Below are 131,659 nucleotides of genomic sequence, written 5' to 3' on the forward strand. Positions count from 1 at the left end.
GATCAGTAGTTAAGAGCACCCTACTACTCTTCCAGAGGTCCTGAGTTCAATTCCCAGCAACCACATGGTGGCTCACAACCATCTATAAAGAGATCCGATGCCCTCTTCTGGTGTATCTGAAGACAGCTACAGTGTACTTATATATAATAAATGAATAAAATCTTTTTAAAAAAAAAAGAAAGAAAATGCATTGGAGCTGGAGAAATGACCAGAAATTGCAGCTGAGAGCATTGGATGCTCTTCCAGAGGACCCAGGGGCTCAAATCCCAGCACCACATGGTGGCTCACAACTGTAACTCCAGTTACAGACATACAAACAGGCAAAAATCACCAAAATAAATAAATTATTTTTAAAATGTGTAAAAATTTTATTAAGAATAAATAAATTTTTAAAAAAGAAAGAAAATGGTTGGGGATTTAGCTCAGTGGTAGAGCGCTTGCCTAGGAAGCGCAAGGCCCTGGGTTCGGTCCCCAGCTCTGGAAAAAGAAAAAAAAAAAAAAAAGAAGAAGAAAGAAAATATATGAAGATTTGTAAACATATTTAAAAAAGGATCACTTAGAGGAGACAGTAGGGGTGATATCAAAATATATTTTATATATACATATATATGGAATATTCTCAAAGAATATATGAAACATATTTTAAGCATATATATATATAAAATATACTTTTTTTCTTTTTTTCGGAGCTGGGGACCGAACCCAGGGCCTTGCGTTTGCTAGGCAAGCGCTCTACCGCTGAGCTAAATCCCCAACCCCTAAAATATACTTTTTAAAGGGGATGGCAAACACTTAACTCCTGTGAGTGGAGAATTTGCCATTATAATGAGCAAAATGTACTGCAGGTCACCTCAAAAGACCTGAGGGATGTGGATTGGTTTGTTACAAAGAGTTGTGAAGTCAGAAATACCACCACCACCCCACCACCCCATCTTACCCCACCCCCAACAGTCATAACAATATATGGTCAAACTGTCCTTGGTAGACCAATTAAAATAAATGGTTCAAAGGGTTTAGGCTCTTGAAGCCAAACCCAATTATCCAAGTTCAATCCCCAGTACCACATGATAGAAGGAAAGAAACGACTCTAGCAAGTTATCATCTGACCTGTACACAGGGTTAAAGCATATACACATACCCACACATGCCCACACACAGCCACACACTAAATAAACACATAGATGTATTTAATTTTAAAATAAAAATGAAAAGACAAGTAATAGTGAAAATCAAAGAAGGGGATTTGGGGCTAGAAACACCGCTCAGCAGTCAAGAGTAGGTGATGCTCTTACAGAAGACTTAAGTTTGATTTCCAGTACCCACACTGGGCAGCTTATATCTCCAGTGGCCTTTAACTCCAGCTCTAAGGGATCTGACCTCTGGCCTCTGAAGGTGTGCGTGTGCGCATGCGCGCGCGCATACATACATACATACACACATACATACATACATACACACACACACACACACACACACACACATTTCCCTAGTAAGCTTGTGAGTTTGTCGCCTAAAAGTGCCTGCCATGCCTAGGGCTAACACTCTTAATTACAGTCATAGGCAACTAATTCAAAATACTGCAGACCTAAAAGTAAGAGCTAAAACTCTTAAAAACATTTTTAGAAAAATCTTTGCTATGACAGAGTGTTTAGTTATGAGAATCCATACATTGCCACAGTTAGAAACAGCATAGGGACTCTGAGGCCGCTATTCCCCTCAGCCTTGACTCCTTACTCAGGCCTGCAGCTATCTTCAGTCACTGAAAACATGGTAGGAAGGCCTTACGTCTTGCCTTCGTTTTCTATCTGTCTCCTATACTGCTCTGGCATTTTAGGTCACACTCATGCTTGACTCCACACTGCAACACAGCGATCATTTACGGAGTGTTTATTTGAAGCTGGTGACCTTCCTCCTTCAGGGCTGAGGATACCAAGGTAAGAATAACTAAAGTGTTCAAGATTTACAAGGCCATCATAATCAACAGATTTTCAACCTCCAGCTTTTACTAAAAGAGCTCTGCAAGCCACAGGAAGGTACCCGAAAGTCTCTAGCTGTTGTACTAAATGCTGCAGCAAAGGCTTTACTGAACAGCTGATTGCCAGGAGGGTGGAAGCCTTGCTAGTCAGTTGATATAGGAAGGAGAGGGGAGATTGTTGGTTGAACATTTGCTAAGCCAGTCACATTTTGACAGTGAAACCACACCAGAGAAAAACAACTTTAAAGGAGACAGATTTCTTTTAGCTCACAATTTTAGAGGCTGTGGCCAAGGACTGGCTGTGTTACTTTTAGGCTCATGCAAAGACATGATAGAGGACCATGAAAGAGAAAAGGTGTTTACCTTATGGGGGACAGGAAGGGGATGGGGGACAGGGACAAGATAGACCACTCAAGGGCACACTCCCAGTGATCCACATGTCCCAGCCAGGCTCCACCTGTCCCTAACAGTCCATTTGGCTATTCATTCGTCAATAGGTTGATGGGACTAGCTTTCTTACAATCTGTCACCTCTCAGGAATGACACCATTTGGGGACCAAGTTTTCAACACATGAGCTTTTGGGGTCGTTTAATAGCAGACTCATGACACATGCCTCCTCACGGGTCACGTATTTCACTGTGGGCAGAGGGGTGTTGAACTCGTATGTAACTGACCAGATGACCACACTTCTCTGGTCATGTCCTCTCCTGAAAAGCCAGTTATAACTGGGCATGGCAGTGCTGGCCTTTAATCCCAGCACTGGGGAGGCAGAGGCAGGCAGATTTCTTGAGTTTGAGGCCAGCATGGTCTACAGAGCAAGTTTTAGGCTAGCAGGGCTACACAAAGAAACCTTGTCTCCAAAAACAAAACACACACAACACACACACACACACACACACACACACACAGAGAGAGAGAGAGAGAGAGAGAGAGAGATCGCAAAATGTAAAAAAGTAAAAGAATTGGGACTTTGCCCAAAAGATAACTTTAAAACTTTGTTATTTAACCCTTCACCCTAAAATCAAGTTTATATTTCCTGCTGACTAAGCGTCAAAAAATCTCAACACTTCTGGAAAAACAAGGCAAACAAACAAAAAAAAAAACCCCAAAAACCAAAAAAACAGGAACAGCTGACCTACAGAGATAAAACTCATTTTCCCAAAGACAAGGAAGGACATTAAAAACAAATGAAACAAGCAGCATGGGGCCAGAATGTTTGTGAGTCTGAGTTTTACTAGGTCAGTGCTCCTCTCTCATCTCTAAACTTAAACAATGTACCTGTTTTTTTTTTTTTTTTAATCCTTTTAGAAAAAGAAAGATTTCCTTTACAAAAAGAAAGTCTTCAATTCAGGTCAAGTAGGAGCATATACTTAATCTTAATCTTCTTGTAGCTTTAGACCTTGCTGTAAATTACTTTTCTTTGAGTAATGTAACAAAGTTGCAATTTCATGATCCGCTGTGAAGGCAGAAAAGCACAGCTCTCTGTTGAGCTCCTGCACATCTTGAACATGGACTGACCGCCCTTCTCCCACCTCTCACAGTGGCCAGCGCTCAATCTGAAGTATGCACCATTCCTTCTTATTTTACCAAGCGTGCTAACTTTGCTTCTCTCTAGCTGGTCTTGAAATTCTTTTCCACTGTGCAGTCAAGGGTTCAACTTTACTTGAACCACATCCCTCTGGTGAGATCCCTCAGGCTATGGGAAAGCAGTGCTGACCTACATCTCACCAAGGCAATTGTCACAAAGAGAAAGGGGGGGGGGGGAAGGGAGAGAAAGAAGTGGTATCTGAACTCCAGTTGCTCGCTAGCCAATATCTGAAAAAAAATGAACATTCCTCCTTGCTTTTTAGTTTTAGGCCTATCCTCTTCCTCACTTATATCTGGTACTTCTCAATGCCCAAGAATTCCAAACCTGATTTGAAAGTTATCCTCCATTTTTCATGCTCTTAGCTAAAAATAAGTCTTACTTTCTGCTCAGTTGATGCTTGGTTCCAGAATCCTGAGAAGGAAAAATGGACCCAAGCTGGAGCAAAAGGCAGTAACACCTAAAAGAACAATCCGTTGAATTGGTGCATTTTATAAACGTCAGACTAACTGAGTCATAAGCATTTCTTTTCTCTTTTTTCTTTGTTTGCACATGTGTATGCATGTTCACATATGTGTGGGCATATTTGTGTTACCAAACTTGGAGGTAACAGTCTGTGCTTCAAAAATTCAAGTTTGGCTTTGAAGGGGCTTGAGACCCCATATGAACAACAATGCCAACCAACCAGAGCTTCCAGGGACTAAGCCGCTACCCAAAGACTATACATGGACTGACCCTGGACTCCAACTGCATAGGTAGCAATGAATAGCTTAGTAAGAGCACCAGTAGAAGGGGAAGCCCTGGGTCCTGCCAAGACTGAACCCCCAGTGAACATGATTGTTGGGGGGAGGGCAGTAATGGGGGGAGGATGGGTAGGGGAACAACCTTAGAGAAGGGGAGGGGTAGGGGTTAGGGGGATGTTGGCCGGGAAACTGGGAAGGGGAATAACAATCGAAATGTAAATAAGAAATATTCAAGTTAATAAAGATGAAAAAAAGATTTAAAAAAATTCAAGTTTGGCCACCCATCCTTGAGATGCCAATTAATAGTAAAAACTAGGGGCTGGAGAGGTGGCTCAGCGGTTAAGAGCACTGACTGCTCTTCCAGAGGTCCTGAGTTCAATTCCCAGCAACCACATGGTGGCTCACAACCATCTGTAATGAGATCTGATGCCCTCTTCTGATGTGTCTGAAGGCAGCTACAATGTACTCATATACATAAATAAATAAATCTTTAAAAAATAGTAAAAATTAGCCAATTTAATAGTAATTGCCAAATTAATAGTAAAAATCTGAAAAGGGAGATATAGTCAATGCCACCACATTGAGAGGAGGGACAAAGAGATCCAGTGACTTCCCTTAAGGCCAGTCTTTGAGTCCCAAGATGAGATTTTAAGTTCAGAGGTCCAAGAACATGTGCATCTAAAGAGCTGGGATCAAGGTGTGGTCTGGCCACCATTCACTTAGCCATCACTGTCTGGGCTCCAGTCTCAGGCTATAAAGTCTGACAAGCTAGAACTGTGGAAGCTCTTTTTCCATTTCCCACTCTGGTTGGTGCCCTCTCTTTTTTCCAGCATGGGATCCCTGGGGAAATCCTCTAGTGTTTCAACTGTCTGATAGATTTAGATTTAGAAAGAGACAGCTCTTTAAAATATTCTCATTTCTGCCAGGATAAATGTTATGAGTTCGTGTGTGTGTGTGTGTGTGTGTGTGTGTGTGTGTGTGTGTGTGTGACAGAGGTCAATCTTCCTCCATCACGCTCCGGTGACCTTACTTACTGAGGCATCTCTCACATGGTTTGATGATCCAGTGCATCTAGCTAGTCAACGTCCTCTGGGAATCTCCTGTCTCTTCCTTCTAAGAGCTAGGGTCACAGGTGAGCTTAAGTCACTCGGAACTTAAGTGGGTGCTGGGGATCTGAACTCAGGTACTCATTTCTGCACAGCAAGCATTTTCCCTAATGAGCCATCTCCCAGCCCAGCATTTCTTACGTTTTCTAGAAACAAGCCCCTCAAAGTATGAACCCTGCCTGGTACGGTGGCATAGGCCTTTCATCTCAGCACAGGGCAGGAGGCAGAGGCAAGTAGATCTCTGTGAGTTTCAGTCCAGCCTCATCTACATATCAAGTTCCAGGCCAGCCAAGCCTACTCTCTCCAAAAATAAAGCAAGACTAAACAGAACTAAACACCTTTAGAGATCAATAACCATGCTATAATCGACTTGGCCTAGAATTTATACCATAGCTTTTCCTCCTTTGTTTGTTTTGTGGGGTTGTTTTTATTTTTGTTTTTTTGTTTTGAGACAGGATTTCTTAGTGTAGCCTTGGCTGTCCTAGAACTGTGTAGACCAAGAACTCACAGAGGTCTTATAGCCTCTGCCTCCTGAGTACTGGGTTTAAAGGCAAGTGCCTGACCTTTTTTTTTTCCCTTGGGGGTGGGGGAGTCCTCTTTCTTTTTTTTAACTTTTTTTTTCTTTTTTTCTTTTTTCGGAGCTGGGGACCGAACCCAGGGCCTTGCACTTGCTAGGCAAGCGCTCTACTACTGAGCTAAATCCCCAACCCGGAGTCCTCTTTCTTAAGCCTTCGTATTCAAGTCAGGAGTAGCCCACTAAATCTCTCCAGTCCGCAGATGGAAAATTGTGTGATTTCTTCTGTCACCATAGTCACACGAGCCAATTCATACATTCACTGTAATTGTAAAACTTTCTCGAAATGTAGTTTATTGTCTTTCTGTGAACTCTGACCAATACAAATTATAATCACGAAAACCTACAAGCCAAGTATCAGACTGACTTGACTTCAACTAAAATACTCATTAATTAGTGATTAAATAAAAATGGTAGAAGCATCTTTGCCATTCTCATAAAGTCATGGGTAAATATCAAAAGCACTACACTTTTGGGGGTTAGCTTTATCACGATTGTGGCATTGCTTACATCGTTTATTCATTTGCCAGTGAGTTGAGCATACAAAGCTTGTAAATTTCGTGAGTTATATTTCAATAGAGATAATTTTGTGGTATCAGGAGTTGAATTTAAAAGTGGTTAAAAATGTTTGGAATCAACTAGAACAGAAGACATATTCAAAGACTAAAACATGGTGATGGGAAATGAAAACTCAGTATACTGTCTGGTTTTGTGTGTCAAGTTGACACAAGCTGGAGCCATCACAGAGAAAGGAGCCTCCCTTGAGGAAATGCCTCCATGAGACCCAGCTATAAGGCATTTTTCTTAATTAGTGATCAAGGGTGGTAGTTGTGGGTAGTGCTGTCCCTGGGCTGGTCGTCCTGGGTTCTATAAGACAACAAGCTGAGCAAGCCAAGGGAAGCAAGCCAGTAAGTAACATCCCCCCATGGCCTCTGCTCCAGCTCCTGCTTCCTGCCCTGTGTGAGTTCCAGTCCTGACTTCCTTTGGTGACAAACAGCAATGTGGAATGTAAGCTGAATAAACCCTTCCTCCCCAACTAGTTTCTTGGTGGTGATGTTTTGTGAAGGAATAGAAACCCTGACTAAGACAGTCAGATAATGGAGAGGTAATGACAGCATGAATGTCATTTCAAAACCTAAGGAATCAGTTTTCCCCAGGTTGATCTGTAGGCTCACTATGCTTAGTGTAAGGTACAGTAGTTGAGGGCTGGAGAGATGGCTCAGAGGTTAAGAGCACTGTCTGGGGGGTTGGGAATTTAGCTCAGTGGTAGAGCACTTGCGTAGCAAGCGCAAGGCCCTGGGTTCGGTCCCCAGCTCCGAAAAAAAGAAAAGGAAAAAAAAAAAAAAAAAAAGCACTGTCTGTTCTTCCTGAGGGCCTGAGTTCAATTCCCAGCAACCACATGGTGGTTCATGACCATTTGTAATCAGATCTGGTGCCCTCTTCTGGCCTGGAGGCACATATGCAGGCAGAAGGCTGTATTAAATAAATATTAAAAAAAAAAAAAAAAGGTACAGTAATTAAGATGATATGACATTAGCCCTAAGGTAAACAGCTCAGTGGAGCAGAATGGAGCAGTCAAAGGGGCTCACTTACATGCTCTGATTATTATTGTCCTTTTGTTTCTGTTTGGCGCGCGTGTGTGTGTGTGTGTGTGTGTGTGTGTGTGTGAAAGAGAGAGAGAGAGAGAGAGAGAGAGAGAGAGAGAGAGAGAGAGAGAATCAAACCCAGAACATGGTAAGTGTGTGGTTTAACAAATAGCTAGTCCGTGGACAAGGAAAACACTTTAAACAAATTATGTTGGAATAACAGATCCATAAGGGAAAATGAAAAAGATCTCAGTGATTTCCAGGAGCCCCAGGGGCGCATGAGAGCATTGGCTGTGAGATATTCTTAGAGCAAACAAAGAGGCAGTCAGATCCTGGATCGCAGTTATGTTGGGGCCCAACTCAGAGAAAACATGATTCTGAGTATCAGTCACCACCGGCCTTTGTTGCAGAGGACTCAGAGACTGCATGACTACAAGTATACTTTGGACTTCTAATCAACCACGAGGTGTAGACCCTTCCCCTTCTGAAACCTGAGAAAGGATTCACACTCGGCCACATGAACCTGAACACTCCTTAGAGCACCCCATCATGTGGCTGTGTGTGTTTAAACTGCGGGGCTGGCATGAAGCTAGTCTGTTCAGTTGCTTAGCTGACAATCCTTTACTTAGGGCGCCAGGGGAAGGACCAAGCAAGACCTGCCAATTTTGTGTGAAACAAGACCCTTCAGTTTGCAATCACAAATTCAAGAGACTAGGGAAAGTTACAAAGGTTTTGTTTTACAATTCTGTAGACACTGATATCAGCCTACCATAATGATTGGCATGAAACAGTGATTTTTGAAAAAAAAAATGCCCTGCCCTTTTTCCATAGGCTGGGACTCCAAAGAGCTTCACAACCTTTGCTCCCACCCTCCCTTAAACTCCCCAATCTATTGGTCCAGAATACAAAGCCTTATCTGTTGTATATCCTGGGTCTTAGGATTCCTTCCTTTTCCCATCATGGGTTCATCACAAGGCAGATTGTCTGTAACTTTTCAACTCTAGGATAAACTGAGATTGCCTAGACAGGCAGGCAGCTAAGGGAAGACGGGTGTGGACCGGGAGGGTGGTGGTAGAGGGTAGGTATTGACCTGTAATTGAGCGCTAAACCATCTCAAAGTGAAAATGGAACATGATGTATGTATGTATGCACGTACGTATTATGCATGCATGCATGTATGTATATATGTATGTATACATGCATGCATTTAATAGAAGTTCGAGAGGGTCAAAGCTCAAGGTATAGAGGCATGGCAGTATGTAACATGATTTATTTCTTGCAAAATAGAGGGTCAACTTGCCCTGGCCTCCAGCAGCTTGGTTTAAAGGAAAACAATAAACATTAAAAGGTGTGCATACAATAAAGGCTTGTAATTAACAGCACTTTAATAATATCTTAACGGTGATTAACCGAGTACCCGGGGTCAAATGGGCCATTTTAACACCTCTGGAAAAATGGCTTAGTTACTTTAGCCTAAGGGTAAGTCAGGAAAAGCGGCTGCAGTAAAGTCTGCCCAGGAACACAAATGGGTCAGTGACCATAATGCCTAGCACAGCCATGCGCGCCACCAGGAAGAACGGAGCTTGTCGGTGAAGTGAGGTGGAAGCGGAAAAAATAAAATTAAAAAACAAACAAACAAGGCAGCCGGAAGGCCTGCTTAGAGCATCCGGGTGAGAGGCGGGAGATCAGGGCGGCTCCCGAAGCGGTGCTTTACCTAAACCGCTGGAGTGCACGGAACTCGCCTCCCAGCGGTGAGTTTTATGATGGTGACGCTCGCCCGGGGTGGGCCCGCCCGCACGGGGGCGCCGGAGCACCGCCCTAAGGCCTTCCCTCTGTCCGCCGGAAGCGCTCTCCTGACCCTGCGCGCCGCGGGAAGATGGCGCTTGAAGCTGGCGATATGGAAGAGGGACAGCTTTCCGACTCGGATTCCGACATGACGGTCGTCCCCAGCGATAGGCCTCTGCAAATGGCGGTGAGCGAGAGGGCGCGCGGGAGACGGGGGATGGGCGCCGGGGGAGCGCGGCCGGGAGTGAGAGGCGCGGGCAGCCTCGAGATGCACCGAGTGGGAGGCTGAGGGGCCCAGCCGGCAACTGGGCCGGGCGGAAGGCCTCACGGTATCCCGGAACAGGCGAGCATCCCTCTCTGGCGGGTCCTACTTATCCAAATTTCCCGGCTCCTGCACTGCTGCCTCCCCATCCCTCGGAAACAGATTTTTGTCCAAAGGTAGAACGTGGGGACGGAGACGGGAAACTGCTTATTTTTGCCTTAGTGGATAAGGAGCTCATGGCGTACTCGGGGCCGGGTCTTTGGTGCTTCCCTCACCTTCGAGCTTAGTGAGCTTTCACCTGCAGCGTGGAGACACCAGGCTTTGTTTCAGCTGTCCGGGGTTGCAGTCGGCATCTCTCTGTGTAACCCAGGCCGCCCTGGCACTTGAGCTGAGGTCCTGTCTTTTCATCCTCCAGCAGTGTTGGGAGATCACAGACGTACAGCACCGGAACACTAGACAGCTAGCTTCCTAATTTTCTGAGACTTTGTCGAGGTTCCTGTTACTCCCCCAGAAGGCTTTCCTGCCAGTCCACCTGCACTTAAACCTAGGCACCGTCGCTGTCTGCAAAACTATTTAACTGCCATGTTTGGGTGTTCAGGTGGAGCTGGCATGGCGCCTCTGAGGGGCCGTAGGGATATGATGCATGCACAATACTTAATGCACACTGTAAGGCCTGGCCAGTGTTGGCAATTATTAGTGGAGGAAATTCTCTAATGCTTGGTTATCTGTTTAGTATAAAAAGCAAAGACTGAGGACAAAGTTACAGTTAGAAGAAATAAGTTCAGGTGCTTTGTTGCATAGTAGGGTGACTAGTTAACAATATAGTGAACATTTCAAAATAACCGAAAGAAGGCCAGGGGTGTAGCTCAATTGTTAGAGTGCTTGGCTAGCATGCAGGAGGCCCTGAGTTCAATCCCCAGTACCCAGAAGCCACGTGTAATGCACATCTGTATTCCCCCCCCCCAAAAAAGAGGATTTTGACTCTTCTTTTCCATAAAGAAATGATACAAGTTTAAAGCAGATATTCTAACAGCCCTGGTTTGGTCATTATGAAATATATACATGTATTGAGACCTATTCTACCTTGTAAATTTGGGTAGTTACTATGTGGCAATTTTTTAAGCCATTACCTCCACATGTAGATGTCTTGGAAAATTAATATTACGTTCTGATTTTTAAGTCCCTTACATTTTCTTACATTAATAATTTGGTTACATAATGCTGTGAAAATCTGAATTTTCAGGGTTGGTTGTTTTGAGGTGAGGTCTCTTCTTGGCCCACCGTGTCCTCAAGATCCCCCTGCCTCAGCCTCATGAGCTCTGATTACAGGTATGCACACCTGGTGAAACCTGCAGTTAAAATTAATGCCTGGGATTCTTCCCAGTAGGAACTTACCATCAGATTTTACTTATTTACTTATATTTTGTAATAGAGACAGGAAGGGGTGTGCACCATATAGCCTTGGCTGTGGCTCTGGCTGGTCTTGAACTCAATAGAGATTTTGCCTGCCTCTGCTTCCCTAGAGTGCTGAGATTTAAGGATGTGTTCACCAAACCCTGCTATACCATCAGATTTTAAAGGAGTAGCCACAAAACCATATAAAAGAAGTTGATATAGCCAACTAGAAAATATTTGTGGAGAGAAAGATAACAGAGTTTTGTTTTGTTTTTTAGTATTCCTGTATGTAAGTACACTGTCTCTGTCTTCAGACACACCAGAAGAGGGCATCGGATCCCATTACAGATGGTTGTGAGCCACCATGTGGTTGTTGGGAATTGAACTCAGAACCTCTGGAAGAGCAGTCAGTGCTCTTAACTGCTGACTCATGTCTCCCCCCGCCCCCAACCAAGTCTGTCTTAACTGCCAGTCACAGTTACTGTGTGTGTCATTCGCATGCATTCTTGTCTTTGACAATGAGAAGTAAAAGCGTTAGTAAGTTTTAGAGGGTGATCTTTCACAACCCGAGTTAATTTTCTTTAGCTGTCTTTGGATCGTCATTGTTTTGGATACTCCAGGTGAATCTCTACTATACACATTCTCCCTCCTCTTTTCTCCTTAACAAGGTCTTGTTGTGCAGCTTAGGCAGGGGCCTGAACCCATTGTATGACCTAAGTTGTCTTGATCCTCCTGCCTTAGCCTCTGCGTCACTGAGATCACCGGCATGCGCAATACCCACGTCATTGTGAGAACTAGTCGGTGGTAGGTGGAATTAATGTCTTGTGGAACTGATTGTCATGTCTTTCACTTGCAGAAAGTACTAGGTGGGGGCGGTGCTGCATGCGCACCAGTGTCAAACTATCGGACTGTTAAACATGTGGACTCCAGTGAGGAGAGTCTGGATTCCGATGACGATTGCTCTCTTTGGAAACGTAAGCGGCAGAAATGTCACAGTCCTCCTCCCAAGCCAGAGCCTTTCCCATTTGGACAGAGCGGTCAGAAACCAGCTCTCAACGGTGGGAAGAAGGTGAACAACATCTGGGGTGCTGTGCTACAGGAACAGAACCAAGATGCTGTGGCCACTGAGCTCGGCATCTTGGGAATGGAAGGCACCATCGACAGAAGCAGGCAGTCTGAGACCTATAATTATTTGCTTGCTAAGAAACTTGCTAAGAAGGAATCTCAAGAGTATACAAAAGAATTAGACAAAGATCTGGATGAGTATATGCATGGCGACAAAAAACCTGGGTCAAAGGAAGAGGAGAATGGGCAAGGTCATCTCAAACGGAAACGGCCTGTCCGAGACAGACTGGGTAACAGAGTAGAAATGAACTACAAAGGCCGCTACGACATCACAGAGGAGGATTCTCCCGAGAAAGTGGCTGATGAGATTGCCTTCAGGTGAGCACTGCGCATACATCTGACACTGATGTACTCTTTCCTGAGATTTTGTTTGTTGACACAGGGTCTCTGTATTTCCAGCTGTCCTGGAGCCTGCTAGGCAAGGCTGGCCTTACACTCTCAGAGATCCACTGCCTCTGACTCCCAGAGCTGAAACTGAAGATGAGTGCACACCTGCCTGGGGATTTTGGGTTGTTTGTTGATTGATTGGTTTGTTCTTCCTTAATGGAATTAACCTGGCTAGCGTCTTCATCATGGATCTTCTACAATGTAAGGTCAACTTACATTGAAGGAACCACTGAGCTAAATATGTAGACCAGACTGGCCTCAAGCTCACAAGATCTGCTTGCCTCTGCTTCTCAAATGCTGGAATCAAAGGTGTGCACCCCTCAGTATGCCTGCCTACTTTTTTCATTTACGTGAGGAGTGTTGCTTCTTATGTGATTTGGGGGTTTGGAAAGGTTTCCATAGCCCAGGCTGGCTTCAAATGTACTATGTAACAAGGCAGATCTTTTTTTTTTTTTAAGATTTATTTATTTATTATATATGAGTACACTGTAGCTGTCTTCAGATACACCAGAAGAGGGCATTTGATCTCTTTACAGGTGGTTGTGAGCCACCATGTGGTTGCTGGGAATTGAACTCAGGACCTCTGGAAGACCAATCAGTGCTCTTAATCACTGAGCCATCTCTCCAACCCAACAAGGCAGATCTTGAACTCTGGTCCTTCCACTTCTGCCTTCCAAGAGCTGGGTTCGCAAGCATGCACCACCGTCCTGACTGTTTTATTGCATGTGTGTACAGTTGTGTATCTCCAGACTGGATGGACAATCTACGCTTATTTATTATGAATACCGCTATTAATGAACCTTCGCTTGCAAGTCCTTGATCATTTATTTTCATTTCTTTTGGGTAAATAGAAGTTTTTGGCAGCACTGAACTGACAGCTCATGCGTTTTTCACAGGGTCAGACTCTAATGGAGCTTTATTAGCTCTACGTCACTAGTTACGTATTTATTAGCTCTACATCACTAGTTACATATTTGAAAGTTGGTGTTGGTGTTAGGGAGGCAAGTGCTTACTTTTCAGGCAACACCAGTACTGATCTATTTTGGGTTTTGTTTTTAATAGTCAAGATGACTTGGCTGGAAAATGGTTTGTTAGCTAAGAGCACTGGCTGGTCTCTTAGAGGATCCAGGTTTGATTCTCAGCACCCACATGGTAGCCCACAGCCATCTCTAACTCCAGTCATCCTAGGCAATCCAGCCTGCTCTTTCGGCCTCTGCAGGCACTGCTTTGCATGAGGCGCACTGCATACGCGCAGGCAAAACACTCATACATGTACAATAAAAGTCTTTCTCTGTTTCTGTTAGCTCCCTCGTATTTTGTTTTTGTTTTGTTTTGTTTTCTCTGTTTTCGATTTTTGAGTCAGGGTTTCTCTGTGTAGCCCTGGCTGTCCTGGGACCCTATCTGTGGACTAGGCTGGCCTCAAACTCAAAGATTAAAGGCATGTGCCATTACCACCCGGCAATAAAATCTTAAAAAGGGTTAAAATCAGGTCTGGGTTTCAGGTCTAAAGTCTTCTTTAGAGAAAAGGACCTTCAGGCCAGTGGTTACCTGCCTTGCACAAGGTCGCTCTTCCTGGTCTGATTTTTCCCACAGTATTACAGCGCCTCCTTTGGGTGAGGAGAACCCAAAGTTCTGGACCTGACTAGAAACGGAAGAGGCCTCTGCACTGATGGTTTCTGTTTGTCGGTCGATTGTTGTTGTTGCTGCTGTTTTGGGTTTTATTTTAAGATGGGATTTCAATGTATAGCCCAGGCTATCCTAGAACTCGCTCTGTAGAGCAGGCTGACCTTGAACTCAACAAAACCTGCCTGCTTCTTCCTGGGTGCTAGGATTGAAGGTATGGGCTACCATGCTTGGTGGTCCCTATATTTTTAATCTCTAAAGAGTAAAATGAAAATAATACGTGTTTAACATTTGAAAGAATTGACATTTGTAGATTAGGTGGGGCCATTAGAATTGGACTATTTCAGGAAACCATTTGTAATATTGGAACGTTGCTCGTTAAGCATAAATGAACACGCTGTGTGTGTGACTGTTTTGGCAGAAGTACTGGAGGTCACCGTCCTCACAGTTACAGCACGGTCTATTCACCTTGCTTTGCATGTTTGTTTATTCTCACAGTTGCCATAATCCAGCAAGGCAGACGAAGAGCCTTACTTTAAGAGTTAATGTGAAACTTGAGGTTAACGTGCCACTGTGTGACTGGGAATGAGGTTGTTACCATGGCAGCGATTCCACAGTCGATGGATGGAGAGTTAGGAAAGAGATGTTGTCAGTAAAACTTGGGTTCCAGCTGAGAGCGACACTGGAGATTAAAGTAGATTTCAGCGCAGTAACCGTGCTTCGTGTTCTCATTAGGTTACAGGAACCGAAGAAGGACCTGATAGCCCGAGTAGTGACGATACTTGGGAACAAAAAGGCCATTGAACTTCTGATGGAGACGGCTGAGGTTGAGCAAAATGGTGGCCTTTTCATAATGGTGAGCCTGCTCTACTGTTTCTGCTTTTCTGTTATAATCTGGCTTTTTTTTTTTTTTTTTTTTAAGCAAAATGAACATGAACTTGCTTCTCTGTGCTCCGTGCCATCTACCACCCCAAAATACACACACACACACACACACACACACACACACACACACACACGAACACTGCCCTTTTGATGACAGGGTTCATTCACTGTGTGCACAGCTCCAGCTGTCCACAGACTTGGGACACCATCAGTACTGGGATTGCAGCCATGAGTCTTTACGCCTCTTGCAGGTAAAATTTTTAAGACAACTATCTGGAAGGAATTAAAAACTCAAGTTTGAAGGGTTTCATTTTGGAGCACAACTCCCTGTGATTTAGCTAAACTATGTGGTTCCCTGTGTTCAGTCTCTTCATGTGCTGTAAGAGTTAGATGAGGTGCCCCACATGAGGTGGTAGCTCAGTGCTGGTTCGAGGCCAGCCTGGTTCACAGAGTAGGACCCTGTCTTGAAAACAAAACACTTGTTAAATTATAAAACCCAGGTAGGGGCTGGCGAGATGGCTGCCCTGCCAGAGGTCCTGAGTTCCTTCAAACACCAGTAACCACATGGCTCGCATCATCTGTGATGGGATCAGGTGCCCTTTTATGATGTACATGAAGACAGATACAGATACATAAAAATAAATAAATAAATCTTAAACAGTTAAAACCCAAACAGAGCTGAATGTAATGGGCTGTCCTTGTAATCTCAGCATTCAGGAAGCCAAGGCAAAATGATTGCTAAGGATTTCAGGACAGCCTGGGCAAAACCCTGCCGCAAAAATAAGTCAATAAATTGCCAATAGATACACAGTATACCCATGGGTATTAAAAGTTCAAGGGAGGGCTAAGAGATGGCTCAGTGGTTAAGAGCCCCGACTGCTCTTCCAGAGGTCCTGAGTTCAATTCCCAGCAACCACATGGTGGCTCACAACCATCTGTAATGAGATCTGGTGCCCTCTTCTGACCTGCTGGTGTACATGCAGGCAGAACATTGTATACATAATATTTAAATAAATCTCTTTAAAAAAAAATAAAAGTTCAAGGGTAATGGGTAGGAAGGAAAGAAAGCTGAAAAGGCCCCAGAGTGGGATAGCACTAATGGGGAGAGGTGGCAAGGCCAAAGGCAGTAGCACTTGTAGAGAGTGGGTTACAGACTTCATTACTTCAGTTTTCCCTGGGAAATGAGCATGAAGTGGGAGTGCCTTGTTTGCTACTCTTGGTTTGTAGTGTGTTACCCAGCAGGCACAGCACTAGTAATACAGATAACACACTATAGGAATAGACAGGGAAGAAACTTACAGGACTGACAGCATTGGAGGTTAGCGGTTAGAGCTCAGTGGTTAAGAGGGCCCAAGTGTAATTCCCAGCACCCCTGTGGGATGGTGTACTAGTTAGGGAATCTATTGCTGTTTTGAAGTACCATGACCAAAGGCAGATTGGGGATGAAAGAGTTTATTAGGCTTACATTTCCATATTACTGTTTATCACTGAAGGAAGCTTGAACAGGAGTTAAAACAGGCAGGAACCTGGAGGCAGGAGCTGATACAAAGAGATGCTGCTTACTGACTTGCTCATCCTGCTTTCTTATAGAACCCAGGATCACCAGACCAGGGATGGTACTGCCCACCCTGACTGAGATGGGCTATGCCTTCCCCTGTTGATCACTAATTGAGAAAATGTACAGTGTTTTATCAATGTGTCTCAAGGCATTTCCTCAACTGAGGCTCCTTCTCTGATAGGTAGCTCTAGCTTATGTCAAGTTGAAGCAAAACCAACCAGTACAGGTGGCTCACAGCCTCCTTTAACTCCAACCCCATGGGGATCAGATACCCCTGGCCTCTCTCGGTATTAGCGCTCACACTGTCACACATAATACTTAAAACTGACATTTTTTCTGAGTTATTTATTTATGTATATGAGTACACTGTAGCTGTCTTCAGACACACCAGAAGAGAGCATTGGATCCCATTACAGATGGTTGTGAGCCACCATGTGGTTCCTGGGAATTGAACTCAGTCAGTGAGTGCTCTTAACCACTGAGCCATCTCTCCAACTCAAAATTGACAATTTTTCAAAACGAATTGATAGTATTGGTTGAGGAAATAGCCCATAAACTTAAATTATAGAAATCATCAACAAAACAAGATAAAATTAATCATATATTTTCATTTACTTGAAGTTAAAGGCTTATTAATAATGTAACTTTTTTATTTCTTTTCTTTTTTTTTTTTTTTCTGAGCTGGGGACCGAACCCAGGGCCTTGCGCTTCCTAGGCAAGCGCTCTACCACTGAGCTAAATCCCCAACCCCCGTAACTTTTTTAAAAGAGAAGTATATATTCTTCTTTTTTTTTTCTTTTTCCTTTTTTTTTTTTTTTTTTTTTTGAGCTGGGGACCGAACCCAGGGCCTTGCCTTGCTAGGCAAGCGCTCTACCACTGAGCTAAATCCCCAACCCCAGAAGTATATATTCTTGTGAGTTAATTCTGGTCTACTGAATATTGACATGAGCAAAATTCAAGGACACTTGATATATCGTCTTTGATAATTATTGAGTGCCTGCTTTGTACTGAGAGGTGTTAAAGACAAGAAAAACTCGGTTAATTGTAGTAATTATAAAGCCAGGCATGGTGACACATGCCTGTAATCCCAGCAGTTGAAAGGCAGAGACAGAGGATCACTGAGTTGGCCTACCTAGTAAGTCACCAGCCTACGTAATGAGACCTGTCTCAGAGAGAGACAGAGAGGAAAGGAAGGAAGGAAGGAGGGAGGGAGGGAAGGAAGGAAGGAAGGAAGGAAGGAAGGAAGGAAGGAAGGAAGGAAGGTAAACAAACAAACAAACACATGGCCTTTGAGACGGCCTGGTGGGAAGAGTGTTGTTGTGTTTGTTTGTTTGTTTGTTTGATGATCTGAGTTCCATCCCTAGTTCCGTTCTCATGAACAACCAGGCAACCTCTCAAATTGTCCACTGACCTGCATACCAACGCTATGAAGTACATGCCTCTCTTGAGAAAAGTAATGTAATTTTTGTTTGTTTAAAAAAGAATAAATAATATAATTCAAGTGTATTAGAAAGTATAGACACTATGAGAAAAGAAATAGATCAAAAGAAGGTAGAAGGAAAAGGTCAGAGAACTGTAAGTACGTGGTCAGGGTAGAGATCTGGATGGGCTTAAAAGACAGAGCAGTAAGGACTACAAGAATAGGCCGTGTGTGTGTGTGTGTGTGTGTGTGTGTGTGTGTGTGTGTGTGTGTGTGTGTGTGTGTGAATTTAAATCTAAGTCTTGTGTAACCCTGGTTGGCCTGGAACTCTGTGTATATACCATGCAGGCCTTGAATTCATAATCTACCTGCCTGCCTCTGTTGGGATTAAAGTTGTGCAGCTTTATACCCAGCTGAGTTATTTGTAATCTACCATGGTGCAAACAAAGCTCAAGGTATCTCTCTCTAATGTTGACCTGGATGACTGTTTGATAACTCCAACACAATTATTAAATAAATATCCCATTTTATCTTCTTCTGGATTGATGATTATGCTGATTAACACTGGTTTTATTTTATTACTGCTCTTTTTTGTTTTGTTTTTTTGTTGTGTTGTGATTTGCCCTGAAGCTATCTGTATTTTGATGCTAATTCCACTGCCCCAAGGACAGCTGTCTAGTCCAGCACTCAGAACTCAGGTGACCTCACTAGAACCACCTCCCCATTGAATTTGTACAGTACAGGTGAGGGGCAGGTACAGTATAGAAGGAGGCCTGTCATTGGAGGAGAAGGAAGGATGGGCGGGAGAGAAGTTTGAAGGAAGAGGAGGAGACTAGAGGGGACAGAGGAGAGGGTGAGAAGCCATGGCAGGTGATGTTAAGATTCTGCTCTGTGTATTTACAGGTTGTTATCAATGTTCCTAAGGGATGGATGGTTCCGGGCTTTGTATGTTTAAGTGGGCAATTATATCTTACCAATTGGGTCAAAAAATTATTGTGTTGTGTGTTCTTTTATGTGAGGGTTTGAGTGTAGGAAAGTGTGCGGCTGCTGGGATGTGTTTCCGCCAAGATATCTAGCAGATATCTTGTGGCACCTCGGTGCAGACCTAGCGAGGTAAAAGACAACTATACTTTTTTATTTTTATATTTATACAACATTGTTGTTTTATTTTGTTTTGTTTTTCAAAACATGATTTCTTTGTGTAGCCCTGGCTGTCCTGGAGCTTACTCTGTAAAGCAGGCTGGCTTCAAACTCAAAAGATCCATTTGCTTCTGCCTTCCAGTTGCTGGGATTGGGATTAAAGGCATGTGCTACTATACCTCCCTTGTTTTAACAGTCAGAATCACGGGAGTAGGTAGGTAGGTAGGTAGGTAGGTAGGTAGATAGATAGATAGATAGATAGATAGATAGATAGATAGATAGATCCTTCAGCAGTTAAGAGCAGTTGCAGCTCTTAACTCAGCTGTCTAACTGCTGTCCCTCCTGAAGGCAGTGCATGGTACCCACACTTAGATGGAGACAGAGCACTCATTCACATAACATCTTAAACAGAGGCAGACTCCAGATGGCTCAGTGGGTAGGAGGACCAGGGTTCAGTTCCCAGCACCAACATGTCTGTGACTGTGATGCCAATTCCAGGGGACCTGACATGCTCATATTACATGCTCAAATCACCAATGTCCATAACATAAAAATAGATAAATTATTTTAGAAAAAGAGGCAGAATCAAATCTGGTTTTCAAATCTCATACTGGCTGTCTCCATAAATGTACCTCTGTTCAGATGTGCCCCGGTCCTTCTGGGAGCCTGCGCTTCAGGAACTGGGTTTGTAGCTCAGTAACTGAGCACAGTCCTAGCATTGCAGAGCTCCTGACTTCTCTCTCACCACTGTTAAATAAGTACTCAGTCTTTATGTACAAAATTGTCACGAGTAAGTTTGAAATATTCTCTCATTGCCTGAGGAAGTGCTGGTTTACTTTTTTATTCCTTTTTGTAGAATGGAAGCCGAAGGAGAACGCCGGGTGGGGTTTTCCTCAATCTCCTGAAGAACACGCCCAGCATCAGCGAAGAGCAGATCAAGGTAATGACGACCGCAGCCTTGGCTGTGCGATGCTTCAGAAAGACAGATTTAGGACCCACATTTGGTGGTGTTTGTTCTTGTTTGTTTGTTTTTAAAGATGTATTTATTTTATGTATATGAAAACACTGTAGCTGCCTTCAGACACACCAGAAGGGGGCATCAGATCCCATTACAGATGGTTGTGAGCCACCATGTGGTTACTGTGCATCGAACTCAGGACCTCTGGAAGAGCAGCCAGTGCTCTTAACCACTGAGTCCATCTCCTCTCTCCTCAGCTAGTCTCACTACATAGCCCTCGCTAGCCTAGAACTCACAAAGATCTGCCTCTGCTTTCTGACTGTTGAGATTAAAGACAAGGCAAAGCTGTGTCCAGCCTCAGCTAGGGATAAGGCCTTTTTGCTTTCTGTGCTGCAGTTTTGACTGGCTCAATCTTGTTCAGCTCTTCAACAAGTTATCTTACGTAGAATACTCAGTTTTTCCTTACCTTTTTATTACACTTACGGCGTCTGTATGCACATTTGTGCCATGGTTCCTGCAATATGGAGGTCAGAGGAGTTAATTACCGTCTCCCACCAAGTGAGCTCCAGGGGTAAGCTCAGGTCATTGGGCATGGGAATGACTTACAGTTAGCATTTATGCCTGCCTTTTAGAGTTAGCTTCTTACATGGGAAACATCCGGTACAGAGGTCTGCACTTTATTATGTCAATGAGCAATGGGGATTGGAGTGATCTCTGTCCGTAATCCCAGCCCTTGAGAATAGGCAGAAGTTCAGGGTCACCTTGGGCTCTCTATAGCAAGCTCCAGGTCAGCCTAAATACCCTTCATCAGAGTGGGTGGGGCTTGGGTGTATCTATGGTAGCAGGGCTGGAGAGATGGCTTCACAGTTAAGAGCACTGGCTGTTCTTGGAGAGGACCTGGGTTCAATTCCCAGCATCCACATCATGACTCAAAATGATAACTTATTTCAGGAGCTCTAGTACCTCTGTGGTGGTCACCAGTTACACATGTGATGCATGAGCATAAATGCAGGCAAAACACTCCTGATGTTCTAAATCTTAACTTTTTTAAAAAACACTGATAGCAGATAGAAGCCCATTTCCCTTGAGGTAGCTCCTCTTATGAATATAGTTTACATATCCTCTTATGAATATAGTTTACATATGCTCGATGATAGGGTTCCTCTGCTGCTTGAAAATCCTGACGGGGGTTGGGGATTTAGCTCAGTGGTAGAGCACTTGCCTAGCAACTGCAAGGCCCTGAGTTCGGTTCCCAGCCCCGAAAAAAAAAAAAGAAAGAAAAGAAAATCCTGACGGGCCAGAGAGTCGGCTCGGGTTAAGAGCACTTGTTGCAGAAGACTCAGGTTTAATTTGCAGCACCCACATGGGTCACTTCCTCAAGCATCAGCGTGTGTTGTGCACAGACATACATAAAGGCAAAACGTTCATACACATAAAATAATTAAAACCAAATAAAATTCCTTTCTTTCTGCTCTTCTAGCAGTATATGGTGTTTTTATTTTTTGTTTTGTTTTAATCTGCTTTTGAGATTCCTATCAGATGTGTTAGTTTCATTCTTTTATTGCACATCCGAAATTTCTGGTCAGCCCCCCTCCCCTATTTTTATTTCTTCTGGGAGTTAGGTATTTTGAGGAACGCAGTTTGTTTCCTCGGTGCACAGTTGTCGGGCAGTAGAGGTTGTGCTTTAGTGTTCTTTCTTCTCCTGTAATCTTCCTGTGAGTAAATGATCATCCTCTCCTGCACACTGGATAGCAGGGTGCTATTTTCAGAAATTAGATTGATGTGTCAAAAAGGAGCATCTGTTTTTCCCAGTTAATAGTCGCCATGAGCATATGACCTGCTCTCAGCCACAGTTTTCTCATCTATAAAGGAAGGGACGTTAGAGCAGAGGAGATACCTCAGTTGTGACCTCGTGCCACACGAGCATGAGGACCTGAGTTCATAGCCCCAGCTTCCACATAATATGCCTGCCGCTGGGTTTGGCGTCTTTAATCCCAGCACCCAAAGGAGAGGCAGGCATATCTCTGGAGTTTGAGGCCAGCCAGGGCCACATAGACTCTGTCTCAGGACTGGAGAGATGGCTCAGCAGTTAAGAGCACCAACTGCACTTCCAAACGTCCCAGGTTCAGTTCACAGCACCAACATGGCAGCTCACGGCTGTTTATAGCTCCAGCCTACTGAGCGCTAGGTTCATTGAGATCTCCTGTCTCAGAAAGATAGAGGGATCAAGGAATACATCTGATTTCTATTTCTGACCCCCACCCCACCCCACCCCACCCTCTCTCGCACGAGCTCACACACACACACCTGTCTAGAAAAATGTTGTAAGTGATTAAAAACATGATATTTGTGGGGAGAGAGCGACACTTGCTCTCTGTTCTGTTGTCTTTACAGTTATGTGTAGTCTTAAATTTAAAATTCTGCTGCCTCTACATCCTGGATGTGGGATTACAGCATTGTGCCTGGCCTGAGAGATATTTTAAGTAACCTTGGACAAATGGTTCCCAGAGACAAAGGGGAAACAATAATATCCATTGGCCCTGGGCATTGATACAGTTTGAACTCCAGGGTGTGAGAGGAGGCTCCCCTCTGTTTACGCAGATGAACAATAGAGGAATAGAATTGCCTCAGGCCACTTAAACACTGATTCTGAAAGCGATGATTTCTCCATCCTCCTCCATGTTTGGATTCTCAGGGTCTGAGTTTCAGTAATGATAGAGAATGCAGGGTCGGCTGCTGAGGAGAGCCCAGCGGTGGCTTACAGTCACTGTCAGTCCAACTCCAGTGACTCCGACCTCCTCTAGTATGGAGGTCAGAGAACAGATAATGGGAAGAGTTTCTTTCCTCCATGTTGGTCTCGGGTCATCAGGATTGGTGCAGGCACCTTTGCCCACTGAGCTCTCTCACCAGCCTGCTTGTTTTCCTTCTACCTTCCTTCCCCCCTTCCTTTTTCTCCTCCACTCCTCTTGGGGTTGTTTTGTTTTGTTGTTGATTGGTTGGGTGGGTGTTTGTTTATTTGTTGCTTATTGTTTGTTCTTATTGGGAGACCTTGTAGTTTAATATTTAAGTTGTAGAAAATATAAAGGAGACAGCAGCAGGCAGATTTGAGGCCACTAGAGCTGTCTCAAAAAGGGAGAGGAGTAAGGGTACATGTGTCAGGGTTCAGGGATCACCACACAAACCACATGAACACTGATCTCAGTTAAGCAAGAATGATTTATTGAACACACACCCTAATACTGGTCAGACCGGACATAGCTCAGAATTACCTGAACTATAACAACAGATATTATTTTCTGTCAGCTTATGAAGGAAAAACCACAGTGTGTTCATACGAAGGTGTAGAGAGAGCTACCTGATGGTCAGCTCTGACTTGAGGCATTTCAGATGTAACAGCTCATGTTGACCTTGATTTGATGGGCCTGGGTGAAGTCTTGTGGAATCTCTTTAAGATTAGCAAACCTCGGGGTTGGGGATTTAGCTCAGTGGTAGGGCACTTGCCTAGCAAGCGCAAGGCCCTGGGTTCAGTGTCCAGCTCTGAAAAAAAGAAAAAAAAAAAAGTTTAGGAAACCTCTTGCAGGACATTCAGAACGTACAGAATAAAACAGGGTCTGTGGTCAGCATGTCCTTGCCCCGAGCCAAGTCACTTCTCTGTGTCACTGGCAGGCAAGCATGTTACAGCAACAGTATGAAATAGCTGGCAGGCATGGAACAAAATGGCTGCAGCTATGCCTGGGGAGGGGGACAGTCAGACACAACATATGTTTCTGTTTGGGAAAAAAATGCAAGGGTTTGTTGGCTTTTGTTTTTGAGTCAGCATCTCACTGTGTAACCCTAGCTTGCCTCACTCACAGAGACCCGTCTGCCTCTGTGTCCTGAGTGCCAGGATTAAAGGTGTGGGCCATGCTCCACTTGCAGTTTTGTTTTGATAAAACTTGCAGTGTTTGGTGGGAAAGGAACTTTATAACCATTTACTGCATTGCCAAACGTTACTGTTGAGAACTTTTCTTCTTCAGATCAAGATACCTAATAAATTAAAATGTGTTTGTACGTAAAATAGAAGTGCATCGTTCCTTTTGAAACCAGGACGTAGTGACACACACCTATAACCCCAGCAAGTGGGAGGCAGAAGGCAGCCTGGTCTGCATAGTAAGCACTAGGCTAGTCGTGCAGTGTGGTGAGACTGTCCTCTAAGGAGTGTATATTTATATTGGTACTCCTCACAGTACATGTTTGATTGTCACTCTTTGGGATAGCTGAGCTCTATACTACAAGCCCAGCCTGGAGTTTCAGTAGTACCAGTGTTAAGTACTGTGCTCCTCAATCTTTATGTTTATTTTATGTTTGTGACTGTTTGCACATATGTATGTACCTGTATCGTGTGTGCAGTGCTGTCAGAAGCCAGAGGAGAGTGTCGGTTCCCCTAAAACTGGAGTTAAAGGTCTTAGGTGTTGGCGTTGTAAACTAAATCCAGGTCCTCTAGAAAACCAGTAAATGCTCTTAACTACCATTTTTCTAGCCCCTACAGTAATTTTTTTTAAAGATTTATTTATTTATTTTATGTATATGAGCACACTGTAGCTGTCTTCAGACACACCAGAAGAGAGCATCGGATCCCATTACAGATGGTTGTGAGCCACCATGTGGTTGCTGGGAATTGAACTCAGGACCTCTGGAAGAGCAGTCAGTGCTCTTAACCGCTGAGCCATCTCTCCATCCCTACAATAATGTTTTTAAGAGATGGAATTACAGGGTTGGGGATTTAGCTCAGTGGTAGAGCATTTGCCTAGCAAGCGCAAGGCCCTGGGTTCGGTCCCCAGTTCAAAAAAAAAAAAAAGAGAGAGGGATGGAATTACTACATTTTGCAAGTGCCATGTTCTTAGACGCACAATCACTTGGTTTAATTTCTTAGTACAGTCAGACATACATACATATACTATATATATATACATATACATACATAGTTAAGACATTTCAAGTTTTAAACCTTTACTCTTTTACTTTTCTGCTGTGTGTGTGTGTGTGTGTGTGTGTGTGTGAGAGAGAGAGAGAGAGAGAGAGAGAGAGAGAGAGAGAGAGTGTGTGAGAGTGAGAGTGATCGGTTATCGTTTATTAAAGTCTAGCAAACAGATATGTGGTATGGAGAATGAGCACGGCCTACTGGACAGTAGACTGTGTTTGAATACAGCAGTCAGCACTTGAATCACGAACTGTGTTCTAATAATGAGGTCTCCAGGATTTGTTTGTGAGAAATAGATGAGACTGGACTGTAAAGGCCTGCCTCATAGTATGCTTGTAACTAATAATATGGGATGGTTTGTTTGTCATTTTTTTTAATCAAAGTTTCTTTTTATTTCAGGATATTTTCTACATTGAAAATCAAAAAGAATATGAAAATAAAAAAGCTGCTAGAAAAAGAAGAACACAACTATTGGGGAAGAAAATGAAAGAAGCTATTAAAAGTCTAAATTTCCAGGAAGATGATGACACATCTCGAGAAACGTTTGCAAGTGACACTAATGAGGCCCTGGCCTCTCTTGACGAAGCCCAGGAAGGACCCGGTGAAACCAAGCTGGATGCTGAGGACGCCATCGAGGTGGACCACCCTCAGGATTTGGACATCTTTTAAGCACACTTTGGACATTTTGAAGAATAAACCTTTGTTTTTTAAAAAAGGTGTTACCATTTCTACTGAGGTTGCTTTACTGTGCACCGACACTGAGGCGGGAGAGCTGTGTCTGCTCCCGTGAAGTAGTAATGTATGTGGTAGTCGTGCCGTCGGCCGCAGTGTGGAAGGTGGCTGCATCTGACGGCTGCTGTACAGCACGGGCTAATTTCTCACTCTGCATGTGCTGACTGTTAGCCTACGTGGAGCTGTGTCCTCTCTGTCCAGCTCACTGTTTCATGCCAGTAAGACATTTTGGTTTTCTCATTCATCTTTGTGGTGAACTATGCTTTGGTTTTAACACATTCCATTAAAATACCTGTAACATGTATGAATCGTTCCGCTGTCACATTCAGTAATGGGCAGGGTCTTGCTGTGGACTGACCCGTCCTGCCTCAGCCTGAGCAGTGCTGAGATACGAGCTTATGCCGCCGAGTCTCCTACTTTGTGGCGTTCTTTTTTACAGTTAATTACTGTGTACATGGGAGAAGGGAAGTGTGGAGGCCATGCATGGGGTGGTTAAAGGGCATTTTGTAGAGTCAGATGTCTGTTCCCTTTAAGTGGTTTCTAGTTTGTAGGGCCCTGCATCTCAAACACCTTCATCTCCTGAGGTCCCAGTCTTATAAACAGAAACTTTAAGTCTATTCTGAAGCCCCTTAACATTTGTCAAAAGAAAATGATATCGAAAGCTTTGTTTTTCTTTCTGAGATGGGGGTCTGCACTACGTAGATCAGGCTGGCCTCCAATTCCCTATGTAGCCAGTGATGGCCTTAAACATCTAGTCCTGCCTCTTCCGAGATTATAGGTGTGTACAACCACACTTGGTTAGCACAGTGTTAGAGATGGAACCTACAGTTCAGTCACCAGCTGAACTACATCCCCAGGCCCTGGTCCAGTGTATTTTTCCTATGTTTGTCAAATTTGAAGTGTCTACTCTTGTTTTTAAACCATTCATAATTTTTCCATGAAGACACACACACACACACACACACGGCATATAGCTGGGGCCTGGACACTCTCAGCCCCTGGGGGTTGCTGTGGTGTTAGCAGGACGATTGTTACATCAGTGGCAGCAGTTTACTCGGAATTAGACTGTGGGAGGTTCTAGGTGAGAATTCTGTCACTGCTGCCACTGATGGCTTCTGAAAAAGATGCTGAAAAAGATGCTGAAAAAGATGCCGTTCCTGCCTTACCCAAACTCAACAACAACCAAACAGCGGAGAACACAACCAAGCCTGTTAAAGACCAGCCTCGACTGCTCAGGTAAACAAGAAGGGCGGGAGGCAGCGACTGAACACTGGCAGACTTCTCTGAGGGAGCGAACCTTTATTCTTTGGGGCCAGAGGAAAAGGTGGGGCTGGTGAGAAGGGAAGGCTTTATAAAAATTACAATATGGTTACAATCTTTTTCTTCTAGCAAGTGATTAAAACCAGTATGTTCCCAATACCTTTACATGAATAATCGTATTCTGGACCAACAATTATTTCTAAGAACGCACATACATTCATGACTAAGCAAGTTATAGATTAACAAAGAACAAGCAAGCAAGATGTTTTTCTCAGCGTTTCCAACTGGCAGGCTGTGCTTTGTAGTTACAAAGAAAGAACCAATCATCTTATTATTAATCTTACAAAAATATTAAAGGAATCACACGCTTTTATGTAACAAAGTCACTTCTATTTTTATTTTTTTTAAAGATTTATTTTATATATGAGTAACCCTTTTGCTGTCTTCAGACACACCAGAAGAGGGCATCAGATCCCATTACAGATGGTTGTCAGCCACCATGTGGTTGCCGGAAATTGAACTCAGGACCTCTGGAAGAGCAGTCAGTGCTCCTAACCGCTGAGCCATCTCTCCTGCTCCATCATTTCTATTTTAAATCCTCAGGATGCATACCCACTCGTTAACAATTTTTTTTTTTTTATTAAATGATACCAAGAGGCTGAGGGCAAAGAAGGGGTACAAGAAATTAATCAGCACCCTGATCATTACTCAAGTAGACTAGGATGGTCTCCATAGCAACCCTCTTGCTTCCTGACTGGTGGAAAGTCAGGCCTGAGCCACCAGATGGCTGGCTGCTGAGAGATTTTAAAGAGACTCGCTGTTAGATGGACCTGTAGCAGCTGCAGGGTCTGAGGAACACAACTGTGTCTATTCCTTACAATGATGTGGACACAGGTTAACTCAAGATCTCCTTCCCTCATCTTCAGGGGTGATGATATCCACTTGCCTCGGTTCTCACTAAAGCAAGGGATGATCCCAACACGTTACGTTATGCCTTGGAAAGAAAACATGAAATTCAGGAGTGTCAATCTAAAGGTATTTTCTCATAAACATTCAGATTAGAGCCTGCCTATGACGGATAGAGATAAAGTGCTTTCTACCAAGCCTGACAGCTTAAATCTGACTTGTGACCCATAGAATGGGAAGAGAAATCTCAATTCTCTGCAAGTTGTCCTCTGGCCTCTGCACACGTGCGTGCTCACATATGCATACGTATACACTACATAACTAAGCATGATAATTAAAAGAATTAGTATAATCTCTAAGGCTATATATATAGCTTATATATAAATAGCTATATACCTATAATAGCTATATAAAACTATTTTTATGTGTTTTCACTTATGTGTGTAAACTAAAATAATGCAAATACAAACTTAAAATGGATACACTACAGCAGGTCAAGTCAGACTCACTTGTCATGTTAGAGGCACAGCAGGAGCAGTGTCACGAACAGTAAAGTTACAGCACAGGACCTATATTTTTAGATTGCACTAAGTATTCATCAGAGAGCCATGTAAACAGTCGGGTTAGATTTACGGATAAGTCTTGCCCACTCAGTGCAACTTAGCTGATTGGAAACATTTTCCAAATTCAGATTGGTTATTATACATCTCATCTTTTCCCTTCCCCTCCCTTCTCTGCCTTCCCTTCCTCCTCCTCCTCCTCCTCCTTCCTTCCTTCTCTCTCTTCCCTTCCTTTTCTCTTCCCTTCTTTTCCCTTCCTTCTCCTCCTCCACCTACTCCTCTTCCTCCTCTTTCTCCTCCTCTCTCTCTCTCTCTCTCTCTCTCTCTCTCTCTCTCTCACACACACACACACACACACACACACACATACACATACATCTCAGTTCTAGAGCCCAGATTGTCCTAGAACTCACTATATAGCCCTGGCTGACTTTGAACTTATGGCCACACTCCTTCCTCAATTTCCCCAGCACTAGGATCATTGGCCTGAGCCGCCAAACCTGTCTAGTAAGTTGTTTCTTTAATGACATTAGAATGTATTAGAGTATAAGTAATTTGCAAATTTCAATAAAATAAACAGTTAATGTTGGATAAGAATATGTTTTGGCAAGACAGAAAGAGGTCTTACAAATTATTTTACATAGGATAAAATAAGTTATAAAAAAAAACTTGGCTCATTATTTCTTTATAAAATGCTCATGTATAATGCTACCCTGGGATGCGTGTTTTTTACCTAATACTTTAGAACAAAAATCTAAAGAAGTTAAAACTCAGGTATCAATGCCAAGTATGTGTGTGTGTGTGTGTGTATGTGTGTGTGTGTGTGTGTGTATGCATATGCATATATATGTATATGCATATATATATATATGTGAGAGAGAGAGAGAGAGAGAGAGAGAGAGAGAGAGAGAGAGAGAGAGAAAGAGCGAGCTTAGGCACCATCATTCTCAACCTGTGGGTCGCGACCATTTTTTGGGGGGGCATAAATGACCCTTTTACAGGAGTCACACATCAGATATTTACGTTACTATTCATAACAGTAGCAAAATTTCAGTTATGAAGTAGCAAGGAAATAATTTTATGGTTGACCACAACCATCAACATTGGAAATCACGGGGCTTAGGGATAAGAATGAGCCCTCACTGCTCTTTCAGAGGACCTGCGTTCGAGTCTCAGGACCCGCATTAGTAATAAAATCTAATATTATTACTAATATTATTATTATATTATATATATAATATAATAATAATATTAACCCGGGGTGCGGGTTGGAGAGGAGACAAGAGAAACACTTTAAACCTAACCTAAAAATGACAACCTGGTTCTGGTGTGCTGTTCAGCAGAGCATTTTCTCTCGTAGCAAGCAGAAGCCTGTGGGATCTATGCCGGCCCCTTGGAAGATTCTCTGTTCTGGGGTTACAGCGAGCGGCTTTGCCATGGGGAAGATCGGAAAGCTGTCCTGAAGAAAGGCCCGCCCGAGATTAAGATTGCCGACATGCCTCTGCATTCACCTCTCTCCAGATACCAGAGCACAGTGATCTCCCACGGCTTCAGGAGGCGACTGATCTGACGGGATCAGGATCGCGGATCTCGGAAGTTGCTGTCGTTCGGTAGTGGTGCGCTTGTCTAACGCACTCAGGGTTTGAACCCCCACTACTACTAAAACCAATAAGATAAAGTAGTTTAGTCTCTTGCCTTCCCTTGGCTCTGGGGCTTCAGTTCATTCCATTTTTGCCTACAAGTTTGATTTGTTTAATGATTTTAAGTCGATAGCATAATGTCCATTCTGAGGCTCTCTGGGGTGATGTGGGAGAGGAAGGAAACTGCTTTTAGGCTGGAGTTCACATCGGTTGGATAAGAGCAATGGATGGATCCAGCCCTACTGTCTTCTGTATCTGATCCCAGTCACAGGGAGTTCGTGAGTGGAAGCAAGCTGCGGCGTCCTGCAAATACAGTTTGGCTGCAGACACCCTCTGGCCCTTACAGTCTTTCCACCTCCGCTTCTATTTTGATCCCAGTGGTGGGGAGAAGAAACATTGATATGATGTCCTATTTAGATCTGAGCTCCATAGTCACGCATACAGCCGGCTGGCTTTGAACTCAGAGACCTGTCTGCCTCTGCCTTATGAGTGCTGGACTAAAGATGTGTGCCAGACTAAAAGCATGCATATATACATACATATATATATATATATATATGTATGTATATATGCGCTTATCTCCCTGGCTGGGCTGACTCTTATTATTAGTGTTCTAATGTATTTATTTACTATGGATTCTGGGAAGATGTTACCTGACAGAGCTCAAGTCTGGGAGTTTCTATTATTTTCCTTTTTTCTAATGTATAAATTGTTCTTTCCTATTTTTTTAAATGTTTCATAAGTTCTAGATGGGAACAGTTACTTTAGAAAATTTGTTGTAGCAGGGCGTGGTGGCACATGCCTTTACTTTCAGCACTGGGAAAGCAGAAGCAGGTGGGATCGCTGTGAGTTCGAGACCAGCCTGGTCCCCAGTGAGCTCTAAGCCAGCAGGGGTTACATAGTAAGACTCTGTATCAAAATTAAAAAATAAATGAAAGGGCTGGAGAGATGGCTCAGTGGTTAAGAGCATTGACTGCTCTTCCAGAGGTCCTGAGTTCAAGTCCCAGCAACCACATGATGGGTCACAACGTCTGTAATGGGATCTGATGCCCTCTTCTGGTGTGTCTGAAGACAGCTACAGTGTACTTATACATGATAAATAAATAAATCTTTTTTAAAAAGTAAATGAAAGAAAGAAAGGAAATATATTGTAGCGATGACATGTTGCAGTTCCTAGCAGCCCACTCCACATGGGGCTTCTTACTATTATTTGCTTGTTATTGTTATTTTAGTGACCTCTACTCTCCTGACACCCTATTTCCACCCCTACCCCCTCATACAGCTGCAGTGTTGAGTGTCCAGGTGACATTTTAGGAACTCAGTGGGATTTGCCCACAACTTTCCTCCTATGGCATAGTCTTAGCAGCCTTCTTCCTGGGCTTCTGGAGCCTTCCATGGCATTGTCCTTGGGAGTGCCTTGTTTTTGAAAATCCCTTAAAGCAGGGCTGGAGCGATGGGTCAGTGGTGAAGAGGACCCTGGTTCAATTCCCAGCACCCACCCAGCACTCACAACTGTCTGTAGCTCCAAGATCTGACAACCTCACACAGACATAAATGCAGGCAAAAACATACCAATGTGCATAAAATAAATGAATTTAGGGGTTGGGGATTTAGCTCAGTGGTAGAGCGCTTGCCTAGCAAGCGCAAGGCCCTGGGTTCGGTCCCCAGCTCCAAAAAAAAGAAAAGAAAAAAAAATGAATTTAAAAAGAAAGCAGGAAAAAGAAAAGAAAAGAAAATCCCTTAAAGCTTAAACTTCTCTCTACATCTTTGCAGAAGAAGGTCCGTTACTAGTGACTTGTCTTCCAGCAGCTTCTCTCAGAATGGCCTCCAAGCCTGCCACGGAGCAGATATGAGGACAGTGGAGCATTTCTTTCCATGGGACACTCTTGTTACAAATGGGGGTGGGGGTGAGGGGTGGGAATAGGAGAGGCAGCTTCTGAAAGGGAGTTGACATAAAACTACCCTTCAGAATGAGCTTTCATTGTTGTTTGTTTTATGAAGAAGGGTCTCTCTGCTAGCCTGATTGTACTGAAACTCTGTGTAGACCAGTCTGGCCTCGAATTCAGAGATCTGCCTCCAGAGTGCCGGGATTAAAAGCATGTGCCACTACATCAAGCTAAAAAAATCATTTTATTATTTTTGTTATTGTTGTTTGAGATAGGGTTTCTCTGTGTAACTTCTCTGACTGGCCAAGAACTTGTTTTGTAGAACAGGCTGGCCTAGAACTCATAGAGTCCTCCTGCCTCTGCCTCCTGAGTGCTGGAACCTGCGTGTGCCACCACTGCCCAGCCAAAATGAGCTTTATTAGTAAAGAGAGCCTTGTGGTCATGGGACTTTGGGGACGTGATCCAGCCTTATCAATGAGAGAGCAATTAGGAGAGATACAGCACCATACCAGAGACAGCATGATGGTACCTTGGAGAGAGAGAGAGAGAGAGAGAGAGAGAGAGAGAGAGATCTTCCCTTCAAAATCCACAAGAGCTGCATTAGGAGAGAGACTGTACATGTAGCATGACAGAGAGCCTGATGAGAAACCTTCAAAATCCCTTCAGAAACACAACCCAAGACAGAGGTTTAGGGGATAGCTGCAAGTTCTGCTACAGGTGGTTTAGCTTGGCCTAGGCCTTGTGCCTGGAACCAGAGACATTGCTGATAAAGCTGTAATACTCTGTGCTGGGCAGTGGGAAAGGCTGGGCCTGATTTCCTCCACACAGCAGGAACATATAGATAGCTCTTGACAGATGGCTGGGGAGGCACAGCATGATTTTAGGGGCCAGGGAGGGGACCAGGAAGGAGCAGCCAGAGGATCTGTAATCTAAGGACTCTCAGTAGGCTTTGAGTGTTAGGTCACACAACTTTCAACTGCCTCCCTCCCAGAGGTCTGCCTACAGGCTTGACAGGCCCCTACTGTAAGAGAAAAAGCACATGCGCGAGTGCACGCGCGCGCACACACGCACACACACACACACACACACAGAGAGAGAGAGAGAGAGAGAGAGAGAGAGAGAGAGAGAGAGAGAGAGAGGCAAAAAGCAAGCCTAGGCCTCCCTCTCGTAACTGCAGGGTAAATTCATGATCCTATCGAATAGGACCTGGCCCCTTGACATCTCAATTTACTTGGTGTGAAACTTCTCATTACATCCTGAAAATTTAGAGAAGTCGGAAAATCTCCTTTATTGGGGGATTTCTTTTTAAAGACATCTAAATACTTGCTTCCGAGCATGTGTGTCAAGGTCAGAGGACGACTCACAGTAGTTCATTCTCTTCTTCTACCATGAGGATCCCAGAGATCAAATGCAGGACGTAGGGCTTAAAGATCCTAGACAAGCACATTCACCTGTGAACCATCTCATCAATACTGTTTAGGGGATGTCTCTAAAGGCCCTCTGTGTCTGTCTGTCTGTCTGTCTGTCTGTCTGTCTGTCTGATTGCCTCTCTTTGTGTGTATATGTGTGTGTGTCTCCCTACTCTCTTGCTTTCTTTTTCAGGTTACCTCATACTGTTGTATGGGACGAACATCTTCTTTTCCACTTTAACCTGTTCCCTTAATGCTCTCCTACCCCAAGGCCCAAGCAATGCCCTCATGATCACAAAGCTCTTCCTAATAAAGCTCATGCAGAAGGGTGGTTGGTCAAGCTTCCTTTCCACCTCTCCATTCTGTTCTATAACTTATAGCACTGAGCAGGATGGTGAGGCCAGGGGCAGCTGCTGGCTTTCTCAGTTAACAATCATGGAACCACGACCTTTGCATTTTAGCAAGGAAGAGGGAGGCCCTAGTTCTCTTTAGGACTCTGTGCAAGAGACCTCTTCCATCCCATGAGTTGGAATTAAATACAAGAAGGACCCTCTACCTCTTGGTCACTTGTCCGAAGCTGAGAAACAGGTGCAGGGGTTGGACATCCTTCTTCTCATGGAAAGTTAAAGTCATCAGCACACTGTCAGAAACACCGGTGAACACTCTTGTGTCTTTCTACGATGCCAGAATTTATCGAAGACCAGTAATTTACAAGGTATAGAGGTTTTAATGGGAGCAATTTGGCAGATATTCCTACTTCTCCTTGGCAACTTGGCTGAGGCAAACACTTGTATTCCAATCTTAATAATATTAACTCTCAGCTCATGCATCATGTGCCACACAGTGAAGCTGTTTGTGTGGGTTATGACGTGATTACAAAGTGCTCAAGCAAAAGGTGCCAGAGGTAAATACGCTCTGTATTGATAAGACAGGAAACCCAAACCCAACCTTAGGGAAGAGGCTCCAGGGGCAGCAGCTGTGTGCCAGGGCCTTGAGAGCTGAGCTATAGAGCCGAGTCCAGCTGCAGAGGCAGAGGGGAAGACCAGGTCCTGATGAGGGAACAGGGAATGGATCGATGGGACAGGCGAGCAGGCAGACTGGAGAAGCAGTGAAGAAGGCCTCATCAATAGTTGAGTACAAGACTACAAGACTAGCTGAAGCTCCAGGTAAGTTAGGAGTTCTCTGCTTGTATACACACACACATACACACACACATACACACACATACACACACACACATACACACACAGACACACACACATACACACACAGAGACACACACATACAGACACACACACACATACACACACACACAGACACACACACATACACACACAGACACACACAGACACACATACAGACACACACACAGACACACACACATAGACACACACAGACACACACACACAGACACACATACAGACACACACACAGACACACACAGACACACAGACACACACATACACACATACAGACACAGACACACAGACACATACACACACACATACACAGACACAGACACACAGACACACACAGACACACAGACACATACACACACACACACATACACACACAGGAGGTGGCAGGAGGAGGACAAGAGACGAGAGACAGAGACAGACAGACAAACAGAAGGTAGACTCTAAGAGGATAAGAGAGGGTCTATCTTCAATGGCTCCAAGTCTGCCAATGACTGTCAAGCTCTCTAAGTGGACAGTTGTAGGGGAGTTGTTGCCAGCTCCGTGCTGGGCATCCATCTCTTTATAGGATCCATTATATTCTCTTCTTGGCCTGGTGTTTGCTAAGTCCGTGAGCCTGGCTTCCCTGCGATGATTTTAGTACATCTCCATCCACCATGATGACTGCGGAGGGTAGAGCCTTTCTACTCCCCTTACCAGTCTGTGCGGCATGGATGGTCCCAGACAAAAGGTGTTGTTTACACGTTCACCCAAATGCACAGCCATCCTCCCTCCTCTGCATGCTTGTAAAACGGAGTCTCCTAGAGCAAAGTACAATGTGAAAAACCACAGTTTTCCACAGTATGGAGTAACTCAGGGTGGGGCCCGGCTTGACCTCAACAGGAAGCCATTTGACTAAGGCTCAGGAAGGGAATGTCTTGCATCCTTGGCTGAACCTGCTAGAGCGATGCTTCTGTCATAGCAAGCTGGGAAGAATGAATAGGGGGTTCTGGTTCAGACATCATCTGAGCCTTAGGAGAGCCTTTGGTTTGATCGTTTGTTTTTAAATAAAACTTTCTTCATTTACTCTATCTTCCAAAGGCTACATGGTTTCTCTTTTAAATTCTCCCCAGTAGTGAGGGAAGGCTTACACATCCCCTTTTAGTTTAAAACATTTTACTTTTATTCTCATTTTTTAAGATTTATTTCTTTATTATATATGAGTACATTGTCCTCAGACACACAGGAAAGGGCATCAGATCTCATTACAGATGGTTGTGAGCCACCATGTGGTTGCTGGGATTTGAACTCAGGACCTCTGGAAGAGCAGTCAGTGCTCTTAACCACTGAGCCGTCTCTCCAGCCCCCTATTTCTTTTTTTTTAAACATGACCACATCCTCTTTTATTTCTTTAGCTGAAGTCTGTGAGCATACAGTGTCACACAGACTCTGTCCAGTGGCCATCAAAGGAAGGCCACTTTGGAGTTTGGCACCACCCATGTGACTGATTCCATGGGCCTGAGTCGCCTTTCCCCACATTATTCTGGATTTGTTTAGTTTGCTGCCAGGAGACACGGTGCTGTCTTTTGCTTCATAAACATAAGCACATCTCTCACCTAAGTATAATGAATTCATTCCCATCTCAGCCAGCAATACCTTTGATTTTACGAGCAGCTGTGAGGAGCAGTGTCTCTGATCCAGGTCCTTATTGTCAGTGAAGAGGGACTTGCACATGTCTTCCAGACACATTTGCTTTCTGGATGTCTGTTCCCAGCAGGCCTCCATGAGCACCAAGATGGCAGAAAGACCTTCTCTGATGGTTCCACACATGTGATAGATACATTCTGGTACACTTTCCCCTCCGATTCCTCTTGCTTTCCCTGCCACACCAATCCTCTTTCCCTCCCTCTTGCCAAGTCCCACTGCACTTTCAGGACTTCTTGCTTTAGTTTTGGTTTTGGTTTTGCTTTGTGACTCATTGGGTTTAACCAGGGACACTCTCATGAGCATAGGTGTGAAGCTGCCCACTGAAACTTAAGTAGCTTCCCAGAGGTTACATCAGGCTACTTAAGACAACGACTTCCCCTCCCCCAGCAGCATCCATCTGCAATAAGGGCTTCTTGTGCTGGGGCTGGGCGCCCTGCGCTCCTCTCCTACTTGTGACTGAATGCTCACTGCCTCAGTCTTGGGCAAGCCCACACAGGCAGCTCTTGTGAGTTCATGAGCACCATATGCCTTTATGCTTTTGAAGATTTATATTTTAACATTTTTTAAATTTTATTTGTGAATACACTGTAGCTGTCTTCAGACACACCAGAAGAGGGCATCCTGTTACAGATGTTTGCGAGCCACCATGTGGTTGCTGGGATTTGAACTCAGGACCTCTGGAAGAGCAGTCAGTGCTCTTAACCGCTGAGCCATCTCTCCAGCCCTATATTTAGTATTCTTAAAGTGTGTGTGTGTGTGTGTGTGTGTGTGTGTGTGTGTGTGTGTGTGTAGAGAGAGAGAGAGAGAGAGAGCGGGGGATCTTCAAGAAGAAAGGATTGTAGAATATAGAAGGTATAGGCAGGGGATGGGGAATCAGGGACATGGAAGGGTTAAGTTAGGGAGGGAGAGGAGAGGAGAGGCAGAGGAAGATGGCAGAGGGCTAACGAACACTGAAGAAGAATGCTAGGAAAATTCTGTTATAAGCTTTTTTAAAAATTGGGCTGGAGACCTGGTTCAGAGGTTAGGAGCATTGACTACTCTTCCAGAGGTCCTGAGTTCAAGTCCCAGCAACCTCATGGTGGCTCACAACCATCTGTAATGGGATCTGATGCCCTCTTCTGGTGTGTCTGAGGACTGTGACACTGTACTCATACATAAAATAAATCTTTACAACAACAACAATAATAATAGTAGTAGTAGAAGGGGCTATGGTGAGGTGGCTCAGCGGTTAAGAACACTGGCTGCTCTTCCAGAGGTCCTGAGTTCAATTCCCAACCACCAAATAGTGGCTCATGACCATGTATAAAAGGGATCTGATGCCCTCTTCTGGCATGTAGGTGTATAGACAGAGCACTCCTACATTATAAATAAATATATATATTTTTAATTTAAACAAAAAGTTTGAATGGCATTAGCTTACATGGGGGATAACGTCCCCTCTCATAGATTATCAGACAAAACTCCCAGGGCCAGGGTAGCTCCCTTCAAGTTGGTGGTCAGGGGCAGCCTAGAGACCCCACCCCAAACAACACATTGCTCTCACTACTGCTTTCGGTTGCCCACCAGGCCTCAATAAGACCCTAATGCTGAAGACACCACACACTTGAGCAACAGGACAGAGAAGATCAAACCTGTACTGACTGGGAACCTTCCACATTGTTGCAATGGCGGCATGGATGCTATAGGGACATATATAGCATCTGGTTGCCCTCTGGTTAGATCTAAGGCCCACTCCATACGAGAGAGCTCACGGACGATACCATGGACCTGGCTAAGACCGACCCCACGGCCCAGGAGGTCGCCACGGAGCCTTGGAAAATGGACTACTATTGCTTTGCTAAATGGGCATAATAGTATCAGTCTGACTTCTGAACACTTATTTTTCATACTCAGACTACTGCGGCTCTCATCCCTCATCAAAGAAGTATCTTTTTTTCAGCAGATGGTGTTAATACACAGACACACAACTGGTCAAAGTGCAGAGAATAAGTCACTGTGGAATTCTCAGCCCAAATGGAACATTTACATCACACACACACACACACACACACACACACACACACACACACACACACACCAGGGGGGAAAAAGAGGAAGGGGGAAGGCCGCTGTGAGTATGATATGCCTGGTCACCCACCTCCTGAACTCAGAGCTGCAGTTGTGTGCACAAGACCTGAGCAAGATGGAGCCAGTCAGCATTTCAACAGGGATGGAGTAGGGGTCCACAAGGCCTCATCTCTGACTGTGCACGTGGGAAACACTAACCTCACTCGGTAAGTTATAAAAGATAAAAGGACAAGATGTTAGGAGAAAGTCATGGCTGGGGGAGGGAGGAGGAATTGAGAGGCACAGTGCAGGGTGGATATGATAAAATCCTGTTGTATTCATGTGTGAAATTCTCTAAGAATTAATAAAATATTATATTTTAAAAGTGCTTGAGAGAGAGAGGGAGAGAGAGAGAGAGAGAGAGAGAGAGAGAGAGAGACGCAGTGGAATATATATAACTTACGGAATTGCTGAGATCGGATTGCACTCTGCTCACTGTCACTGCGCTTACAAACACTGACTTTTCCGGCTGTGCCTGGGTTACTCCACTCCTCTATCTTGGGTGCCAATGAAAAGAGGACTCGATGCCTTGGTGGGAACATAAACAACTCCATCTGCCTGTCACCACCCACAAGGCACAGGTGGAGGAATAACTTATAGGGAAAAGTAGATAGAACACCCACCCCCCTAGAAAGTTAACTGGGGCCTTGTGAACACATGGGTGTGTTTAAATAATAGGGAAACCAGGCCTGAGAACTCACCAAACACACTAGGCTGAGGAAAGTGTACAGCACACTCACCTGTGCTCCACAGAGAGAGGGGCGTCTAACCATGTGATGGCCATGGCCGTCCTATGACCACCTAGTGTGTGCATCAAGGACAGACAGGCTTGGTTCCCTGCCCTTCATCTCTCCGGTAACCACAGCCCCACACTCTACTTTTGCTAACTTGACTCTCAGGCTCTGATCATCTCTGACCCTGCCGCTGCCGCTACTGCGCTCTATAGCTGTGCCTCCGGCTGGCCTCAGCTGTGTGGTGACTGCCCCGAGATTCATTCCCTCTGCATCCTTAGCAGCTTTGTGCTTGCTGTCCTCTTTGGAACTCTGCTGCAGCTTCTCTCTCTCTCTCTCTCTCTCTCTCTCTCTCTCTCTCTCTCTCTCTCTGGTCACACACACACACACACACACACACACACACACGCACACACATGGGTGTGGGGTGGGCAGGCATGAATGGAGAGAGAGGCTCACTGATTTCTACTGTGTGACCTTGACTTAACCTTAGCTGTGAAGACTGAAATAAAAGAAATTGATGTGAGGAGGTGGATTGGTGGGGTTTGACACCCAGAGGGGAGGGCTTTCCCTTCTAAGGGGAATGAGGAGAGGACTTGCATGAGGAGGGGGTACTAGGAGGAGAGGAAGTGCTAATATTGGGTTGTAAAGGGAATAAGTAAATAAATTTAATGTTTAAAAGTGGAATTTAAAAAAAAAGTGGAATAAAAAAACCGGTGTTTGACAACACTGCTATCAAGGGGAGCTGGGACTTTTGGACAAGCTACAGTTGATGGAATCAGTGTGGCTTGTGAGTTGTTTTATAAATTCTCGCTGTGGGAAAGCACAGACATTTCTATGTAACCTCACACTGGTGGTAACTGTCATTTTGTCCCATAATCAACCCAAAACTTAACGACTGGAGTTCCCCACAGAGGACTCATTTTCTACCTTTCTAATAACTCACATAGCTAAGAAATGAGAGGTTACTAGCCTGAGTGTCTAAAGCCTGTTTAGGATAAGTAGATTTTTCACTTATAATCCCTTAATAGTACCTTGCCTCTAAAATAGATTGGAACCCAGTTCTCAAGAGCAAGCTCTTCCTGCCCCTGCTGAGAAGCAACCCAGGACTTTCATGGCCACTTGACCACAAAACCAAATTCAGCTGAAAATGGGGAAAGCAAGGCCTTTGGGTCAACTTCAGAGATGGGCTTTATATTTATGTCATTTGAGTTTAAAGATCTCAGGGATAACTGAAGCCCAGAGAATTTTACAGAAATGAGGAATGGGAACTCCACAGGACATCTCGAGGAGCCCAAGACCTCCGTGAAAGGATACCTTGAGTCTGGGATCTGATCTGAGTTGGGATCTTCAGACATTTCTAAGACTAGATAGAAGAAAAATCTTGAGTTGAAATGACCCATGACCACATGTAGAGACCTCTGAATACATTGTTCACAGCCGGTGGCACTAATCCACTGTGATTTGGGTCCCCTTGTCCCCACAAGAGTTCATGTGCTTTTGTAGAAGTTCGGTTTCCCACAGTGTCAGTGCTAAGAGGTGAAGCATATGGTAGCCTTGGGTAGCTGGATTTGTACTCTCAGAAGAGATTAGGGTAGCACTTGGGGATGCCTGAGTTAGTTATTATGAGGGTAAGAACCCTTAATCACTCCAGTTTCCTGGTTTGTTGTTAATGTTGTTGCTTTCACTATCAGGGGGCAACTCTAGGCCTCCCAGGTGGTAGGCCTGTCTTAGGATAGATCTCTGTCTTGGCTATATTCAGATTACAGTCCACTTACTAGGAGCTGAACCAGCCGGTCTACCCTTTCTTGCTTCCAGCCTTCAAACTAGGAGCTACATAATAGAGCTCTTTCTTCCTCTCTCTCCCTCAGTGCTAGAGATCAAACCCAGAGACTCACCCATGCTGGGCTAGCTCTTGACCACTGAGCCATGCCCTGAGTTCAACCTTTTCTTTCTTTTTCTGAGACTCAGTCTCACTCTGTAGACCAGGCTGGCCTTGAACTCACAAAGATCTGCCTGCCTCTGCCTCTCAAGTGCTAGGATTAAAGGACTGCATCACTACACTTGGTTCAAACTTTTCTTTATAAAATCTTTCTAGCTGGAGCTGGAGAGATGGCTCAGTGGTTAAGAGGAGTGACTGTTCTTCCAGAGTTCCTGGGTTCAATTCCCAGAAACCACATGATGGCTCACAACCATCTGTAATGGGATCTGCTGCCCTCTTCTGGTGTGTCTGAAGACAGAGACAGTGTACTCACATACATAAGATAAATCTAAAAAACGTTTCTAGCCTTACACATACTGTATAGTAACCAGAAGAGTCTCTTACAAAGGAAAACATTTACTTGGGGCTGGCTTACAGTTTCAGAGGTTCAGTCCATTATTATCATGGCGGGGAGTGTAGCAACATGCAGGCAGACAGGGTTCTGGAGGAGCCAAGGGTTCTACACCTTGGTCCACAGGCAGCAGAAGGGGACTGTTTCACACTGGCCAAACCTAAGCATATATAGGAGACCTCAAAGTCTGAGGAACCTTGAGGGCCAGCTATGTAGGCATAGTCCATGGGGAGGGGAGGATGAAGAGAAGGTGGGCAGTGTCTGGGATTAAAGTTGCTCCATCCTCTGGGCTCTGTTTATGTGCACTTTTCTCCATTCTCTGGGCTCCGGCAAGAGTGGATCTGTGTACTCTGAAAGGACTGTGTGCCAAAACACTGAGAGAGGAGGTCAGTTTACCTGTGGGTTTTTTGTTTGTTGTTTTTCTTTTGTGTGTATGAGAGAGAAATAAATAAATAAATGTAGTAGTAGTAGTAGTAGTAGTAGTAGTAGTAGTAGTAGTAGTAATAATAATAATAATAATAATAATAATAATAATAATAATTTATACAATTAGAAACAATGCTGGAAGCTGGAACACCAAACATGGTTCCAATGTTACTACTTCTGGGTGTGATGGTGATGATGATTTTGGTCTTTTGAGACAGGGTCTCACTCTGTAGCCCAGGTTAGCCTTGAACTCAGGAGTGCTGGGAGTACAGGGAAGTACAAACATATATTTTATCAACAGAAGCTCTTCCTCAGGTGGAAAGTGTTTGTCCCTCTGTCCCTCGCTGCCACAGTTCCAAAAAAACCAACTCCTCTGGGACCCTGTCCCACACTCAGCGAGACACACTGGACTTTCTTCCCTGACATTGTTGTGCTCATAGTTCCTTTGCTGGACCAGAAGGGGGCGCTGTTGTATCACCTAAGATGCGATTTGATTTCCAAAGAGGAACCGGGTGTGGATCTGGGGGAGAGAGAAGGTGGGGGCTGTCTGGGAGGAGAGGAGGAAGGGGATCTGCAGTTGGGGGATGTATTTACTGTATGAGGAAAGAATCCATTTTCAAAAACAAATTGAAAAAGGAAAGAGAAGAAAAAAAGGAAGACGGGTTCGCCTAGGAGGAGTTCCCCATGTCCTATTACCACCTGAGAAGCTGACAGCGGAGGGAGGGAGAGTCATTTTTCTTTGGGGAGGAAGCCAATGGTTGGCCATCCACATCCCAGTGGGCAGTCCCATGTACTGTGCATGGATGGATGGGCAGCACTGACTGAATTTAGTGGGTTAGTAAAAACAGCGGAGGAAGATGGGGACCATGTCGGGAGGGATGAAGTGGGTGACAGGAGTGACCAAGATACACTGTACACACGCATGAAATTATCAAAGATTTCAAAATAAGCGTACATTTTTAACAAATGCAAAAAGATGCAATTTGAGGAACTTTTTGAGAAAATTATTTTTTGACAATTTTACACACGTACATAATGCGTTTTAATCCTATTCACAACTCCCCATCACCCTTTCTTATCCCCTCCCCTCTCTGAACCCCTCCTTACCAAAAGGCCTCCACTACTATTTTTTTTTTAAAGATTTATTTACTTTATGTCTGTGAGTACACTGTCGCTGTCTTCAGACACACCAGAAGAGGGCATCAGATCCCATTATAGATAGTTGTGAGCCACATTGTGGTTGCTGGGATTTGAACTCAGGACCTCTGGAAGAACAGTGCTCTTAACTGCTGAGCCACCTCTCCAGCCCCGCCCCCCCAACACTACTATTTTTATGTCTTCAGTATTTATTTTTATGTTTTACAAACCACTGAATCTAATTACAGTCGCTTGCATGAGCACCGCTGTGTCTCCATCAGACTAAGTCTCCAAAGTCAGAGAGAAAGGAAAGGGATTGCTTCATCCTCCCGATCAAAGGCGCTCTAGAAAGGTCCAAGTGGAAGGATGGTGAGGATGGAGGTGAGGTTGATGGGGAGGGTAGTGGTACAGCCATGTGAGAGGCCCCGGAGGTGCTTAATGCCACTGACTGGATAGAAGTGTGCCCTTGGCTAAGCTTGTGTTATCGGTATTTTGCTACAGAATAGTGTTCTAGAGTGGCTACCAACCAACATGTCACAATCAATCTTCACACAGCTTCTGTCATGCTGGCAGTAAAGGACTTGTGAATGCCATAGCACACTCTCCGCGCGCGCGCACGCACACACACACACACACACACACACACACACACGCACCACATTCACACCCCTTTCTTCTGCAACAACGTCCCTGCAGGCTCCTCGCATAGCCTGTGCCTTTTCCTACCCACAGCCCTCTCGTGTTCCCTACTTGCCTGACAGAGCCAGATGCTGGCCTGCCAGTCACTCAGAGCCTGGTTCAGCTGTAATCTGTGTTCCGAGCCCTCCCTTTTGTGAAGGAAACACTCTCTCCTGCTTCTGGGCTTTGGGCTCGGTCGCATTTTACATCACTATCTTTCTGTGCACATCTTCCTGGGGCTGAGGCCATCTCCTAATCCTCTTGGTATTTCCCCTTGCCTTCACCACGGCGCTTTGCAGAGAGCAGTCCTGAAGTGAATGCCCTTTGAAGGGCCAATGCAGAAGACAGAAAGGAGGTCCGAAGCTCACCTAGGATCCTTGAGGGTACTTTATACCACCACTGACTTTACTCCCCGACCCCAGAGGGCTCACAAGATATTTGACAGGCTTTGGAGGCTTAAGAAAAACAAGAACAAAACAAAACAAAACAAAAACCCCCAAAAACTGCTGGGTTGGTGAGATGGCTCAGCGGTTAAGAGCACTGACTGTTCTTCCAGAGGTCCTGAGTTCAATTCCCAGCAACCACATGGTGGCTCACAACCATCTGTAATGGGATCTGATGTCCTCTTCTGGTGTGTCTAACAGCTACAGTGTACTTATATAAATAAAATAAAATAAATCTTTAAAAAAAAACCTGTTTATTGACTCTGAGTTTCACATCATGTACTCCAGTCCCCCTCATCTCCCTTCCCCCTCACGGCTGCCTTCTACTTACAGCCTCCCCACAAAAGCAAAACAAAACAAAACAAAAAAAACCCATACAAATAAACAAAAATAAATACAGCATAGAGAACCTCTTGTCATGGAATTTAGTGTGTCACAGTGGGTCCCACAGTATATCCTGCTGTCCACACATCTTCACTCATTAATCATTAGAGGTCTCGGGCCTCTGTGACACCATCAATGTTGGAGCCTCACCAGGACTCCTCCCAGTTATCTTGTCATTGTCCTGTGTCATGGAGATCCTGCAGCTTTGGATCTGCAGAATTGACCCTTTCACAGGCTCCAACAGTTCACAGATGATGTGGATTTTGGGGTGGGCCAAATCCAAGCCCTGGATCTGGGCCTTTATACACATTGGTGTAACGTTTTACTGAGCTGGGGTTTGTAAATATTTCATTTCTTGCTTTCTTCATTAAATTTGTCACCAAATTCCAAGTTGTGAGTTTTCAGTTAATTGTTAGTCAGTTTTCTTCAATTCCTACGGCCAGCACCGGGGAAGAGCTCTGCAGCTGACTCCACTCCTCCTCCTAGACTGTGGTGGTGTCTTTCCATTTTGTAGTACAAGGACTTACTATCAGGAATGATTATACAGTGGTATGTGTTTATACTTTGTTATCTGTGTGCAAACATCTGTATAGTGCCCCTGTGGGGGGGCAGTGGGTGGTGGTGGCGGTGGGTGGTGGTGGTGGTGGTGGCGGTGGGTGGTGGTGGTGGTGGCGGTGGGTGGTGGCGGCGGCGGCGGCGGCGGCGGCGGTGGTGGTGGGTCTTCCTCATTACCAAGTGATGAGATGATTTCAGATGTTAAAAAACAGTTTAACCTTCAATGGAATTTTCTATAAGGCTGAGAGGCTGATCATAATTACAAAGACTGTGAAAGTTGGAATGTTGTGGGTCCAGAACCTGACTCCTATCATCCTTTAGTCCCCTAAACACCTACTCCTTGCCCACCTCCATGTCTAAATATTCTGTGACTGACAGATGAAAAACCTTCTGACATTGTCTCCTCCAGTGAATCTTGGTGAGTTCTTTCTGGTACTTTCAGACCTCCCTTGGTTTGTTGATGGGTCATTTGTTTCTTTTGAGCTGGTTGTTTAAGGATCCTACCTGGCAAATACCTTTTTGGTTTGGATTTGTTTTCAATGTGTCAGGTTTAAGGTGTCTTCATGTTCATTTGCGGTGAGACCATTTTGACTTCTGATGTTAGGTTTGTTTCCTGCTTGAGTTTAGAAGGGGTTTTGTTTATTAAACCTGCTAGTCTTTTGTATCCCTTGCCCCAGAACACTTCAGGTTTGGAAAAGTAATAAGTGTTTGGTACTCCATCTGGTTTTACATTTAATTAGTGTGTTAATCCAGCTGGCAAGTATAAAAAAGAAAAAAATAAAAGATAAACTTTAAGTAAAGAAAAATTGACTTTATGTATTTGTCAGTGGAGGAATATTTACTCCTTTTAAATGTAACACTTAGTCACCAGTACAACTGTTTGAAGGGATTAGAAGGATTGGGAGGTATGGCCTTATTGGAGGAAGATGAGTGGGCTTTGAGGTTTCAAAAGCCCATGCTAGGTCAGCCCCCCCACATCTCTCTCTCTCTCTCTCTCTCTCTCTCTCTCTCTCTCTCTCTCTCTCTCCCCCTTTCTCTTTCTCTCTGGACCTGCAGATCAGAATGTTGTTCTCAGTGATTGCTCCAGCGCCATGCGTACCACCATGATGGTCATGGACTAACCCTCTGAAACTGTAAGCCAGCCCCCAATGAAGTGTTTATCGTCGTCATCATCATCATCATCATCATCATCATCATCATCATCATCATCATCATCATCATAAGAGTTGCCTTGGTCATGGTGTTTCTTCACAGCAAATAGAACTTTGTGACTAAGACACATAAAAAAAAAATAAGTCCAAGAAAGGCTATTTTTGGGCTGGAGAGATGGCTCAGTGGTTAAGAGCACTGTCTGCCCTTCCTAGAGGTCCTGAGTCCAATTCTTAGCAACCACGTACATGGTGGCTCACGTCATGGGATCTGATGGCTTCTTCTGATGTGTCTGAGGATAGCTACAGTGTACTCGTATACATAAAATTTTAAAATAATAAATAAAAGCCATCTTCCCTTGGGAAACTGTCCTCACACTTTTATATTTATATTCCTCCGTGAGCATCTTTTACCCTCATTAACACATCTTTCCTATACTGGCTGCTTTAATACCCCTTTCCTCTGGAAGTCTCTAATCCCTGTCTGGCCTATATAGAGATCCCTAGAACTGAGGGACTTCCTCAGGCTCCTAGGGATGGCCATAGAAACCGTTCTCCATACTCTTGCTACTGACATTTCTGGGAGCTGTGGTGAGATCCATCTTCAAGTGTTGGTAGTGAAACATCTCCTGTCTGTTGCGTGGCTGATCTACCCTGCTAAGCCTGACTGGCTTGCATGTTCCCTCAGTCTCCTTAGCTTTGTTTTTCTAGTCAGAGACCCAGGTAGCATTTGTTAAATGCCACTGATGCCAAAAATAAGTCCCCTGTACTTATCCATACCCTGTTCCTGGGTCTGGTGAAGCAGAGCTTCTCCAGGGGAAATTCTAAGAGCCAATTACCCAAGTGGCCTAAGGCCATCTCTTGCCTGCAAGAGAACTCCCCAAAGCTGTTAGGAATGCTTTTGCTCTCTCTGAATCAGATGTCTGGAATGTGCTCTCCCATCTCCTTCCTACCTGAATCCTCCACTGTCTGTAAAGCTTAGACAAGGGGGAATCCTGCAACCTTCCTTCCCCAGTACATGCTGAAAAATCGGACAACGTCTGTAACTTTACAGGTCAAAGCAGATGAATTTAAACTTCATTATCTTCTCATTTTATGAGAAGTTTTACAAAGCCTGTGTGTGTGTGTGTGTGTGTCTGTCTGTGTGTGTGTCTGTGTGTGTCTGTGTGTCCGTGTGTCCGTGTGTCCGTGTGTGTGTGTGTGTGTGTGTGTGTGTGTGTGTGTGTGTGTGTGTGTGTGCCTGGTCTTTAAACTTTACTCTGGACAGAAGAAGCATTCCTGATTCAAAGGCCTCCTGGTTCTAGGGATGCCTAGAGGGAAGGAGGAGTATCTGCACTGGTCAGGACCAGATGCCAAGTGGGGCGGTGTGGGGACAGGCCAGTGTTGTGTAATCCAGATAAGAGACCGACCAGCATTGCCAGCTCTAGGAAGGGAGCTCCATTCCAGATTGACACCGGGCCAGGAGATAACTCTTGATCCAAGAATCTCTACTTCTTTTCTTTCTTTTCTCCCCCTTTTCTTTTAGATGCAAATGCCAGCATGGCAAATATAATCAAGATGGTTTAAAAAAACAAAACAAAACAAAAAAAGCCCAAAGTAACATTGAAAAAAATTTTTTAATCAGTAAAAGTGGCTGCCCACTGACAGCTGCTCAACTCTATTTTTTAGAAGCTGACGTGATTATTTATGTCTACAGTCCACACATATCATTTACTCAATACCAAACTGGCTTGTAGGTGCTCGTGTAAACTGAAGCTGTTAAATTGGCTCAGGTTCCCTTCGGCTCAGGGTAAAACTAAAATTTCAAGCGGAAAAGCATCAGTACCGACTGCAGCCAGGTAAGTAAGTTTGGCCCTGTGTCCAGTATGCCAGTTGAAGCGACAGAATAACAGCAACAGACAAACAGAAAGTGTCTAGTCAGTGTGAACATTTTGGGGAAACAAGGGGAGTGGCTGATGGCCGAAGCTTGCCCTGGGTTGGAATTAACATACGCTTTTTAAATTTAAATGAAAATTTTCTTTTAAAAGGAAAATAAAATAGATATGTATAAACCATACAGTTCTGGTTCAGATGTTATCTTCTTGATCCTTGTCTCAGTTCTGGTTCTGCAATATGCCCCCTATTGCTTGAGAAAGAAAGGGTTACTTCTGCTCCATTTAATTTATTCTGATGACTTACAATAAGACTGGTTAGCTGGGGGCCTGGAGAGATGGCTCAGAGGTTGAGAGCACTGACTGCTCTTCCAGAGGTCCTGAGTTCGATTCCCAGCAACCACATGGTGGCTCACAACCATCTATAATGAGATCTGGTGCCCTCTTCTGGCCTGCAGGCATACATGCAGGCAGAACGCTGTATACATAAATAAATAAAATGTTAAATAAATAAATAAAAATCGTAATCCCCGTAGTGTACTTTAAAAAAAAAAAAAGGCTGGTTAGCTTGACAGTTGTGGTACACACCTTTAATCCCAGCACTTGGCGTTGGGGGCAGTGGCAGGTGGATCTCTGAGTTCGGGGCCAGCCTGATCTATAGAGCAAATTCGAGGACAACCAGAGCTACGTAGAGAAACCCTGTCTCAAAAAACAAAAACAAGACAAAAGTGTGACTGAACTGATCTCAGTGCTTTTAGCTTGTGTGTGTGCACATGTGTGTATTTTAAGGACTTAAAGGTATTTGTATGCTTTTTAAAACAAAATGAAACAGGATTTTCAGTGTTCAGTGTCTTACTGAGGTTTGAGTAAGACATAACTCTAAATGATCATTTAAATGATCATTGTTGGGGCTTGGGGATTTAGCTCAGTGGTAGAGCGCTTGCTTAAAGACCTTAGTCAAAGCTTCCAGAAATATCTTAAAGTTTACAGGTAACCTCCCTAATCATAATCATAATAATATGCAGGATTCGTCTCTGTGATTTTACTGTGAAATAAAGCTAAAATCATTTAGATAAAATACTTGTTAAATGATTACCGTACTTACCACAAAGGTTAATACATGGCCCAAAAGGAATAAAATTAAGATACCCCAACTTTATTTGGCTTTCAATGCCTCATTAATTAATGAGGCATTCATGAGAAATAAATGCCTTTAAAAAAATAAAAGCAATTTCAAGGGAGCTGTTATGACTTAATTCCTCAACAAATGAACTTATTTAAATTGACTAAGAAAACACAAGACTATTAATGTGTTTTACCTGTATTTATAAGTTTTAGATACTTAAGATGCCTTAGATATGTTTCCTTGTTTTAGATCCAAATAAATGGTCAATCTGGTTTTAAAAATTATGGAAATTTTGGTTGTTTAAAATGTGTATTTCCTTTATCTGTTCAGACAATATTCTTTTTTTAAAAAATTACTTATTTTTATTCTTTAATCCTTTTTTTATAGTTCATCCCTCTCTGGGTCTGCCCCCTCCAAGGCTCCCCATCCCATACCCCCCTCCAAGGGGATGTCCCCACCCACCAGGCCTCCCCACTTCCTGGAGCCTCAAGTCTCTCGAGTGCCTCTTCTCTCACTGAGGCTGGACCAGACAGTCCTCTGCTGTATCTGTTCAGACAGTATTCTTGATATTATTTTAATCTAGGTATATTACTCCTAATAGCTGTCACATTATGTCAAATACAGAAAATTAAATAATTTTAAGTGCTCAGCACCAGATCATAATGTCTAGTAGAGTTTAATGCAATCCAGTTTCTTCCTTAATGGCTTTGGCAGCTGCTCCTCTGTCCTGAAGATTGCTTTCCTGACTCGGCCTCAGTTAGATTCCATCCCAGAAAGCCTTCCCGAGTGTCACGGAACATGAATCACATTGACTGAACATACGTGCCCCAACACGCACACCCACAATGTGATGCCTCAAGGAGAACTGTAAACGGAGGTCCCGGAAGGAAGCCTCAGCTGAGCCTCTGCCTCAGGATTAACCGAAAGGAGCAGCAGTGACTGCAGAGGCTGGAAAGTTGCAGGGCCAGAGCCTCAGTGTCTTGGTCCATCTTTAGCCTGTTTGTTCCCTTCTAATTAATTAATTACTTTTGTCATATGTATATACATGTTTTGTCTGCGTGTGTATATCTGCACCATGTGTGTGCCTGGTGTCCAAGGATCAGGTCCCTTAGAAATGGAGGTGCAGATGATTATGAGCTGCTCTGCATGCTGGGAATTAAATCCGAGGTCCTCTGGAAGGGCAACCACTGAGCCAGCTCTCCAAGCCCCATCTGTAGCCATCTTAATAACCGTTTACCGCCCTCCTCTGTACCTGACCTAACGGCTTTGTGACCAGTGTGTCCATCATTCGGAATGTACAAACAGAGCGCTCAGTTTTCTTTGGAGTGTATGGACTTCGACCACGGGCTTCTACCATCCCAAACACAGACAATCATCAGACAGCAGCTGAAGCGGCAGCAGGTTTTCCTACTTAGCTATAACCCATTTCTCCGATACTTCCAACTACTTAGCTGAAAAGTGCCTTGATTTATATTTCCTTCTTTCTTTACAATAAAAACCTCATGAGGGCTGGAGAGATGGCTCGGTGGTTAAGAGCACTGACTGCTCTTCCGCAGATCCTGAGTTCAATTCCCAGCAACCACATGGTGGCTCACAACCATCTGTAATGGGATCCGATGCCCTCTTCTGGTGTGTTTGACAGCTACAGTGTACTCATGTAAATAAAATAAAATAAATATGAAGAAGAAGAGGAAGAAGAAGAGGAAGAAGAAGAAGAAGAAGAAGAAGAGGAAGAGGAAGAGGAAGAGGAAGAGGAAGAGGAAGAGGAAGAGGAAGAGGAAGAGGAAGAGGAAGAAGAAGAAGAAGAAGAAGAAGAAGAAGAAGAAGAAGAAGAAGAAGAAGAAGAAGAAGAAGAAAAGATTTATTTTTAAAAGATCAAAAAACAAAAACCGCATGAAACTGTTTCCAGGCTGAAGCATAGAATCCGCTTTGACTAAGTCTGTGTTCTGGTGTGTCCTCAGAGTTGCTCACGCACCCCCAGGGATGTCACCTCAAAATGCTTCCATCACAGCCCCAATCCCTGTACTCGTCAGTGGCGAGAAGACAGGTACTTCACACTGCCACCCGTACCAGCTTGAGTGACTTTTAGGGATTTTTTTGGCTCAAATCACACCAGGGTTTATGGCTTCAACGTTGAAAAGAATTTCAGGACTACCAGCTTACTTTTGGGAGCCATCATAGTTGGGAGTTTGCTAGAGAGATTTTCAGACAGGCTTAAGTATAAAGCTTAAAAGAACATACCCAGAAGAAAGCTGGGCAGGGGGACTTAAGACATCCCAGCACCTGGATGGGCTTCTCAAGGGACAAGAAGCCCTTAACTGTCTAAACATTTTCCACACTTACCATTCTGAGGGTTCTCAAGCTACATCTCAAAATATTGTGCTGGGGGCACAGTCCTTTAATCCCAGCACTCTAGAGTCAGGGGTATCTGTGAGTTCAAGGCCAGCCTGGTCTACAGAATAAGTTCCAGGACAGCCATGGCTACCCTGTCTCAAAGAACAAAAATTCTTATTCTTATTCTGATTTCAGCAGTTTTCACTCTTCTTGTTGTGATTTGATGTGTTGATGACAAATTCTGTGGAAAAAAATGTTTTTAAGAAAGAGTCTTCCTGTGTAGCCCAGGCTAACCTAGAACGCAGATCCTCTGACTTTAGCCTCCTGAGTCCTAGGACTACAGACACAAGTCAGCACATGTGGTCAATCCATCAAATTCCATCCCAAGTGTAGGCACAACTGGCTATGGCTGCAATGAGCTTACAGATCTGATGTTACAATGAACTCTCTCGGGTGGCCCTTTGATCAGGACACCATCCCTCTGACCACTCCTGATCTGTCTTCTATCCATATAACTTGGCCATTTCACAAAAGTCAAAGAATAGATCACACAGTACTCAACCCTTTGCTAAGTAAACCCTTGAGAAATAGGCTTTTCTGAGGCTCTTGAGAGCTATCCCAATTGTTTCCTGTATCAGCAACTCATTACTCTTTGTTACTGACCAGTAATCTGTCATATGGCTATGCCACAATCCATCTATTCTCTTGACGAACAACACTTGGTCTTTTGTTCAAAGGTCCCAAGGATCTGGGATTATGTTCTATAATTCACTATAGAGGCCCACACATATCAGCCTGTGCTCATACTCCTGACTAAGGCTTAAGGGAAAAGGTGCCTGGGGTAAAGTCAGGAGGCAGAAGGCACAAGCTTCTAAATGCCCTCACAGGGGCTGGAGAGATGGCTCAGCGGTTAAGAGCACTAACTGCTCTTCCAGAGGTCCTGAGTTCGATTCCCAGCAACCACATGGTGGCTCACAACCATCTGTAATGGAATCCGATGTCCTCTTCTTGTGTCTGAAGACAGCTACAGTGTGCTCACATAAAATAAATAAATATTAAAAAAAAAAAATAAATGTCCTCACAGGAGTCACACCAGACACTCCCAGGACTAAGAATGAGACTTGGGAGTAGAGTGTTCATCTACCAGGCTTTAGAATCGATCCCTACCAACGCACGCACACACACACACACACACACACATATACACACACACACACACTCTCAACGCACACTCTCACACACACATACTCTCTCTCTCACACACACACATACAGAGAGAGAGGAGAGAGAGAGAGCGCCTGTGAACACACCCTCCTCCACTCCCCACCCCACCCTGCCCCCAGGAGCTAGTTGGAACAATGCCACCATAGTTGTTTTTTTTTTTTTTTTTTTTTTTTTTTTTTTTTTTTTTTTTTGGAGCTGGGGACCGAACCCAGGGCCTTGCGCTTCCTAGGTAAGCGCTCTACCACTGAGCTAAATCCCCAGCCCCGCCACCATAGTTTTAAAGTGACAGCTTCGGTCTTTTTTGGTCAGGATAATAAATGTGTAGAAGTTCAAAGAATTCTTTGCAAGTATAGGAAGGCTCATGGTCATTCCCTTAGAAAGCATAAGAAGCAAAGGTGGTTTCCCCCACCTGCTGAGCCAGCATTTTATCCCTCAACTGCAGAAGCCTTACAGAGAATAGATGGACCACACGGTTGCTGAGCAAGCTTTGAGGAGCTGAGAACTGGGGCGGGGACTTTTTACAGTCGAATAAAGCACAGGAAGAGGCAAGGGGGAAGAGGGAAAGTTCATCTCTGGAAAGGTGAGAATTCCAGCAGAGCTGGTTTTCCTTGAAGAATAGATGCAGATGCTATTCTGGGCTCCTGGTCCAACCTCTAATCCCAGCACTCTAGAAATAGAGGGAGGATTGGGAGTTCATATTTTCCTCAGTACATGGAGAGTACAAGTCGAGACACTGTCTCAATCCCTGACCTCCCTGAACCTTCAAATAAATAAAAGCTGGATGTCTTAGCTAGGGTTTTACTGGTGTGAACAGACACCGTGACCAATGCAATTCTCATAAGGACATTTAATTTGGGCTGCTTTACAGGTTCAGAGGTTCAGTCCACTATTATCAAGGGGGTAGGGGGGGAGAGCATGGCAGTGTCCAGGCAGGCATGGTGCAGGAGAAGCTGAGAGTTCTACATCTTCATCTGAAGGCTGCTAGTGGAAGACTGACAAGCGGCTAGGGTGAGGGTCTTAAGCCCAAGCCCACAGTGACACACCTACTCCAACAAGGCCACACCTCCTGACAGTGCCGCTCCCGGGGCCAAGCACATACAAACCATCACACTGGGTGATGGCGGTGAACACCTTAAATCCCAGCACAGAGGCAGAGAGAGGCTGAGGCAAGTGGAATCCTGTGAGGCGGAGGCCAGAGTGAGGGAGGTCCAGGGCAGCCAAGGCTACATAGAGAAACGCTGTCTTGAAAAACCAAAGGGGTAGAGGGGAGAAGAAAGAAAGAAAGTAAGAAAGAGAGGGGGGGGGAGGAAGGAAGGAAGGAAGGAAGGAAGGAAGGAAGGAAGGAAAAATGGAGAAGAGAAGAGAAGAGGAGAGGAGAGGAGAGGAGAGGAGAGGAGAGGAGAGGAGAGGAGAGAAGAGAAGAGAAGAGAAGAGAAGAGAAGAGAAGAGAAGAGAAGAGAAGAGAAGAGAAGAGAAGAGAAGAGGGGGCTCGCTGAGCTTGGGGGTACTTGTCTGTGATATCTGTACTCAGCAGACTCAAGAAGGAAGGTCTGATCTCATGGCCTACATAGAAGACTGCTCTCAAACAAACAAACAAAAAACCCCAAACAAACAAACAAACCAACAACAACAAAAAAGAAACGACCAAGAAAGCTGTGTGTGGTGGTGCAGGCCTGTAGCTCCAGAATGTGGGGGTTCTGAAGCAGGAAGGCCGGAAGTTTGATCAATGGAGTTTGAGGTCAGCTGCACTACAGAAGACCCAGTCTCAAAGCCGAAACTGCAGCTGGCAAGGCGGCCATGTGGCTGAGAAGGTGAAAGTGCTTGGTGAACAAGCTCCGTCCTGGGAACCCGAGTGACAGTGGAAGGTGAGAATCAGCTCTACAATGGTGCCCTCTGACCTCTACGTATGTGCTGTTGGCCCATATGTTTGAGTGCACACACACACACACACACACACACACACACACACACACACACACACACACACTAATAACAAAAAAGATAAACTTAATAGAAACAAAAAACCCATCATTACTAGATAGGAAAAAATCAGCTCATGAGAAAAAAATTCTTTATTTTTTATTTTTTTATTTTTTGTTGTTGTAATGGTGGTTGTTTTGTTTTTCCAAAGTATCTCTGGTGGGCGGGAACTCGAGATCCTCTTGCCTTCTTCAGAATGCACCACACTCCTGGCTTCTCAGAAAGAACTTTAAATTCCCAGGTTAATGAAGAGAGCCCAGCATGACACAAAGTAATCTGGGAGTAGTTCAAAGGATGAATTACAGAGAAAGTAAAAGACAGGATGCTTCCACAGAAAACAAAACAAAAACAAACCAAAACAAAGCCACGGTGAGGGTCTCTGACAAGGAGCAGGACAGGGAACAGAGTTGATGACGTAAAAGCAGTTCACCACGGTGGTGGGGGGCACTCAGGCACTCGGAGACTGAGCGGGGGGGGGGGGGGGGGGGATCTACATTCGAATTGCTGAACTGTCTGTCATAAGTGAAGTCAGGAAGACACTATTAGAGTCACTATCCTTCGAGTGGGAATAAAAACGCACCTACTACAAAGGCAGACGGTGACACAGAGGGGAAGGTCAGAGTTGGTGTGACAAGTCCCAGGCTCTTTTGTGTTGGAGCATTACCTCCTTAGGGATGGCCCCAATACATCTTCTCCTTTGGGAATGGCCCTTTGGAGCACAACCTAATGAAGAGAGGATAGATAAGGCATTCAAGGTCAGCGCTAGACTTGCTTTGTAATCTCATAAAAATTCACGAGAGCGGAGATAGCTGAGATCTGATACATTTAGAATGAGCTATGAGCTGACGTGTGGATGAGTAATTCTAATGAAAGGACAACAAATCCAGCCAGGTCACGAACTCAAATTTCTCCGTGTCTCAGCGCCCATCAAATTAATACTGCGGCTCTCGTTTCTCCGATTATTAAAGAGAAGTGGTTCCCTGTATAAATTATTCATTAATGTAGGAGCCGAATTACTTTATCGTGGGTCCCGAGGGAAAGCCAGCTGCTCTTACCTCATGCTCTGTCACATTTGCAAGGCCATGCTGGCCGGGTTCCATCTCCTTCACATTCCGCCCACGTGTCCTTGTTTATGGACATCAGACACGCTAAGGTGTTCCCATCTCCACTACCTTATCGTTCGGCTTTTATATCAGTTTTGTCTTCGCTGGGAGGCAGAATGGATGCCGTTGGCTGCCCTGCCCACATCCCCTTTACCAGACCACATATGTTCCAGTTGTGGAACTGCTCAGGTCTGGGCCCAGGTCTCTGTCATGGTAGAAGGGTTATCATTGTTTGACGGCAGCCTCCTCCCCGGAAGTGCTTCTGGGGACAATGTTTAAAAAGGCTATGCCTCACTCCCTGAGGAGTCCGTGGCAGAGATTAACAGATGGGCAGGACCTGCAGTGCAATTCATATTCAGGGTGCACCCTGGGCTTAGCCGGAGTCTGGATTTCTTCACCTTTCACCTCCGTGAAAAACTTCTTGGGGTTGGGGATTTAGCTCAGTGGTAGAGCGCTTGCCTAGCAAGCGCAAGGCCCTGGGTTCGGTCCCCAGCTCCGAAAAAAAGAAAAAAAAAAAAAACTTCTTCTTTGGACTCGCAGGAGCGGAAATTCCTACCCCAGGTTCTTTCTTGTGTAAGTTTAAAAAAATCACTTTATTTTATGTGTATAGCTGTTTTGCATGCATGTATATTCGTTTATCTGAGCACCGCATGCATGTTTGGTACTGTGGAAGCCAGAAAAGAGAATCCCCTGGAACTTTAGTTACAGAGGGTTGTGAATTTCCGTGTGATTACTGGGAATTGTTGGGACCACTGAACAATCCAGTCAGCTTCCTCACCCTCGGTTCTGCCTACAGGGTACACTTCTGTGGTTGGCCATGGACGTACTTGCATCATTCATCCACTAGATGGCGACAAGACCCCCATCCTCCGTGGTGGGTGAATTATGGTTAAGTCTGTAATTGCTAAGATGTTTGCTCGTCAGTGCTGGCTAATACTGGCTGTCAAACGTGGCGACAAACCTCTGAGCATGTCTATGAGAGGCCATGTAGATTAGATTGAGGTGAGATACCCACTTTAACTGTGGGTAGCACCGTTCCATGAATCGGGGGTCGTGGGCCTTAACAAAAAGGAGAAAGTGATCAAAGAACTAGATTCATGCCTCTCTGCTTCCCAACAGCAGATTCAACATGAGCAGCCGCCTCCTGCTGCTTTATTCAGGTATTGTGGATTGTATCTCACCCGAAACTGCAAGCCAACATAAACCCGTCCCTCATTAAGCTGTTTTTTAAAATCAGGTATTTTGTCATTCCAACAAGGCAAGTAACGAATTCTTCTGTGGTTCACTGGGATGAAATATGATCGATAGAAGCTGCGTTGTATTGTGAATCGGCTCTGGCATTGGAAACACAGGGGAATCCAGATGCTGGGTCCACAGGGCTGCTTGTAGTGTCCTTTGTTACTTCTTGTGAACCTCTGATTATTTCCAGACATAAATTTGAAACTAAAAACAATTAAATATCAGTAACTGGAAGCAGTATTGAATAATGGGTAGAATGGTAGATAGTGATATATCCCCAATGCCTAAGAAATATGGAGACAGTGACTTCCACATATATATAATTAATTAATTAAACAGCCTGATTGCTAGAGTGAAAGGAAGTGTGGCAGAGCACCAGAGCCAATCAACTCGCAGTCCTAACGGCCTTCTGGGTCAGGCATAGTGTCTATACCAGAAGAGAGAAATGTCGATTTAGCTTGATAATCCTGTAATTCTGTTCATTTCTCTTCCTTCCTTCCTTCCTTCCTTCTTTCCTTCCTTCCTCCCTTCCTTCCTTCTGTCTTACATTTGGTTGTTGTGGTGGTGGTGGTTGTGTTTGTTGTTTGACACAGGGTTTCTCTGTATAACTGCCCTGGCTGTCCCGGAACATGGCAGCATCCCAGACAGGCATGGTGCAGGAGGAGCTGAGAGTTCTACATCTTCATCTGAAGGCTGCTAGCAGAAGACTGACTCCCAGGTAGCTAAGGTGAGGGTCATAAGCCCATGCCCCACAGGGTCATACCTACTCCAACAAGGCCACATGTCCCAATAGTGCCAAGCATATGCAAACCATCACAGATGACTATTCTGTTCTTTTCTATTTTCCTTAAACAGATAACAAATATTTTGTGCTCACAGGAATGTATACTTGTCTATATTAAGTCTGAAACCCTGGGACAAATGGCTGAAGTGCTACTTAACGTATCAAAGCAGACCCAGCATCCCTCAGTCTCTACCTGTTAGAGAGTATGACTGGCATACCCTGTCCCCTACCATGAACTCTCTGGCCCAGAGACTGGGCCGCCCTTTCCTCAGAGGCTCTTTCTAATATAATCCAGTCAGTTTGATTACCCACCGTTTTTTAACCTTCGCCCTCTTGGCTGCTGCATCTGGTTCCCTTCTCTCCTTTCTCCCTTTCTCTCCCCACTCTCCCCCACATGGCTCAGGGTCACGTCCACTCTGGACTCTCCCAGATGTCCCTGCCTCTGGCTAAGCTCTCCCTTTTATCTACAGTCAACTTTCTCCTCCACCATAACTAGGAGCAGTCAAGCCTTTTCCTTTTATTTATTTATTTTTTCAGTGCATCTGTTTATGACTTGGGCTTGAAACTGTGTTAACTACCCTACTCTTAGTGACATGCGACTGAATGCAGTGGCTCACTTTCCACTGTCTTGTCTTGATGGGTGCAAAGCTGAAACACACAATCGGTAAGAAAGGGGTAGAGAAAGATTTACTGTCTGTAGCACGCACATCATGTTGAGGTTCTCTGCAAACCAGTGCTGTCCCTGAGATAAGGAGGCAGGGAAATTTATTCAAAGAATCTACACATATTGGTGTAGGAAAGCACATTAGGAACGGGCATATTTCTGAGCATCCGCAACCTAAGATACACATTTGGAGCATGCGCAGTTTGAGATCATAGTTTAAAAAGTAAAGTCTGGCAGAGATGACTCAGCAGTTAACAGATCTTGCTTTTGCAAAGGACCAGCCAGCACCCACATGGTGGGTCACAACTCTCTGTCATTCCTCGGGATTCTCTCTTCTAGCTTCCAGGGATACCAGACACACATGTGGTACACAGACATACATGCCGGCAAAGCACTTAGATACATAGCATAAATAATTTCTTAAAAGGAAAGATTGTGTGCACATTCACAGACATGCTCGCTGCAAGGTCTGAGAGTTCAAAATGGGAAGACAGTGTCCACGAACGCCTTGGCATGTTCAGCTCCATATCATAATGAGCAAAGTTTGGTCTGGGTGGCCTAAGAGAGTGGGATGTGGTGATTCAATGGCCTTGGCTCCTTTCTAAGTTTCTCCAGATGCTCCAATCAACAAAGAGGCCAAACACAGTGCAGGGTGTATGGGGGATACTGGAATCCCAACACCAAGGTGGCAGAGGGAAGAGGATCGTGAGTTGGAGGGTGGCCTTGGCCATGTAATAAGACGCTGCCTCAAAACAAAAACAACAAAATTCACAAAAGGATCATGTTGACATCCTATAGACATTTATACTGGTCAACCTTGTTGATATCAACATGAACCTGATAAGAAAGAGATGCTCAGGGCTGGAGAGATGGCTCAGAGGTTAAGAGCACTGACTGCTCTTCCAGAGGTCCTGAGTTCAATTCCCAGCAACTACATGGTGGCTCACAGCCATCTGTAATGAGATCTGATGCCCTCTTCTGGTGTGTCTGAGGGTACTCATAAAAAAAAAAAACAAATCTAAGAAAGAAAGAAAGAAAGAAAGAAAGAAAGAAAGAAAGAAAGAAAGAAAGGGGAGGGAGGAAGGGAGGGAAGAAGGGAGGGAGGAAGGGAGGGAGGGAGGGAGGGAGGAAGATGCCTAGTTCTCTGGAATGCTGTCAAGACACAGGCACTACAGGTCAAAGGTAACCTTTAAAAACATGAAGGCACCTGCCCCTGCTACACTGGAGAAGTATCCAGGGGTTCTGGTACATGGCAAGACATCTCCTCTCTGGAAATGTTGTGCCTTGTGTCCCCAACCACAAAGGGAAAAGCAGCATAAGGCTAATGGGGTGAGGGGCATATATGCTCAGTGATAGAGCACTTGTTTAGGAAGTGCAAGTTAGATCCTCAACCCTGGGAGAAAAAGGATAGCAGGAAGAAAGACAACAGTGTCCGGGCTGGAACTTCAGGCGGGACTCCTTGTAATTCTCTTTGGGTAGAGAGGAAACTGTCACAATAGAAGGGCGTGCATGGATCACAGCCTGACCAATGCTGTGCCTGGAAAGAGCATTGTTTTGGAATCAGGAAGCATTGGAAGAATCCGTACGTGAATGGATCTGTGACAGTAAGCAAGAAGGGCTACTGGGCCAGCAAGATGGCACGGCAGGTAAAAGTGCTCGCTGCCAAGCCTGACGACCAGAGTCCTATCCTCAGCTGGGCGTAATGGTGCACACCTTTAGTCTCAGCACTTGGGAGGCAGAGGAAGGCGGATCTCTGTGAGTTTGGTCGACATAATGAGGTCCAGGATGAGCCTGACTCAAGGAAAAAAAAAAAAAAAAAACCCAAGGATTCCAGAATTCTGTCCTCCCAGACACATCTAGAGGAAGGAGAGACTGACGTCGTAGGAAATCTGTCCTCTGACCTCCACGCCCACGGATGGCCTGCCTCTCTCCCCGACATATAAAAAGAGTACCATTAATGCACACCACCAAAACTAACCATGACAGGTGAGGCACCAAACAAGAGTCAGAAAACAGGGGCCTAGAGAGATGGCTCCGTGGTTAAGAACACAGGCTGCTCTACCAAAGGATCTGGGTTTATTCCCAGAATACATGGCAACTCACAACTTCCGGTATGAACTCCGGTCCCAAGGCACCCAGTGTCTTCGTTTAGCCTCTGTGGGCACCAGGCATGTATGTGGTGTACAGACACATATGCAGGCAGAACACCTAAACACATAAAAGAATAATTTTTAAATTCTATTTTAAAATGTATTTTAAATGATTTTTAAAACTAAAATGATTTTTAAACATCCCGGAAAGAGATTCAGCTTTCGGCCTTGGCCACACCCCTTCTTACACAGTTGCCTTATGAACGGAATAGCGCGTGGAGCTATGAGTGAGTTCAGCCGTGTGGACCCTCAGCAAAGCTGACCTAGCTACTTGCTGCTACTGCGGTTGGAAACGCCAGTGGGAAAAGCAGTGCTATGCCCTCCATAGAGGACAGTCCTTTGAGAAAATCAACCAGCCACTTGTGGAGGCAAAACGACCACTTGAGAGCCTTTCATGGACCAACAAGCAAGCATTCATCCTGAGATGATTGCATTTATCCTCGGCTCCGGCCCAGCTGCAACAAACCGTTCAGGCTGTTTACGTTTATTACACTACCTCTCCTCTCAAGAGTACTCAGAGATTGCACCAGTCAGAGTCCTGGCAGATTAGAAACCAGATGGAGTGACCTTACCGTGAGAAATGATTGGGGCTGAGTGGCACGAATATTTGGCTGGACCAGATGATATTACTGTCCCCCTAAACCATCTTCCCAGGTCAGCTGTGCTGGATGTGAGCTTACTTCAGGCTGAGGAAAGCTGTCTGTGTCAGATAAAACTGGAAAGTTACTGCACTCTGGCCCACCTCATGGATTCTCTGGGATCCGCAACTGACGGGTGCCAGGGTGTAGGTCCAGCCCCCTTGCTTCTGGGAACTTTTGTTCCTGTTCCCAAGTGTACAAGGCCAGTGGTGAGTCACAGACTGCATCTCCCAGGCTTTCACAGTGAGAGGCCACATGAAGAGTGTGGAAATGTGTGAAATGAATTCTATTTTCCCAGGATTAAGAGGGCTGAGGAATCCTCGGTGCCTGTTCTACTTCCGGTCTGTAAGGCCGGAAATACGAAGATCCTGGGTTCCTGCATCAATAGGCAGAAGGCTGTCACAAACCAGGAGCATCCATGCTGATAACTGAGTAATAAGTTAGATCAGGAGTTGTCACGGTAACGGGTCTTACTTTGACCTTTGAACTCTGATGGGCTGCTATAGATGTTACAGAATCTCTGCCACACTCCCGCTGAGAAGTCACTGATTGAGTGATCAATCTCAATCAGTCAATCAGTGATTGGCTTAGGAATTATTTCACCTGAGAGTTACATTGCTAATTCTCTCTCTGTCTCTCTCTCTCTGTCTCTCTCTCTGTCTCTCTCTCTGTCTCTCTCTCTCTGTCTCTCTCTCTCTCTCAAGATTTATTTATTTTATGTTGGTATACTGTAGCTGTTTTCAGGCAGACCAGAAGAGGTCATCGGATCCCATTACAGATGGTTGTGAGTCACCATGTGGTTGTTGGGAATTGAACTCAGGACCTCTGGAAGAACAGTCAGTGTTCTTAACCACTGAGCCATCTCTCCAGCCCTGCTAGTCTCTTTATTCCTCTATAGTAAACATAGTAGAAGTCAAAGGCCACTAGGTCAGAGGAACTGATTTCAATCTTAGTTTCTCTATCAACCTACTATAGGGTCTATTTTAAATAATTAAAAAAATAATAATTTTAATTTATGGGCATGAGCGTTTTGTCGGCATGTGTGTATGTGCACCAAGTATATGTCAGCTGCTTTCAGAGGCGAGGACATTGAATCCCCTGGAACTGAAGTTACAGATAGTTTTGAACCACGACGTGGTTGCTGGGGAATTGAACTCAGATCGCCTGGAAGAGCTCTTAACCCCTAAACACTCTCTCCAGGCCCTGATTTCAGTAAGTTTATTTTTGATCAGAGAGATGGCTCAGGGTAAGAGCACTGGATTTTCCCCAGAGCTACTGAGTTCAACTCCAAACAGCCACAAGGTGGCTCCGAGTCATCCTTAACTGTAGTACAGTAGGAGACCATGCTCTCTTCTGGTGTGTAGACATACATCCAGACGAAATACCCACACGCATGAAACAAACAAACAAATAAATATTTTTAAACAGTTTCATTGGTTGACACATGACTTCAAGGGACTTTCTAGTGTGCATGTGTATGTGTGTGTGTGGGGGGGAGGTTGAAGGACAGCTTTGGGAGTCAGTTTTTCTTTTAATCTTGTCGTGGCAGAGTGTCTAGTTTCTGTGGCTGTGCTATGTACTCCGGGCTGGCTGGCCCACGAGCTTCTACCAATCCTTTCATCTCTGCCTCTCACATGTATACTCTACTGCATCTGGCTTTTTTTTTTTTTTAAAGATTTATTTATTTATTTTATATGAGTGCACTGTTGCTGTCTTCAGACACACCAGAAGAGGGCATCGGATCCCATTGAAGATGGTTGTGAGCCACCATGAGGTTGCTGGGAATTGAACTCAGGACCTCTGGAAGAGCAGTCAGTGCTAACCACTGATCCATCTCCCCAGGTCTGCATCTGATGCTTTACATGGGTTCAGGAATCATCCAGGCCATGAGGTTTGCATAGCTGATGCTTTGATCCACCAAGCCGTCTCCCCATCATCCCTTGCCTGCGTTTTATGATTCTGTGTTGTATTGAAATCAGTCTGTCCCAAGCAGTTTGCAAGCAGTTTGTAACGGCCGGTAGGAAGTGGGGAAAAGCTTGAGCATGCTAAACAATGCACAGGCTTACTCTGTAATGCACAAGCCTTTTTTTTTTTTTTTTTTTTTTTTTGGTTCTTTTTTTCGGAGCTGGGGACCGAACCCAGGGCCTTGCGCTTCCTAGGTAAGCGCTCTACCACTGAGCTAAATCCCCAGCCCTGTAATGCACAAGCCTTTTGATCACCCGGTATCTTTTCTTATTGGACGTTAGAATTAGGAGCTGAGTCAAAGATACTGTGATCTTGGCTTTTGCAGCCAAGAGGTAAGCTGACTAGAAGAAGTTCTAATATTCTGTTCAATTAAAGAAGTCAATTGGGAATGATTTATGTTTCAGAGAAGTCTTAAAGAGAGCCAAGAAAGCCCAATGGGAAACAGCTGTTTGGCAACACCAAAGTCAACCAAGGTACCAAGCCAGGATCATGTCACCAGCGTACAGTCTGGGCCGAGGATGGATTCAGCATTAAGTTATAAGCTGAGCGAAGGTTCGTTTCCTTTATAAACAAGCAGACATGGCTGTGTTCCAATAAAGTTCGATTTACATCTCTCAACAGTCACTTGCTAAAACACAAAATGAACAAACTAAAGAAATAGTTAGCATTTTGGCTAATCTCCGCCCCCACAGTTACCTGGCAACAGCCAGGTGTGCCTGACACCATATAAGGGGCTGCTTGCCCCCTCCTCACTCTCTTACTCTCGCTCCTCTTTTGCTCTTCCTCTCTCCCTGCTTTGTACCCTCTCTCCCCATTCCCCTCCCCCCTTCTCTCCAAGTGCTCATGGTGGGCCTCTACTCTTCTCTTCTCTTCTCCTCCTTTCCCTCCTCCTCCTCCTCCTCTTCCTCTCTCTCTCTCTCTCTCTCTCTCTCTCTCTGCCCCTACTCCCCTCCTCATGCCCTGAATAAACTCCATTCTATACTATATTGTCGTGTGGCTGGCCCCTCAGGGGGAAGGGATGTCTCAGCATGGGCCTGCAGAGGCACCCCCTTTCCTCATACCTCACCACACCTCCATACAACATAACCCCCCCCCCTTTATCATTTTATAACACAACAGAAATTACTTTAGAAAGCATGCAACTAGTAAAGAAAACTTTCCATGTGCCGGCACAGATAATCCGCTTCTTTGAATCACAGGGTTGGTTTTGTGTATGAAGCAAAGCATTCTTCGGTTGCCTCAGGTTTGTGTAAGAAATATAGAGTGGGTAGGATGGGCATGACAGCACATGCCTATGGTTTCAGGACTTGAGAGGTAGGGAGCAGAGTTCAAGGTCATCCCTGGGATTTGGGGCCCAGCCTAGGCTACCTGAGACCTTAACTCAAAAAGCAAATCGATCAAACAACAACAAGACAATGGGAAGAACAACGGGAGTGCCAGATCCAGTTGGGGCTGGAAGTGAAATGATAGGCAGAGATTTAAAGAGCATTTAACTGCAAGGGTGACTGTCTTAGTTAGGGTCTTATTGCTGTGAACAGACGCCATGACCAATGTAAATTTTATAAAGACCAACATTTAATTGGGGCTGGCTTACAGGTTCAGAGGTTGTTCAGGGTTTCTATCCCTGCACAAACATCATGACCATGAAGCAAGTTGGGGAGGAAAGGGTTTGTTCAGCTTACACTTCCACATTGCTGTTTATCACCAAAGGAAGTCAGGACTGGAACTCAAGCAGGTCAGGAAGCAGGAGCTGATGCAGAGGCTTGGAGGGATGTTTCTTTTTTCTTTTCTTTTTTTTTTAAAAGGTTTATTTATTTATTATATACATTGTAGCTATCTTCAGACATACCAGAAGAGGGCATCAGATCTTATTACAGATGGTTGTGAGCCACCATGTGGTTGCTGGGATTTGAACTCAGGACCTTTGGAAGAGCAGTCAGTGCTCTTAACCACTGAGCCATCTCTCCAGCCCCCGGAGGGATGTTTCTTACTGGCTTGCTTCCCCTGGCTTGCTCAGCTTGTTCTCTTATAGAACCCAAGACCACCAGTCCAGGGACGGCACCACCCACAATGGGCTGGGTCCTCCCACCTTGACCACTAGTTGAAAAAAATGCCTTACAGCAGGGTTTCATGGAGGCATTTCCACAGCTGAGGCTCCTTTTCTGTGATAACTCCAGCTTGTGTCAAGTTGACACACAAAACCAGCCAGTACAGAGGTTCAGTTCATTATCATCGAGGCAGGAGCATGGCTGCATCTCAGCGTCCAGGCAGGCCTGGTGCAGGAGGAGCTGAGCTCTACATCTTCACCCGAAGGAAGCCAGGACCAGACTGAGCATCCTCAGGCAGCTAGGAGGAGGGTCTCCAAGCCCACCCCCACAGTGACACACTTCCTCCAGCAAGGCCACACCTTCTAATAGTGCCACTCCCTGGGGCAAGCAAATGCAAACCATTATAGTGACCTTTGAACAAAACCCAGCGAGGAGGAAGCAAATGATCTTGTGATTTAGGAATGAGCATTCCAGGAAGTATATCACAGAGGCCCCGACAGACATCAAATAACAAGGAACCAGAGTGAGGAAGGAAGTATACGGTGAAGAATGCAGCTAGAGGGACACAGTGAACCATAAGGCTCTGTGAGGAATCGAACTTTTGCTGTTAGCCAGCATATATAGTAGAAGAGTAGGGTGACCTGAATCCTTTATCAAGAGGACTCTCTGACTGCCCGGGTGTGAACATTGCAAGTCTAGGTAGGAGCCGGGGGACTGTGAGGGAGACCGCCATATTTGATGATCTCTTGTTAGGGTCCTATGTGTAGTGACTAGGCACTTGCTCCCTTGGGTCTCCCCGGGGAAAGCCATGCAATAGGCGACCATGAGCAAATCCAGTTACACGTGCATTTTAAGGGTAGAGCTGTGCAGCAAACCTAGCTTAGTGATACAGCACACAGTTAGTGTGCACAGGTCTTGGGTTCAATCCCAAGCATCAAAAAAAAAAAAAAAAACAAAACAAAACTCTATTGTGCATTGAGTATAGGTTGTGAGGGGAAAAGAAATATCAGGGATTGCGAGGATAGAGGTTATTCTTTAGCAAAAGGAGGAGATGTGGCAAACTAGGAGAGGTGAAGCTTTTAGAAGATGGGACAGAAGGAGACAGGAGTGAGTTATCCCAGTGATAAGACAGTTCTAATCTTACCCAAAGTTTTAATTAGCATAGTCCTTTCCAGTTCATCTTGAATTTTATCTCAACGCTTTTTGCTTCTGTACTGTTATAGTTCAAATCCCAGAAATCACCGAGGATTAAGAAGTCGCACTTTAAATATTAGCATAACAAGCTTGGTGAGGGTTCTCACGTTTGTAGTCCCAACTACTTAGGGGCTGGTTAGAAGAATCAGGAGTTCAAGACCCAGTGTGAGCTTCACAGTGAGTCCTCAGTGGCTCAAGAGGTGGGACAGGGATCATGAGTTTAAGATTGTCCAGGCGAACCTGGGTGAATCTCTCAGTAGAATATTTGCATAACATAGACATCATAGCAAACACCCTTCATAAACTTTTAAAAGCACTGCAGCTTGCAATATATAATTCTAATAAAATACTTGGAATAAAACAAGTAAACAATAGCGACAGCTCAATTGTAAGCACAGGCGAGGGATATGAAGAGACAGTTCATACATGTATACACACACATGAAACGATCATGATGCTTTTTAAACATAAGGCACTCAGTGCTGCCCCAATGGCAAGAGAAAGCTATGATGAGGCAGCTTCTTCCTCCTCAGATTGATAAAGATCAAAGACATTAGTCACTCGGGGCGTTGGCTGAGGTAGTCTCATTTTTCAGCTTCTATGGAGAGTAATCTGGCAGCGTCTGCCATCATCATTATTATTGTTTTGGGCTCTGGAAGTTGAACCCGGGGCTAGTCTGCCTTCTAGCCACACCCCACCCCCAGTCACTCTATCATTATAATAGGACAAACCCAGCCAATTCAACTTCTAAATCTGTTCTCTGGAGATATAACCACGGATATCTGAGAAGACAAATACACACAAGATGTTTAACAGCATATACATACATCTGTAAAGTGTGATCTAACCACTATAAACATCCATTAAAAATAATAAGACAGCTTTGCAGGATGTATTATTAAGAGATAAATATATGATTCAAAGGGGCAAAAAAGCAAAAGGCAGAATGGTTTGTAAACTAAACTATCATTTGGGCAAAACTTAAAAGAGATGGGATATATGCATCTGTTAATTCCTGTGTGGTAAGGGCATATCACAGGCTGATAAATATGACTGACACTAGGAAGAAACTGGGAGATGGGGGCATAAGAGAAGAAAGGTGTGGTTGGGGATTTAGCTCAGTGGTAGAGTGCTTGCCTAGCAAGCGCAAGGCCCTGGGTTCGGTCCCCAGCTCCAAAAAAAGAAAAAAAAAAAAAAAGAGAGAAGAAAGGTGGGAGGAGCCTTTGTTTGTTAATACAAACATTGCAGGGGAAAGTTGTAGAAAACAAACTCTGAGACAAAACTAAGCGAGGAGGTTTATTGCCAAGTGGCTTCAGAAGAAACACCTACAGAAACCAGAGAGGAAACCTTGACTAGGAGAGAAGCAGATATAAGACTGGGGCTTTGCAGCTGAGGCCTCAGGCTCTCTGTGGGCTCTCGGGGTTCTCAAGTTATGGTAGTCTTTCAGTATCGTGCCAAATTGAGAAGCAAATAGAAGTTGTATCCCAGTTCCTTCAGGCAACCAGCCATTGGCCCCGGGGCCTCTCTCCTTGACACGCCCCATGGTAGCGTCAGGATTGGTTCCCGAGTCCTCAACAAGATCTGGGCAGGTACCTTTAAACTTGTTGAGAAATAGCAAACTAGAATAGCCTTGGTGGGGTGGGAAAGGAGCCAGGACTCTCCTGTGGAATCATAAGAAGCAGACCCATTTGAAACTCTCCTTTCAGGATCGTAGTGCTCTTTGTGGATTACCTGCTCTGGCGTGTCAGAGCTCTGGTCCTGCCTCTTTCAAAAGATCCTTCCATTCCCTCAGAGCCTCCCTCTTCCCCGCTCCCATCCATACACACAAGTACAGTAAGTCTTAAAAAACAAACCAGCGTCTGCCGAGTTAGAATACTCCTCTATATTTACATAATTGGTGGGAACACCTGGCTTCAACTTCCTTACGTTTTAATGGCCGCATTACTATTACAGCAGCTGGTACTTCTACCTTGTAATTTCCCACGCATAGCATTTCACAGATGACAGACTAGACCATTAACTGTAGCCGTGAACAGGAAAGCCCAGTGCTACTCAGTATGTATCAGTCGAGGACACGGCATATTCTTTTTATTTTTGGTGGCACAGGTCTCATTTATTATCATATAAACTGACCCCCAATAAATAAACCTATAATTAACCAAGCATCTGATCAGGTCAGGGGTGGAGAAATGGCCTCTTATTATTCCTTGATCACGTCTAACAATAATCACATTCACATATGAGCCCTTCAGGCCTCCTGAGTTCAGATAGATTGTACTAGTAGACGTTGCTTCAGGAACTTGTGTGCATGCTGTGGAAGACTGAACCTGGGGCCTCAGGGATGCTTAAGCAAGTGTTCTACCACTGAGTTACATCCCGTCCTGCCTTTCGTACTTTGTTGTTTGGGTTGGGTTGGGTTTAGTTTGTTCAGCTTTGAGTCTAGAGTATTGCAGGCTGGCCTAGAACTTGTAATGCTGCCTGACTTTGGAGAGATGGGACTGCAGACATGTGGTTACCATACCTGGCATGCTTCTCGGGTTTGGTGTTTTGGGTTGTTGTTGTTTGAAAGAGAAAGGGGGAGGGGGAGGAGAGAAGGAGAGGGAGAGGGAGAGGGAGAGGGAGAGAAGATCTCACTTAGTTGCACACACAGGCTTGTACTTGTCTTCCTCTCTAAGTGGCTGGATCTCTGAGCACATGGTCCCCAAAAATCCTTCAGATAAGCTGGTGCTAACAAAGTTTCTTCAAGTAGGTTGTTTTTGTTTCTTTGTTATTAGACAGGGTTTTTCTGTGTAGTTTTGGATGTCTGAAACTAGCTCTGTAGACCACGTTGACCTCGAACACACGGAGATCTGCCTGCCTTTGCCTCCTGAATGCTGGCATTAAAGGCCTGAGCCACCACCGCCCAGCTAAAGTAGATTCTTCTTAGAGAAGACAAAAAGAAGACAAGTTGTGTAGAACAGGGATAAGAAGAATAGAATCTGTTGCCCTTCCAGTGTAATACAGCCTCAGGTTTTTGTTGATAAATCCCAAGAGAATACCCAGGAAACTTGAGTGAAAAGGCTTGTGAACACCATATCAGATTTTATGGTCTGAGATTAGGCTAGTCCAGTGGACAACTGTCAAGAGAGGGTCAAGGGCCAAAGGGCATATGTCTCATTCTAACATGTGTGTTCAGAAATATGTAGGACTCGAATTACCCATCTCTCACAGTGTTGGAGGGATATGACAGGAGCATTTGGTGGTTGAAGGCAGTGGTGTCAGACCATCTGTATAGTGGTTAGGTCCAACCAATGGGCTCCTGTTGTAAAGCACTTCAGGCCATAGCAAATGCATTTTAATACAAGGCACCGGTTCCTTGATAGATTTTACTTCTTTATTATATTTTATTTATTTGTCATGTCTGCATGGATATGTGTATATGTCACACAGAAGTAACCATTGTGTGAGACATGCAAGTGTTGTGTGCTGTTACTGGGGTATATGGATGTCAGAGGGCAGGTTGGCCTTTCTGTCTGTTGTATGCAAGCAAGGATTGATCCTCAGCCCAAGATTCTAAGTCACGATTTTCTTCTTTTGCATTTTGAAATACCCAATAGATGAGTTATAATAAATTTTGCCCAGACGCTGAGAGTAACAGGTTTTATTGCTTGTTCTGCATATGTTGAATTTAACTGCCTTTTTTTTTTTTTTTTTTTTATTAACTTGAGTATTTCTTATATACATTTCGAGTGTTATTCCCTTTCCCGGTTTCCGGGCAAACATCCCCCTCCCCCCTCCCCTTCCTTATGGGTGTTCCCCTCCCAACCCTCCCACCATTGCCGCCCTCCCCCCATAGACTAGTTCACTGGGGGTTCAGTCTTAGCAGGACCCAGGGCTTCCCCTTCCACTGGTGCTCTTACTAGGATATTCATTGCTACCTATGGGGTCAGAGTCCAGGGTCAGTCCATGTATAGTCTTTAGGTAGTGGCTTAGTCCCTGGAAGCTCTGGTTGCTTGGCATTGTTGTACTTTTGGGGTCTCGAGCCCCTTCAAGCTCTTCCAGTTCTTTCTCTGATTCCTTCAATAGGGGACCTATTCTCAGTTCAGTGGTTTGCTGCTGGCATTCGCCTCTGTATTTGCTGTATTCTGGCTGTGTCTCTCAGGAGCGATCTACATCCGGCTCCTGTCGGTCTGCACTTCTTTGCTTCATCCATCTAGTCCAATTGGGTGGCTGTATATGTATGGGCCAAATGTGGGACAGGCTCTGAATGGGTGTTCCTTCAGTCTCTGTTTTAATCTTTGCCTCTCCCTTCCCTGCCAAGGGTATTCTTTTTCCTCATTTAAAGAAGGAGTGAAGCATTCACATTTTGATCATCCGTCTTGAGTTTCGTTTGTTCTAGGGATCTAGGGTAATTCAAGCATTTGGGCTAATAGCCACTTATCAATGAGTGCATACCATGTATGTCTTTCTGTGATTGGGTTAGTTCACTCAGGATGATATTTTCCAGTTCCAACCATTTGCCTACGAATTTCATAAACTCGTTGTTTTTGATAGCTGAGTAGTATTCCATTGTGTAGATGTACCACATTTTCTGTATCCATTCCTCTGTTGAAGGGCATCTGGGTTCTTTCCATTTTCTGGCTATTATAAATAAGGCTGCGATGAACATAGTGGAGCACGTGTCTCTTTTATATGTTGAGGCATCTTTTGGGTATATGCCCAAGAGAGGTATAGCTGGATCCTCAGGCAGTTCAATGTCCAATTTTCTGAGGAACCTCCAGACTGATTTCCAGAATGGTTTTACCAGTCTGCAATCCCACCAACAATGGAGGAGTGTTCCTCTTTCTCCACAACCTCGCCAGCATCTGCTGTCACCTGAGTTTTTGATCTTAGCCAATCGCACTGGTGTGAGGTGAAATCTCAGGGTTGTTTTGATTTGCATTTCCCTTATGACTAAAGATGTTGAACATTTCTTTAGGTGTTTCTCAGCCATTCGGCACTCCTCAGCTGTGAATTCTTTGTTCAGCTCCGAACCCTACCCTTCAATAGGGTCACTTGCTTCCCTGCGGTCCAACCCCTCGAGTTCCCTGCATACCCTGGATATAAGGCCTCTATCTGTTGTAGGGTTGGCAAAGATCTCCTCCCAATCTGTTGGCCGCCGCTCCGTCCCAACCACAGTGTCCCCCGCCCTACAGAAGCTCTGCAGCTCTATGAGATCCCACCCGTCAATTCCCGATCCCAGAGCACAAGCCATTGGTGTTTTGTTCAGGAAACTTCCCCCAGTGCCCATGTGTTCCAGATGCTTCCCTAGTTTTTCTTCTATTAGTTTGAGTGTGTCTGGTTTGATGTGGAGGTCCCTGATCCACTTTGACTTAAGCTTTGTACAGGGTGATAAGCATGGATCGATCTGCATTCTTCTACATGTTGCCCTCCAGTTGAACCAGCACCACTTGCTGAAAATGCTATCCCTTTTCCATTGGATGGCTTTGGCTCCCTTGTCAAAAATCAAGTGACCACAGGTGTGTGGGTTCATTTCTGGGTCCTCAATTCCATTCCATTGGTCTATCTGTCTGTCTCTGTACCAATACCATGCAGTCTTTATCACTATTGCTCTGTAACACTGCCTGAGTTCAGGGATAGTGATTCCCCCTGAAGTCCCTTCATTGTTGAGGATAGCTTTAGCCATCCTGGGTTTTTTGTTATTCCAGATGAATTTGCAAATTGTTCTGTCTAACTCTTTGAAGAATTGGATTGGTATTTTGATGGGGATTGCATTGAATCTGTAGATTGCTTTTGGTAAAATGGCCATTTTTACTATATTAATCCTGCCAATCCATGAGCATGGGAGATCTTTCCATCTTCTGAGGTCTTCTTCAATTTCTTTCTTCAGTGTCTTGAAGTTCTTATTGTACAGATCTTTTACTTGCTTGGTTAAAGTCACACCGAGGTACTTTATATTATTTGGGTCTATTATGAAGGGTGTCGTTTCCCTAATTTCTTTCTCGGCTTGTTTCTCTTTTGTATAGAGGAAGGCAACTGATTTATTTGAGTTAATTTTATACCCAGCCACTTTGCTGAAGTTGTTTATCAGCTTTAGTAGTTCTCTGGTGGAACTTTTGGGATCACTTAAATATACTATCATATCATCTGCAAATAGTGATATTTTGACCTCTTCTTTTCCGATCTGTATCCCTTTGATCTCCTTTTGTTGTCTGATTGCTCTGGCTAGAACTTCAAGAACTATATTGAATAAGTAGGGAGAGAGTGGGCAGCCTTGTCTAGTCCCTGATTTTAGTGGGATTGCTTCAAGTTTCTCTCCATTTAGTTTAATGTTAGCAACTGGTTTGCTGTATATGGCTTTTACTATGTTTAGGTATGGGCCTTGAATTCCTATTCTTTCCAGGACTTTTATCATGAAGGGGTGTTGAATTTTGTCAAATGCTTTCTCAGCATCTAATGAAATGATCATGTGGTTCTGTTCTTTCAGTTTGTTTATATAATGGATCACGTTGATGGTTTTCCGTATATTAAACCATCCCTGCATGCCTGGGATGAAGCCTACTTGATCATGGTGGATGATTGTTTTGATGTGCTCTTGAATTCGGTTTGCCAGAATTTTATTGAGTATTTTTGCGTCGATATTCATAAGGGAAATTGGTCTGAAGTTCTCTTTCTTTGTTGTGTCTTTGTGTGGTTTAGGTATAAGAGTAATTGTAGATTCGTAGAAGGAATTCGGTAGGGCTCCATCTGTTTCAATTTTGTGGAATAGTTTGGATAATATTGGTATGAGGTCTTCTATGAAGGTTTGATAGAATTCTGCACTAAACCCATCTGGACCTGGGCTCTTTTTGGTTGGGAGACCTTTAATGACTGCTTCTATTTCCTTAGGAGTTATGGGGTTGTTTAACTGGTTTATCTGTTCCTGATTTAACTTTGATACCTGGTATCTGTCTAGGAAATTGTCCATTTCCTGAAGATTTTCAAATTTTGTTGAATATAGGTTTTTATAGTAAGATCTGATGATTTTTTGAATTTCCTCTGAATCTGTAGTTATGTCTCCCTTTTCATTTCTGATTTTGTTAATTTGGACGCACTCTCTGTGTCCTCTCGTTAGTCTGGCTAAGGGTTTATCTATCTTGTTGATTTTCTCAAAGAACCAACTTTTGGTCCTGTTGATTCTTTCTATGGTCCTTTTTGTTTCTACTTGGTTGATTTCAGCTCTGAGTTTGATTATTTCCTGCCTTCTACTCCTCCTGGGTGTATTTGCTTCTTTTTGTTCTAGAGCTTTTAGGTGTGCTGTCAAGCTGCTGACATATGCTCTTTCCTGTTTCTTTCTGCAGGCACTCAGCGCTATGAGTTTTCCTCTTAGCACAGCTTTCATTGTGTCCCATAAGTTTGAGTATGTTGTATCTTCATTTTCATTAAATTCTAAAAAGTTTTTAATTTCTTTCTTTATTTCTTCCTTGACCAGGTTATCATTGAGTAGAGCATTGTTCAATTTCCACGTATATGTGGGCATTCTTCCCTTATTGTTATTGAAGACCAGTTTTAGGCCGTGGTGGTCCGATAGCACGCATGGGATTATTTCTATCTTTCTGTACCTGTTGAGGCCCGTTTTTTGACCAATTATATGGTCAATTTTGGAGAAAGTACCATGAGGAGCTGAGAAGAAGGTATATCCTTTTGCTTTAGGATAGAATGTTCTATAAATATCCGTTAAGTCCATTTGGCTCATGACTTCTCTTAGTCTGTCGACATCACTGTTTAATTTCTGTTTCCATGATCTGTCCATTGATGAGAGTGGGGTGTTGAAATCTCCCACTATTATTGTGTGAGGTGCAATGTGTGTTTTGAGCTTTAGTAAGGTTTCTTTTACGTATGTAGGTGCCCTTGTATTTGGGGCATAGATATTTAGGATTGAGAGTTCATCTTGGTGGATTTTTCCTTTGATGAATATGAAGTGTCCTTCCTTATCTTTTTTGATGACTTTAGTTGGAAATTGATTTTATTTGATATTAGAATGGCTACTCCAGCTTGCTTCTTCTGACCATTTGCTTGGAAAGTTGTTTTCCAGCCTTTCACTCTGAGGTAGTGTCTGTCTTTGTCTCTGAGGTGTGTTTCCTGTAGGCAGCAGAATGCAGGGTCCTCGTTGCGTATCCAGTTTGTTAATCTATGTCTTTTTATTGGGGAGTTGAGGCCATTGATATTGAGAGATATTAAGGAATAGTGATTATTGTTTCCCTTTATATTCATATTTGGATGTGAGGTTATGTTTGTGTGCTTTCATTCTCTTTGTTTTGTTGCCAAGACGATTAGTTTCTTGCTTCTTCTAGGGTATAGCTTGCCTCCTTATGTTGGGCTTTACCATTTATTATCCTTTGTAGTGCTGGATTTGTAGAAAGATATTGTGTAAATTTGGTTTTGTCATGGAATATCTTGGTTTCTCCATCAATGTTAATTGAGAGTTTTGCTGGATACAGTAACCTGGGCTGGCATTTGTGTTCTCTTAGGGTCTGTATGACATCAGTCCAGGATCTTCTGGCCTTCATAGTTTCTGGCGAGAAGTCTGGTGTGATTCTGATAGGTCTCCCTTTATATGTTACTTGACCTTTTTCCCTTACTGCTTTTAATATTCTTTCTTTATTTTGTGCGTTTGGTGTTTTGACAATTATGTGACGGGAGGTGTTTCTTTTCTGGTCCAATCTATTTGGAGTTCTGTAGGCTTCTTGTATGCCTATGGGTATCTCTTTTTTTAGGTTTGGGAAGTTTTCTTCTATGATTTTGTTGAAGATATTTACTGGTCCTTTGAGCTGGGAGTCTTCACTCTCTTCTATACCTATTATCCTTAGGTTTGATCTTCTCATTGAGTCCTGGATTTCCTGTATGTTTTGGACCAGTAGCTTTTTCCGCTTTACATTATCTTTGACAGTTGAGTCAATGATTTCTATGGAATCTTCTGCTCCTGAGATTCTCTCTTCCATCTCTTGTATTCTGTTGGTGAAGCTTGTATCTACAGCTCCTTGTCTCTTCTTTTGGTTTTCTATATCCAGGGTTGTTTCCATGTGTTCTTTTTTGATTGCTTCTATTTCCATTTTTAATTCCTTCATCTGTTTGATTGTGTTTTCCTGGAATTCTTTCAGGGATTTTTGCCATTCCTCTCTGTAGGCCTCTACTTGTTTATTAATGATTTCCTGTGTTTCCCTAAGTGTGTTCATGTCTTTCTTGAAGTCCTCCAGCATCATGATCAAATATGATTTTGAAACTAGATCTTGCTTTTCTGGTGTGTTTGGATATTCCATGTTTGTTTTGGCGGGAGAATTGGGCTCCGATGATGGCATGCAGTCTTGGTTTCTGTTGCTTGGGTTCCTGCGCTTGCCTCTCGCCATCAGATTATCTCTAGTGTTACTTTGTTCTGCTATTTCTGACAGTGGCTAGACTGACCTATAAGCCTGTGTGTCAGGAGTGCTGTAGACCTGTTTTCCTCTCTTTCAGTCAGTTATGGGGACAGTGTGTTCTGCTTTCCGGCGTGTAGTTTTTCCTCTCTACAGGTCTTCAGCTGTTCTTGTGGGCCTGTGTCTTGAGTTCACCAGGCAGCTTTCTTGCAGCAGAAAATTTGGTCTTACCTGTGGTCCCGAGGCTCAGGTTCGCTCGTGGGGTGCTGCCCAGGGGCTCTCTGCAGCGGCAGCAACCAGGAAGACCTGTGCCGCCCCTTCCGGGAGCTTCAGTGCACCAGGGTTCCAGATGGTCTTTGGCTTTTTCCTCTGGCGTCCGAGATGTGTGTGCAGGGAGCAGTCTCTTCTGGTTTCCCAGGCTTGTCTGCCTCTCTGAAGGTTTAGCTCTCCCTCCCACGGGATTTGGGTGCAGAGAACTGTTTATCTGGTCTGTTTCTTTCAGGTTCCGGCGGTGTCTCAGGCGCAGAAGTCCTGCCGCTCCTGGGCCCTCCCCCACGGGAGCCCAGAGGCCTTATACAGTTTCCTCTTGGGCCAGGGATGTGGGCAGGGGTGAGCAGTGTTGGTGGTCTCTTCCGCTCTGCAGCCTCAGGAGTGCCCACCTGACCAGGCGGTTGGGTCTCTCTCTCACCGGGTCTGGGAGCAGAGACTTAACTGCCTTTTAAGATGTGGTTGAGATGATGACAGCTTGCTTTGGCACTGAAAATAGGAGGTATTGACCACATAGAAAGCTTTGGAAGCAAAGCAGAAAGATATAAAACAGTATTTCCAAAGCAAAAGTTACTGCTGTAAGAGTTACAATTCTACACTGTCTCACCAGGAGCAAGAACCAAAGACTTTATAGAACAAATAAAATGAGGGTCTTGAGAAAGAAGAGCTAGCCCACATCTGTGATGGTTTGAATAGATATGGCTCGAGCATCTGAATGTTTGGCTCATAGGGAGTGTTACTGTTAGGAGGATGGCCTTGTGTGTCACTGTGGAGGTAGGCTTTGAGGTCTCATACACACAAGATATGCCCAGTGTAGCACACAGTCTCTTTCCGCTGTCTAAGGATCAAGATTTAGAACTCTTGACTCCTCCAGCACCATGTCTGCCTGCACACTGCCGTGCTTCCCGCCATGATGATAATGGACTAAACCTCTGAAACTGTAAGCCAACCTCAACTAAATGTTTTCCTTTATTAGATTTGCTGCAGTCATGAATTCTCTTCACAGCAATAAAACCCAAACTAAGACAACACGTGTAATCCCAGCACTCAGGAGTTTGAGATGGGATACCAATGAGTTAAAACCAGGGTGGTTTAGAACAAGAGCTTACCTTTAAAATCAGTAAAATAGGGCTGGAAGAAATGGTTCAGCAGTTAAGAGTGTAAGGCTCGAAGTGAGAGACCACCCCCCCCATGCCTACCCTACCCACTCCGCGCCAAGTGAGTCTCGAGAACGGAATTCGATGCAAACACAAGAGGTTTATTTTCCTGCTCATCAGGCTCGAACTTCAGTCAGCCCCTCCTGCTGAGTGACTACAGGGCAACCCCAAATGGCTATAACAAGCAGTTTTTATACTTTTTAGGGATACAGGTTACATCAGCAAGGTTATAGTTTAAGCTTATTGTCTAAGCATATTGACCTTTGAATTTATTGGCTAGCTAGCATATGACATGCATTTGAACTCTATCTGGGACCAGAGGGTCAGATAACGATGATCAGTCAGTACATTCTGTGGTTTTTCAAGAATGTCCCTGCTCCTCCCGAGAACTGTGGGTGGAGAATGAAACTTGGCCTAGCCTGGACCTGAGATGGGAAGCTGGTACTTGACCTAATCTTGACTTGAGGTGGTGGGTGTAAAGCCCTTAGGGTCCTTCACAGGAACTGTATAACCTACCTACTTTCTACCAGGCCAAGCCTCTTAGTAGCTCTTACACTTCAGTAAGAACCAGGGTCCTTCAGCCTCAGCACTGCCTAGTTTCTCTCCTGGGCACTAGCAGCCCCTACTGTCTTGGGGCATAGGCGCCATGGTATGTTCCAGCTCTGGGCTGGGATGTTGCCTCCAGCTGTGCCTTATGTAGCTAACATCCCCATTAGCTCCTGTAGGCTCCGACCTTTGCAGACCCATTTTCAGGGAGTAACGTGCTTCTACCCGGTAAGTTGTCTCAGGTTAATTTTGGTTCTAAGTCTTACGTTGTATGTCAAGTATGACTGTGCTTTTAAACCTGTCTAGCTTCAAATGATGGAGATTTGAACTACGGTTTATTTATTAGCTTGTGTGCAATTATTAGGGGATTATCCTTAATCTAATTCTCTAACCCTAGACTGGCTACTTTCCCAACTGTGCTCCCCAAATACTCGCTGTTTCAATCCCCCTAGGTTATTTCTGGTCCAGCAGTCTAGTGTCCTGGGGAGGCATCTCACAGACCTGTGCTGCTGGTCCATCATGACTAATGGAGACTTCCTGTTCTCTCCGTCTTCTCCTCCTCCACACTCTTTCTCCCTCTCTCTCCTTTCTCCTCCTTTGTGGTCCCTACCTGTAACCCCCAGCCCATAACTCAAACTCCACCTCTCCCTATTCTCCTCAGTAATTGGCTGCTGCCAGTTTTATTTAACCAATAGTTTTAAATAGGGGAGTCGTGTTTGCACAACAAAGGATGGGGTGTGTGGGAATTTGTTCATCTTGGGGCAACCAGTTCCTGGGGTGGGTCATTTAACATTTGGGTACAGGAGCACTAGACCAGCCCTCCACAGTTAGCCAACTCTCAGAAGGTACCATGAGACAATGGGAACAATTTATTAAGTGAAAAATAAAAATAAAAATAAAAAAAAAACAACAAAGAACCCAAGTTGATCTTTAGCTCGGGACGTGACTAGAGATAAATACCATAGGGAACAATATAGAAATAAATCAATTTTTAACAGTATGTTTAGGAAAAGGAATTAAAAATGACATGTCCCAACCATGTTCTATTACTGAGGGAAGTCAGGGAAGGGACTCAAGCAGAGACACCGCAGGGAAGCTATTTACTGGCTTGTTCTGTGGCTTGCACAGCCTGGCTCCTGTGCAACCCAGGACCATCTATGGATGCCACTGCCTACCATGAGCCAGGCCCTTATCAATCATTAATCAAGAAAATGCCATACAATTGGCCAGTGGACCAATCTGCTGGAGGCATTTTCTCAATTGAGGCTCCTCCTTCCAGATAACTCTAGCACGTGACAAGCTGACAAAAGACAAGAACAGTACCCCTCCTTGGTCTCATTTCATGCTCCCCCTCCCCCCAGGAATCCCTTTGCCTGATATTAAGACTTCATCGTTGTGTTCTGTCCGTTTTTTTTATTTCCATCCCTTGTGATTCCGATTTCAGGGTTTTTGTTTGGAACCAGGTGTTCCCCAGCCCGCCTTTAGCAACCGAGTGACGTCAGCCACATCCCCACCAGCCGCCAAACGGAACCCATTTCTACTGCCACTGTGAGGACACGTTACAGATTCCCTGCCATCACCGCCAGCGCTCTCTATCCTTTCATCTCTCTCGTACCCACTCAGAGGCAGCCTTTCGCCCACCCCACCACCAGCAAATAAATCTTGTGTGAGATCCGTTATGTAATATTATCTCTGTGGTATTCCTTGGCCCCAATCCACCAAGGTACTCTTCTGCTTCAAAACCCTAACACTTTTTCTTTCATGTACATCACAGTTTGAACTGGTGCTTTGTTGCTGCTCGTATCCACCCTCTCCTCTCAACCTCACCTCGGGTAGCTAAACCTCTTGCGCGCCAGGCTAGACTGGAGGAAGAGAAGCTTTTCCAGGCGCCAGTGTGTGCAGGCAGGAACTTGGTCAACTGTGAGTGCTTGGGCAAAGAACACACACCGGGGAACAGCTTTGGGGAACTGGTTCTGTTTATTAGCGGGGAGCAAAGGCTATTTGAACCTTTCGAGGGATGAGTAGGGGCTTCCGGGATGAGTGTACATTACTGGCTGGGAGCAGGGTGCTGTGGAGATTTTCATGAGGAGAGATTTCAGGTGCCACTGGACATGACCAGTGAAAGGAAGTTTAACCTGGCTATGTGACCTCCTCGGTGAAGGACAGATCTATGTGTGACAGGACAGGCAGGCCCAGGGCATATGGGAAGTGATCCTACTTCTGCCAATTCAGGACAGGATTTCTGGGGTTTGGACAGGCCTTGACCCCATTGTCCTGGGCCTGCTCCTCCGGGTCCCACAGCTCCCTGGCCCCACACTTTGTGATCCAGTCTGAAGATCTGTTTTGTTTCCAGATGGGATTGTAGCTTGTTTTTATTTTTCTCATATGACAGTCACATCTGGTCTCTGTTCTGTTACTGCCTTTTTATTTCCTGTCTTTATAACTTCATTTTTTTCACAATGTAATGTGTTTTCTTTGCTCATTTTGGTAACTAATATTTACAGAAGTCTACATTTTTGTAAATGTCATGATTAAAAATGGTTTCCTGGAAGTTGGGGTATAGCTCAGAGTTATGGTATATACTTACCATATACAAGGCTCTGCATTCAATCCCAACACTTGCCTCCAAAATGGCTCCACCTCCACATGCTGGGATTCTAGATGTGTGTCATGATACCTGTTTTATTTCGTGCTGGTGGCCAGACACAAAACTTCATGCCTGCCAGGCATGAATGCTACATTCCAAGCTATACACCAGATCTCCCACACTGTTTCTTTACAAAATTTTTATTTTTTCAAATTATATATCTGATAAGGGAGCTATAATGGTCATATATAAATGATCAATAAGAAAAAGCAGCCAGGCAGTGGTGGCACACACCTTTAATCTTAGCACTTGGGTAAATATTTGAGCCCCAGGCTAGTTTGTTCTATAGAGTTCCAGGAGAGCCAGGGCTGTTATGAAATATAATATTGTAAGGAGGTAACCGGCAGGCCCATGCCATACAACATATTGGGTAGAAAGGGGTTTATTTGGGGGAAGGGAGGGAGTGGGGACATGGAGAAGGGGTAGAGGCAGACATGTAGACATGTAGACAGACAGACGGACAGGAGCAGAGCCTCAAGGGCAGAGAAGAGGATAGGGCACAGAGAAGGAAAGGAAGGGGGAGAGAGAGACCAGCAGGGAACATGTGTGTGTGGGGAGAGTGAGAGAGAGAGAGGCATCAAAACATAAGAACAGTTGAAGGTCTTGAATAAATAGTTCTCAAGAAAAGTTGCATAAATGATTAATATGGGTGGAAAGATGGTCAATGTCATCCATTCTTGGTAAACAACAACAACAATAACGAGTCCACGAGATGCCATTTTGTAGTCTTTATGTTTTGTGTGGAAGGCTAATGTCCCTATAACCTAATTTTGTTTTATACAGAATACTCAAGATCTATTCTCAAGCTTTGACGCCATGGCCGCATGGAGACAGGAGTTTTCTGGAAGTGAGTGGATACATGATATTTAAAACGTCTTGGGCTGACAAGGTTGCTCAGTGGGTGAAGGCCCTTCTTGTGAAAGCAGGGACTTCTGAGTTTGATCCCCAGCGTGCACATAAAGGTGCAAAGAGAACCAACTCCATAAAGTTGTCCTCCGACCTCACATGCACAGTAACACAGCACACACACACACACACACACACACACACATTCACACACACACACATTCACACACACACACACACACACACACACACACACTCACACGCTCATGAACAATGATAATAAAAAAGTTCTTTAAGTGAAGTCTTGATAGGGGTGTTGGTAAATGCCTTTAATCCCAGCACTTAGGAAACAGAGACAGGTGAGTCTCTGTGAGTTCAAGACCAGGCTAGCCTACCTAGCATATTCTTGGTCAACTGGGGTTACACAAAGAGACCCCCTATCTCAAAGCAAACACACACAGTAAGTCCTGATACAGTATTATTTATAAGCTAAACATTTTTCAGTAAAACTGTTAAAACTGCAAGAGAAAAAGGTACTATTTTCTAGGAATAAAAATAGTTTAAAGTTATATAACTTTCAAACATAGACACAAGGCAGAAGGTACCAATTCAGTTATACTATATTGAAAGTGATATTCTCATCTCTTCCTGACCACATTATGATTTAGACCAATTAGGAATGCAAAAATTTTATAGCAATATTTATCAAATGTGATTATCTATCTATCAGGTTATATATTATATATCAGAAATTTCACTTGAAGGTGTACATCAACAAAACATTTTTTTTTTTTGGTTCTTTTTTTCGGAGCTGGGGACCGAACCCAGGGCCTTGCGCTTCCTAGGCAAGCGCTCTACCACTGAGCTAAATCCCCAACCCTCAACAAAACATTTTTACAGCTGGGTATGCTGGTGTGTGTTTATAGTCCCAGCTATTTGGAAGCTGAGGCATGGTTATTTGAGCCAGGAGTCTGAGGCCAGTATGAGCTGCACAAGGGGGCTCTGTCTCAAGAAGAAAAGTACATATATATATATATATATATATATATATAGAGAGAGAGAGAGAGAGAGAGAGAGAGAGAGAGAGAGACATGCACTAGGATTTTACCAGGGGCAGAAAAGTCCAGATTTACTTCTAATCTATGATGTGAAACTGATAAGTGGTGTCTATACAGGTAATTTCAAAAGGTGGAAACAGTATCTAATTAGAATAATACTAACATCTACTATTAAATAGAACAAAACACTCAGCCCAATCATAGACTAGGCTAAAGAGATGGCTCAGTGGTTAAGAGCACTGGCTGCTCTTTCTGAGGCCTGAAGTCAGTTCCCACCTACATCAAAGGCTCATGACCACATATAACTCCAACCTAGGAGATCCAACTCACTCTTCTGTGTAGCCCTGGCTGTCCTGGAACTCATTCTATAGACAAGGTGGCCTTGAACTCATAGACCCATCTGCCTCTGCCTCCTGAGTGCTGGGATTAAAGGAATGGATAAAAGGAATCTCTGTAAGATTGTCTGAGATTTTTAAAACCGTGTACAAACTGGCCTGGTGGTGCACACCTTTAATCCCAGCAATGGGGAGACAGAGGAAGGGGGATCTCTGAATTTGAGGCTGACCTGATCTATCTACATAGCAAATTCCAGGACAGCACACTACATAGATAGGCCTTATCTCAAAAAGAGAAAAAAAGGGGGGGAGGGACGCTGTGTACATATAATTTTTGTTTGAAAAATGTACAGTTAATGGCTGGGGTGGCTGGGCTATGGAATTTCCCATGCTCCAGCAAACTACCCTGATAAAACTCAGTGAGACTCATAAACACACCCACAGGAAAGTAGGTGAACTCATTGAGAAGGGCTTCAGAAGAAGTGGGAGGGGGATAAGAGAGATTAATTAGTATATATAAGATCAAAATACACTACACAGGGCCAGCAAGATGGCCAAGCCTCACAGGCTGAATTTGATCCCAGAACCTGAATTGTAGTGGGAAAAAAGTGACTCTCTTCTCAAATTGTCATCTCACCTCCTTAAAATAGATAATCTTAATACATGATAGGCATGTGTGGAATTGTCAAAGAATAAGGATATCTGTGGCAAACTGCTTGTAAGATTCATTCAATGGGGGCTGGAGAGATGGCTCAGAGGTAGAGAACACTGACTGCTCTTCCAGAGGTCCTGAGTTCAATTCCCTGCAACCACATGGTGGCTCACAGCCATCTGTAATAAGATCTGGCGCCCTCTGCTGGCATACAGGCGTATATGGAGGCAGAGCACTGTGTACATAATAAATAAATAAATCTTTAAAAAAAAAAAATCCAGTCAATGAATGCTGTTTAGACAAGCCAGTAATGAGCCTTCGGATTAAAGAAAACACCCATGAATGTTAACGCTCGGCCCTACATTTACCCTCCCACCTCCCAACTCAGAATGTTTCCTCTGATTTTCTAAATGTTCCTTCATTTTTCTTATAGAATCTAGAGGGACTACTCCTAAAAGTATTTTTAGATTTTTTTAAAAAAATCATTAATTAAAAGCTATCAGTTCCATTCTTTCTAATGACATTTAGTTGTAGAAAATTCCAAAGAATAATGTGTGATCTTCATGCCTTTCAAACACACCAAGTTTCACTGAGTTTCCTCCTTGTACCTCAAAAGCTTCGCCCAGTGAGCTAAATCTGAGTCATGCTTGGCTCTAGGCCAAACATTCCATTATCTGCACAGTGGAGTTACAAAGCCGCTGGTGTAGGTAAAGAGGAAAATTCAGATAAACATTTATAGTACCGTACCCCCACCTTCAGACCAAATTAAGAAACCACTAGAGGGTCCGGAGGGGACAGCTCAGCCGTTAGAAGCAGTTACTGCTCTCTCAGAGGCTTTGTATTTGTTTCTCTCGGCAGACAGCTTACAACAGTAATGACTCCAGTGACAGGGGTCTGGGGTACTCTTCTCGCTTTCTCAGTGCACTGTTTGCACATCAAGTCATGCGAGCACAACCAAATGCACATAAAAACAAACATTGTATTGCCACACTAAAACAAAGAAAGGAAAGAGCCCCTTGGATGAGCTGAGGGAGAGCCTCAGCACTGGACTAGACCGTGGAAGCCAGTGTCAGCGACAAGCAGAGACCATCCAGTGTGTGAGCAGGCCCCTGGTCTGCTGGGTGCCTTGTTAACTATCCTAGTCTGGTGACTCAGTCCTGCTCCAATCAGGCACCCAGAATGATCCACATACCAGACGCTGTTTGTCAATGAGCCTTGTCCACCACCATCACCATCGTCAACCCCAATGCTCAGCAGGCCTTACCCTGGCGCGATAGCTCACACCTGAGAAAGACTGTATCAGAGAGCCATGTGATCCACACTGAGTGGAGATGTGGGACTGCACCTTCCCTAAAGTTCATAACTGCTTTAAGCCCCAGGAGTAGGCAGAAGAAGGGTTGGAACAGATGGAGGGGAACTGATGTTACCTCCGAGCTCACACAGCACACAGCGCTGTTTGTCTCTGCCAACTCCGCCTGCAGAAATTCCGCCCAGGAATGGGCCTCCGGGTAAGGAGAGGAAGGGCTAGTCCTAATTGGAGCGGTGCACATGCGCAAGCAGAGGCACGCAGGGGGATTAGCACGGGGGGGGGGGGGTGTCTCTTAAGTATTAGCTTTAAAAAAATAAAATAAATAAATAAATAAATAAATAAATAAATAAATAAATAACAAAAAACCCAACTCATTTTATTTCTTTACTTTTGGAGAGTGAAATATCAGCCTGTCTTGGTGGTCACCCCTGTAATTCTCATAGGAAAAGTAAAGTAGTTTAATGCCGAAACCGTCGGGCAGCGCTGCTCAATGGTCCCCTTTAGCAGTACGTGCTTGGGTTAGGTTACAATAACGTAAGTCCAGATGTGATTTCAAGTCCTGTCACTTGCATCATGAAGTATGAAGTCATTTGTTTGGGGCTAATAAGTTAGCTGCAGCCGAATTTTTATGAGGCTTTTTACAATCGCCCAAATATGAAACTTAAAAAAAAGAAAGACGAAATTTAAGAGTCTCACGCTTGCTCAAGACCCTAGGTTCAATCCCCAGAACCAAGAAAAAGGAGAAAAAAATTAAATTAAACAAAGCAAAACAAAACAAAAACAAAACAAATGAAAAACACAAACCTTCACAAACCTAAAATGTTACTAAGAATTAGACAGATTTTTTGTTCCAGGCCAAGTATCTTTAAGAATCAGCGTTTCTAAGCTCTGTAAATTTGGACCTGATACTTTCCTTGTGTAATGCCAACTTCAGAGGTTATGAGCAGTTCACTAAGTTAAACCAAGACAAAAAGGCAACACTCAGGTGGTTTGAAAAGTCTATGCTATTTTCTAAAAAAAGAAAACAAAAACCCCACTTATTTTAATTTTTTTCCTTTCTCACAGCTATACTAACTAGTCTGGAACTCCTGACCCTTCTTTGTCACCTCCCAAGTAGTGGGAACCAGCATTCACACCTAATGCTGGCTCCCAGGAGAGGACCTAGGCCTTGTGGTGACATATACAGTGTTATTTCCGTGGCAAGTCTTCAAAAAACGAGGCTTTAAAAAGCTCCACAAAATATTCTACAGAGCCTGCTCAGTAGAGCATTGGTTAAACTTAATATTGAGGAGTAAGTGTTACAGCTCTTAGGGGAAAGGTTTCCCCAACGAAAAGGAATCCTGGCAGCCAGAAGCCGAGGAATACCACAGTCACATCGCACAACAAACCTCATAGAAGAGAATTACTGAGAGGGGAAAACCCAGAAGAGTGGCTGCATCTGCTCAGCAGAGAAGTAGCAGTGAACTGTGGGAAAGACAAGGTTTATAAATGGTGTCTTTGGTGAGGGAGGGGACGGGTGCAGATGGGCAGACAGCTTTAGGGGTAGAGATTGACAGTGTGCGGATTAGTGGGATTTCAAATCCTGAGCTTGGGCCTTTTACTCAGTAGGGTTGAGTTTAGCCACATTCATCTGGAGGGGCTGACAGAGGTCTGTGGGCAGAGCCTGATGGTCAGAGGTCCTGGGGGCAGACCTGGCCTCTAGCAGGCCTTGAAGAGCTTCCTATGAGGCCCTGGGTTCAGTCTTCAGCAAACTGTCATTCTCAAACACACCACTACTGGTTTTTGGTTTTGTTTTTTCCTAAGAATCTGCAATATTAAATTTTCAAATAATATTATTTTTTGGAATAATTAATGTTTATGGAATAGTAAAGATATTGTGAAACTGAATGAAAACTTTATGGGAAAATCCAAACATGCTCATGACCCTGGTGCTACCCTTTTATCTAGACAGCAATGTGTATTTATTTGCTGCTGTTGGCATCCTCACTGATGAATAAAAGATACCTAGTCATTCCTTTATGGAGAGCTACAACCCGTAACTGAAAGCCTGGGGTTGCCCGGAATCTGGAAACCCGGATCAGTTAGCTGTTCCTAGGTTGTTGGACTGTGAGCCCTAGGGACTCTGAGTTTCTCTAGCAGCCCAGAAATTGCCTGGATAGAAAATCAATTCCTAAAATAAAAGTGACCAGGCGAAGGCAGCCAGTACCAGTCAGACCCACTTTGAGGTTTCTCCCCTCCCCTGACAAACAGCCTTCCAGTGGGACACTATGATCCCAGCCTGTATTAATAAAAGGCACAAGGAACTGCTACTCGAATTCTTACAAGGAAAACCTGTTTGTGGAGATACAGCAGGAGACCAAACCCATAAAACGTGAGCAGGTTTGACTTTGAAAACAGAAGGTCTCAGGTAGGAGGTGTTTTGTGGAAGATGGATTAAACCCAGACTGCATTCATTGCCTTAAACAAAATGACACATTTCAGCTGAGTTTCTGTTTTGTTTGTTTGTTTGTTTGTTTGTTTGTTGAAATAGGGTCTCATTCTGTAACCCAGGCTGAATTTACTATGTAGTCCGCATAGACCTTTATCTATCAGTAATCTCCGGCCCTCGGACTCCCTGGTGCCTGAGACTGCAAGCAGAAGCCACCAAGCCCAGCTTTTAGGGTCAGTGTTTAATAAATAGCACATTCTTCATATTTTCTGAAGATGGAGGAAGACACAGCATCCCAGTTTTCATCCAGACCTGGTGCAAAAGGATGGATGACACCCGGCAGTGGGATCTAAACACTGGGTGTTGATATCAGGAATTACCTTTACCTCCAACAGCGTCACTGCTGTCATGGCAACGGCCATACATTCCCGGCATTCCTTTGGTTCAATTCCCACTTCCACCTGGGAATAGTTATGTCACATTCCAAATAAAAGGCAGACCTCTTCTGCCCTCCTCCTCTTTCTCTCCCCTCTTCCGCTTGTCTCCTTCTCCTATTAAATCTCTCCATGTGGAACCGTGTTGGTTGGTGTGCTCTATCCAGATGGGCATGGGCCAATATTTAACAACAATGAGATTTTAATAAAACATTGGGTGTTACGCTTAATGAGATGAAATTTAAAGCTGCCCCCAGGTCCAAGGAAAGGAAATCCCTAGGATTTCAAAGCAACAGTCAGGAACTAGAGAGGCAGCTCTGTGTTTGAGAGCCCTTGCTGCTCTCACAAAGGACCTGAGTTTGGTTCCTAGAAACTACACCAAGGGGCTCACTGCAGCCCGTGACTTCAGCTCTAGGGGATCTGGCATCCTCTTCCGACTTCCTTGGGCAGCCATAAGCATTATCTGCACTCGCAAAGACATCTACTCATAATAAATGAATTAAAACAATAGTGTAAGTTCTCTTCAAAGTATAACTAGTGCTGGGGTTGTAACTCAGTAGTGGAGTACTTGCCTAATACGCGAAAGACTCAGGGTTTAATTCCCAGCATTGGAAAAACCACAGAAGCCTGATGTCAAAGCCAGGCGTGGGGGCCAGGGGTATAGTTGAGCTAGTCGGAGGCTGAGGTGGGACATTCATGAGTCTGCAGATTGCAGAGCCACTTAGGCGGTGTGGTGAAATGTCTCAGAAAACCCCAAGCAAGGCATCCCATACTACAACCTGAGGTACCGAGTGGCCTCCTACTGACAGCCGTCAGATTAGCACGTTCAGCTTCTGTCCTCTGAGCCCTTCTTCCCAAAGAATGTTAGGAAACTCCCAAACACACTTGCTCACTTCAATCACTGGTCCTGCATACTAAATCTTACCACTGTGTCAGTGCAGACAGCCATGCCGCATGCCTGGCAGTCCTACCTTAGAGAACCTCCCATCGGAAGATGGTTGCTCTAGCACAGAAGGTGTTAGCGTGCCACGTGCTGCAGATGAGGGAGGCCTGCTATCCCAGCTGAGCTAATGGCCGTTATGAATGCTTGCCCTTGTTCATCGTGTCCAAGTCAAACTGTCTGAAACTTCACTTGTACTACATAGAGACCTTGATCTTGTCGATCATGGACTGGACTTCTGAATGGAGAGCCTTGAGCTTTGTTAAAAGAAAAGCTTTATTAGATAGACATTCAGATGATAAATAGACGATAGATAGATGATTGATCAATACATGGACAATAGATGATAGATAGATAGATAGATAGATAGATAGATAGATAGATAGATAGATAGATGATAGACAGACTGACAGACTGACAGACAGGCAGATTCTGTGTATTTGTGTATCACAGTGTGCACAACTTGCAGGAGTTCCTTTTGTCCACGGCTAACCTAGGGAAACAAACAAACAATCAAAAAGACCCCCTGGTGAAGAGACTGGAATCTCTGGCCTGGGTGGACATCCCAGTTGGGCTGGCTCCATCACAGCCTAAGGACCACCCCTAGGAAGGTGAAAGAAGTAGGCAGAATAATTAGTTCTTTAAAGAGATGGTGTACATTTCCTTCTCAGAATCCCGTCCCCTAGTGCAGAAGTGGGCAGACCTTGTATGCTTTTTAAGTTGTCCCGCTTTTCTGAACCCACTTTCCTGAGCCGATGAAACAGCTTCAAAATGGCAAGCAGTGTGAGGGCTGCCCATCGCCATGCTGCCACTGCGCTGCCGCCATGACACTCATTCTTCTTTAAGTTGCCTGGGTCATGGTGCTTTGCCACAGTAACTAAGACACTGGCCAGTCTCTGCTGCCTGTCCCACGAAGATGCTGCTGAGAGTCAAGAGTCCCCAGATGCACGTCCCCTCTGTTACAGAGTGGCCTGCCACCATGCCTTCTCTGCTGGGATGGACTGTATCCCTAAGACTGTGAGCCAAAATAAGTCCTGCTTCCTGGGGTTGCCTCTTGTCAGGTATTTGTCACAGCAGTGAGGAAGGAGCCAAGGAAGTTCTGTTCTATGTCTCCCCAAGCTTACGCTCTACAATGAACTGAGCTGCCAGGAGAAAGATATTCCCAAGAAATATGGAAAGGCATGATGTGTCTCATGAGCGATGCAGGGGGCTGGGGGAGGGTAACCAAACCAAGTTACACAAACAAGAGACACTTATTACCCAAATAACTAGTTTTCAACTTTGGTTTTGGTTTGAGATATCACCTCCTTGTGGATTTTCTAGAAAGACAACTTGGGAAATTGTCCCTTAGTGCTTAACCAGCTATGCCAAGACAATCCATGCTAATACCTACCTGCAATCTGGACTACCAGGGCAGAAGGCCTTATTAAAATACCCATTACTAATTACTAATTTAGGCAGTAGTCTTATGCACTATCCAGTCATCTCCCTTTTTTTTACTAACATCTGCTGGAAGGTATTTTTTTCATATTTATCTGTAGTATATAAGTCTGTATATATGCTTGAACCTTACTTACAAAAACTTATGAAATCAGAGAACAAAAAATAAAGGTAAGGTCATCTTCAAATGAAATTGTTCTTTCTTTGATCCAGTGTTCCCTGATTCACTTTCTCAGAAGTGCTGTATGCTTGATCCTAGATCTAAGACGAGATCGTGGTTGAAGTTTGTATCTGGGATAAGGCCTTCCCATAGCTGGGCACAAAAGACCTATAGTAACAGGATAAAGCTAGAGGGCTAGAGGCTCAGGGCTGGGCAGGCTGGTTTTTTAGCTGGAGTTGACAGTGAGTTTGAGAATTCTAAGTTGGCAGCCAAATGGAATGGGGTGGTACTTGCCTATAATCCTACATGAGTCAAGATGATCTCAAGTTTGAGGTCAGCCTGGTCTATATATCATGAGACTGTGTCAAAACCACAGCAAACAACAAAAACACACAGAAAGGAAGGGAGGGAGGAGGGAGGAAGGCAGAAAGGAAGGGAGGAAAAGAAGGGGGAAAAAGAAGGTAAAATGCTTATCAGGTGTCTTAGGGTTTCTGTTGCTGTGATAAAACACCATTACCTACAGCAATGAGAGGAGGTTAGGGTTTATTCCATCGTATACTTCTGGATAACAGTTCAACATTGAAAAAGTCAGGACAGGAACTCAAGCAGGGCTGGGCGCTAGTGGCTCACGCCTTTAATTCCAGCACTCGGGAGGCAGAGGCAGGCAGATCTCTGAGTTTGAGGCCAGCCTAGTCTATGGAATGAGTTCCAGGATAACCAGGGATACACTTTCTCCAAAACCAAAACAAACCAACCAACCAACAACAACAGTGGGCACGCACACACAAACATGCAGACCCCAAAACAAGATAGGCAGAAACACGTAGGCAGGAACTAAAGCAAAGGCCATGGACGGCTGACGGACGTCATTCACTGGCTTGCTTAGCCTGCATTCTATCAGAACCCAGGACTGCCTGCTAGGAGTACCACCAGCCACAGTGAGCTGAGCACTCCCACAGGTCAATCTGATGGGCGTATTTTCTCCATTAGGTTCCTTCTTCTCAACTGACTCCAGCTCCTGTCAAGTTGACCAATCAACCAACCAACCAACCAACCAACCAACCAGCCAGCCAACCAATCAACCAACCAATCAACCAACCAACCAACCAACCAACCAACCAACCAACCAACCATCCAACCAACGAACCAACCAGCCAATATACAACAACAAAAATCAGAACATCAGGTAAAGGAGCTTGTTGCCTGACAACCTGAATTCTATCTCCTGGACCCTTATCAGGGAAGATAACCAAGTCCTTCCCGCATATTATCTTCTGAGCTCCACATACATCATGTGGCATGCATGTGTCCACACGCATGTGGGCACACACACACACACCCCAGATAAATGCAATGCAATACCTTTTTTTAAATAGAAAAAAAATAGTTCTAAATGTTTGGATTCTAAATTTTGGGGTTCACTGAAGACAGCTACATCTGAGTCCCAGTCAGCATCCAGGTAGCTTTGCATTACACATCAGGATGCCCAAGAACCCACTGCCTTCCATTTCAGTGCTGTGAAATTCCTTGTTTCTCAAAGCCTAGCTTTGTTCTAGCAGTTGTGAGAACTAGACTCCTGGAAGATGGTGGAATTAGAATTCTCCTCTGCTTCAGCTCCATCCTGCAGACACAAGGCCCCAAGCAAGCCCTGCTGTGTGTTCCCCTCAGCCCTCCACTAACACAAGCTACTTTTCTGTGCTATGGGTCTTCAGTACCGTTCTCAGCAAACTAGAATTTAATCAGTTGCAGAAAAAGAAACCACAGACATCTTTTGCCTTCAGGTCCATTCAGCTTTCTCTGCCTCAGGAATCATAAGCTCTCAACTCTTAATGATGCTTGGTACCACTCCTCATCCTGAGACATGCCCCACCACTAACACACACACACACACACACACACACACACACACACACAGAAACACACACACACACAGAAACACACACACACTCACAGGCATACACACACGCGCACACACACACACACACACACAGAGAAACACACACAGAAACACACACACACTCACAAACACACACATTCACAAACACACACGCATGCGTACACTCACACACACATTCACAAACACACACATTCACAAACACACACGCCCAAACACACAAACTATAAATGTAATAGTAGTACAATTTAAAGATTAATTAAAGAGGAAGAGAAAAGAGAAACGGGAGAAAGAAAAGAAACAGAAAGTCGTTTCTTCGTTCCCAGTGAGGCTACTTGTCGTTGGTGGAGGCCAGGTGCAGACTTTCTTAGCTGCACACACCATCTTTGTTCTCAGCCCTGATTGTTTTTTCAGGCTGGATCCCAGAAGCAACCCACCGAGAGAGAGGAGTGCGAACATCTGTTATGTGTAGTTAGGTTCCCCATTGGCTTGGTCTGTGGAAAATTCCCCTTGATTTACTGGGTGTTTTATTCACCTTGCCCATGCTGTGTTCACAAGGCTTTGATGAATAAAAGTTGTCCCTTTCCATAGCCTCTCTAGAAATGAAAATGACAAAACACTCCCTAGAGATGGGCAGGGAGAGCATCCGCGTCTTGGGCTTAGGGGATGGCTCATTGGGAAAAGGCTCCTGCTGTGCAAGCGTGAGGACCTGAGGTTTGATTCTCAGCACCCAAAACAAAGAAACAAACAAAAAGCCAGGTGCTACACACCTTTGATCCCAGCACTCTGGAGACAGGCAGGCTGGGAGTTCAAGGCCAGCTTGGTCTACATGGTGAAAGCTAGTCATGACCCCACACATCTATAACCCCAGGGTTAAAGGTGAGTAGGGTAGAGGGTAGGGGTGAGAGGATTGCTGGGGCTTGCTTGGCCTTAACTGACACATGAAAATCTCTGTCTCAAGAGATTAAGGCGGGGGTGGGGTGGGGAGGAGGGCGCTGATAGACTTTTCTGCCTCTATGCTTAGACATACCCCAAGCATTTGCATCACTACACACACACACACACACACACACACACACACACACACACACACACACACAGAGTGGCTTTGTAGTAGAGCCTATCTGTGTTGATGGGTGTTTTTGTCCACCTGACACAAACCTAGACAAAGCTGGGAAGGAGAAATCTCAACTGAGGAATCGCCTTCATCAGATTGTACCACAGACAGTCTGTAGGATATTCTCTGGATTGGAGGTTGATGTGGGAGAGCCCAGCCCAGTGTGGGCAGTGCCATGCCTGGGTAGGTGGCCCTTAATTGGAAAGCAGCTGAGCAAGCCATGAGGAACAAATCGGTAAACGGCATTCTTCCCCGGCTTCTACTTCAATTCCTGCCTTCAGGTTTCTGCCTTGACTTCTTCTCTTGGTAATGGAGTGTTACCTCAAGGTATGAGATGAAATATAAACCCTTTCCTCCCCCAGCTATTTTTGGTCTAAGATACCATCCCTTCCGTGATTCACACAAACTCTGTACTGGATGACTATATATATATATATATATATATATATATCTCCTAGCCTGACTTCACAAAACATGTCAACTAATATAAGTTATATTTTAAGTATTTTGATATAATTGTGTACGTTTTCTTCCTCCCTTAGATCTATTGCCATAATAAACAAGGTAAGAGGGTAGCGTGAAAAGAATGGCTTGGAAGAAAGATCAAGGTGGCAAAGTGTTGCAGGATATTTGATCACCTTGTGAACCCTGAGGTTGTGAACTGTAAAAACCTGTTTCAAAGGCTCAGCCTTTGAGCCTAGAGCTTTCTGTATATTATAAACAAGTACTTGTGGTATGGTTCAACCCTAGCACACACCTTTCATCCAAGAGCTAAATAGAGTCAACGCTAGGTCAAGAGGCAGAGCAAGTAACGAGCTGATGGGAGTGAACATAAGTAAACAGAAAAGAGGGACTTTAAGGGAAAGGGTATTTAAGACATTATGTGGAGAAGGAAAGGAGCCTTTCCTTCTGGGATGTCAGTGGAGCAGGGAGGTCAGCTGGGTGCTTACTCTGCCTTCCTGAACTAGCAGGCTTTCACCCCAGCATCTGGCTCCTGAGTCTTCTTTGGTAAAATTGAATGGCTACATTTTAATTTTAAAACAACAGCAAAGACAATGGGTGGAAACCTCAGGCCAAGGCCAACTAGAGTGGGTTGAAGCCACTGGCATAGTTCCAGGTACTCAGAGAGTCTGAAAGTGACCTCTGGCTCATTACAACACTGGAACACACATGGGGGCGTGATGTAAGGTGCATGAAGTTGTATGTAGAACTTCATGGAGCAGAGCATTCACCAGAAAGCTCACAGCATGCAAATGAGTCAAAAAGCCTCACTGTGTGATGTTAATGACTTCATTCTTTGTACAGCTGTTGCAAGCCCTCTTAGCTCTGACCTGCTTTTACCCTTGGGGTAAAAAGTTTTCCAATCAACTGCCCATGCTTTTGCTGTAGCTGTGTGTCTCTGCTCAGTTCTCTGTTCCCAGACACAAGAGCCTGAAATCCCTCTGGAGGTACCCATCAGACCATAATACCTGCCACAACTCATAGATATTGTAATGTTAGAATAAAACCCACCTGGTTTTTGATGGTTAGTCTTCATTGGCAACTTGGTATGATTTAGAATCACTATGGAAACACATATCCAGGTGATCAGGAAAGGTTTACTTGAGTATGGAAGACCACCCTGAATGTGGGCAGCACCATTCCGTGAGTTAGAATTCCAACTGAATAATAAAGAGAAACTGGACCAGGCAGAGTTGTACAAGTCTTTAATCCCAGCACTTGGGGGGCAGAGACAAGCAAATTTCTGAATTCAAGGCTAGTCTGGTCTACATAGTGAAAATATAAGTACAGCCAGGGCTATATAGACTATATAGATAGACTCTGTCCCAAATAAAAGGGGGGGGCCATGCTGGGCTACATGATTTCATTGTGGGCAAATTGCTTGATATACGAGCATGAGGACTTTGTCTCGGGGGGAAAAAGTGGATAATGATAAGGATACCTTGAGTTGAACTCTGGCCTCCACATATTGCCGAGTCTGGCTTGGTTATACAAGGGACAAAATTACATGGTTCCCACCCCTGGAACAGAGCCAGTAGGATGTGGACCTCCATGAGTGTTGATGATTGCTGTGGACATAAGGCTTGTTTGTATAATAATGTACACATTTTCATATTCCTCCTTCAGGGAATGCTCCCCCTGCCAAGGTTAATGACTTCATGATAATCAAAGACAGCATGAGTCTACAATTTGAGGGTGTGCTTATGTCTCAGCAAAATGGTAATTGCTGAGACCTACAGGACAGCCTTTAAGGCTGTGGGAAAGAACTCTGAAAACTTGAGTTCAAAAATACATGTTTTCAACATGCAAAATATAAGAATACAATATGAATTGTATAAGGAGCTTCACAGATCTAAAAGAACTGCTGCTGCACTGTGAGCTATTTTGTCAGAAAGATACTAAGAGAAGAGATAGAGAGCTCTAGCGAGTGGTGTTCTCTGGACAAGATCCCACCCAGCTAAGTTTTTTGTTTGTATTTACAAAGACAGGCAGATTCCTGAGTTCAAGGTTAGCCAGGGACAGAGGGAGTTTAAGTTCAGACCCAGATGTGGTAGGAATGGTAATTTCAGGGAGGGGTATCACCCAGCTACCTTATTGTCTGTATTTAACAAAGGCAGGCAGACCTCTGATTTCTTTTGCAATGTTTAAAAAAAAAAACAAAAACAAAGAAAAAGTGCTTGCTGTCTCTTTCTAAGAATGAAGGGACTGGGGCCATGGGATACTGATCCATTAATAATCAAAATGGAACCTGGGGTAATGACTGAACTGATATGTACATAAAAGACTGGCCTTTTGATCTTCAGGAGATTAGAATCCAGAGAGTTTTTAGAATAGCAAGATAAAAATGTCTCAAGCAGAACATAGAGCAATCTGGAAAGCTGTCTTGAACAGCTTGTAACCCATGACTTGACTTTGAGAAATTTGTTTTGCCATTCCCAGACACCCCTTCCTCAGAACCCCTCTCCAAGCTGAGGCTAGTCCTTGACAACATATGTCAGCACACAGATACATATAACATATACAAGAGAGTTCTGAGTGACAACATTCATCTTTTCCTATCATGGCATGTATGCACATACACAAACACATAAACACACACACACACACACACACACACACACACACAGGAAGGGAGATGAGCATCTCACTGTGCTCTTCAACTGGGGTACAACTCACCCTCTTGCTGCTAGAACTTTCCTGCCATGATGAAATGTTCCTAAAAGTGTTAGCCAAAATAAACCCTCCCTTCCTAATTGCTTTCACCAGGTATTCTGTTATAGCAGTGACAAAAGTAACTGACACAGTTATGTCGCTGTATTTTAATGTGCAGCTGGATTCCAGTTACTAATATTTAGGATTTTTCCTTGCCAGCTCAAAATCTTTGGAATCTAGTAAATAATTCGATTCCACTCTAAGTGATGTGACTGATTTTCTTCCTTGACTGTTTCTGCAGCAGCTTCCACACTTCCCAACATTACCGTGTTGCACGCTATGTGCTGAGAACCTTTCTAGGCATATTCTACACAACTCATTTACTTTCTGCCGTGAACATTTGAAATAAGCACAACGATTCCGGTTTTACACAAGAAAGAAACTGCTTCAGTAACTGGGTAATGTCCAAAGCGTCAGAGTTAATCAGTGTGAGAGCTCCACATGTTCCCCAAAGACGCAAACTCATTTGCCTGCAGATACCTAGGATGCCACTCATCTGAAAAAGAGGTTCTCAAGCAGTAGTTCACCAAGATGCTAGACCAGCAGCATCTGTGACCCTGGGTTCAGAACTCTGGGCTAGATCCCAGTTGTCTGTGCTTCGATAACAGACACAATTCTGTTCTGTGTTCAAGTTTAAGACCCAAGGAGATAGAAGCACAGCCACGCTACTGAGTAACTCAGTGGAACAGGGATGAAATGAAAGGGAAGAACAGACGTAAAATTTGGAATGGAATCTTCTGAAGTGTCTTTTGCTTTCATTGCTGCGCTAATCTCTTCCTCCTTTGTGGAATCTATCCTTGATAGCAGTGATGTGGTTTTAGTGGGACAAATAAACATGGATCCTGATCTTCCAGACATTTCTGACATCCTACCTGCTTTCCCAATTGTTCCAGGCCAGGCCAGGGTATGCAACCCAAGCGGGACAGTTAGAGTCCCTAGGGAGAAAGTGCCCTCTCTTTTGTGCTTTGGAGGTAGAGCAGACATGACTTAGGGCACAGTCTGATACCCACCCACCCCCCAGTGCTGTTGGGGGACGCCCACCTGTGAGAGACCAGCTGTAGAACAGTGGAAACCTGGCGCCAACAGCAACCACCTCTTCAGTTACCTGCTGTGAGCTGCATGCTCTACAACCCAGCAGCCCCCAAGGCTGAGGCGTTACAAGGCCAACTTCAGCTCCGAAGTAAAGCCATATCTCAAAGCTAACAAAACACAAAGACACACAAACAAGCATCCCAAACCTAAACAGAAAACTCTTACAAAAACTCATCTGAGTGGTTAACCCCGTCCTCTTGAAACCAGCCCCTCTTTGCATACAACAGTGACACAAACCAATAAACTGCTTCACGCCCAGGCTGCTTCCAGTTGGGTTTCTGTCACTTGCAAAGGAAAAATGTGCTGGCTACCGCAGGAGAGACTGGGAGTACACAGAGGGTGTTAATCTACTTCATAAGCATAATATTTTAATTCTCAAATCTATGAGTGTTGTGACAACATAGAAACGCTTCATCTCGGTTAGATGGTTCTACTACTTCAGAGCTTAGATGTGTGATTAAAGAAATTTGACTTTCCTATCTTGTCGGTCCAGACACTTGGCTCTCTTCTGTTTTTCAGCCCAAGCTGTTACGTCCATCTGTCCTTAGTAAGCTGTGGTGCTCTCGCTCCCCTGCAGCTGGGAGCTGCACAGTATACAACTCGAAACCATGACTCCTTGCGGAATTTGTTGACTTAGGGGAAACTGAACAAGGCCAGTGTGGGCATCTGTCTCCTGTCGGACTGAACCGTAGAGAAAATCCTGCCACAGGAGGCAGTCAATAAATATTTATTGAGTGAGTCAAATGAAAACCCAGGGGAGATGTAAAATTACTGTACTGAAAACAAAAACAAAACAAAACAAAACCTGAGGACTTTATTTCAGCATCCATGCGTGAATTTAGGAAATGTATTCTCTTTGGCACGTGTTCCGGACCAGGGGAACGTGTAGCGACAGTGTCAGAGGCTGGATCGTGGCGTCTTTAAGCCTTGGGCAGGCACAGTGGGCACACCTGCTGTGGCTTACAGCGGGTGCCTGGGCTTGTCAGGTGGTAGATGAGCTTGGAACCCTCAGCCACTGTTTATCTCTGACCGAACTTTACCTTCTCAGCTGTCTGAGAAGATTATTGTATTATCCTGGCTCCTGGCCGAGGCTGGCTTAGGTGTGTATTTCTGAGATGCTTGTGCTGGGAGAGAATCCTGCATGCATGCACTAAGCATAGCAGTCTGTGGTGTGGCTTCTGGGGCTATCAATCCCAGAATGCAGTAGGCTTCCTGGCTGCCTGTATCTGACTGGTGGAGTAGCAGATTCCCTGGAATCGCTGTGGTTCTTCTTTGTGTGGCTAACATTTTTGAAGACTGACTTTGATGGAGAAGAGAACAAGTAGGTTTTTTCAGAGTCTTCATTGTTGTACCCTATAGCCAATTCATGTATCATGAAAATTTGAGTATTTTCAGCTAAGTCTAAGAAGTATAGATTTGCCAGGCAGTGGTGGTGTGTACCTTTAACCCCAGCATCAGCAAAGGTAGGCCTGGACTATAAAGTGAGTTCCAGGATAGCCAGAGCTACACAGGGAAACCCTGTCTCAAAAAACTAAATAAAATAAAATGCTAAACTTTAGTATACAAGGTCACCTCAGAAAGTGTGAAACCATTTCTTGCATGCAGTCCAGCTGCTGGCTCAGACTTTCGGGACATTACTGACATTCCTACAATGGAAAAGAAATTCCTAAGTTTTTTATTCTTTTTGGTGATGGACGTCAAAGCCAAGATCTTAGTTACTTTTCTGTTCCTCTGACAAACACCATGACCTACAGCGACTTGGGGAGGAGAGGGTTTATTTTAGCTTACTGTTCGCAGTCCATCGTGAAGCAAAATTGAGGCAGGAACCTAGAGGCAGGAAGCAAGAACTGAAGCAGACGTCACAGGAGAATGCTGCTCCTTAAGTTTGCTCAATCTTTTATTTTAAAGATATATTTATTTATTTTATGTATACGAGTACACTGTAGCTGTCTTCAGACACACCGGAAGAGGGCATCTGTAATGGGCGTCGGATCCATCATCATGTGGGACTTAAACTCAGGGCCTCTGGAAAAGCAGTCAGTGCTCTTAACAGCTGAGCCATCTCTCCAGTCCCCTCAGTCTGCTTTCTTTTACAACCCAGAAACATCTGCCTAGAGATGGCACCACCCAGAGTGGACTTGGCCCTCCCACATCCACCATTAATCAAGAAAATGTCTGACTCACTTGCACACAAACCAGTCTATTGGCAGCATTTTCCCAGTTGAGGTCCCTTCCTCTTGGAACCCTAGCATGTGTCTAATTGACAAAAACAAACCAGCAAACAACAACAACAACAACAACAACAACAAAATAACAACAAACCTAGTAAGTACGGTAGGGAAGCTCTTCTTCAGCTGATCTCAGATCTTTATGATTTTCCCAACCATCTATTTATAAGGCACTTTAATAAGTGATGTTTCTGCTAAATAGCTTGTCTTTATTTTTGTCTTTCTGTCCTTTGGTTAAAACCTTTGACTTCGGGCTGGAGAGATGGCTCAGCAGTTAAAAGCACTGACTGCTCTTCCAGAGGTCCTGAGTTCAATTCCCAGCAACCACATGGTGGGTGGTTCACAACCATCTGTGGTAAGATCTGGTGCCCTCTTCTGGTCTGCAGGCATACATGCAGACAGAAAGCTGTATGGGGTATACATAATAAACACACACACACACACACACACACACACACACACACACACACACACACACAGAACTTCCAAGAAAGAAAGAAAAGAAAAGAAAAAAAGCTGGGTTTACTCGAGTTGGTCCATAAGAATTCTTTGAGGCCAGGAGTTCAAAGCTAGCCTGGACAAGAATGCTTATATACAAGAGTGATTTTTCTGTGAATGCCATACCAGTATAAGCACACTGACACAGTCTTCTGAGAGAGAATGTGTCCTCTAACAGAATGTGTGTGTGTGTGTGTGTGTGTTGTGTGTGTGTGTGTGTGTGTGTGTGTGTTGTGTGTGTGCCTGAAGAAAACATAATCCTCTATCAGATCATGTTTTTGGAGTTCATTTCAATTTCTTTTATGTGGTTGAGAAATAGTCATATTGTTTGTTATGGAAATATTACAAGTTCCAATTTGCCAAAGTGAAGTGTCAAAACAATCAGAAGTGAGACACACCTGGGAAGCCCAGATACCATGATTGATACATTCACCTCCACGGTTTGTTCGCTCACCTTCCTTCTCTCTTTACCTCTGCCAAATGAACTGAGTGCTTTTGAATGGCAGAGCAGGGACTCCTAGAGTTAGACAACAAGAAGGACAAGTCTTCCCACAGCGGACTTAGCAGATATAGGGATGTCTTTACAAAAAGGGGAGTTTGCTTGTTTTTAAATATTTAAGAATATTACATTATAAGATCACATCTTAGGGTTTTATTGCTGTGAAGAGACACCATGACCACAGCAACTCTTACAGAAGAAAACGTTTAACTGGGACTGGCTGACAGTTCAGAGGTTTGCTTCCTTTTGGTCGTGGCAAGAAGCATGTTGGTGCACTGGGGGGCATGGTGCTGGAGGTTGAAAGTTCCACGTCTGGATCAGCAGGCAGCCAGAAGAGAAAGTGAACCGCTCAGCCTGCTTAAGCTTCTGAAACCTCAAAGCCCAGACCCAGAAACCCACTATCTCTAAGGCCACACCCCTTAATAGTGCCACTCCCTATGACTCTATGGGGACCATTTCCATTCAAACAACCACAGACAGTGATCTTTTTTAAAAAATTTAAAACTATTAATGGCTAATTGTGTAAAAGCGTAAAAGTGTGTTAAGTCATTATGAACGCCTGATGTCCTGAGTCCGATATCTGGATCCCACTGTGGAAGAAAGAATGGATTCCTGAAAGCTGTCCCCTGACCTCCACCTATCCTGCCCACATATCAAATAAAATAAATTTCTTATACAAACAAAATTATTGGAAACTGAGAGAGCTCAGTCCTTTCTGCTCTTCATAAGGGGACCTTATGAAACATGAGGTTCTCAGGGAGAATGGACCAAGTCCACAATTGTCCAGTTAAAGCAAGCTGTATTCTGGGGTATACCCATGCTGCCCAGCCAGCTGCCAAGTCAGGAACTGACTGGCCATGGCTGGCCTCTTGAAGTCCCTCTTATAGGAGAAGAGAGGTGTTCATGGGGGTAAGAGGGGATACCATTATACAAGGCTACAAAGATAAGTGAAAAGAGAAGGAACAGAGGCAGGAATATACGTCATGTAAATGGGGTAACAAGCAGTTTACATCAGACCCAAGAAATAGGAACTCACTGTTAATTACAAACAGAAACCTTATTTGGCAAGGACTTAACAGCGATTTGTCCCTTAGCAAGGAGTTAACAGGCAGGAGCAGGACAGGCAGACAGGAGCTTCGTTACAGATAGAAACAGTGAGAGCTGAAGTTATGTTTTAAGTTTTAATTACTGTGCTAAGAGATCCATGAAACAAGAATGCCTCTAACCTGTAGGCCCCTTACCCAAGGACAGATATTCCCTGAAACGCTGGAGGCTATAGTTTATGGGAAATAACTAGCCATCCATTTTCACTTCCCTACACAAGTTTGTTTGACTCTACTGAACAGGATGTGCTTGAGCACATGTACGGGGGAGGGGCAGCGGGATACATCGGCAGGAAACACGTCAGGATGTATGCTTGTCTCTGATTGGACCTGACAGGAAATACAGTGGCCTTATAGGGTTGCCCTTTTAAGCTTCTGAAAAAAATTGTGGCTCGCCGCCATTTTCTGAGAACCCAAGGAGTGGACCTGGCCAGAGTCCATCATCCTGGCCAGTATGTAATTACATACAGCTTGCTTCAAATTTGGCTCAGAATTGAGGTCGTGGTCTTCTTCCTGCCTGGTGGGATTAACAAAGCCTTATTTTGCAAGAACTTAACACGGGAAAAACAAAAATTTATTCTTTAAGTAGGATTTATCATAGGACAAACAGGAACTTAATTAAATTACAAAGCTTAACTTGCAAGGAATTAAAATAGGGCAAACAGGAGTTTCTTTTTTAACTGTCTTAACTGCAAACAGAACTCTTAACTTGCAAGGTATATTTTTACTGATTTGGTCTCGCAACCTGAACTCAATTCCCAGGACCCATGTCAGAACCTCACAAACTCTTCTGATTCCTGTAACAGCCCTCCTTTGGCTCCCACAAGCACCAACACACATGGCTTTTATTCATTCAGACACGTTAACTTGCAGGCGATTCCACTAGGGTCCTCCCAGGGGCAGCAATGGTTTCCATCATCATCACCTGCCGCCATTACTGGTCATCAGGTGAAAGCACATAAAAGGACAGCTCACCATCTCAGTTGGCTCTCTCCGTTCCTGCCTGGCTGGTCTGTCTCCTCCCTTTTCTGTCCTTCTCTGTCCCCGCCCCGCCTCTGCCCTCATGACTCTTGCTCCTGTCTGTCTGCGTCTACCCCTTCTGCAGGCCCTCACTACCCTGCCTTCCCCGCAATAAGCCCTCTTTATATCAGATTTGTTGCATGGTGTGATTTCTCAGGGGGCCCCTAGGCATGAGCCCGCCAGGTACCCCATGTTGGCATTTCTTCTAGGCTCCGCCCAACAGTTACCTTGCAACAGCCAGATAGGCCTGACTTGCTTACAAGGGGCCGTTTAGCCCTTCCCAGCTCTCTCCGCCCCTTTCCTCTCTCCAACTCCCTTTGCTCTCTCAAATTCCTTTCCCTCCCCCCCCCCCCCCCCCCCCCCGCTTTCTCTCCATGTGCTCCTGGCCCGCCTCTTCTCTTCCTCCCCCTCCGCCCTCTCCGCCCCCTCCCGCCCCTTCCGCCCTCCCCCCCCCGCCCTTCTCCCCCCCCCCTTCTTTGTCACCTCTGGTACTTCAGCTTGGGCCCGCTGAGGAGGCAGGGTACTTGGGAGGCAGAGGCAGGTGGAGCTCTGATTTCAAGGGCATACTGACCTAAGAGTTCCAGGACATCAGAGACTAAGCACAGGAAAACCATCTGGAATAAACCAAACCAAACCAACAACCAAAAGAGGCAGCTACTGTGGTGTTCCACCTTTAATCCCAGCTCCTGGGAGGCAGAGGTAGGGGATCTCTGAGTTTCAGGCCAGAATGGTCTACAGAGTGAATTCCAGGACATTCAGGGTTACATAGAAAGACCCTTGTCTTTCAACAAACAAATATTTTGAAAAGAACACAAATATTATACTATTTATCCTTGGTTAGGTTAGTTTCTTGAGACAAGGCTTCACCCATTCCCAGCTTGGCCTTTAATTAGTTTAGTAGCCGAGCGTGGCTTTTTAACTCCCAATCCTGCCTCTTCCTGGTCTGCAAAGGGCCAGGATTTTGGGTCACCACACATGGCAGTGAGGCCTGGGATCCTCTCTCCTAAGCCTCTAAAGTACTGTGATTACAGGTGTGCGTGGATTTACCACACTGAAGGACTAGGCCCTAGATTCCCCAATAGGCAGGCAGACAGAGCTGTGGTGGTTAGGCAATAAAGGTTGCAAACTTCCAAAATGGCTGACTTTTTCCTCACCTTCCTGATCTGAGACAAAAGCCAGGCCGCATAAAACAAAGGTCTAATAGGCTTTCTCTCCTACCAGGAAGCCCCCTGCCGATGGACAAGTTCCAGTCAGATGAGGATTTGTTTGTGGCCCACACTTGTGGCCGAGCAGTTGTCTTGTGTCTCTTCAAACTGACCAACTCTATAAATTAGGGGAGGAAGATCCTTCAGCAACTTAAAAAAAAAAAAAAAAAAAAAAAAAAAACCAAAAAACAAAAACCTCAGCCTTCAAGAAATGACTGTTTTCGGCTTCCTAGGTGTGTCTGCCCTATGAATACATACGTTTCCTCAACCCCAATTTAAAAACAAACAAAAACCTGCTAATTCTGTCCTCTGTGTTTAAGATTTCTCTGCTGCTACCTGTTGAGCCAGAGATTTTTTTTCTTCCTTTTAATTCTTTAACTGTGGAGAAAATGAACCCACTCAAGACCCCTACACTACACTGCTTTGCTTTGGTATTCCAGCAAACAGGCGGAATTGAGGAACTTTATATTGTACAAACATTGACTCTGTCAGCTCTCCTGGACTCTCGAACTTAAATTTATCTTGTCCCCCAACTCTAAACTTTCTTATTCCCGCCTGTAGGTTCCACTGCGAAATATTCTGAAATCAGCAGGATATAGATTTAGGTGAATCTAAACCTGACTCACACATCTTTTCCCTCCACCACAGGGGACATTCTTTCCCTTCACTCCTCGTCCTTCTAGAACACAGGAAAGAGCTTCACCCACCCCCTACCCTCACCCCACCCCCAGCTTCAGACCCCCGCGCTCCGGACATTCCTCACTCCTATCTTCCCGGCAGCCTGACTCCATTGACTTTGCGCTATCTCTGCACTATCTCCAACACCCGCCTGAGGTGACTTAGCAGCTGGTTTGGGGCATGCATCTCTCTCGGGCACCTGCTGAAGAATCTCCAGTCATCAGTGACCTTCCCCACCCGGGAGCTATCCAGATGCCTTCAGTTGGCCGTCTCCTAGGTAATTCTGTGGAGGGTGGAGCCATTACTGCTCCAGGTGTTCTTAATTAGCCCCTTTGGACTCTGGGGGAAAGTGACTCAGGTTTTATCCCTTCCCCCGCTCTTGCTCACGTGCTTCCGCGCTTGTGCGCACATACATGTGAGTCTGTGTGTGGTGTATATTTGATACAGACTTGTATGGAACTCAACATGTACAAGGGGGAAAATACAGGCCACATGTGATGGTTCATCTTGGCTGTCAACTTGACTCCATCAGGAATCAACTCTAACCCAAGCATCTGGGCATACCTGTGAAGGATTTTTTTTCTTTTTTTTTTTTTTTTTTTTTTTTTTTTTGGCTTGGATCGTTTGAGTTGGGAAGCCCCTCCATAAATCTAGGTAACACCATCTGGAGGCAGCACATGTGGAAGAAGAAAACATTTGGGTTCTGCCTGCTTGCCCCCGTTCTTGCTGGCAAGCTTCTCTGTGCTGCTGCTGACGTATTCCTTCTCTGGCATTAGAGCCTACTTCTTCAGAACTTCAAGGTAGACTCTCGGGGAGCAAGTCTCTAGCCCCCTCAGGGACCCCAGCACCAGGGGACTGATAAGACATCCAGTCTCGAAGGCTGAACAACAACGTGATTCTTGGCCTTTCTGTCATGAGACAGCCATTGCTGCACTACCCAGACAGCCTGTAAGCCACTCTAATAAGTCATGCATATGATGAATATGATATATTTGTTCTAGCCATTCTGTTATTCTTTTAGAGAATCCTTACTAACAAAGCACGCTTATGTAGCAAAATAGTATTCTTTAAAATGACTTTTATTTTGCATTAAAAGAGATATTATTATATAAAAAAAAATCTATCCATAATTCCGTAAACTGGGAGGTGGAGGCAGGAGGGCCAAGAGTTTAAGGCCAACCTTGGCAACATAATTTAAAGCTGGCCTGGCTGACATGAGACCTTGTCTCAAAAAAAATTAATTAAAAGGTTTAATATACTGAGATGAAACTTTATTTGTAGCTTCTACATTTTAAAGCATCAGTGGCATTAAGGTCATGAAAAGAGCTTTACCTCCCACAAAAACAAGACTATAGGCCATTGCTATTGTCCTTGATTATCCTCTAGAGGTTGACAGGTAACACCCCCCACCCCCAACAACATTATAAGCCATTGCTATTGTCCTTGGCTGTCTTTTAGAGGTTGAAGGTTGACTGCTCTAATCCCCCCCCAAAAAACAACATTGTAAGCTCTTGCTATTGTCTTTGGTTATCTTCTAGGAGGTTGAAGTGGTAGTACCCTATGACTGAAGACACCGTGTACTTTGGACACAGGACTCCAGAATCAGAGCAGGATCTAACCTGAAAAACACCCTTCTGACGGACGGTTTTAGTACTGGAAGACGGTATGCAAGCTGAAAAAAAAAATTAACTGTGAGATTGTGTTTCCTAGAATTGACAGAAAAGGGATCTAGAGATATGCTCAGCGGTTAAGAGCACTGTCTATTCTTCCAGAGGATCTGGGTTCAATTCCCAGTCCCCACATGGCAGCTCACAACTGTCTGTGGCTCCAGTTCCAGGGGATCTGACACCCTCGCAAGGACATACATTCAGGCAAAACACCAATGCACATAATTTAAAATGAATGATTAAAACAAAGAAGAGGAAATGACAGAAGCTTTACACAAGACACCTCAACAATATGGCTGCCTTATTAAGACCTGGAACCCATAGACATGTGAACACGGAAGGGGGATATCCTGGGGCCTTCCAAACAAGAGAGGGAATGAGTAAATACATGCAAACAGGAATTAAAATAACAACCTCAAGATGTAGCATTGTGGAGAGTGAAACCCAGACTCTGTGCTACACTTTCCTTGTAGCCCTCAATCCTCTAGCGTTTGTCCAGCAACTCACAATCACAGAGCAATGTGGACATATATCATGACAACGGTGTGACTTCCAGAGACCGCGGCTTCGTTGCTTTGTGAGGTTGTTTCTTCTCATCATGTAAAATGACCACACTGTACAAACCCATTAGTCATTTTAAAATAGACATTTCAGCTGGTGCTGATGAGGCACACCGTTTATCCCAGCAGCTGGGAGACAAAGGCAAGCAGATCTCTATCAGTTCAAAGCTAGCCTGGTCTATCGAGTGAGTTCTAGGCCAGTCTGGTCTGCATAGTGAGACCCTATCTCAAAAACAAAAACTAAAGTGATGTGTGGAGAAATGGCTCCATTAGGGGCAGAAGACCAGAGTTTTGTTCGGACATGGAACAGTTTGCAAGAGCCTATAGCTCCAGTTCCAGCGATCCAGCATCCCTTTGTGTTCTCCTTGGGCATCTGCATACATGTATGAGTGTATGTACACACACACACACACACACACACACACACACACACGCACACACACACCTGCACCAGGAGTACAAATAATATACCAGGCATGGGAGTATCCACCTTTAATCCTAGGACTGGGGAGGCAGAGGCAGGTGGATCTTGGTGAGTTCGAGGCCAGACTGGTCTACAGATTTGAGTCCCAGGATAAGAGGATTACACAAAAAAAGTGTCTCAAAAAACAAAACAAACAAAACCCACATCAAACCAACCAAATAAACAAACTAAAAACCAAATAATATGAATGAAACTTCAAAAAACAAAACAAAAAGCATATACTACAAGTCAGTACGGTAGTCCAAACTGTAATAACACAGCACTCGACAGATGGAGAGTTCCAGGCCAGGAATTCATTGCTATCTTTGCTACATAAACTGCCTTAAAACCTCAATAAATAAACAAGCAAATAAATAAACAAACACATAATTAAAGTATACATTTCCATAACACTTGCCATTCTAGCTGTTTCCACATCACAACCAGGAAACTTACATGTGAAATTCCGTTGGCCCCTTTCCCACGTAAGCCCCAGATAAAGAGTTATTTTCAGAGCATGATGCATAGAAGCGTCTGTGAACTAGGGATGTGTGCAGCTCCTTCTGCCTTTCCAGACAGTCCTGGGGAGAAGAGGAGCTGAGTTAACCCCTCAGTGACTACTCCCTAAGTAAGTCACTCTTCCAACTGCACTGAGACTGCATTTCCGTCGGTTTCCCCTGTTGGCTGCCGGCCAGGTCTTCTGGGATCTACAGATTTACAAGAGCTTCGCAGCCAAGGCTCACAAACTCAATTTCCAACGCTAGGGCAAAAGGAGAGAAGAGGGAGGGAGGGAAGGCGGGAAGGAGTCAGGACAAAAGCCTTCTCTTTGATTGATGTTTGATGTGGTTTAAGTCAGTGGTTCTCAACCTTCCTAATGCTGCGACCCTTAAATACACTTCCTCACGTTGTGGTGACCCTAACCATACAATTATATTTTTTTTGTTGCTACTTCATAATTTAATTTTGCTATTGTTAAGAGTCATAAAGCAAATATCTGTGTTTTCCAATGGTCTCAGGTGACACCTGTGAAAGGGTCAACCACAGGTTGAGAACCTTTGAGGACCTTTAAGTGCTATACCTGGCCACCCCACCCCAACTTCAACCCTGCCAGGTCTTCTGGAAAGTTAATTAATATGGTACCTGTGTCATTGGGCATGGGTGGCCCATGCCTTTAATCCTAGCACTCAGGAACTTCAGGTCCCATAGAGAGTGGAAACAAATCTCACTCAGTACTGACAGCTCCTTCCTGCACGTCTTACCCTCCCTGTGTCTTAACTGTCTCCAGCCTAGAGGCTGAGCTGGGCTTCCCTTCTCCCAGCCTCTGATCTCTATAGAACTCAGCCTCTTGGTTCCCATGTGCCCTCTTTCCCCACCCATCCCCTCTGCCTGCTCTATCAATCTTTCTTTCCTCTCATGGCTTGGTTCAAACTGGACCCTTCCAGGTGCTTCTGGATGTTCTCTCCCTCAGACCTACAATACAAATCTTCTTTTTCCCAGGCAGTGGTGGTACACATCACTAATCCTAGACAGGCACATCTCTGTGAGTGCAAGGCTGGCCAAGTCTCAGAGTGAGTTCAAGATATCCAATGCTACACAGAGAAACCCCGCTTAAAAAAAGAAATAAATAAAAGAACAAAAACAAACAACCCGTCTTCTGAACCATATCTAGGAATAGTCATATCCTCATTTTCACTCCACCCCACCCCACCCCTAGTTTATGTGTGGAATTCTAAATCCCTGGTGCAGCAGTACCGGGTGGTGAGTCCCAGTGGGCAGTGTTTGCAGCAAACCCTCAGGAAGGGCATCATGCCTTTCCAGCAGGAATGGGTCACAGTATTAGGAGTTCTCCCTCCTTTGCTGTCCCATTTCCTGTCACGGGTTGGAACAGCACAAAGCCCTCTCCAGATGCTGGTACTACACTCTTGGCCTTTCCAGACTCTAGATCCATGTGCTGAAATTAACATTTTCCTTTATAAATACTATTCTCAGATGTTCTGTTATAGCAATAGAAAAAAAGAACTAAGATAACGTTAGTATTTATGTGCATATGAGCCTTGAGCAAAAAGAAGTAGAAATTGAAATAGACAGTGGGGCCCAGGAGTTTATGTATCATTTTAACGAAGAGAAAAGAGCTTGGGCTTCTAGAATCTGTTATGTATAGGGAAGGGCATAAAAATGCAAAGCAGATACGGGGTGCTTAGTGAGTGCTGTGCACATAAAAGTCGATCTTTTCTCCTAGTAAGGTGAGGGGAATGTGTTTACAAGGATGTGTTTCTGCCCTGTTTTTGGGCAGAAGGAACAAAGGTGAAGTTTCCTGGGCTGGTTTTTTTTTTTATGGCCTTTAGTTCAAAATATTCTTTATGCTAAAGTGGCACTGTTTATAGTGGTATATTCTGACCTCCCTTTAATAGACAGAGGACCCTGTCTTAGTTGCAAAACGATAGAGGGGAAATCCTGGGAGACTGACTGGTGGTTTTTTTTTTTTTTTTTTTGTTTGTTTGTTTGTTTGTTTGTTTGTCTTTTCTTTTTTTCCGGAGCTGGGGACCGAACCCAGTGAGCTAAATCCCCAACCCCTGCCTGGAGGTTTTGATTTGACTCATCAGCCAACTGAAAAGAATGAAATGCCTCTTTAAGAGCCTGTTAGGGGCATTCCTCAAAGTTAGAGGGCTCCATCCTCTTAGTCAGAGGGCTCCATCCTCATAGTCAGAGGGCTCTACCCTTATAGTCAGAGGGCTCAATCCTTAGTCAGAGGGCCCCATCCTCAGAGTCAGAGGGTTCCACCATCATAGTCAGAGGGCTCCATCCTCATAGTCAGAAGGCCCCATCTTCAGGGTCAGAGGGCCCCATCCTCATAGTCAGAGGGCTCCATCCTCAGAGTCAGAGGGCTCCATCCTCAAGGTCAGAGGGCTCCACCCTCATAGTGAGAGGGCCCCATCCTCATAGTCAGAGGGCCCCATCCTCATAGTCAGAGGGCCCCATCCTCATAGTCAGAGGGCCCCATCCTCATAGTCAGAGGGCTCCATCCTCATAGTGAGAGGGCCCCATCCTCATAGTCAGAGGGCTCCATCCTCATAGTCAGAGGGCTGCATCCTCAGGATCAGAGGGCTCCATCCTCATAGTGAGAGGGCCCCATCCTCATAGTCAGAGGGCCCCATCCTCATAGTCAGAGGGCTCCATCCTCATAGTGAGAGGGCCCCATCCTCATAGTCAGAGGGCTCCATCCTCATAGTGAGAGGGCCTCATCCTCAGGGTCAGAGGGCTCCATCCTCATAGTGAGAGGGCCCCATCCTCATAGTCAGAGGGCCCCATCCTCATAGTCAGAGGGCTCCATCCTCATAGTCAGAGGGCTCCATCCTCATAGTCAGAGGGCCCCATCCTCATAGTCAGAGGGCTCCATCCTCATAGTCAGAGGGCCCCATCCTCAGGGTCAGAGGGCCCCATCCTCATAGTCAGAGGGCTCCATCCTCATAGTGAGAGGGCCCCATCCTCAGGGTCAGAGGGCTCCATCCTCAGGGTCAGAGGGCTCCATCCTCATAGTGAGAGGGTCCCATCCTCATAATCAGAGGGCCCCATCCTCATAGTCAGAGGGCTCCATCCTCATAGTCAGAGGGCTCCATCCTCACAGTAAGAGGGCCCTGTCCCCAGATCAGAGAGTCCTATGCTCAGTGGGTCTTCCTGAAACTTAGTGGGTGAGATTTTCCTCTCCTTTGGGGATATATTCCTGGCTCCAGGCACAAAGCCTCTGGGTCTTTGTTTTTGTTTGTTTGTTTGTTTGTTTGTTTGCATTGCTTCCCCCCCCCGCCCCTGCATTGCTTTTATTGGCTATGATTCCTTGTTCAATGTTCACAACATAACCAAAGTTTCTTCAAACTATAAATATATTTGACACTTTTGTGAGTTTGCGGAACATAGTACATTCCTTGAATTCGATAGATAGATATATATTGTTTTCTTCCTTAAGACAGGGGCTCATGTCTCACAGAGGCCAGGATGGCCTTGAACTACTACAGATCCTCTCACCTCCACCACCCACGTATGGGGATGACCAGTGTCTCCCACACGCCAGACTAAGATATACTCTGTGTGTGTGTGTGTGTGTGTGTGTGTGTGTGCTCGCACGCTCACACGAGCACACAATAGTGTATGTGTACTGTTGTATGGAGATTGACATCACCTGCCTGCCTTAATCACTCCCCACCTTGGTTGTGTTGTTTTGACACAGGTCTCTCAGGGAACCTAGAGACCATTTATTAGACTAGACTGGTTAGCCTGCAAGCTTCCTCCACTTTTACTAGACTATTTCTAACTTGGCCTCCGCAGAGCTGAGGTGACAGAGGCACACCATGGCTCCTGGGGCGTCGGAACTCCTGTCATGATTGTGTAGCAAAGTACTATGTGAATGGCTTCTTGAGACAAATTTAAAGCCTCTTCTCCAGGCATGAAGTTGGTCAGTTTTGTGTTAAAGTTTAAGTCTACGTGGCTTTCATTGTCTCTGAGAACACAGATTTTGCAGGGAAAATACAGAAGGTAGGTTGATTTGACGAATATTTACTGAATCTCTGAATAGAAGACTTAACACTAGGTGTAGGGGGTGCAAAGATAGATTGTACAAAGTTCTCAAGGACTCAGTTAACTGTACAGTGGGATTTTCCCTTTCAGCCGACACGGAGACTCACTGGGACTAACTCACAGACCTCTAAGTGATGCTTGAAACTCTCATTTAGAACAGGAAGAGTGTGGCCCTATAAGAGTTCTTTTACACGAGCAGGAGAGGTAGCTCGGTTGGTCGAGTGCTTGCCTAACATGCACAGAGCCCTCAATTTGAGCCGAAGTACCAGATAAACCAGTAGTAGTGCAGGCTTTCAGTCTCAGTACTGGGAGATGGAGGAGGACGGATCAAAGGCTCAAAGTGAGCGAGGCTGGTGGCGCACACCTTTAATCAGGGAGGCAGGGCAGACAGATCTCTGTGAGGCTGAGGTCAGGCTGCTCTACATAGTGAGTGCTTGGCTAGCAAGGCTAGGCAAGACTCTCTTCAGAGCTCTTATAAACAATTATAAGTGCTTATAAACTCGTATAACATCTAGTGGGAGGAAGGAATCCGGTGACAGGACAGTGTAATCAACGACAGACTCATCCAGAGCTCCACTACCATTGTACCCAACAGGCCCTCAGCTTTGGGTCATTTCTTCGGAGACCTTAGGGTTTTATTCTTGTGACACCAGGACCAAAAAGCAAGCTGAAGAGGACAGGGTTTATTTAGCTCACACTTCCACATGAGAGTCCATCACTGGAGGAAGTCAGGACAGGAACTCAAGCAGGGCTGGAACGAGGAGGCAGGAGTTGATGCAGAGGACATGGGGGTTGCTGTTTACTGGCTCGATTCCCATGGCCTCCCATGGCCTCCCATGGCCTCCCATGGCCTCCCATGGCCTCCCATGGCCTCCCATGGCCTCCCATGGCCTCCCATGGCCTCCCATGGCCTCCCATGGCTTCCCATGGCTTCCCATGGCTTGCTCAGCATGCTTTCTTATAGAACCCTGAATAGCCAGCTCTCCGGTGGATATTACAGCTCACCTGTAATGGGCTGGGCCCTCCCCATTGGTCACTAATTTCGAAAATAATGAGACCCCTACAGTTGGGTCTCATGGGCATATTTTCTCAGTTGAGTTCCTTTCCCATCTGTGATAACTCTAGCTTGTGGCAAGTTGACACAGAAAACCAACCGGTACAGGACCACAGGCGATAATGTCCCTGATGCTCATCTATCCCCTAATGGAGACTTTCAGGAGCCAGCGACCGGCACTGCTGCTTCTGGGAGTGGGCTGGGGGAGGGTAAAATCTTTCATGACAGAGACTCTGAAAAAAACAGCCAGCGGAGGTTTCTGAGAGTCCAGCTCAAACTGAACACCAGACAAAACCAAGAGGGTGGTTTCTTCTGAACTTTAGAATTAGGGACTTAAAGGATGCTGCCTGCTCCAGTCTGGGCAATAAGTGGCTAGTACCTTCTTCCAGAGGCTATGAGCTCAGAGCTGCTGTAGCATGGACTGTGGTTTTGTTCTATTGCCTCCCAATTGTTTGTTTTAACTTTACTGGCACACAGTGACATAGGACTTTTACCTCCTGCACAGGTGGGCAGGAGCATTCATGTTTGATGACTAAGTCCAAGAAGAGTCATTTGACTCTGAGGAGTCGAGTGATGGGACTGGGCAGTTGGCTCAGTGGTTAGGAGTGGGGACCCAGGTTTGAGTCCTGAATCCATGGTGGCTTACAACTCCAATAGCAGGGAATCCAGCTCTCCTCTTCTGACCTCGGAGGGCATCAGGCACACATGTGGTACACATACATTATGTGCAAACACTTATACACACAAAATAATAAAGTAACTCTTTTTTCAAAAAATGTGAATGGCCTCGTAGTGATAGTTCAGTCTCCTGTGTGATACTGGGACTCTGAGAAGAACCGTATGGATTTCCCTCAACCCGGCCCCCAAACAGAAAGAAACCTTTAGGTTAACAGGCCTAATGTTTCTCTGTAAACTCCTTAACTTCTTTTCTCTTTTCCTTTATTTCTTGTTTGTGTTTTTGGAGATAGGGTCTAACTCTGTAGTCCAGGATGCTCTGGAACTTTCTGCCTAGCTCACCCTGGTCCTTTTTTTCTTCTTCTTTCTCTAAGTGTGTATGTGATGGGAGGGAGGCACACACATACCATTGTCCATATATGGAGGTCAGAGGGCAACCTGCAGGAGTCACTGGACAAACTGGAAATTCTCCCTCTCTCTCAGGAATGCAGAAGTCTGCACACCTGCGGTGTCACCAGTCCCACAGGGCATCAGCAGGAAGAGGGCTGCCCCAGACCCGCTGGCTGGCTTCCTAGTGTTTGCTGAGGCTCTGAGATGTAGGTCAGGAGAGCTGAGATGAGCTTCCTGTCTAGGTGATAAAGTTTCTTCACTCCCAGAGAACATAGAAAGCAGTTCCTCCTTTTTCAAGGTCTTAATGTTTGTGAGGCTCCTAGGACTCTTTACTCCAGACTGAAAAGAAGTTAAACATTTTTATCAATATATATTAATTGTACAAAACAATTGGTTTCATTGTACATTATTTTAATGTATATCGTACATGTATGTATATATACATATGACATGACTGGGTCCTATTCACCCTCTTTTTTAGATTTATTTATTATATGTAAGTACACTGTAGCTGTCTTCAGATACACCAGAAGAGGGCATTAGATCCCATTACAGATGGTTGTGAGCCACCATGTGGTTGCTGGGATTTGAACTCAGGACCTCTGGAAGAGCAGTCAGTGCTCTTAACTGTTGAGCCATCTCTCCAGCCCCCCATTCACCCTCTTAACTTCTCTTATTTCCTCTCCCCAATTGTATTCCTTGTATTTTGTTGTTGTTGTTGTTGTCGTCTTGTTTTGTTGAGACAGGATTTCTCTGTGTAGCCCTGACTACACTAGAATTCACTTTGAAGCCATGTGTTTGTTTGTTTTGTTTTTACACTGTTTGCTCTTTCTTAACGAACATCTGTCTGTCTGTCAATCCCTCTCTTTCTGTCCCTCTCACCTCTCCATCACTCTTCTCCCCTTTGTCGCTCTAGTTTTCCCGTTTGCTTGTAACCCAGGCTGGCCTTGAATTTGCTAGGTAGCTAAGGCCTCTGGTTCTCTGGCCTCAGTCTCCTAGACAGTAGGATCATAGGCCTGTACCACCTCTGCCTCATGCCTCCTAGAGTCACATACAAAAGAAAACTTAGGATAGTGTATTCTGAGTCTGGCTTATCTTCCTTAAGGGATATGGTCTCTTCCTCCAGACAAAGTGATTTCACCCTCCTTCATAGCTGAGTAATGCTGTTATGTGTTGGTTGGGTGAGACAGGGTCTAACTCTGCAGTTCAGGATGCTCTGGAACTTTCTGCATAGGTCAGGTTTCTGCTTTAGCCAATGGTTCATTGGTTGATGGGCACCAAGCTGATTCCTTTTTGTTGACGGTGAACAGGGCCATGAATACCGTGGGGAAGTATCATTATTGCTTACTGGCTTGGAGTCCTTCAGGTATGTACCCAAGAGTGGTGTAGCTGGGTTATATCATATTTTTGTATTTAATATATTGAGAAATTACCATACTGACTCCAAAGTGACTACACTAATCTACCCTCCACCAACCATGTCAGGATGCCTCTCACTCTCTCCAGGATTTGCTGTCTTCTCCATGATAGCCTTTCTGGCCAGGGTGGGCTCTCGATGAAGTTTGCTTTCTTCTGATGGCTGAAGACACTTTATCTCATGTACTTTTTTTGTTTTGTTTGTTTGTTTTTACTTCAAGAATTCTTATTTCTTTCCAGTATCTAATTTTTGAGTTGTTTATGTATTCTAAATATTAATCCTCTGTGTACAAATGGCTAAAAAGATTTCCCCCATCTGTAGGCCATCTTTTACTCCAGTTCTTCCCCTTGCTGCACAGTAGCCCTTTGATTTACTCATTTTTAAGTTTTTTCACACTTCAAGAAAGAGATAAGGTCTCACCCTGGAGCCCAGGCTGACCTTGAACTCCTGGGATCTTCCTGGCCCAGCCATGGAAGCATGCTCACCCCACTTTTTCATTTAAAAAATATTTTATGGCCAGGTGGTGGTGCACACCTCTAATTCCAGCACTTAGGAGGCAGAGGCAAGTGGATCTCTATGAGTTCAAGGTTAGCCTACAGAGTGAATCTTAGAACAAGACTACATAGAGAAACCCTCTCTTGGAACTGCCCTCATCCTCCCACCAACAAAATGATATAAACGTGTGTGTGTGTGTGTGTGTGTGTGTGTTTCTTACATGCATGTAAGTACACTGCAGCCTAGCTGGTACCAGAAGACGAAGTCAGATTCTCAGGGACTGAGCTGTCATCTGATTGCTGGGACTTGAACTTAAGTCCTCTGGAAAAACAGCCAATGTTCTTAACCCACACCTTTCCAATGCCCTCCCTTTGTTCTTCTTTCCCTATCTATCTATCTATCTATCTATCTATCTATCTATCTATCTATCTATCTATCTATCTTTTCCAGATGGGGTTTCTCTGTATCCTGGCTGTCCTGGAATTCATTCTCTAGATCAGGCTGGCCTCCGACTCAGAGATCCACTTGCTTCTGTCATGGCAGTTTGAAGGAAAGTCGAGCCCCTAGGCCCATAGGAAGTGGCATTATTAGGAGGTGTGGCCTTGCTTGAGAAAGCACTGGAGGTGGGCTTTGAGGTCTCAGAAGCTCAAGCCAGGTCCAGTGTCACTCTCTCTTCCAGTTGCTTGCTGATCTGGATGTAGAACTCTTTCATCTCCTTCCCTGGCACCATGTCTGCCTGTGCACTACCATGCGTCCCACCATGATAATGATGGACTAAACCTCTGAACTGTAAGCTATCCCCAGTTAAATGTGTTCCTGTGTAAAAGTTGTCATGATCATGGTGTCTCTTTGCAGCAATAGTAACCCCAACTAAGACACCTCGTTTTTATTTTTGAGACACTGTCGCTCTGCCTGACCTGGAATTCACCGTGTAGACCAGGCTGCTCTCTGACTTTTGGAGCTCCTTCAGCCTCAGCTCCCTAAGTGCTATAATCACAGACATGTGTGGCCACACCCAAACCCACTTCTCAGTTCTTCCTATTGTTTTCTAAGGTAGCAGAGTCCTTATTAGACAAGTGAGTGCCAATGCTTGTAACTTGAAGGGCTTCCCTTACGTTTTCCTTTTGTTACATATATTTGTGTGTGTTTGTGCATGTATGCTGGTGCATGTGTCAAGACATATATGTGGAGGTCAGAGAACAACTTATGGGAACAGAATCCAATCTAGTTGTGAATGAGTACTGAGTGTGCGTGCGTGTGTGTGTGCGTGTGTGTGTGTGTGTGTGTGTGTGTGTGTGTGTGTGTGTGTGTGTCCGGGGCAGGGGGATTGTCTGGAGGAGAGAAAGCCTTCCTCAGAGTCTTAGGTGGGGCTCTTTAGTCGAAGGCCTTCCTGGTGGCAATTCTTAATGAAGCAGCTCTCTGGGACAATCCTTGCCGGCTCCTATTGCTTTATTTAATGGTGGATGCAAATGCATACACTTTATTCAGGGTGAACCAGGGATTATGTACTTCTTGGGGGAAGGAATGCGCAGAAGGAAAGATCATTGGCTGAAGGCTCAAGACTACCTAGATACTTTATTAGCCTGGAGAAGAACTCCAGGTACACTTAGGACTGAATGCCCATGGTCCTCATCAGGGTGTCATGGCTATGAGTTCCAGAGCAGGTACAGAGACACGGAGGGAGTAGTTCCACTCCTGCCATTAAATCTCTGAGATTTCTGGGGTTTGAACTCACTCAGCCTCACCAGTTCTCCTGCCTGTCAGGTCAGTTTTCTCCTTTTACTCTGTGCATGCTGCGAATCTAACTCAGATCGGGAGGCTAGGCAGTAAATGCCACTGCCTGCTGGGTCATCTCCCCTGTTCCCCTGCAGCAGTTTTAAAGATTCAGGAGTTGTATTCGCATCTGAAGTCGACTTTTGCAGCTCAAATGCAAAGATAGGGATCAGGCTGTATCCTTCCACATGAGGGCATCTGGTTTTTGCAGCGAGAAATGTATTAAAAAATTCATTAAAAAAAAAAGACATTACCTCATAAACTGTTCTCCCATATCATTTGATCAACTGCAATTTTAAAAAGTAGCTTTAAAAGATAAACCCTTGCACAGCTTTGTTATTGAGATTTGTAATAAGTGCTTATCTGTCAGCTTCAGTGCAAAGACCATGACAGCACATTAGTCACTCAACAAACACCTCCAAAGGAAAACAAAACATAAAACAGAAAAAGGAAAGAAAGAAAAAAAAAGACCCTTCCTGGTTAGACATAATAGATTATGTCTGTAGGCCCCCCGCACTGGAGAGACAAAGGCAGGAAGACTGGAGTTCAAGGTCAGCCTTATGGCGTATGGAACTATATGGCAAACTTAAAACCAGCCTTGGTGACATGAGAGTTTGTCTTACAGAAATTAAAAAATTTACAAAGCAAACTTGCTCATATAAAGCTTATGACTTTTCATTTCTACTGCCAGAATGAAATCCCAGACCTGGGCCCAGTCTTCTCACCACAGTCTTCGATGCTCCCCCAGAGCCCAACATCGACCCATTCCATCTGCCCGTGACTCCCAGGTTGACCAAGGAAGCAATGGTAGTTTCTTTTGTGGGAGTTATTTCAGCAGGCTCTTCTGTCAAGGTCTTCCAGGATGGCATACAGGGCATGTATGGTTGGTGGTCAAGCCTAGGCTCTCAGCTACCTATTCAGCAGCGTGTTTGCCTACATGCCGCCATCCTCCCAGCCGTGATGAGAATGGAGTAAAGCTCTGAAGTATAAGCCAGTCCTGTTAAATATTTTCCTTTATAAGAGTTGCTGTGGCTATGGTATCTCTTCACTGCAACAAAACTCTAACTAAGGCAGAGAGATCTGTAAAACAAAGATACCTCTAACCTGTAAGCCCCACTTACCCAGGGGCAGACAACTTCAGAGACTTCTGGGAGCTGTTGTTCATGTAGTAAACCCTGGGTTGAGCATCAAAGCCAGGGTTTACAGCATGATAGACAAGCACTCTACCAGCTGAGCTACAGCCCCAGCCACCACACTGGCCCTTCTGACCTCTTCCTTTGTGGTCAAAAACATCTAAGTACTGTGTCTGCAATCGTCATTTTGAAATACGTTTGCCTTGTGCTGAAGGAGGTGCCCAAGCTAGGGCGTAAGAAAGAGGAAAGAAGCATTTTGGCTGAACCTTGAGAAACTTGCAGGACCTAGATATATGTTGATAAGTAGAAAGGACGTTCCAGGAATAGGGAACAGCAGGATAAATCACATGAAAATAGGTGTGATGGGGCAAATTAAGGTGCTGGTCCAGAATCGAAGACTCGGTGCAGGGTGTATCTGTAGGATCTGGTAGATATGGGCTGTGCTGCAGCTCAGACTGTCAGTGGAAGTTGAATTTGTTGAGAGCTTCCAAGCGTGTTGTCTCACGAATGTTTACAGCCATCATCTTCTTATGTGAGTTCATAGATTTTTTTTTTTTTAATTAGGTTGACTTAGGGTTTTATTGCTGTGAAGAGACACCATGACCAAGGCAACTTTTTAAAAGATTTATTTATTTGTCAGCTCATAGTCATCTGTAAAAGGAGCTGATGCCCTCTTCTGGTGTGTCTGAGGACAGCTACAGTGCGCTCATATACGTAAAATAATACATCTTTAAAACAAAGACTTTGTTGGCTTAAACCTGTGTCTGCTGTGTCTTAGTAGTGTTCTCTGGTGGATACCCCACAACAGTTCTTCTTCTTTTTTTTTTTTTTTTTGGTTCTTTTTTTTTTTTTTTTTTTTTTTTTTCCGGAGCTGGGGACCGAACCCAGGGCCTTGCGCTTCCTAGGCAAGCGCTCTACCACTGAGCTAAATCCCCAACCCTCCCCACAACAGTTCTTATAACTTGTTTTTTTCTTTCTTTCTCTCTTCTCTCCTTTCTTTCCGAAGAAGTCTTGTGGGGGGTGGGGGGAAGGGGGAAGATGGATGGATGGACAGACTTTGCTTATTTGAGTCCTGGTCTCTGTCACTCACTGATGCTTGTGCCTGGCTAGATGGCTTTCAAGTACCTGGAGAGCCTCTTTCTGCTTCCCTGTCTCTCTGAAGGAAGACTGGGGCAGTCCTTGTGGTGCCCATTCTTCTCAAACTCAGGTCCTCATACTTGCCTGGAAAGCGATTTACCCTCTGTGCTGTCTTCCTGCCCCTTCCTTTCCTTTTGCTCCTCTTTTTAGAGACAGGGTCTCAGGTACATTGGCCTTGAAGTCGCTGTAAAGCTGAATATGACCCTGAACCTCTGATTCTCCTGCTTAAGGTCAAACCTTCAGGGATGCTGGGCAAACACTCTATCAACTGACCTACATCCCCAGCCTGTAAATCTTTGTAAGTCACTATTAGAGGCTCTTCCTCCTAGGTTTGTTACAGACAGGAGACAGTGATCTCAGCCTAAGTAGAAGAGGGGAGTCTTGAAAATATTTTGTGTAGCTCACAGACTCCTGGGAGGGTTAGAGTTCAGGGTCAAAGGAGGCTAATGCAGGAGTCCTCCAACTTCCCTGGTCAGATTGTTCTTGCCGCGCGGCAAGCACAGCCCCTTCAGCTGCCATCACACAAGGTTGCACGCACAGGCCGCTGATGTCCCTACTGCCTGCGGATTCCCCAATCTTGCCTTGCTTTGGATCACTGGGTTTTGGGTCAAAATGCAGAGCTGGTGTTCAACTGAGCGGCCTTTCTCTAAAGTTGCTGAAGAAATAGGCAGCTGGAAGTTTAGTGTCAAGGGTGGGAGGTGGTTTTGATCAAACATTAGAACTGCCTGCTATTATCCCCTCCCTCAGGAATTAACCCAACCAAGCCTGTCAATCACCTGGAGACCACCCTGCAGGAAAGCTGAGTCACAAGAAGGCGGGCTAAGAAGTTGGAAGGAGTAATTACCTCCTTAATGAGATGGTGTGCTCAGACACCCCTGGAGTTGCTCCCTAGAACAGAGCTTCCAACAGCAGCACTGCTAGGCTTAAGCCTGTCTGCTTTTCTGATTCAAACTCAAAAAAAAAAAAAAAAAAAGAATAATTTTTCCACCTCGGTAGTGGTGGCACATGCCTTTAGTCTCAGTATGAGTTCAAAGCCAGCCTGGTCTACAAAGCAAGTTCCAGGGATACACAGAGAAAAGCCTAGTTTGGAAAAAAAAAATGGAAAGGCAGTATTTTTTTTTCCCCCAGATCTTCTTTTGATGTGGTCCAAAGGCCTAAGCATTCTTTCCTTGACACTCTGGGATTCTCACTGTTTCTCTGGAGACCCTTTACATTCCTCCACCCTCCCCCCACACCCCGACATGGTTTCTCTGTGAAACACCCCTGACTGTCCTCGAACTCTATCTGTAGACCAGGCTAGCCCCAAAGGCAGAGATTCTCTTGCCTCTGCCACCCTATGCTGTGACTAAAGGTATGCTCCACCACCATCCAGCCGACCCTTCACTTTTTAAGCTTTTCTTAGACCCTAACCCTGAAAGCAGTCATCTTTCTCTTCTCCATCCTCCCCCTTCCTGAGGCTGCCCAAGGTTTATAGCTTGCCTTCCCTTTCTTTTCCTTTCAAATCCTAATAAAATGGTTATTGTACTGAAAAAAAGGAGGAAGGGGAGGGAGGAGGAGGGAGAGGAGGAGGAAAAGGAGTGGGGGGAGGTAACCCCTATTGTTTGCTAAATTCAGATGATGAGGAATTCCTCACTTAGACTCAGTAGAGTGGGTGAACAGCTGAAAAAGACAGAAAAAAAAAATCTCTTGCAGGTAGAACTGCCTTGCTTTACGTACAGATCTGGGTCACAGCCTAATTTAGAAAAACGTTCGACACTAAGTTTTTTTGGCCTCTGTTGTAAAGTAATAAGTACACTTGGGCATTTTCCGTGAGTAACTTACTTCAGTATAGTAAATACTGGGCTATCAGGACCCTGTGGCTCTCCCCTTTTCCAAGTTTACACTGCCGTTCTTGCAGTGTAAAGACAGAGCAAGTCACGGGTCAACCACCGTAGCCCATTACCAACCTCATAACCAGAATCCCCACTCTGAGTCAATGATACCTTTGTGATTTTCAAAGTGTATCTTCGATTGCTTTTTGTCTCAAACAGGCCTTATCATATCACATATAATATATTTAACACTATATAATGTATTTAACATTATATTGTATGTAATATATATGTAAAGTCCATAACAATTGTAGTTCAAAATAGGAAAAACAAAAGGCTTGGCCAGGCATCGTGGCACAGGCAGAGAGGCAGGTGCAGCTCTGTGAGGTTGAGGTCAGCCTAGGTTACATAGTGAGTTCTAGGACAGCCAAAGCTACAGCATGAGATGCTGTCTCGAAACAAACAAACAAACAGCTTAGAACAAGAAAGGACAGGGGAAGATGTGTGTGTAACATAGACTAACGGGATTTCCTTAAATCATAAAGATGGTGGATCGAGCACCCAGTTCACATCAGGCCTCAGACGGATGGAGTCCTATTTCCTCTCAGTTATTAGCTACTTGGTGTTTACTTGTTGGAAGGCTCAAATCCTCAAAACCTTAGTCTGCATTACTGGTGTTCTCTTTCTGCTGAGTCTGTAAGGATCGATGCCATCTGAGCTCTTACTGCCCCAGAAATGTACCTGTCACCGTTTCTCACGGCTTCATACCAAGACCTTATATTAACTACACTTGATTCCCGTTTATGCCCCTAACTATCTGAGTGAAACCGTCGGGAGAGAATCACGGCAGGAATTGGTCTCTTGGCTGTCATTAAACAACTGTCAATTACAAACCACACGGGATCCCACACCTACCACTTTGCCTGGATGGAGAAGAGAAGATGACAGGGGCATTGGTTGTGAGGACAGAGAAGATAATCTGTGTCTTTTTTTTTTTTCTGAAATTTTACAAGTTTAAGGCTGAAAGTTCCACTGAAGACTGTTTTTGCCTTTCTAGGAGGGTGCACATCTATGGTTTGCTTCAGCCAAAGAGAGCTGGAAGGAGCTGGTGTTGGTGTGAAGGATCGTCTAGCCAGATGGTGGAGGCATGATGGTAAGGGTGGGTATAGAGGTGGGTAAGGGTGCCAATTAGTTTGTCTAGCCTCTCCAGGAGCAGGGCATGCAGATGGCTGCACCTAATGCTACCCTTTCTCTGTCCAGCAGGCAACGGTGATTGGTCTGGTGGTCATGCAAAAAGCACACGTTGACTTCTTTTTTCAAAATGTGGAAGTGGTGGGCATACAAAGGGGCCATTTAAATACAGTATCTTAGAAAAATAGATCCTATCTCCTTTGGCCTTTTGCAATAGCTTGGTGTCTGTTCAGGCCTTGACACCAGTGGAAAGTGACTCAGCCGACTGAGCAGTCTGTGTTGGGAGAGAGGCTGGTTTCCAGGTCATTGTGAGAGAAGTTGGCTTCCGGTTCCGGGTCATTGTGGGACAATGTGGGAGAGCACAAGTCAAGAAACTGACCGTGACCTTTCCCCTAGCGCTCTTGTGGGGTGGAGGCTGCCTTTGTTATTTCTCTGGAGTTGCTTGCAGCTATGTTCATGGAACGTTTGTTAAATTCCGTGTGTTTAATCACAGTACCAGGGAGGCAGAGGCAGTTGGATCTCTGTCAGCAGAGTGAATTCTAGGATAGCCAGGGCTACTTGGAGCAACCCAGCCTTGAATAACAAAAACCAAAACGAAAACAAGGATAGAAGATTGAATCAAGCTATGACAATTCAATTACTGTACACACTAGTCAGTATTTTCTAAATACCAGTGCTAAACTAAGACGAACGGCCCATGACAAAACAAACAGATGCTTTTATTCACATTACATTGATTATTTATTTTAATGTTTTTAAAGATATATTTATTTTGTGTGAGTGTTTTGCCTGAATATGCACCATGTCAGAGGAGGGCCTCAGATCCCCTGGAACTGGAGTTAGGGTTAGCCGTGAATCACCATGTGGGTGCTGGGAATCAAACCTGGGTCCTTTGCAAAAGCAACAAATGCTCTTAACCAGTGAGCAGGCTCTCCATCCCTGCACTTCTGTTTTTTAATTTTAAAACTTGCACTTACTTATGTTGATGTATGCAGGCGCACCATGGCAATGGTGAAGAACTCAGAGGACACTAACTTGTGGGAGTCACTTCTCTTCTGCCTTGTGGGTCTCAGTGTAAGAGCTCACCTCACCAGGCTTGACAGTCACCACCCTCACCTGCTGAGGAGTCTTACTGGCCCTTAATTTACTTTTAGAAATAAAAATGGTGCCCGACTGACACATCTCCAACACAACTCCTAGGGCTCAGGGATCATTTGCTGGGAGATTGTTTCTCCTAGAAATGTCAGGTGTTACTTGCATGAAGCTTTACCAGCATGGCCGTCTAAACAAGAACTGAACAAGCATGACACTGACACACATGATAACATGGAAGGGCTTCAACCCTAGACAAAGAACTACAGGCATTTGGGGAATGCTGACAACGGGAGAAATGTGAGAGCCCTCAGTTGGTTATCCAGTAGTGAGCTGTCTGCCCCTGAGATCATATATGTACAGGTGACATTACATGGACTGAGCAGCAGGCTGTACATGTATTTAATCGTGTGTGTGTGTGTGTGTGTGTGTGTGTGTATGAGAGAGAGAATCATGTGTGTGTGTGTGTGAGAGAGTTAATTGTGTATGTGTGTGAGTTTATCATATGTGTGTGAGTTAATCGTGTGTGTGTGTGTGTGAGTGAGACAGAGAGTTGTGTTTGTGTGCATGAGTGAGTGAGAGCCAGAGAGAAAGAGAGAGAGAGAGAGAGAGAGAGAGAGAGAATATGTGTACATATTTAATAGTGAACTAAAACAAGGTCATGAAGTTGAGAGAGAGCAGTCAGTGGGACCAGTATGGGAGAGGTGGAGGGAGGAAAGAGAAGGGGGAATGATATAATTATAATTTCAAAGAACAAAAACATTATATATATATATATATATTTAGATTTATTTATTTATTATGTAGAAGTACACTGTAGCTGTCTTCAGACACACCAGAAGAGGGCATCAACTCTCATTACAGATGGTTGTGAGCCACCCTGTGGTTGCTAGGATTTGAACTCAGAAGAGCAGTCAGTGCTCTTAACCACTGAGCTCTCTCCAGCCCGAATGAAAACAATAAATAAATAAATAAATAAAAACGTTGGACTCCTGTAATTTGGTGACTTCCCCTTTTCCTATGACAATTGAGATTTCATTTCTCTATCCTTCATCTTAAGATCAACCAACTGGAATCCATTAAAGGAAGTCTAGTAAATTAAAGCTTGAGGAAGTGGGAGAAATGAAACCTATTTCTTACCAGTGACCACACACTTCTGGAAATTCTGTGAAGGGGCTAACACAGGGAGGGAGGGTACTTTCCCCAGAGAGTGTGGAGTGCTGGGTCACTTCTGTAGGCCCAGCTGTCATGGCACCGTCTCTGATCCAGTTACATTTTGTTCCTGATCTGATACTTACCTTGATCCGGATGAAACTCAGGAGTCCCAGTGAGACAAGGCTCAACATTTAGTTCCATGATCCCTTGATGAACAAAAGAAATCCCATGTGCCCCTCAAATCCGAGAAGTACCTTTGGGGATGTTTACTGTCTGTCCTTCCTCATGTGCCCAGGGGAAAATTCATAATTTATTTTTAATAATTTTTTAGAATTATTAATTTTGTATATGAATACACTGTAGGTGTCTTCAGACACACCGGAAGAGGGCATTGGATCCCATTACAGATGGTTGTGAGCCACCATGTGGTTGCTGGGAATTGAACTCAGGACCTCTGGAAGAGCAGTTGGTGTTCTTTTTTTTTTTTTTTTTTTTCCGGAGCTGGGGACCGAACCCAGGGCCTTGCGCTTCCTAGGTAAGCGCTCTACCACTGAGCTAAATCACCAGCCCCCAGTTGGTGTTCTTAACCATTGAGCCATCTCTCCAGCCTCTAATTCATAAATTTTGTAAAACCACTCTAACAAATATTCAATCAAATTCTCCTTTAATTTTCATTTTTGTGTGTGGTATTATGTGTGCCGAAGGCGGAAGTCGATGTTAGGTATTGTGGTCAATTGCCCTTCATGTTATCTTTTGATGAAGGGTCTCTCCCAGAAATTGATGCTTACCAATTGGCAAGACTGGCTGTTCAAAGAGCTCCAGGAACCCCAGGGGAACCCTTATCACATATGTTAGGCCTGTAATCAAACATCTTCCTCTTTCTCCTTTCCCCAGGACTCCAAGACAGGGTTTCTCTGTGAAGGCCTGGTTGTCCTGGAGCTTGCTCTGTAGCCTAGGCTGGCCTCAAACTTAGAGATCAGGCTGCCTCTGCCTTTGGAGTGCTGGAATTAAAGACAAGCACCACCATGCCTGGGTTCTCGTTCTCTCGTTCTCGTGTTCTCTCTCTCTCTCTCTCTCTCTCTCTCTCTCCCCCTCCCCCCTCCCTCTTCCTCTCTTTAGATTTACTTAAGGATGGAGAGATGGCTCAGTAGTTAAGAGCACTGACTGCTCTTCCAGAAGTGCTGAGTTCAATTCCCAGTAATCACATGGTGTCTCACAACCATCTGTAATGGGATCTGATGTCCTCTTCTGGTGTGCCTGTGGATGGCTATAGTGGACTCATAAAAATGTAAGATTTATTTAAATTTTTTAACATGATTATTTTGCCTGCATGTATGTAAGAAGCACACGTGTGTATGTGCATAAAGTATTCACGAAGGTCAGAAGAGGTTGTTGGATTTTATGGAAATTACAGAAACCATGATGTTGCTGGGAATAGAACCTCGGTCGTCTGCAAGAGCATGGAGTGCTCTTAGTTGCTGAGTCATCTCCCCAGTCCTTGTAAATCTCTTTTCAAGTATACAGAGCATTGCCTAACACATAATAGGTGTGCAAGAACATTTCCTGTTTAGTTTTCCATTTTTGTTTGAGGCAAGAAGAAATTACTACTACTTTTGGTCCATCTTAACCAGTTTACTTGTCTTAATAACGTCTTCAGTTTTCAGTTCTTCTTGATTAGTGAAGGCTGGTCCTGTGACTGAAATCTACATCTCTCACTGCTTCCTAAAGGACTCCCCGTGTGGCATAGTTTAAAACAAAAAGCACAACACGAGGAGATTAGGGATGCCACCTGAGAGTTCCACCAATTTCCCCTAGAGGCTGTGGGTTGGCATTCTCAGGCCTGTGCAAGGTATCAGGATCCATTTGCCAATCCCTGGAGGCTGACATTCTTAGGTGCCAGCTCATAGATTGTCTTTTCTGCTCCCTCCTCCCACACGCCTTTAGCTCTTGATTGCTCCTAGGCTGTTACTTTGTTCGTGGCTTTTCAGCACTTGGTACTTGGGGCCTAGATTATTAGCAGGAGACCTTCAGTGGGGATCACCTGGCCCAGTGTTTTGTTTGGTACGTAGTTTGCCCTAGTGTAATTAGAGCGTTAGACCACAACGTGCATATGTTCAACAGATGTTGGAACCTTTCCTGTCTCAATGACTCACTCCAACCTGCAGGCTTTCGTTAGCTCTTTCAGACCCTTCAGATGGGCTGAAGGAAGGTGTATTAGTCTAGTTTTCCTAAAAATCTTTCAGACAGACAGGGTGTATATTTACACAGGACAGATATATTTTAAGGAATTGGTTCAAAGCTGGTGAGCCTACCATCTGCAGGGTAGTTGTAGCTGGAGAGCCGGGAAAGGCTGATGATCAAGCCGGAGGTCTTCTAGCATCCCCTTTCCTTCCTCAGAGAAGAGTCCTGTTCTATCCCAGCTTCCCATTCACTCAAAGACTGCGGACTGAAGTTAAAAGTCATCCAGAAACGTTACAGAAACACCTAGAAGGAAGCTTGACTATCTGGGCATCTGGCCTCCCAGGTGAGGCCAGTCGTTCCTCTTATCTTAGCCTTTATGACTGCTTTTTTGGTTTCGGTGCTGGGGGTTGAGCCCTAGGCAAGGGCTTTGCTATTTGCTGCCCTTTTGAAGCTGCTGACTGCCACAGTTCTAGATAAGGTTGCTATTGGATCCCGCTCTTCTGATCCAATGTGGAGGGAATGCATTGTGTGTGTGTGTGTGTGTGTGTGTGTGTGTGTGTGTGTGTGTGTGTATGTGGAGGGGACTTTTCTGTGAATCACAAATCATCTTTACTGTCTAAGCTTCAATCCCTTCATCTCAGCCCACAAGAGTGATTGAAGATCTTGAGTCTTGCAGGGTACCTGGCTTCCAACTGTCCTTTACACAGTTGGGAATTTTATTAGGTGTGGGAAGATTATAGTGGAGGAGGGAACTTGGTTCAATCAGACTCTTTCTTGAAACCTTACTTGGCCCAGTCTGGCAATCTCAGGAAGAATGATAACCTGAAGATGGGACCAGAAGACTCATGGCTACCTGACTGAAACTTCATTGTTTTATATCACCATGCCAACAATACAGGTTCTGTGCGTCCCCTCTTTAGTTTGCTTTCCTGAATTCAGTTGCAGGGACCACAAAGGATGCCACCTATCTTTTTGTCATATTGATCTGGAGCAGGAAGTCTTCAGGAGACATGAGGAGGCAAAGAGGGAAGATGTAGTAGGAAGTCTTTACATCATTCCTTGACAATTTCATTGATGAGAGAGAGAGAGAGAGAGAGAGAGAGAGAGAGAGAGAGAGAGAGAGAATGAATGAATGAATATAGATGCTTGCATGAAGGGAGTCCGTTCTCTCCTTCCACCACCTGAGTGTTAGCAATTGGCAGTTGAAATCAGGGAACAAATGCTTTCCCTACCGAGTCATTCCGCTGGCCCATCCTTGACACTGTCATATATGTACATAGTTTGGCTATTTTAATCCACATCACCCTGTCTAATCACCTCCCACTCTTTTTTTTTCTGAATGGTTTCTTTTTCTTCTAATGAGTCTCCACCTTTTTTATTTTTGTAGCCCTGGCTGTCCTGGAACGCCCTCTGTAGATCAGGCTGGCCCCACAGAGCTCTATCGCCTGCTTCTGCCTCTGAGCTTTCCATACCCGGCCTCTCGCTTATTTTCATCTTTCTTCAGAGTTAAACTCATGAGTATGTGTGGGTGTAGGGTGTTACTTAAGAGAGCAACTTATCAGTGCCTACATCATTGACAAAAATGACTAATTGTTCTCCAGTAACCATTAACTACCCATAGTGCTTCAGGGAGAAGAGTCTCATTTTTGTAGTGGAGGAATTAAGCTAAAAACTTGGCTACTAGTCAGCCATAGCACAAGATAAAAAAAAAGAGTGACCTACCTAGGGTTGCTCATGAGGACGGAAAACTCTTGACTCTTTGAGCTGGGCCAGTTCCAATCAGATTAGAAGCAGCCTAATTATCTGCAAATCTTACACTTCGACAGCAATAAAAAATTATTGACACTTCCAAATCATACTTAAGGGCAGAGGTGCACGGTGAAGAGGCAGCCCTTTTAAGATTAAACAAAAACCTTAAAAATCGGATACATAAGCATTGATTTAGAATATGTTTACAGTGATTTGAAACTATTGTATTATGATCACATTTTGTCAGGTGACTCCTCTGGGTAAGAGTGCAAATCACTTTAAAGAAAAACCCAATCAGTAAGCCAGGGGTAAAATGGAACTAAATCAGACAGAGGCGGCGTCCTCCCTCAGTCCCAGCACTGCGGAGGCAGAGGCAGTCCATCTCTGAGTTCGAGACCAGCTACACAGGGAAACTCAGTCTTGAAGAAAAGCAAAGCAAACCAAAGATGAAACTGCAGAGTCGAAGGGAAAGAGCCTACCACTCCTGTTACCACATGCGCAGGTTTCCACAAGTGGACTTGGGAAGCAATTCTGAGCAGTATATGAACTTGCAGAGGCTGTGCTGCGAGGACCGTCCTGGCCAAAGATGCTGTGTGTACTGTGCTTTTTATTCCCTAGGCTCTTCTAACACACAGCCGTCAGAATCGGAGTTGTAAGAGATCCCGGATGGTCGCTCAGTCGCCCGAAACACGACTTACTCTTATCCCTTTGCAACTGGAAAAAGTCCATTCAGCAAAGTAGAGATGAAGCAACTGGCCTCCATAGAAGATCATGTTTTCCAATTACTTTTGCTTTCACTCACTCTAACGTATGGCTTTTAGCACTTCTCAGCTGTGCCTGTGTCCTAGCTATCCTGCTTGCACACACGGCGCGCCTAGCTATCTGCTAGCTGTCACTATCCTCTCCTGGGACGGAAGTAGCTTCGTCCTATTTAGTATTCCCCTCTCCCCACGACCTCTACCTCCTGGCTGTCCTCATCCACTCTGGGCCCCTTCTTCCTAGATCTCTTGGGTATCCTACATTTTCCATCCCAAATCCAAATGATAAACAGGAAGTAGGGCAAGTACCATGTAAGTTAGGGAACTTACATATATGTAGCAGGGTGGCTGTCATTACAGCAAGACTATAGAAGAGGAAAACAAAGGCATGCATGTTGGAGCCTGGTGGGGTCTATATAAACTAACCAATAATTAGATACATGCCCTGACGTGTGGAGTTTTATAGGAAAACCAGGAAAGTATATTTGAAACCATGGTTGTACTAGTCCATAGAAAAGTATTCTCACCACACTTAAAAACAGTTTCTAGTTATGGGAAACCCTGGAGGTGAGGGGATTTCAGAAATGATTTTCATTAGGACAGGGAAGAAGGGAACACGGAGGCTGCACATCCGGTGTCGGGTGACGGAGGATGAGAGCTACTTCCATCCCAGGGGAGGTTGACAGCAGACAGAGCACACATTTAGTAAAACGTGTGGCCAAAAATGGGGGGAGGGGCAGCTACCTAAACCCAACTAAAAAATCTTTTTCATTGCTTTTGATGGGGTAGTTGATTACAGTTAGCAAGAGTTACTATATATCCATGATACAGTGACTTAATATATTTTATATTCTTAATCACTGTACATCTTCCCTGGAAACTAGGAATCATTCCATTTTCCCAAGAGGAAATCCTGGTATAATGTCCTCAAAATGGTAGAGCTTTCTGGGGTGGGCGGGACGCACCAGCACATAAAGGGACTTGGCATGCCTGAGTTCCAGTGGATGCCAGGACTCCACTGTGGATGGGGACTCGGAGTAGTCCTCAGGCCTCCTTTGACCTCTGAGAGCTCACACACAAAATACAATGTATCAACCGCAAACACAAAGTCTGAGTTTGAGAAACTCTATCCACAGAAAGGCACTCGCTGTTGAGAGCAGGCAGTGTGTACCGCTGGCATGACTCCACTGAGGTCTGAGAACTTCAAAAAAACCAAAACCCAAAACAAAACCGAGGGGTGATATCTTTTCTTACACCTGCAATCCCAATACTGTGGAGGCTGAGGACAGATTGCCCCAAATTAAATATTAGCCGGGGTGACATATCGAAAACCTCGTCTTGGGACCAAAATATCAAAATCAATCTAGGGGCCAATTCCTGGGGGTAACTTTTTAAAACAAGACAAAGGTTATTTCAATTTTCTCAAGTCAAGACTCTTATTCTAACCAACAACGAGAGTTTACCCCAATATTCAAGTCAGATTAATAAGACTATTGGTGGGCTGTTTTGATTTTTCAGAACTGCACACCAGCAAACGGACAAGGGACCGCCCATCAGCATTGGAAGCCAATGATTTAAAAATCAATGCTGCTTTTGAAGTCAGTTGGCTTCAACACAACTAGATGCTCCGGCGGACAGTTTTCCATCC

The 131,659-nt window shown here is 44.6% G+C and overlaps 2 protein-coding genes and 2 long non-coding RNA genes across 7 annotated transcripts; 3 read left to right on the top strand and 1 right to left on the bottom strand.

The window, feature by feature from the left end:
* The first annotated feature begins 9,418 nt into the window (after window positions 1–9,418).
* Phax (phosphorylated adaptor for RNA export) lies at window positions 9,419–26,104 on the top strand. Its single transcript, NM_173133.2, has 5 exons — window positions 9,419–9,542; window positions 11,869–12,455; window positions 14,883–15,003; window positions 20,007–20,090; window positions 25,468–26,104. The coding sequence occupies exons 1-5, from the start codon at window positions 9,447–9,449 to the stop codon at window positions 25,735–25,737; spliced, it is 1,158 nt and encodes a 385-aa protein (NP_775156.2). The 5' UTR covers window positions 9,419–9,446; the 3' UTR covers window positions 25,738–26,104.
* Window positions 26,105–26,890: 786 nt separating this feature from the next.
* On the top strand, window positions 26,891–30,225 carry Spmip10 (sperm microtubule inner protein 10). Its single transcript, NM_001109126.1, has 3 exons — window positions 26,891–27,036; window positions 27,987–28,095; window positions 29,887–30,225. Exons 1-3 carry the CDS (start codon window positions 26,909–26,911, stop codon window positions 30,094–30,096), a joined length of 447 nt encoding a protein of 148 aa, NP_001102596.1. The 5' UTR covers window positions 26,891–26,908; the 3' UTR covers window positions 30,097–30,225.
* A 24,696-nt stretch (window positions 30,226–54,921) lies between these two features.
* LOC134483028 (uncharacterized) lies at window positions 54,922–61,867 on the bottom strand. 3 transcript variants are annotated; one of them, XR_010059834.1, is made up of 4 exons: window positions 61,502–61,867; window positions 60,713–60,817; window positions 55,400–55,542; window positions 54,922–55,095 (listed from the first exon to the last, which is right to left on the bottom strand). It is a non-coding gene; the product is annotated as an uncharacterized LOC134483028 (long non-coding RNA). The 3 variants fall into 3 exon arrangements; XR_010059833.1 differs by having other exon boundaries at window positions 55,400–57,365; XR_010059835.1 differs by lacking the exon at window positions 54,922–55,095 and having other exon boundaries at window positions 55,309–55,542; window positions 61,332–61,867.
* On the top strand, window positions 59,949–81,739 carry LOC120098251 (uncharacterized). 2 transcript variants are annotated; one of them, XR_010059832.1, is made up of 5 exons: window positions 59,949–61,413; window positions 63,767–63,914; window positions 79,390–79,611; window positions 79,720–79,865; window positions 81,376–81,739. It is a non-coding gene; the product is annotated as an uncharacterized LOC120098251 (long non-coding RNA). The 2 variants fall into 2 exon arrangements; XR_005496380.2 differs by having other exon boundaries at window positions 59,949–60,595.
* The last annotated feature ends 49,920 nt before the right edge of the window (window positions 81,740–131,659 follow it).

Source organism: Rattus norvegicus, chromosome 18 (genome assembly GCF_036323735.1).
Source record: "Rattus norvegicus strain BN/NHsdMcwi chromosome 18, GRCr8, whole genome shotgun sequence".
In the NCBI taxonomy this organism is placed as follows: domain Eukaryota; kingdom Metazoa; phylum Chordata; class Mammalia; order Rodentia; family Muridae; genus Rattus; species Rattus norvegicus.

Bases quoted from the DNA above. Each gene is read 5' to 3' on its own strand.
- Phax (NM_173133.2), top strand. From the start codon at position 9,447: ATGGCGCTTGAAGCTGGCGATATGGAAGAGGGACAGCTTTCCGACTCG. The intron at 15,004-20,006 runs GTGAGCCTGCTC...TCCTTTTTGTAG, and splicing joins ATGGTGGCCTTTTCATAATG to AATGGAAGCCGAAGGAGAAC. The intron at 20,091-25,467 runs GTAATGACGACC...TTTTTATTTCAG, and splicing joins TCAGCGAAGAGCAGATCAAG to GATATTTTCTACATTGAAAA.
- Spmip10 (NM_001109126.1), top strand. From the start codon at position 26,909: ATGGCTTCTGAAAAAGATGCTGAAAAAGATGCTGAAAAAGATGCCGTT. The intron at 27,037-27,986 runs GTAAACAAGAAG...CCTCATCTTCAG, and splicing joins GACCAGCCTCGACTGCTCAG to GGGTGATGATATCCACTTGC. The intron at 28,096-29,886 runs GTATTTTCTCAT...TTTCTCTCGTAG, and splicing joins TCAGGAGTGTCAATCTAAAG to CAAGCAGAAGCCTGTGGGAT.